General features: G+C 34.4%; 5 protein-coding genes and 1 long non-coding RNA gene across 7 annotated transcripts; 3 read left to right on the top strand and 3 right to left on the bottom strand.

The window, feature by feature from the left end:
* Positions 1-4,765: 4,765 nt before the first annotated feature.
* Positions 4,766-7,056, bottom strand: LOC101898753 (uncharacterized). Its single transcript, XR_225456.4, has 4 exons — positions 6,649-7,056; positions 5,146-5,492; positions 5,014-5,091; positions 4,766-4,945 (listed from the first exon to the last, which is right to left on the bottom strand). It is a non-coding gene; the product is annotated as an uncharacterized LOC101898753 (long non-coding RNA).
* A 3,132-nt stretch (positions 7,057-10,188) lies between these two features.
* On the top strand, positions 10,189-14,992 carry LOC101901289 (uncharacterized). 2 transcript variants are annotated; one of them, XM_011295729.3, is made up of 3 exons: positions 10,189-10,363; positions 13,247-13,378; positions 13,585-14,991. In XM_011295729.3, exons 1-3 carry the CDS (start codon positions 10,300-10,302, stop codon positions 14,949-14,951), a joined length of 1,563 nt encoding a protein of 520 aa, XP_011294031.1. In that variant the 5' UTR covers positions 10,189-10,299; the 3' UTR covers positions 14,952-14,991. The 2 variants fall into 2 exon arrangements, with proteins under 2 accessions (XP_011294031.1, XP_058987183.1); XM_059131200.1 differs by lacking the exon at positions 10,189-10,363 and adding an exon at positions 12,813-12,983 and having other exon boundaries at positions 13,585-14,992.
* An 819-nt stretch (positions 14,993-15,811) lies between these two features.
* Positions 15,812-17,595, top strand: LOC101898582 (ER membrane protein complex subunit 5). Its single transcript, XM_005175832.4, has 3 exons — positions 15,812-16,022; positions 16,165-16,217; positions 17,285-17,595. The coding sequence occupies exons 1-3, from the start codon at positions 15,941-15,943 to the stop codon at positions 17,519-17,521; spliced, it is 372 nt and encodes a 123-aa protein (XP_005175889.1). The 5' UTR covers positions 15,812-15,940; the 3' UTR covers positions 17,522-17,595.
* Positions 17,596-23,289: 5,694 nt separating this feature from the next.
* Positions 23,290-95,052, top strand: LOC101898408 (EF-hand domain-containing protein D2 homolog). The gene is made up of 2 exons (XM_005175831.4): positions 23,290-24,093; positions 92,707-95,052. Exons 1-2 carry the CDS (start codon positions 23,816-23,818, stop codon positions 93,119-93,121), a joined length of 693 nt encoding a protein of 230 aa, XP_005175888.1. The 5' UTR covers positions 23,290-23,815; the 3' UTR covers positions 93,122-95,052.
* A 7,037-nt stretch (positions 95,053-102,089) lies between these two features.
* Positions 102,090-117,936, bottom strand: LOC101898236 (transmembrane protein 214). Its single transcript, XM_005175830.4, has 11 exons — positions 117,688-117,936; positions 116,768-117,066; positions 116,488-116,712; positions 116,217-116,382; positions 116,053-116,152; positions 115,870-115,984; positions 115,599-115,803; positions 115,382-115,527; positions 104,765-105,172; positions 102,885-103,003; positions 102,090-102,804 (listed from the first exon to the last, which is right to left on the bottom strand). The coding sequence occupies exons 1-11, from the start codon at positions 117,818-117,820 to the stop codon at positions 102,690-102,692; spliced, it is 2,031 nt and encodes a 676-aa protein (XP_005175887.1). The 5' UTR covers positions 117,821-117,936; the 3' UTR covers positions 102,090-102,689.
* Positions 117,937-119,555: 1,619 nt separating this feature from the next.
* On the bottom strand, positions 119,556-120,889 carry LOC101898057 (transmembrane protein 230). Its single transcript, XM_005175829.4, has 2 exons — positions 120,573-120,889; positions 119,556-119,910 (listed from the first exon to the last, which is right to left on the bottom strand). Exons 1-2 carry the CDS (start codon positions 120,744-120,746, stop codon positions 119,725-119,727), a joined length of 360 nt encoding a protein of 119 aa, XP_005175886.1. The 5' UTR covers positions 120,747-120,889; the 3' UTR covers positions 119,556-119,724.
* Positions 120,890-125,055: the final 4,166 nt, after the last annotated feature.

Below are 125,055 nucleotides of genomic sequence, written 5' to 3'. Positions count from 1 at the left end.
ATAGCTATATTTGAACCGATTTTCTCCAAATATGATGTACCTACTTCTAGACTTAATTCGGTCGGATGTACCAAAATTCAGTACTTTTGGGCGGATATTCGCCAATTGGTGAACAATTGACCCGAAATCGGTTGAGGATATATATGGGAGCTATATCCAAATCTAAACCGATCTTGATAACATTTGGCTATGATATTTCTGGGCTGTATCTGTTGTCTGGAAACAAATATCATTGTTGTTAAGTACTTATTACGCATGTGAGGGACTTAAACATCGAATTGTATAATAAATATATATATATATATATATATATATATATATATATATATATATATATATATATATATATATATATATATATATATATATATATATATATATATATATATATATATATATATATAGAAGATATATATGGGAGCTATATCTAAATTTAAACCGATTTTCACCAATTTAAATAAATAATATATATATATATATATATATATATATATATATATATATATATATATATATATAGAAGATATATATGGGAGCTATATCTAAATTTAAACCGATTTTCACCAATTTAAATAGGGTTCGTCCTTGGGCTAAACAAATATTGTTTTGAAATTTTCATCTCAATCGAATAATAAATGCGACCTGCATTTTCTTCACAAAAATACATGGACAAAAATAGATGGACTAACATTTATAAATCGAGTCAGAAAGTGATACTATAAAGATCCTCAAAGGTAACTATGGGTCTATCGCGCTTCCTACTCTATGCTGCAAACGAATGCACAAATTCATAATACCCTTGCCACTCTGTGGTGTAGGGTATAAAAATTAACAGAAGAAAGGAAGTAGGAAATTTTATGTACAAAAAATAACAAATGCGCGAACAGTATGACGAAATGTAAAGACAACTCAGTAAGACTAGAATTCTATTTCGAGCGAATTTCACTCCCTAGAGTATGCTTGATTTTTTCTCTCACCAAGAAGTCTTCCCCTCTAATATAGAGAAAAATTTCGGCATTTCGAATGCTTTGTTGCATTTTTTTTACCCACTACATCAGACACTACAGAGACTATCTCAAACGACATATATCTTAACAATTGGGGGAATGGAAACGCTGCAGCTATAGTCTGCAAAGCTCTTGGTTTTTGCCGCAACAAAAATTCCATATATCAGGAGAATACTTTTTTGAGACAATCATATGCGCATTCTCCTCAATCTCAATTTCACACAAGAGTACGACTTTCTTTAGTAAAAATTCAAGCACACTAAAAATACAATACCTCTGATCAAAATGTTTGCTGTGCATCATTGCATTCAACAATTTGTTCAATCATCAACTTCTAACGTTAAATGAATTCACATTAGAACGCTTTAAATTTTTAATGATGTGAAATTCGAATGAGACACGACAGATATCATTTCATTGGCTTAACCACAGGAATACTCGGGTGATAGTTTCACATACCGATGATACTAGAACAGGACAATACACATATATACATGTGTGTGTGTGAAAGCTAATTACAAATGTATTGGTGTACATTGCACGTGTGATTAGCTTTTTTATACAGCGGATGTAAAATGCGGTTGTGAGAAATGTCGGGGTACAACATGTAATGAAAAAAAGTAAGTTATTGTGGCTAAAGTTTTATGGGAATAAATCATTACTTTTTTGATTATGGGTAATGTAGAAAGTATGTGGTTGTCATTATTTTTGGGACGCTGGAAAGAATATGTGCTGTCATTACTACTTATAGTAATTGCATGCTGGGAACTAATTTATCAATTCGTCTTTTGGCTGGCAGAAAGCTTTTTGGCAAAAAGTAGGGTTTAAAAGCATGTCAAGTTAGAAGATGGGCTATATCGGTTCAGGATATCGTATAGCCCCCATATAACGGTACCCTCCTATATTCGGTATGTTCATGATTTTAGGGACATCTTCAATGGAATTGCCTGAAAAGGAGTTCATTCTAAGTACTTTACCCACTGAAATACAATTTTCTATATAAGTTCAAGATATTGTATATCCCCTACATAACGGTACCTCCCTATATTCGATGTTTTGATGATTTTAGCTAAATTTGTTGATGGAATTGTCTAAAAATCAATACAATAAGTTATTTCTTAGCACTTTACCCCCTGGAAGAGAAGTGTCTATATAGGTCCAGGACTTCGTATAGCCCCGATATAACGATACCTCCCTATATTTGATATTTTGAGGCTTTTAGCTACATTATTCATCGGAATTTTTTTCAAGTTGCAGGTCCTATGCAGGTCCACGTCTTCGTATAGATCTCAATATTTTTAAGATTTTAACAGAATTTTTAACGGATTTTATTTATTTATTTATTTAATTTTTTTTAATTTCCAAATTCTTTCCAATTGGTAGAGGGTATTCAAAGTTCAGCCCGGCCAAAATTACTGATTTTTTACTTGTTACGCCCCATTTTATTTTTCTTCTGTCTTTTCTTTGAATGCATTCTCCCCCCGAATTAAAAGAGGTGATGAATATTATTTAACCCATACTTATTTCCATGATTATAAAATCGTTAAGCATTGTTCCAAAAAAATGTTGTTTGTATTTGTTTTATACAGAAAACTTCCCTCATACATACAACTGTGGTATAATGCAATTGTAAAATATTTCCATGTCGTTCGTTGACATAAACAATTTTAATATTCATAACCTCACCACTATTATTATCCTTTAAATAATTCGGTTTATAGGCGATGGTGATGATACACTGCTTCTAGCTTAACAGACAGTTTAATAATTTTATTTCAAATTACTGGCATGGCAACGAGATATTGGAAGTAACAACAGTGACGCCTAACCTTTTTTCGTTTTTTTTCGTGTCATCAGGCTCTTCGCTCTCCCAGCTCTGACTCACGAACATCCGTTTTATGGTGTGATATGTCAAACATGTATCTACAACAACTGTTGCCGTAATTATTTTTTGATTTCATTAAAATCGACAGTGCCGTAATTAGGGGTTATGGTTAAAATTCTTTTCTTTTTAAAAAATTAATACATTTCCAGTGGGAAAAATACTTACTGTTATTGATTGTAGAACCGTTCAATGACCTCATTGTTTATTGTTCCAGTTAAAGTAAATTATTTTGAAAGGGACGTCAAAATTATTTTACTTTGATACAATTTTGAAAATGTAAATATAAGATGAGAGTGAGTTATGAAGTTGTCGGGTATTCACACGTATGTAATGTTTAGCCACTTTGAATGGCTTAAAAGTTCGTTCGTACATTTTTGTCTGGTTTCATTGCGACTCTGATTTGAATAATTACAAGGTTTACCAGCTAACATATGTTTCAAATTTTTTCTCCGAATTCGGAAAAGAACTCTACACAAGTTTCCGATTCTTATGTCGAATTTGGAACGAACTCGGAAAAAATTGTGTGAGATTGCCAAATATTTTCCTGGAACACATTCGGAAAGAAAAATTGAGTTTCGTAAAGAATTTGTTTAGAAATTGCAACATTTTTGTAAATTCTTCAATTTTACGGATGTTTGGTCCGAAATTCTGAAAAGAGGGTGTGTTAATATTAAGTTCGTCATTCCGCTTGTAACTCATCGAAATAATCATTTTAGGCCCAACAAAGTATTTATTCTTGATCAGCGTAAAATTCTAAAACGATTTAGCCCTGTTCGTCCGCCTGTCCGTATGTTGTAATCAAGCTAGAGTCAAAACGATCAATATAGGAATCTAAAATTTTGCACAGATTAGTCTTTTGTGTGCTGGCAGGTCAAGTTCGAAGATGGGCAATATCGGTCCACGATATCGTATAGCCCCCATACAACGGGATTTTAGGCAAAATTTTCAATGGAATTGTCTAAAATTCTACACTATGAGTTCTTTGTGACTGCTTTACTCCATAAAAATAATTGTCTATATAGGTCCACGAAATCGTATATCCCCCAATGACTGTACCTCCCGATATTCGGTATTTTGATAATGTTAGCCACATTTTTAAATGGAATTGGCTTAAAATCCACACAAGGAGTTCCTTCAGAGTACATTACCCCGTGAAAGAGTATAGAAAGAAAATAGATCTACGTTTTAATATACCACCCATATAACGATACCTCCAGATATTCGGCATTTCCAGGATTTTCGCGACATTGCGTCAAATTTTGTATTTGAAGTTCATAATGGGTACTACAACCTATGACGGAAAATTGTCTATGCAGGTCCACGTCTTAGTATAGCCCCAATACAACGGTACCTCCCTTTATACGGTATTTTGATGATTTTAGCAACATTATTCATCGGAATTGTTTTGAATTTCGTATTTGAAGTTCGCAGGCGTTACTACAGCCTATGACAGAAAATTGATTATCTAGCACCACGTCTTCGTGCAGCCCCTATATAAAGGTTTTTATTTGAGCGGTATTTTTCGACGGAATTATTTGAAAATGTTCAAGTTCCTTCCGAATGGTGGAGGGTATAAACTTAGCTGCTTTTTGCTTGTTTCCATAGTTTTATCCGAAAATCGGGAAAATTTCGGCAACACTTTCGAAAACCAGAAAATAGGATGATCAATCCCAAATTCTTGATTTTTGACTTGAAATTCGGAAAAAAATACGAATTTGCTCTATAGTTTTATTCGAAAATCGATTAATTCATTTTAAAATCAGAGAATTATTATCAGAGAATAATCGGGAAAAAATCTAAAATTTGATTTAATATTTAAAGTAATTGTTTCTGTTTATTTTTTCAATATTAGAAAATCGCCACTTTATAAAATATAAAAAACATAAACATTAGTAATTCAATACAAATAAAATCTTTACTGAAACTGATTTTTATTAAAATAGGTAGCATTTTAAAATTCTAAAAGAATTTAATTAGATTATTTCCGTTTATTTTTTTGCCGCGATTTTTGGGATAGTAAAAAAATGTTTGATATGGGTTTCCAATGCCGCATCTAAATAATAAAAATAAAATATAAAAAAATTTACACTATCAAATAGTTTTAAACATGAGGATACAAACCTTTAAGGAGCCTAATAAAGTAATTATCCCGTAAAGTAATCGTATATTATCATGGGAATGCATTTTGAAACGGTGTTACTACAGAAATAATATTTAATAAAAGTAAAAAATTGTAGAAAGATTCTTACTTACCATAAGGTTCGGAAAGCCAAAATCGTTCTTTAATTTATTTTCAAAAATGTTAAGCTTCTTTAGTGGTGCGTAGCTTTTCCAGTGAATTAATGTTGTTTTTGATTTCAACCTCCTCCAGAATTATATCAATGCTTCTTTTCAATTCTATAATTTGGGTTGTAAAATATGAAAACATTTTCGAGGTATCGTCGTTCTGTTTTGTATATTGTTCCTTCATAGCTTGCAATTGTTCATCCATTTGTTTTTTATTTGTTTCTAATAAAGTAGTATTTTGTTCCAGCAGTGTCTTATTTTGTTGAACTAATAAGGATAGTAACTCAAAGGTGTTTGTATTAGGAGCTTCCATTCTGGAAAAGAGGTAAAAGAAAAACTATCAGAAACCCAAAGAAAATTTGAGAACTGTAAGAATATGAAAGTCATTTCTAAGCCACTCGTCCGACAGCTGTTAAAATTATTCCAGTGGCAGCACATTATATTGTCTACAAGCGTACAAAAGCATTTTGGTGCGAGATTTCCAGAAAAAAAGTTATTCGTGATGGAATTCGCAACCTTATTAAATTTAGTGCATATGCCTTTGACACAAAGAATACGTATGGAACTATGTGGTTTTATAAAATCGCCCACAAGGTTTTTTAAACCACAATTGAGCCGTACAACACAAACCAAGAGAGCTCTGAAGACTTCCACCTATCTAGTCCATCAATGGTTCCAGGGAACCTATTTTCACAACCATTTTTTTTTTTTTTTTTTTGAAATTTTCGGCTACTTGTTTTTTTTTAATTTGGTAAGCATTCAAGATAAATTTCCGGTGTTTTATTTTCGTTCAGATTTTAGGAGGTGCTTCATCACACCAAGGCACACAACGTGCACGAGAAACTGGCTAAAACATCCAATATCCCTTATTATCTATTATATTTGTGAGATGTTGTGGTTGAGCTCTGTTCTTAAAAGACTCGCCAGTAAGTAAATCAGCGGAAAATGTGGGAAAGTTATCCTTTAGTCACAATATCCCCCCGAATATAATAAATCATGTCGTGTCGCAGACATAATTGCCTATTTCGATATTGTGCACTTTATTTCTGAACTTGTTCCTTATTGTTGTTTATATTTGCTAACGTCTTTCAAAAGGTATTGCAGAACTATATTTGAGTCTTTGGATTTGCTAAATTTGTCTAGCTAAATGTGTCGCCTACAATATAAACAGTATCGTAGTACTTTAAAATGTCTGTCATCTGGATTGCTTCCTCTAAATACTTCTTGAAGCGACGGTTGGACATTCGGGATGGTGGCTTCTTTTTTCTTTCTTATGGGTAAATATGAATACTAGGGATCAAGTCTTCTATTTCTTCTTCTCGCTGACTTACACATACATTTTCTTCCATAACTATCACTCCATACCTACGTAGTTCGCTTAATATTTTGCGAATTAAATCGTCAGCTTGTAGTTCAACATTTGTCTTTGTAGTACTGCGGGAAATTGTTTTTAACATTTGTCTTACTTACCTAATAATTATGATTATTTTCACTATAACCATTTTTTTCGACACTTTTAATTTACTGCGCATCTGCTCTGTTCAAATGCTGAAGAAAAACTGATCATAAATAAAAAACCGAAACAACAAAAGTGGTATACATAAAATGTTTCAAATCATTTCTACAGAGTATGTGCAGAGTACTCGGAAACTTTTCGGAAAGAACGGTACAAAAAAGTCTCGAGCTCTTTGTTAATGCCGTATTTTTACTTTATTATTATTTTTTTCCAAACGAAACAAAAGAAACGAGTATATGCAGATTATTCGGAAACTTTTCTGGAGAAACGCTAGAAAATCTTGCCAAAAAAAGAGTTAACTCTGTGCTGTGAAGCTGGTTTTTTTTCTTTTATGCTTTGTTTTTTTACAAAACAAAAGAGCCGATTTTGCGCAGATTACTCGGAAACTTTTCTGGAGAGACAGAAAATCAGACATCAAAGCCCCAGGAAAAATTGTTAGCTGCGTTATTTCAATAAGTTCTAACTATAGGTGTGTCTGGTTACTTTTCCTGCAGGAATTGTCCAGTAACTTCTTTCTGAGAGAGTAAGGTAGTTTTATGCTCTTTTGCAAGGAAAATGCGAAAAGTAAACAGACGGTATTCCTGCAGAAGCTTGCAACTAATCAGCTGATTTGTCAAAACAAACCAATTTGTCCCCCATAAGGAGAATTAAAACAAAGGAAGCAATACTAATTTTACAAGTTTTTTAAATAAAAATGTTGAAAATAGTCTTTTATTTTCTTATTACATATTAACATTTACGTTTTTCACATTTTGTAAAGTTGTTCTCCAAAAACTATTAGTCTTGCTAATTCCAAAAAAATATTTTCAAATTGAAAGCACAAAAATAAATAAACAAACAATAGAAAACATCTGATTGAATGTCGATGAATGAGAAGAAGAAGAGTTGCAAGCGATTGCAAGAAGAAATTTTTCCAGCAAGAATTTGCAAACTCTCACTGAAAGAACTGTCAAAATTTCTCTCTCCAACCGCTCTCTTTTGCAGAACTTTCGGGTTAACAGACGACTTCCAGTAACAATTTGTAACAATTGTTACAAATTTTAGGGTAACTAGACACACCTTATCCTAAGTCTATTGGCAGTATTAAAAGGGCTCCCATCAATAAGGCTAACCATTAATAAGGCTAAGGTAACCTCATTTCAAATAAAAATATGTACTTTACTTTGCCAAATTTAACTAAAAGAAAAAGGTTCCCATCTCTGATTTGTGTATATATAGAACGAATTTATAAATATACATTTGTACAGAAAGATGTTATGAAATGTATAATTCAACAACATTTTAAACATATGATTGTACGAGGTTACCTTATTAGTCCTACCGTGGTTCCTGATATTAGCACGTAGGCAGGAACAAAATATTTGGTAATGATGTTCAGGTAAGGTCTCCGCCTTCGCTGAAGACGTATAGCTTACAACCGATCTTCCTATTGTGACATGAGGACTTACTACTTTGTTTTGAAATTATTTAAAAAAAAACATTTTAAAATTTTTTACATATCAATGTTCCCAAGCGTTGATGTATCTACCTGTATTCTTCTACCATGACTCACACTGAATCTTTCACTGAGTTTGAACACTCATACATAGACCAATGGTAGAATTAAAAAGGCAACCTTTGCAATGATATGTTTCCTTTTTATACCCTCCACCATACTATGGAGGGTATATTAACATTATCATTCCGTTTGTAACTCCTCGAAAAACTCATGTCAGACCCAACAAAGTATATATATTTTTGATCAGCGTAAAATTCTAAGTCGATTTAGCCATGTCCGTCTGTCTGTCTGTTGTAAACACGCGTGGACCTACCTGTCCACGTCTTCGTATAGCCCCCATATAACGGTACCTCCCTATATTCGGTATTTTGATGATATTAGCGACATTATTTACCGGAATTGTTTCAAATTTGGTATTTGAGATTCTTAATGGATGCTACAGCCTATGACAGAAAATTGTCTGTGCAGGTCCACGTCTTCGTATAGGCCCCATATAACGGTACCTCCCAAAATGCGGTATTTTGATGATTTTAGCGCCATTATTCACCGGAATTGTTTCAAATTACGTATTTAGAGTTCGTAATGGGAACTACAGTCTGTGACAGAAAAATGTCTGCGCAGGTCCAGGTCTTCGTATAGCCCCCATATAACGGTACCTCCCAAAATTCGGTATTTTGATGATTTTAGCGCCATTATTCACCGGAATTGTTTCAAATTACGTATTTAGAGTTCGTAATGGGAACTACAGTCTGTGACAGAAAAATGTCTATGCGGGTACCTCCCTATATTTGGTATTTTGACGAGTTTATGTGGAATATCCACCAAAATTGTTTGAGATATCGTATTTGATATTAGTAATGGATGCTATAGCCTGTGACAGAAAATTGTCTATGCTGGTCCAGGTCTTCGCACAGCTCCGATATAATGGTACCTATATATATATATATATATATATATATATATATATATATATATACGATATTTTGATGATTTTAGCTACATTATTCACCGTATGGTAATGGCTAATGGCATGTAGATGCACGTCGTATAGACCCCAATATAACGGCAATATTCGGTATATTTAAAATTTAAAAGAATTTTTTAAGGATTTTATTTTTATAAAATTTCCAAATTCGTTCCAAATGGTGGAGGGTATTCAAAGTTTGGCCCTGCCGAACTTACTGCTTTTTAACTTGTTTCAAAGTATGTTTTCGAAAATAAGTCATTGCCAAAATGTATATTCATAAATTCATTGTATATAAAGCAGAGATGGAAACCTGAAACTGAATTTGAAAAAATAAATTACAGAAAATGTAGAGCAAACCATAAAGTAGAAAATAATTAAAAAAAAAACATTGATCGTAGGTAAGTAAACTAGGAAAAACTAGATTGACTGACCTAGTTCATACGCTCTTTTCTATGAATCGTTCAATGGAACTATGTCCTCCGTTAACTACGCTACTGCACCATTTCGAATTGATTGCAAATAGAAGGTTAATTTTTGGTCAGAATTTGAGCTCCCTCGACCTTTCCGACGTTTATGTTGTCAAGAGTGAATCATTTTGACAGATATTCTAGTGGATTTTTCCGGTTATGCTCCTCATCACTGAAGTGTTGACTTCCAATGTCAGTACACTGATTCTGAAAAAAGTAGAATTTGTACGTCGTTGGCTGTCGTAAACCTCCAAATGCCATGTAGAACACTTAAATGTTAAATCGATATCGATCCGAATGACTACAAAGAACGTTTAAAACAACAACACCAAACAATTAGGTATCAGTTTGAAATAAATTCAAGTAGTTATTAAAGATTATGGCTGCTGATAAGCTAAACGATTAATTTTTCGTTAACCCTCAAATGACTTAGTGGGTACGATTGGAGTGTAATGTTTATTGTCAAAAGAAAACAATGAATTGCAGTGATAAAGAAATATTGCAATAATGACAAACAAATAGATAATCATTCTTTGATCAATAATTTCAAACGCTTTCTCTAAACGGCAACGTTTTTTCATTACGTTCCGACAAATCAAAGTGATCATACCGGGTGCGCGATTAGACTATTGCCAAGTTTAGGTAATCGTAAAATTGCAGCTAAAGTGACGGAATGGAAATTATTCGAAAAGTTAATCTGCAATTGTTAGCTTTTGTGGTGATAATATTAGCAAAAAGTTGGTAAAGAATTTATTGAAATTTCAACCCGTAAATATAAATGATTTACACCTAAACATAACGAAGCGCAAGAATTACATATCTACTCTTAAATTTGAAGTTTGTGATTTTTTAATAAAAGTTCGAAAATATTGTGAAAATACATTTAAATACTTGATTAAGGGTTAATTGTGACTAACTCATTGTGATCTAACTCATTTTTTGAGTTACCGACAAAAATCGGTATCTTTAAAACCCAAAATTAAAAAAAAAATGTAAAAAGCAGCTAAGTTCTGCCGGGGCGAAGTTTTAATACCCCCACCATTTGGAAGGAACTTGCAAAATGTTAAGAAAATTTTGTCGAAAATGCCGTTTATATGAAACCCGCTTTATGGGGGCTTTACGAAGACGAGGACCACAAACGGATTTCCAGACAATTTCATTGAAAAAATTGTCTACAATCATCAAAATACCGAATATCGGGGGGTACCGTTGTAAGGGGGCTGTATGATATCGTAGACTTATATAAAATACTCAAAAGCAACCCTTTGTGTGGATTTTCAGACAATTGAATTGGAAAATGTGTCATAAATCATCAAAATACCTAATATCAGGGGGTACCCTTATATGGTGGTTATACAATATCGTGGACCTATGTAAACAATTCTCTTCCAGAGGGTAAAGTACTTAGTAAGAATTCCATGTGTGGATTTTCAGACAATTCCATTGAAAATGTGGCTCATAAAAATACCGAATATCGGGGGTACAGATGTATAGGGGCTATACGATACCGTGGACCGATATAGCCCATCTTCGAACTTAACCTGCCTACAGACAATAGACTGATCTGTGCAAAATTTTAGCTTCCTATCTTAATTCGTTTTGACTGTAGCGTGTATTCGTTTTGACTGTAGAATTACGTTGATCAAGAGTATATTTACTTTGTTATGTCTAAAATGATTATTAGATACAAATGGAATGACGAACTTAATATACCCTTCATACTACCTGTATTCTTCTACCATGGACGGTAGTACCCATTAGGAACTTAAAATACGAAATTGGAATCAATTCCTATAAAAAATGCCGCTGAAATAAACAAAATACCGAATATCGGAAGATATCTGGGACCTTTTTCGTACTCAAAATGCACAATATGTTCAGTTTAACAATTTTTTTAATAATACGTCGTACCAAATTTTCAGACTTTCAAGGTTGTTATTCAAGTTTTTTATGTTTATCCTTCTGCCGGGAAGGAATTAGTAAAACCATTGCACAATGGACCCACATCCAATTTTTCTGTTCAAAACTATTTCAACGTCTCCATATCTAAACCCCAAAAACCAACAACGAATTTCAAATCTATTCCTTCACCCAATACCAAATTAAGTAACAATTTGTACGCATATCCAAAACAATCTTCATCTCTCCATCCTAGTCATCCAAAATTAGTACCTTTTAGTACTTTTCGAACACCACCACCAGATCTCAATTCCAGATTCCAACAGAGTCCTTAATATTAAAATTTCGGGATTCCAGCTCTATCCCTTCACACAATACCTAATTTAGTACCACTTAGTACTTTTTGTTAAATTATAGTACTCATTTACAAAACCAACTCCATACCTTAACCACAACCACCAACAATGAAATCCATATCAAAATCAGGAATTCAGCACTATTTCTTTACCCAATACCAAGTTTATTATTATTTAGTACTTTTCGTGCAATTATAGTACACATTCCCAAAATTAGCTCCATATCTCGATTCCAGTTACAAACAGAGACCTCAAAATCAAATTTGAGAATTCCAGCCCAAAACCTTCACATAATAGCAAATTTAGTACCATTTAACACTTTTCGTACAATACAGCTCGCGCTTACAAACTGCATCCTTGTCTCAATTCCAGATAACATCAGTAATCTAATTGTATCCCTATTTCTTCCCGCTTTACCAAATTTTCCACCATTCAGTACTTTTTCCGCAATTATAGTACACATTTCTTAAACCACCTTGCCACATGCCAAAAAACCACGACCCTAATACCGAATTTCAGATTTCGAATACTATCTATCCACTCAATACCAAATTGTACCTGATATAGTACTATTTAGTATTTATACTACACATTTCCAAAACCAATTCTTTATCGCAAATCTACCGTCAACAGGGACCCCAATACAATATTTCAACATTCCAACTTGATCCGTTCATCCTAAGCCAAACTGTTTTACTTTCCAGCTTTGATTTACATACTTTCCAGCCTTTGACCATTCACATAATACCAAGTGGTACCATATTCAATTTTATGTACCATTTTAGAACTTTTCGTAACCTTTGGTACATGTATCCTGCACTCCATATGTGACTCTCATTCCAAATTTTGGAATTCTAGCTCATTCCGTTTGTCCAATACAAATTATTCATTTTGTTGTACTTTTTGTAACCACCTTTTAATACTAATTTCTTAAAACACAGCCTTATCACACGCCTACGCACCAGGACTGGTCCACTTGAAAATTGTCAAAATTCTAGATTCAGCCGCTTTGTCTGGTTATTGATTCTATATTAGTCTATTTTACAATTCTTTATGGATTGAAATTTTTTGTCGACATTAAGCCTCACATATGTCACTTGGGGTAAGCTATTTCACCTCCTTAGGAATAATTCATTATTTTAGGGAATAATTAGTTTTCATTACTTGTGCAGAGGGTATGTAGTTCTCATTAACATTAATGTTTATTAATCCTAATGAGTTTTCAGAAATTTGATCTTAATTCTCTTTTCATTTTTATAAACACAGTCCTGTAACTAAAAAATGGTATCTTTTTGTAGATATTCAAGATATTAAATAAACAAATTGAATATACCTGTATCATTAATTTTTTACATTGCCTTTTAGGTATTTGCAATGCCATTGTTTGCTACAAATGTGATTCAATTTCCCTGGAAGCCTGTGCCACCACCTTGAATGACACGGAACTACCCTTGGAGGACTGCGGTTCAACCTCGCTTTGGTGTGCTACTGCCATAAGTAAGAAATAAAAATTATGAGTTAAGAGATACAAATGCAGTGTCATGCCATGGCTATTTCGGTCAGTGACCTTTGTGACCCAGAGAAGAAAATTGTCAATGGTCATGATATTTGCAAATTATGCGAACTATCTGCGGGAATCTTCCATTTGAACACGCAATTTCGCAAAACTGTTAATCATGATTATTTTCCATTTACCTTTGCAGTTGACGACATCACCTACCGCGGTTGTTCGGCTTCAACGCCCAGCATTGATGCACTGTATCGGAAAACATGCGACATCAATCTTTGCAACAAGGGTGTTTATCCACCCGGCCGTATGAAGTGCCACCAATGCAGCGGCGAAGGCTGCCAACTGAAACCGATGGGAAAACCACATCCATGCCGCAACTTTCACGAAGAAGATGCCTGTTTTCTGGACATACGTTCCGCAACTGAAGTCTATCGAGGGTGCAAATCGGATCGGAATCACACCATCTCAGATAGGGCTATATTCTGTGACTACAATGGCTGTAACGATAATTCGTCAACGGATAGTTTGCGCTGTGCCTATTGTGATTCGCAACAAAGCCAGGGATGTAAAATGGATCTGACGTCCAAGTCCAATATTACCCAATTTGAGGAGTGCCAAATGACAACAACATTGCAGAGCAGCAACACCTGCTTCATTTACAAAAATTTGGATCATGTAGTGCGTGGCTGTTCCGATCGTCATATGACCGATGAAATGCGTCAAAATAAAGATCGTTTAACGGAATGCACAGGACCTGATCTCTGCAATTCTGGCAATTTGCCATTCCAGCAATGCCTAGTCTGTAATTCAGAGACGGGCAGTGATGACTGTCGTTATGTCCCAAGCTTGATTAGATCCACTTATTGTGGCTCGCCAGAAGCCTCGTCGTGTTTCGCCGTGGAATACCAAAATTGGCATGTGGAACGTGGCTGTGCCCGTCCCCCGCAGCGAACTGATATAAATCGTCAATACGAATGCGACATGGGCACCGAATGTAATGCCACACCGTTTATACGCTGCTATCAATGTTCCACGGAACACTACCCCGACTGTGCAGCATGGCAACAACCCGGATTTCTGGAAATCGAAGAGTGTCAGCAAGCTGGAGCCAATTGTGTCATAGCAACATTTGCCGATGGCATTACCAAGCGTGGATGTGAAACCGGTCAGTTAAACTGCACGCTCAACAATGTGCTTGAGTGTCAAAGTTGCCAGGGTAACTTTTGTAATCGTGGATCATTCCCTCCCGAACGTCTTCACTGCTATCAGTGTGGTACGGATGCCAACAATTGCAAGGAGGCATTAGCTGACCAACCCACACCTTGTGCCAGAAATGAATTCCAACCGACGAGTGGTGCCAAAGAAGGTTGCTATGAATATTTCAGTTTGACTCAGGAACACTCGGTACGTGGTTGTGCCTCAAATACCTATGAATATTACAAATGTATGTTGGAATCCGGTTCCAAGTGTAAGCTGTGTAAAGGGAATGGTTGCAACGGTGGCGCTATGGAAGACACTAAGGTATCGGGAGTAGTTTCGAAAATAAATAAAACAAAATAAATGTAAACGTTTAGAGATTTTAAATAAAGTTTAAAAAATATTTTGAAATCGATATAAATAGTGCCTTTCTATTCGATATTTGCATGGCAGAAGAATACAGGTAGATGCATCAATGTTTGGGAGCATTGACATTTCAAAAAAATTTATTTTTTTTAAATATAAGTAGAGTCATATATGTTTTCTTATACGACGTCATTCGAAGGTTATTATAATTCGTGTTTTTCAAAATTTTTTACAAATTTAAATAATTTTTCATTCAACATTTTCAATTCCAAAATTGGTTTGACAGTTCATTGTCTCAGCAGCTGTCTCGATACGTCTACCTATATTCTTCTACCATGGATATTTGGTAACAATAGTTACAACAATTTGTCATTTTACAGCAAAGTCCAGTGAAACGGTGGGAAACGAAAGGTATTTTTACAAATTTAAGTGATAGATTTAAATGAAGTTTGATAGTCTTCCGTTAATTTGAACATTTGAATTTTGAATCATTTTACGAGCGAAGGAATTTCTCATCGTAAAATAATACAAAGTATTCTAATGCTAATATATAATATACAATGTTTTCATAATATATCATTGAAAACATCCAACTTATAATATAATATAGGCAATATTGTTTGTGGTGTAAATTTCAAACTTCTTAAAACTATAAAATCAAGCTATCAATTCATCATTATCATTTTGCTTTTACAGATGCCACAAAATTTTGTCATTCGCATTGCATAAATAGCTGTCAATGATAGTTGTCTAAACGAGCAATAAAAATTTAAATATGACATCGTTACATTTTTTGATGAGGTAGCACTTTTTTAAGTACCTTTCAAAACAACTCTGCTTTGGACTATTTACAGTTTGAGAGATACTGTTGAACTGTCATTTTAATTGACAGCAGCAGCTAGATTGGTGGTTTTCATTAATTTCTTCACACACAAATTGTTGAATTAAATCTTTGCCAAAGATATATTTATTAAATTAATTAAAAGATGGCCAACACAATTGTCAATAAAATTCTCCTAGTTGCCGGTTTTGCCAGTTTATTGCATGCCGCATATTCGGCAGCTCATTGTAAGTATGAATGGTGCAGTTGCTGTTGTTGGTGGGGTTTATAGTTTTGTGTGTGTGTTCATACAGCTGACCCCGCAGATTAAAATTTATTAGTTCGTCCAAAATGTAGAGCACTCCATATTAACTTTGTTTTCTTTTTCAGATCGTACATATTTGCGGCTAACTGAACAGGAATTCACAAAACTACCATTGGATGTAAGTACCAAGTGAAGGTGTTGAAAAGAAACGTTTAAGACATACAATAATCATTTGCAAAGGATGGATGGACTGCATCTCAACTCGGCAGAAATATAGAGAATATTTCTTCCAACCGATGTGTGAAAATGAAAAAAATGTGTCTTATAATGAAGTGTTCTGCGTCTTAAATCAAATAAGTTTTGTAAATCCCAGTGCTAACACATTGCTTCTGGACCTGCTGGCATCCAAAAAGAATTTCAATCATTTCTGAATGTATACTTGGGCTACATGTTTTCGCATGAGCCACAAAAGGATACGCAGGTTATTGCGTGAGCGAACCAAAGTGCTTTAAAAGCTCTCCGTGGAATAAGTTGTAGACGATTTTTGTGTTAAATTACTCCCCGCCATGAAAATTTAGGGAGTTATTTTGTAAGGAATACATTTGGAAATTCTGTTTCCTCAGACAACTATAACAATATAGGTTTCCTTATGATGAAAGAACTTAAATGTCATACTTTTTATATAAATAACAGGGCTTGTTTATATAAGTGACCTACATGCATGAATTACAAATAACTTGCAAAAGCATTACAATCTTTAGTAATAGTGTACCTAACATATTTCTCCTGAACTCAATATAACATTTTAAGCATAAACTTCAAGATATGTGTCGACATTTAATCCTGTGATAGAACTTAATATTTTGAGATTATGTTCTTCTTTTTATATCAAGAAAAAAATACTGTAAACTCGGTTAGAAGAACATTACCAAATGCTTAAAACCATGAAATCTTGAAAACTTATACCACAAAAAATGAAAAAAGCTAATTGCCACTTATACGATGTTAAATATTATTTGATAAATTATTTAATTATTGTTCACTACAATTAAATTTGGAAGCTATTATTGATTATTCTATAAGTATTATCTGAGAAAAAGTTTTATATAGTGCAAAAAGGGTATAATAGCTATTTCGATTGGGATTTTTTCTCCAAAAAAATTTATAATTTGGTGCTTACCTTTCTCATAATTTTCTAGTTATACTCGCTTTCACGATTATTAACATATTATCCTATTATTTCAGATTGTCGTTCAAACCGTTGTCAGTTTGATTGTGGTCATTTACAATGTCATACAGATTGTAGGCAATTTCAAGGAGATTCGTGCAACCGTTGATATGCAAGGCAAGTCCTGGGATACATTGGGCAACTTCCCCTCATTCTATACATTTAATCATCGCGGCAAAGCTCTGTCATCAACCTATGTGCCCGAAGAGGAATCGTCGGAGAGTGGCAAATCCAAAATGGATTTAATTTCTTAAGAAACACTCAAAATTGATTTAACAAAGATTTTAGTTCCAAGTATATAATTAAATAAATATGACTACGTTATTAATTTGTAATGGTATGCCTAGACTGGTTATATAGAGGGTTATTTAAAACAATTTAAGCGATGGCAAAGAAACAAATACATACATAATGAAATGAGTATCTACTATTATTTACTATGTTTGGTGAATTATACACATGATTTGAAATAAAAAAAGTATCTTAGTTATTGTAATTGGTCTTCAGAGGTTTAAACAAAGATTGCCGAGGACCTTAATATACTCTTAATGAAAGAATCTGGTATACAGAAACTTTTTAATTTTTGAAAGACGGATATAGTTTGTTTATGGACCATAGACCTAACCCAGCGGACATAGGTAAACTGAATCAGAGCACAATTTAAACGTTTTCGTGTGATTTTCTCCAGTTTACATTTGTCGATATTAACAAAAGTTGAACTGTTGAATTATACAGAAGGTAATGGAAATCAGAGTATGAAAATTAGGTATGTGAAACGTTTGCAACCGTTTCGTTCTGTATTTTTGTTTGTAACTCTCGCACCAAATAGTATTGCTATAGCAGCCTTAAATAAAAAACGATGTATCGGAGCTATAAATGTATGGAAACCGAGTTTCTCCAAATTTCGTATTTGCTCCCACGATACATTTGGTTGAGTTTCGCAAAACCCATTCAATTTGATCTGATATTACACATTTGGTGCACAAAAAACGTGAAATCAGATGAAGATAAATATGGAAGCTGTATCCAAAATTGAACCGATCTGGAAAAAATTGGGCCGAGGTATTCGTGAGCTGTTTCTGATATCTGGTACCAAATAGCATTGCTGTGAAGTGCATATTACCAATGTGAGAGAGTCAAACACCAAATCGATGAAACCTATATTTGGGAGATATATCTGAACCGATTTTCACTAAATTTGATATACTTGCTTCTAGATTGACATTGGTCGGTTGTGCCGAAATAAATGCCATTTCGACGAATATTACACATATGGCGCACAATAAAATTGAAGATATTCATGGTAGCTGTATCTAAATTTAGACCGATTATCATCAATTTCAATAGGATTCGTCCCTGAGCCAAACAAATGATATGTAGAAAGCTTCGATCTGTACTTTGCTTACAAAAATAAATGGACAGAAGGGTGGACATGCATAAATCGATTCTGATTGTGATTCCATGGAGATCACCAAAAGGAACTATTTTTCTATTTCGTTTCCTTGTAGATGTTACCACTGTGTGGCGTAGTGTATAAAAGGCTTGGCCAATTAGGAAGCCGTGGCACAGGAAGTGCTCGATCCTTATGTTTATTTTTATACCCTCCACCTTGTGAAAGAGGGTATATTAACTTTGTCGTTCCGTTTGTATCATCCCTAAATATTCGTCGTATATATATTCATAATCAGCATAAAATTCTAAGTCGATTTAACAGTGTCCGTCTGTCTGTTTAAATGACGATACGATATTCGGTAGTTTGGTGATTTTTGCCACATTTTTCCACGGATTTGTCCAGAAATTGGTTTTTGGTTTTTCGTAATGGGTTCTAGCTCCTGTGGCGGAACATAGTGTGTATAGGTCCACGTTTTCCTATGGCGTATATAACGATACCCACCGATATTCGGTATATTGATAATCCTAATCCATTTACTCACGAAATTCTTTAAAATTTTGATATTTAAGAAGATTTGGTAGATAACAATCCATGAAGTCTAAAATTGTCTATAGAAGTTCCCGTTTTGATATGGCCCCCATACAACGGCCTCACCCACTTTATAGTTTTTTGAAAATTTTAAGAGCTTAATCCAAACTGTCTTACTGGTATTTGTAGTTTAAAGTGGAACATGTTTGAATTCAGCTATTTTATATAAAAATGTTTTCTTTACCAAAAGGTGAAGAGTTCGGCCCGGCCGAATTTGTTCAACTTCACATAATATCATTGATTTCCCCTGAGTGTTTTTTTTTTTTTTCATTACCTCAATAATTTAATTAAACAAACATTTAAAAAACAGAAAGTATTGTTGGCATTACATTTCTTTCCACATCCAGAAACAGATCCCTGCATGAAATTTTTTTTTCTAATTTGCGGCAAAATATTTCACCGAAGTGAAAAAGAAGAAGCGCTCTGGTTTCGTATATTTGCGGCAAATTTAATTTAGTTCTAAGTTTTTAGACGAAAACTGCGATATTTCTTGATTTTACAATGCCATCTGTTGTCAAAGCTATACACGTCCATTTAAAAGTTTTTTGAACATCAATGCCATCTGTATTTTTCATACACACGAGGAATGGTTGGCGTCCAACATATTTTTATCGATTAGTGAATAATCAATACTTGCATTTGATGTATTACGGCGAAAATGTTTTAGTATATAGCCTATTCCAGAACCTACAAGATCTAATAGCTTCGCAACTTCTTTTTCGATATCATAAAGGAAAAGTCAGTAATTTTTGCCGGTTCTGAAACAGGGTATATGTCAATTGGGAAAACAACTCAAGTAAATCTTCACAAATTTTTAATTTCAATGATTATTTTAGCCGAATGGCGTAGTTTTAGTACTATGATACATGAATGTGTCTGTGCTGTGATATTCTGCGCCATCTATTGGTTGTTTTTGGTTTCGTTAATTATCGATAACTCTTAATCGAACTGATCAAGATTGTGTGAAATAGCCTCACTTTAAAATGAAGTTTTCATAATATTGACGTATTTCAATTTAGTACTATTTAGTTGGCAAAGATATATTCTCATACATTTCTAATTAGATATTTTCCAATAAAATGGAAAATATAACTGTATAAGGTTTGAATTTACTAAATCATATTTGAGACTTCTCTTCCTGTTCTTAGTAATTTGTTTTAAAAAATTGCATACATTTTGAGCTTTCTAGTAGAATTTTATGATAGCTACAAAATTTATGTTTTAACAGATATTTTTAATAATATAATAATTTAATTGTGATTAAAGATTAAACAGTAATAGGTTGAATTTATTATTATCAAAATTACAAATTGTGAGCGGCAGCATAGTTCGACTTTCATTAGAACTACAGTGCTGTTCAAACTTTAAACTATTTATTGACGTTACCATGGTAGAAGAATACAGGTAGGCGAATCGACTCAGCTGCTGGGACAATGAACTGTTAAACCAATTTTGGAAATGGAAATTTTGAATGAAAATTTATTCAAATTTGTAATAATTAAATACAACATCTAATAGTCGTGGTATAAGAAAACATAAATACAAAAATCTATTTATTTTTGAGAAATCTTAAAATTTCTTGACATGTAAATGTTCCCAAGTGTTAATGCATCAACCTGTATTCTTCTACCACGGACGTTACGTTTTCTTTCACGGCATGTCTGAGACACCAACTTAATCTGCTACCAGGCGATAAGGGTTTTCCATATGTAGTGTCAAATTTTCCATATGTAGTGTCAAATTTTCCATATGTAGAAGTTGCACACATGGTGTGATACATGAACGTGAGTGAAGTACATGAGTAAAGTACATATCATGGTAGTAGAAGGTAGATGCATTGAATACGCTTGGGAGCATTGATGTGTCAAAAAAATTTAATTGTTTTTTTTTTCAAATATAAGTAGATTTTTATATGTTTTCTTATACGACGTCATTCGGAGGTTATTATAATTCGCGTTTTTCAACAATTTTTACAAATTTAAATAATTTTTCATTCAACATTTTTAATTTCAAAATTGGTTTGACAGTTCATTGTCCCAGCAGCTGTGTCGATGCGTCTACCTCTATTCTTCTATCATGGTACATATATACTTTTTTGATCACAGCGAGTCCTATTCTCATTGGAAAAATATAATTTAATCAAAAGTGTTTTTAGTTTGTAAAATTGAATTTGCGGTTACAATTCTTCCATAAATTCTTATATATTTTTATAAAACACAGTGTTGTAAAAGGAAATAAAAAATACATGTGAGTGAGTTATATCAAAAGTTATGAGTCATCGTAATTTTGACATACACACATCCATGTGTATTGGATAATAAAATGACAGCACATATGTAAATTCCAGCTTTAAATAGCAGCTTTATCATGTTATTTATTACATCTGTAATCGAACACACAAATGATAAAAATGATGTCAGTACTATGTACTATGTGTGTAAGTAATGCAATAAAAAATAATGTTATGATATCAGTATAAACGGAATTATTTGTTTCAAATTTGGTCTGTTCCAGAACTGTAAGAATGTAAAAGTTTTTACTACGATGACCAATTTTCCCTTTATGATATCAAAGAAAATGGCAAAAATTGTAGTTTCTTGTAAGTACTTGCAATTGTTGGCAAAAATACATTTTGAAAAGGTGTAAAAAACTAAGAGTTGCTCAAATGTTGGAGTGTTGCAAATGCAATCAATCGACATCGTCAGCGCCATTGGGAAGTGATGCCCATTTGACATAAGAAGTGGAATCTTTTCTGAGGTTCAGTTGATTTCGTAAGTGAAAATTGTTTCAAAGTTGCAAACAAATAAGAACATGATCATTTACCCATTCAACAACAATTTCGTTAATTTTTATTTTTTCAACACGAAAATGAAAGAAAGAGAATTCAACCACCTTGTATTGCGAGTTTAAAAAAGTTTTCTTTCCTTCTCATCTCATCCCTACGAATTCGAATTCAGATCTATGAAATTATCGACGTTTGACATAAGACTGGAAAAATGACTATATTTGGCCGATTTTCATTTTCAACAAACAGGAACTCGTAGAGCTTCAAAACTTGGCAAAACAATTTGTATTGTGGCTAGGATGATTGGTATTGAAAATGAGATACATCAGTTCACGTTTTGGTATAATAAAATACCGGATATTCGGTATTCTGATGATTTTCGACACATTTTTCACGGATTAGTCTAAAAATTCGTATTTGACATAATGGGTTCTAGCTCCGGTGGCGAAACATTGTATGTAAATGTCCACGTTTTTGTATAGCCCCCAAATAACGTTTCCTCCCGACATTCGGTATTTTGATTATTTTTGCCACATATTTCTTCAGATTTGTGTAAAATTTGGTATTTGTAGGTCATAATAAGTTCTAGCTCCGGTGGCGGAACATAGTATGTATATGTCCACGTTTTGGTATAGCCTCCATATAACGGTACCTCCCGATAGTCGGTGTTTTGATGATTTTTGTCACATTTTTCCACGGATTTGTCCAAAAGTTTGCACCCTCACCCACTTTATGGTTTTTTGGAATGTTTAACAGCATTAAGGTGAAAATACATAAAACTCTTATTTTATTGGCTTAAATCATCGGCTGGCTTCTTCGTAGAGGAACAAAAGGGTTTTGGGATGACTTAGTTCGACTTTGGCTCTGCGCTCCTTTGTTCTTTTCCGAAGAACCCAGCCGATGACTTTCTCATCTTTATCTAAACGGTCTTACTGGTATTTGTATTTTAAAGTGGAGCAAGTTTTAATTGAGATACTTTTATATAAGAATGGTTTCTTTACCCAAAAGTGGAGGGTATTAAAATAGACAAATATATATTTTACATAATTTCTGCTATCAATTATTTTGAAAATAACAGTTCAATTGTTAAAATATTGACACCATTTGTCTTCAATCCGCCGTTAAATCTCTCTTGGCACCACTTATTTTCTGTTTTTTCACACTTGGCATCATTTATTTTGTTTCCGTTTTCAACCTTCATTCGATAGTCAGCAATCGACTTAAGTATCCCTAGTTCTCTCTCTTTGCAGCAATTGGCAATATTCGTAATTTTGACATTGTGTGAGACGGTTGTGTCGCGCGGCTGATTAAAACCAAACCGGACAAACAAAAAATAACGGAAAATACGAAACACGGCATATTATTAAACAATAAATTAAAATAAAAACAAAAGAAAGCTATTGATTGCATTTATTAAATTACAATAACAATTTGGAAAATAAAAGCTTCAAATATTATTTTCAAAGAAGATTGAATTAAAATCGTGATCCTTTGGAAATTAAGGGTGTGTTTTGCTAGTTATCCCACGGTTACTATCATCGCTCGCCGTCGTTGTGTATCACCATCAACTCACCAACTGACAAACCTAACCCAGCCCAACAAAAAGGAATAGCCCACGACAAAAGCAGAGGCAGCATCTATTTATCTACACAACGAAAAAGAAGCTTTAATAATAGCCACTTTTCAAAAGTGAAGTGAATTAACTGACAAAAACATCAACATCGCAAAAGGGCAGTGATATATTTTTTAAAAAGTTTCTGTGATTTTGAATAGCTTAACAAAATGTCGGTTTCCTCGAATGCTTCATCTGCCTCGTCCGTATCGGGCGTTACCACCTCAAATGGTCGTCGTTCTTCCCTGGGTCGCAACAGTGAATCGGGCACCGGTTCCGGCACCGATTCCTCGGAGCTGTCACACATCTTGAATCGTCGCCAGGTCATTATCGATTCACAGGAGGCAGGCATTGAGGTGCCACACACCTTCAAGGTGGTCAATGTCTATACCGAATTTCATGAATTTTCACGCAAACAAATCAAGGAATACCAAAAAACCTTCAACACGTAAGTATCATCGCCTGCGCCATCTTCGATAATGTTTTGTAAATATCCTTAACTGGGTAGAGAGGTTGAGTGGAATGCTTATCCTATGTCAAGATCCTCTTCAAGGTCATTTGGAATGCTGTTTATTTGGTGTACATGGTTTTTGTTGCAAATGCTGAAATACCATCACTCCTCCCTCCTTCCCTTGTCTCCCCACATTCCCCTGCATAACGAATAAAGTTCACACAACACAACAGTACCAAGGAATTTATGCAGGAGAGAATAATGGCAGAGTGAGAGGGAGAGAAAGAGAGGTAGACGGGGAATAAAACGCCCACATACCAAGCCGAAGATTTGCTGATTGCCTTGTCGCCCAGCCTGTGTGCTATAGACACCTTAAATGCCATCTCTGCCCAAAATGTATTCCTTCGCTGGATTTCTATGTATGTCACTGTTTGGCACTGCTGCGTTGTGCGTGTGTTTGACATCCATAAATTATCAGTTTTTTCCACTCACGTGACTTGGCTGGCGGAGGCGATGCTGTTGTTGGCTCGCTTATTTAGTTAGGCCTTTTGACAAAAGCACTCAGCACCACCACCAGCTCTTGACCCTCCTCCTACCTCCTGCATGCATATGTAGGTACATCCTGCGGTGCTGTTTTTGTTGGTGGTAGCCTTTTTATGTGATTGTTTCTGCTGTTGCTCGACCATCTTCGGTTTAGGGCCGGGGTTTTTGTTGTACTTTGTCGTTGTGCCAAAGAGTGATGGCGTTGGAACTCCTTTCAATTCTTTTATAAATTATTTATATGCGTATATGACTGTGCTTTTGCCAAGGATAAGTGGTATAAAAGAGAATCGACAGTCACAAAAGAAGTCTTTAAATAGCATTCAAGTTGTTAAAGAGAATTCTTCTTCTCGAAGTGCTTTAACTGGTGGAGAGTTTTGATGGGGAATTGGATTTGGTAGAATTATTATTTTCAAAGCAAAATTGCTTTATAATTAAAAAATACTAAATTCTATTAATCTATTAATAACATTTTCAAGCAACCGCCTACCACAAGGGCATTTTGGAGGCTCATCTTTTGGGAAGTTTTGATTTCTACATGAACAATTAAGAATATCAAGGGATTTACAGTGACTCCAAAAAATGTCAGATCTAAAATAATTAGATAAAATCATGGATTCTTACAGAATATTAAATGAGAAATGCAGACTTCCCTGAGTAAAATATTGTATTAAGAAGCTCAAGGGTACATATCAATTATATCCTCTTTCGGAATTAAACCAAACTTTTACAAACAGAAATGATTCAGAAAAGGCGGCAAGAATGAGGACTATACATAGGTACTAGCAAGTGTCCGCTTAGATTCATTCCAACGGTTTACATCAGGAATTTTTATATCCTCCATCATAGTATGGAGGGTATACTTTGTTTGTCATTCCGTTTGTAACACCTTGAAATATACATTTGGACCCCACAAAGTATATACAGGGTGGGATGAAGAAACTGCAATCAACTTCATACTGCTGTCATTTCTAAGCCACTCGTTCGACAGCTGTTAAAATTATTCCAGTGAAAGCTCGTTATATTGTTTACAAGCGTACAAAAGCATTTTGGTGAGAATTTTTTCAGAAAAAAAGTTATTCGTGATGGACTTCAAGCGTGATAGTGTAATTTCTTTATATTTGGCTGGAGATCCATAAGTGGCTATCATTGGAGCACTCCAGCATTTAAATGTGAATAAATCTTTTGTGTCTCGTACCATCGCTCATTACCGTGATACTGGTAGCGTAGCCCAATGTTAAAGAAGTGGACGAAACAAAACAGCAGAAATGGTTCGAAAAGGCCGAAAATGGCTCGTGAGCCGAACATATCGCAATATTCCATTCGGAAAATATTACAAAATGAGCTCGGTGTAAGCCATTGAAATTCCAAAAAGTGCAAGAACTTATATCGCAACAGGAAGAAAATAAACTCAAAAGAGTTAAAGAGTTGCTTGGCCGAAAGTGGTGAACTGTCGAATTTGGTTTTCTCCGACGAGAAAACATTCGTTGTTCAGCATTCGTTGATCGTGTTTACTTGCCAAGGAGGTCAGCTGAAAATGTGCACCTTCGGTTGGCCACCAGAACTCAAGCGCCGGCCATGGGCCGCCATAACAGCCGATGGTCGCTCTCCGCTCGTATTAATCGACCGAGGCATCAGAATAAATGCCGAATATTATCGCGAAAATATTCTGGAGGGTGTATTAAAGCCTTGGGCACGAAAACATTTTGGCCGCAGACCTTGAACATTCCAACAGCACTCAGCACCATCGCACTCAGCACGCGCCAAAATTACAAATCATTTCCAGCGCATAATGGCCACAAAAATCTCCGGATACCAATCCGTTGGACTATTGTGTCTGGAGTATTTTGGAAAGCAAGGTTGGCACTAAATAAAGCCAAAGTGTCGATCACCTCAAGCATGCGCTTCGCCAGGAATGGGCCAAAATATCGCAGAGCAACATTCGGGCAGCTTGTGACGGTTCATTGGCCGTTTTAAGGCCATAATTCGCGCCAAGGTGAAAAGTTCGAACAAAATTAAACTTATTTTAAAATTTGATGCTATTTCCGACAATTTTTGCTTTCATTCAATAAAATTAAAAAAAAATGTAAAAATTATGGCGTGTGACTTTGTTGCAATTTTTTATCTCACCCTGTAGATGCCATATTTTAATAAAACAAGAATATAGTTCCGGAAATGTTGAAAATATTCAAAAAATCTCACAAAAAGCAAAGGGCCACCCCAATTGATCAGTAAAATTTAGGTGTGTTTGCATACATTCCCTCAAATGTAAAAATAAACAACAAACCCAAATTTTTCCTGAAAAATTTATCAAAGAAAAAAACTGTTCCGGTTTCATCTTTATTTTAAATTTAAATTTATTTCAATGGTCATTGACTTTTCTCAATCCGACTTCCATGCTTCGTGCATTGTTTCTTATCAGCATTTATGTAATTATTTTTAAACAGATAATACCTTTCCAAATATGGGTTTAAAACAGGGTGATAATTTATAATGGGATGAGTTTTAAAATTTCTCATGAGGGGAATGAACAAACTAAAAAAGAGATGATAAAAATAAGGGACCGGATTGCAAGTGGCCCTGAGCAAAATAAAATACAAACGGCCACATAATACATTTTTCAGGAAAATTCTGCACAATATGAAATACGCGTCCAAATATATGCTGTTTTGAAAGCGTTTTCGAATTAAATAAATGTGACTAAAGATTTAACAACAGCTTAACAATCACGTTGGCCGTGTATGATAACCCATATAATTTGTAACAATTTGTATACATTTTTACAAAATATTGTTCGTCAACCCAAATCATCAAAATACCGAATATCGGGAGGTGTCGTATATGGGGGCTATACGAAGACGTGGATCTGCACAGACAATTTTCTGTCATAGGCTGTTGTATCCATTACGAGCTTCAAATACCTAATTTGAAACAATTCCGAAGAATAATGTTGCTAAAGTCATCAAAATACTGAATTTCGGGAGGTACCGTAATAAGGGGGCTATACCAAAACGTGGAGCTACATTTTCAATACCAAAAGTCCTGCAGACATAATATACATTTGAGTACAATTTTATCAACCTACTTCATTTCGTTCGGAAGCTAGAGTAATTTCCAGAGGCGGAAAAATGGACAGGCATCGCTAAATCGACATGGAATTTTATGCTGATCAAGAACATATATACTTTGTGGGATCTAAAATGTATATTTCGAGGTGTTACAAACGAAATGACAAACTTAATATACCCTCCATATTATGGTGGAGGGTATAAATATGATTGAATTATCAAACAGACCTATTGCCCTCACTTCTAACTAAGATCTGCTTTTAATGTATATTCCATCTTTGCTTTTTTTTCTAAATTTCTTTCTTTTCCTCTCTGTTCCACATCAAGGGCCTCAATTTCAATATTATGATTGCAAACAAAAAAACTCAGACAGTAAAATTCCTACCCACAGCTAAACTGTCTGGCTGATTTTTAATAGCTTTAGTTTAGCCATCGTCATAACGACCTTTCACATAAACGTCTTTCATTATCACGACAGGTTTTGCATTTTCATTGACGGAGATGATTATCTCGCCAATGGAACAAGTGCACACGCACATACACACACATACTTGCGTACACAAAGAATAAGTAATGTCAATTTAGTGATAAAATAATTACACATTAAGCGTTTTTGAGTGGAATATAGGAAAAATGTTAAGATATGTCTATAGCCCTGAGTATTGTAGTTAATTAGACCACATTTAAGAAACCATGATCAACCATGGGAAATTTGGAGAGCTTCAAATATGTATCCTTTCTTTCGTTTCGTTTCATTCGTATTTCGATTTCTCTTAGGTTAACATTTTGAGTTTTTATGATTAGCCAAAATTTCAATTTATTTTCCGTCACAAAATCTGTGTCTATCCACAGATGCAAAGGTTGCATACTTCTAGCGCATTTTCTTGATTTGCATTCGGATCTGGCCTTTTTTAGTTAGCTTGTCCATAACAACTATGTGGATGAATTCATTGAGTTCACAATGGTTGACAACACTGTTCCATAGACACGTAGTTTACACAGACACTCAGACTACTTTGTCATATTTATTGTATTATGTCGTCTTTTCCCTATTATGATGTGAAACAAGAGACGTCTAGCCGCCTATGTGCACCCATTTCCCATGGCATTGCTCTTAACCCACCAAACGAAATACAAAGGTGATAGAGTCTACATTTAGTTAAATACCATTCATTATTAATTGACATCGAATAATGAAGGTGTTGCCCGGTTGGAAGATGAAATGGGAAATGTCATCACCACAGACAAGAAGCATTTAGCTTAAAGTACGGTAAATGCACTAAAATAAACCGGCTTTGGAAAACTTAGGTCGGGGAATTGTAGTGAATTCGAGGAGTACAATTTTTCTTTGGAAATAAATTGTAAATATATTCTGCTTTAAAATGAATGCTGCAGGTAATTTTCGAGTAATATAAATGAAAATGACATCTGACCGGGCAAATTTATTTTATATATATATTTTCTAAATTGTAGAATTCCGTAGATTAAATGTTGTTATTTTGGTCATCAGTATCTACTTCCCATCATGGGATGTAGATCCTTGCCACAGGTGGCTGTTACAAGCTAGGATATACCGATACACATTTTTTGAAAAATAATCTATATTCTAATGAATGAAGATAGGGGCATGAAATTTAGAGGACATTACTTATCGAATAGAAAACTTTAATTCCACAATGTTATATGAAATTTAGTTAATATTACGAAAATGCGCCCAAAATACTTATATCCCTTTAAAGAGGGTAGTACCACTATATCGGGGTCATATCAAGATAATATACAGGGCATATACTCACCAATTTTCCTACTAGAAATTTTTCAACTTTTACCCATATCTATAGACCCTTATCTACTGAAAATTAAGAAAGTCTGTACTCCGGGATCGAGAGTGGTCACAGTTAAAATATATACAAAATTAATAGTTCCGAAGTTCCTTGAAATGTGTGTGCCTGTGGAAGCATAGGGATATTGTGAGACTCCCTTGAAAAAGATTAATTAAAAATATCCACATTTAATTACCCTCCACCCTTTGGAACAAATTTGAAAATTTTCAAAACAAAGAAAAAAAAAAAATAAAATCCATTAAAAATTCTAAGGTACCGTTATATCGGTGCTATACGAAGACCTGCACCTACATAGAAAATTTTCTGTTACAGGCTGTAGTACCTATTAGAAAAAATCCTAAAAATACCGAATGTAGGGAGGTACTGATAGACTGACATAGACATGTAGTTCCAATTACGAACTCTGAAAACGAAATTTGAAACAACTCTGCTGAATAATGTCGCTAAAATCATCAAAATGCCGAATATTGGAAGGTATATGCTATACGAAGACGTGGGCCTGCATACGCAGTGACAAAAATGACATAGGTATCCAATGCGAATTCTAATTCGAATCCGGCTTTCCCTTTCCATCACCTTAACGTCTAACTTGCTTACTTTTTGTCCTTCATTTTTGGAACCGGAAGACAAGTACCACAAGATGAGACATCAAAAGTTTCTCTTAAAATTTAAGGCAGATTTACTTGTTTTTGCACGTGAGTAAAACATATTCGCGAGCAGGAGTTCTCGAAGATTAGTGAGCGTTAGCGATTTTCTCTTTTTTGAAATCTAAGAGCGGGAGTCAAAATGCTCGAAATTGAGTAAGAGTTGACTATAAGAGTTACACTGAGCGTAATAGCAACAAATTGTTGATGTTGCCAAGACGAGAAAGGCGGCAAAATCCAGAGGCGTGTAGATTTTGTATACAAAAAAAAAAACAATATAATCTGCATTGCTAATACGGATCTTATTCGAGGAAATTGGGACATGTTTTATTGAGAAATTTGGTGAGGTACTTGACTCCTGGCTCATGCACTCACTTTTGCTTCCGAACGAAATCACTTTTGCTTCGGAACGAAATTAAGTAGTTTGATAATATTTTATTCCGATGTGTTTTGGGTCTGCATGTTGAACATGGGCTACATAGATTCATGTTTTGGTATTGTTCCCACAAAATTGATTTAAAGTCTTTGCCTTCAGAAATCCAGTATTTTTATATTTATGTAACACTTTTCACTGGAGTTGTTTCAATGTTGGTTTTTGGAGTTCATAATGAATAAAATTTTCTGTGACGGAAAATTTCCTATGACAGACAACGGTACCTTGTAATATTCGGTATTTTCATGATTTTATCTAATTTTTTCAACAGAGTTATCTCATATTTAGTATTGGAGTTCGTAATAGACACCACCTTCTCTGGTAGATAATTGGTTTAGATGTCCACTTTTTCTTATAGCCCCATATAACTGTTAACATCATTTTAAAAATTATAGCGGTACTTTCCAGCGGTTTTTTACATTTTACAATTTCCTGCCAACGTTTGCTGCATTTTTACTTCTTTCCTTTGATACATTACATTTGTAGAATGTCATTTAATTCCTTCTTCATTCCATTTTGATTTGCTTTTGTAATTCTATCTGTAAACCCCGATTATCCCCCTTAATTTGTTGTTACAACCGCTTGAGATTAATTTCCCCCAACTCTTTTTCGATTCAATTAAAAGACGAGAGTGAAGTGATAATTTGTCACTCGACAATTAAATGTTTTATAAATGAAAATAAAAACAAAAAAAACAAGAAAAAAATTAAATGACTCATAAGCAGCCTGCCCAGGCCTAAATGAAGGGGGGGGACAGACAAAAAGTGGACCTGATAGCTATGTTCATCTTTGGCTTTGTTGCAGCTAGAGTCGCTCCCATCCAGATTGCATTGCAAATGAATGCAGTGGTTAATTGTGTGACAGTCATAAATGCTCTCGACACACTTGAAACTGCAGCGCAATTTGAGATGCCAGATAAGGCGCTGGATGAAAACATAAACAACAACAAAACCGACAGACAATATACACACAATACCGAGTAAATACAAACTGCCACTTATGACAAAACAATGTTTGGTTTTGGGATTTTCTTCTTTTGTAGGGAACAGAAGATAATTTCTTGGATTACACAGACACTGCACTACTTGTTCTTGCCCTTGTTATGCGATTGTGGGCCTTAATTTAAGCCGAAATAAATCTTCCGAAGAGAGCTAAGTAGAGGAAATAGGTACCTATTTTCTTCTTCCCAACTTGGGTCGTATTGTATGTATATCCTTAGAGTTGTTGCATTTTCCATTGTGAAATCCCATGGTAAAGAAAATTTGTTGCTATTGCAACAGTCTGTTGCCTTTTTTCGCTACCAAATTTCAAAACTACTTTGTGTTTAATTTAAGTGTTTATTTTCCCAGACAGACTGTGTGTTCGAAATTTCCTTTTCTGTGAAGTTTGTTTTCTTATTTTCCCAAATGTTTTTTAACAATACCCAACAAATCAAGGTAAATGGAAATACGAGAAACATTAGCTGGTAATTTGATAAACACAAATAAAAGCAAATTCTCTAAATAAATAAATTAGGTACAAGAACCATTCCCGACTGTCTCCGCTAGGATTTATTTGGGGTGGAAGTATAAGAATTGAAATGAAGGTAATTGACGGGAATGTTGATTTAGATAATTGAGACTACCATTTTTTTCATATTTCAGCCGTGTTATTTTGATAAAAAAGGAAAGTCATTTGACTTTTAGGTATCACATTGCCAAACAGTGGAAACGTTCTAAAATTTCTAATGAGAAAGGACTGTACCTTTCTCATTAAAAATTTCAATATCTGTTCACTGTATAATGCCTCCTTCGTCGTCTTGTGATTACGAGCTGCCTCTGTTTATATCCATCTCTTTGGTTTTTAACTACTTTACTCAGTTTTGCAATGTTATATAGGATCGTCCAAGGCTATGAGACATAGCGGAGGGTATATTAAATTTGTCATTCCGTTTGTAACATCCCTAAATATTCTTCGTAGACACCATAAAGTATACAGGGTGAGATAAAAAAAAACTCCAACAAAGTCAAGCGCCATAATTTTTTAATTTTTTTTTTTTTTTAAATAGAACAGTGTTGGCTTGTTTGTTCGGGATACCATAAAATTTTGTTGTTGCAAAATGGTCAGGCTTTATCCCTTTATTGTTGTTTTTATAAAAACAGCCTTTTTTAGTGGAGAATGATGGTAATGTTTACCAGGGGGTAAGGCAGGGAATACCTGGGTTTCGGAAAGAGCCATCAATCCTCATCAGTTCCCTTGTTTTCCCCAGAAGTTATTTTAAAAATAACTTCTATGACAAAAAACTTTTTTTACGCAAGTGACGAGATTTAATTCTTTTTTTAAATTTTATTGGATGAAAGCAAAAAAATGTCGGAAATAGCATCAAATTTTAGAATAAGTTTAGATTTGTTCAAATTGGTCACCTTTGGCCCGAATTATGGCCTTCAAAATGGCCAATGAAACCGTCACACGCTGCCCGTTGTGTTGCTCTGTGGTATTTCGGTCCATTCCCGTGAAGCGCTTGCTTGAGGAGATCGACACTTTAGTATTTTTTAGTGCCATCCTTGCTTTCCAAAATACTCCAGACACAATAGTCCAACGGATTGGTATCCGGAGATTTTGGTGGCCGTTGTGCGCTGGAAATGAAGCGAGGAACCTCATTTTGTAAACATACTTATGTGGCGCGTGCTGAGTGCGATGGTGTTGAGTCCTGTTGGAATGTCCAAGGTCTGCGGCCAAAATGTTTGCGTGCCCAAGGCTTTAATACAACCTCCAGAATATTTTCGCGATAATATTCGGCATTTATTCTGATGCCACGGTCGATTAATAGGAGCGGAGAGCGACCATCGGCTGTTATGGCGGCCCACACCATCACCATGGCCGGCGCTTGAGTTCTGGTGGCCAAACGAATGTGCACTTTTTCAGCTGACCTCTTTGGCTAGTAAACACAATCATTTTGTTTGCTTACAAACTGCTGGACAAAGAATGTTCTCTCATCAAATACGGCAGTTCACCATTTTCGGCCAAGCGAAGCAAATCTTTAGCTCTTTTGAGTCTATTTTCTTTCTGTTGCGGTGTAAGTTCTTGAACTTTTTGGAATTTCAATGGATTTACCCCGAGCTCATTTTTCAATATTTGCCGAATGGAATATTGCGATATGTTCAGCTCACTATCCATTTTTCGGCCACTGCGACGCGGGTTTCGATCAAGTTGCTTCTTTACTTTTCGTACCATTTCTGCTGATTTTGCTTTTTTCTTCCGTCCACTTCCTTGACGTCGGGCTTCGCTACCAGTATCACAGTAATGAGCGATGGTACGAGACACAAAAAATTTATTCACATTTAACTGATGAAGTGATCTAACGATAGCCACTTGTGGTTTTCCAGCCAAATATAAAGAAATCACACTATCGCGCTTGAATTCCATCACGAATAACTTTTTTTCTGGAAAATTCTCACTAAAAAGCTTCTGTACGCTTGTAAACAATATAATGAGCTGTCACTGGTATAATTTTAACAGCTGTCGGAAGAGTGGCTTAGAAATTACAGCAGTCTGAATTTGGTTGCAGTTTTTTCATATCACCCTATATACAATGTTCAAAACCAATAACGAACTATAATTTGTTGATATATCGGTGAAAAAAGTGGCTAAAACCTGCAAAATGCCGTATATCGGGAGATATCCTTATATGGGGCTATCCAAAAACGTGAACCGATATATCTCATTATCAATACCAACCATCCTAGATGCAATACAAACAACTGTGCTACTGTGATCATAAATATAAATTATTTATGGGGTCTATGACGAGTATTTAGAGTTGTTGCAAACGAAATCACAAATTTATAATACCCTCTTTTCTAAGGTGGAGGGTATAAAAAGAGAGAGTACACAAGCTTCAAAATTTTTAATTTTCGGCGCTATAATTGTTTGCATTCGGTCGAGGTGCGGTTCATTCACATTTCTTTGGTCTTTGCCGTGTTCATTTTAAGACTATTAAACTATTTCTTGTGGCATCCCGAAATTTTTTAATTCTGTTCAAATATGTACATTCTCGATATATGGAATCAAATGCCTTTTCATAATCTACGAAAATAATGCATAATAAGGAACTCATTTCAAAAGGTTGTCCGATTATGATCGGCAAGGTGTTGGTCTGAACGACGCAGGATTGTTGATTTACTATAGATTAAAATTGAATTTGTTTTTGTGGAAAATTCTTAATTGGAAAAACAGTGATACAAGTTTGTCATAAATATTTGTAACTTAAAGCAATTGGTTTAAAAAAAAATTGTTTGTTTCGTAGAAAAAATAAACACAAACTTATGAATCATCGAAAATGTTACGATCAGTAAAAGTCCATCCTCCTCTCTCACTCTCTGTGCAGAATAACAATTTAAATGTAAATAAAACAATTTAAAAAACAATATAACACATAAAATGATTCATTTACTTTATGACTGATTCTGATTCTCTAACTTTTGGGTTTTTGTTTATTCTGATTGTTTTTTATTAATTCCATAGAGATTCTGATCAATTAAATTCAGAACGTTCTTTTTGTGGTCATGTGTGAAAATATTTGAGTTGCTCTTGCCTTCTGTATTCATCACCAAGTCACGTTCATAATTTTAGATAGTAATTTATCTTTATGACGCAGAACTTGTGGTATATTAAAATTGCGCATATTTTTATATGCGAACGAGAGAGAGGTTATCTACCCAAAGAGATTAAGATATTTCACAATTTGCGGTAGTTAAAATTAATAGTTTATTTTAATAATGTAAAGTCCAATGGTTGGTCATAGCTATTGTGGTTATAATAACATTGTGTACTAGTCCATTCGTTTGTTTATTTATTCGATTTCAAAATGTTCGTGTTCGCCTTGATGCACTATGAGTGAATGGTTGAGAACCAAGACCAAGAGACCGCAGTCCAGCCGTATGGTTCATTCTATCGCGCCATATAAGGGTTAATTCTAGAATTTGATAGTTAATTCTAGAATTTGTTTAATTAATCTATTCTAACAATAACAATCCTTAAAACTGCAAATGTTAATTAGCTGTTCTATAGATGATCGGTATTAAGGAAGTTCACACTGAATTATATCTTATCAACCAACGACTATTTAGGTAGTTTACATTAATTCCTACTCGTACATAATCGTATGATGGCGTTGCTGCTTTGTTGTTTCTTGTTGAGCTCTCTTTAAAAACATTGTGGAGATAGGATATGGGTTGAAGAATATAGGTAGAAGAATATAGGTAGATGCATCAACACTTGGGAACATTGATATGTCAATTTTTTTAATGTTTCTTCAAAACTAAGTAGATTTGTAAATGTTTTCCTATACGACGCCAATCGGAGGATGTTATGATTGCATTTTTCAATAATTTTTCATTCAACAGTTTCAATTCCAAAATCAGTTTAACAGTTCATTGTCCCAGCAGCTGTGTCGATGCGACTACCTGTATTCTTCTACCATGGGCTATCTGATTTGCTGATATGTTGATTTTGAAGCATTGTAATGAAGTTTTGAAACTTCTGCTAATTTTCCGAGCGAATTCAACCTTTTTATAGTTTTATGAGTAAGTGTTCGATTTCAATGATCCATTTTTGGGGTGTCACAGCTCCTTAACCTTGAATTAAGTAATTCTTTGAAATAAGTCGTTTATATTTTGCGCTGATATTGATAATAATGATAATGTCGAACAATTACCACAGAATGATTCTCCTTCATTCTCCTTAAATGTAATTCTCATATTTTTGCATTTTACATCTCTTTGAATATTTTTGCTAATAATTTGTTTTTATTTCTCTTTGCAGGTATGTATCTTTGAATTTAGACAATTAATTATGAATTCCGTAAGTAAAGTTCGGCAGGGCCAATTTGTATACCCTCCACCATTTGGAACGAATTTGGCATTTTTCGAAAAAATAAAATCCGCTAAAAATTATTTTAAATTCTTAAAAATACTGAATGCAGCGTTATATTAGGGTCCATACGACGACGTTGACCTGCATAGGCAATTTTTGTCAAATGTGAAACTTGAAAAAAAAAAACGCCGAATAATCTAGCTAAAATCATCAAAATACCCCTGTATGGGGGCTATACGAAGACGTTGACTTGCACTGACAATTTTTTGTCATTGACTGTAGTGTCGATTACGAATTTCAAACGGGGAATAATATCGCTAAAATCTTTAAAATACCGAATATTGGAAGGTATCGTTATATGGAGGCTGTACGATATCGTAGACCTATATAGACATTTCTCTTCCAGGGGGTAAAGTGCTTAAAATGAACTTCTATTATGTATTTTTAGACAATTCCATTGAAAAATTTAGCTACATTTTTCATCATCAAAATACGGAATATAAGGATGTACCGTTATATGGGGATATACGATATCGTGGACCTATAAAGACAATGCTCTTCCAGGGGGTAAGGTGCTCAGAAGGAACTCCTTTTGTGGATTTTCAGACAATTTCATTGAAAAATTTGGCTATATTCATCATATACCTTAATATGAGGGCTATACGATATCGTGGACCAATATAGCCCATCTTCGAAGTTGACCTGCCAGCAGACAAAAGATTGATCTGATTTTAGCTTCCTATCTTCATTCGTTTTGACTCCAGACGGACAGGCCTAAATTGTATTAAAATTTTACGCTGATCAAGAATAAATACTTTGATATGTCTTAAATTATTATTTCGATGAATTACAAACGGAATGATGAACTTAGTATACCCTCTATAATATGTATGGTGGAGGGTATAAAAAACCTAGCTACACTAAAGTACCCAAATAAAAAAGGAATATAAGTTCATATTTTAGAGAAGGAAGTAAGATAGGCGAATAGATGCATAGAACCCCATCCTGAGTGGATTTATGTATGTCTGTCCGTGCGTCTGTCTCTTCATGTATTCTTGTAAACAAAGAACAGGGAGCATTTATTGCTCGGTCGAGATGAAGTTTTGTACAAATCATTTGTTTGGCCCATGGACGAAGCCTATTGAAATTGGTGATAATTGGTCAAAATTTAGATAAAGCTTCGATATATATATCTTTGTCCGATTTGTCTTTTACTGTGCACTAAATGTCTAAATTTAGCCCAAATAAAATGGAATTTAGCATATGCGATCAAATTGAGCCCAGAAGCAAATATGTCATATGAAAATTGGTCCAGATATAGCTCCCATATTTTATTATATTATCCGATTTGTTATTTTTGTTACCCACAGCCGTAACATGCACTCCATAACGACAATATTCAAGAAAATATTTCAAATACAGCTCAAAAATACCTTTGACCAAATTTTCTGGATCTGTTCAGATTGGATATAGCTCTCATATATACTTTTTATCTAATGTCAAGTTTATTGTGCAACAAAAATGTAATATCAGCTCAAATATGATGGATTTTGGTAAAAATCGTATCGGATATAGCCATAGCTCGGAAATATATGTTTTAATTTCAACGTTTTGAAAGTCGAGACCTACCAAATAATGTCTATGTGTCAAATTTTCGAACAATTCGTTATTTCAACAAGATCTTGTCACACGATATAAATAGTTTGTTTGTGACCAATCAATAGCTTAATATTCTGAGGGATATACCCTTGTTGCTGGTTAACTTAAATTTTCAAGTGAATTTCTCTCAGTGTAACTTTATGACTCCATATGGAATGGCAAATAGGATTTTTCTCGAAACTTTTAATAACAAAATACCAATCTGCTTACATTCCACTAGGAAATGACGTCGAAACAATGATAAACTTTTAAATTCATTATCTAATCTCTGTTTCTGAAGATTATATGACACCAACACCACCGACTACCCAAAAAATGCTATCTAAATATGCAAAGAATGCGATCTCAGCACCAAAAGATTAAAAAATCTAGAACGAGATATTTCGAAAATAGCCACTGTAAACTAAAATCTCAAAGTAAATTGGAAACACGCTAAAATCAAATTAGAATTGAAAAACCAATTCAATTAGAATTGTATTAAGTAATGCAATCTCAAGTGGGCATCGGCAACCAACAACTCGTAAAGCAAATTACGCAATGGACATGTGTAATTATATAACAAGTTTATGATGGCGAACGGAACGAAAAACGAAACGAAGCCCCTGGCCAATGATGTCTCCACAAAAAAGTCCGTCCGACTGTTGTCCATTTTTTGTTGAGATGACATTTCAAATGTTGCACAAACTTCTCTAATGTGTGCTGGAGCGCACACACACGCACTCTTCTGTTTCCGCCTCATGCTCGTGGAGACATGGATTCCAATTACGGTGGTAAAGGTCGGTCTCCTCCATCAGTAGTCCAGCCACCAACATCATCATCACCATCAGTACTTGTCGACACAGAAATGTTTACACGATAAACAAATTGAACTGTGTTTTTCGTTGTTGGTTTTTTGTCGTTTTTTTTTTTGTTGCCTGGCATCATTGCGTGGGTCTTGAAAAGTTCAATGCGCACATCTTCTCCGATCATTGATGCGTGTTTTTTCCACTGCTACTGCTGCCACTAACATTGTGTGCCCTCCTCATCAACGACCACACTTCAACATGAATCTAAGACCTAGGCCTTTAGATTAATGAACTTTATGTAATTTAAAAAAGGCAATAACAGTTTAAGGAAATTACGACAAAGTAATGCAATTGGATGTTAGGAAAATGGAAACATAAATTAACACATTTTTTTTTCAGTTAAACGCATTTTATGTTAAATTTTTCGGCTTTTGGAAGAAATTTTTATTCGACACTATTTGTATGGTAGATTGGATGGAAGGATGGTAGTATAGGTAGGTATTTTATGTACAGAAGAACCCAGCAAGCAAAATCTATCCACCAACTCACTTAGAAGTCACGCCTAAGCGATTGAAATCATCGCGTCTGATATCGCTTTCTCACCCCGGAAGGATAATCCTTCGGGAAGGGATGAACCACGCCCCCGATATTTTTCTAAAAATCGTGGAAGTCACTTCCTCGATAGTTATTGGAAGTGAAAAAACAAAAAACAAAAAAAATTTTACTCCAGACTTAAGCATTTATTATTTTTTTTATTGTTATTGTTACGTTTTCCAATGTTAATTTAGATAGAACTCTTACTTATTAGATGAAATATTCAAACATTTTTTTTTTCGTTTTAAAAATGTGATGTCTGGATTGGGAATCGAACCGAGGTGTTCAGAGAGCAAAGCTGGCATGCTTACCACTGCGCCATAGTGTCTTATATTCCTCAGATAGAATAAAGTCTTATTTATGTTCAATTCGTAAATAATGGCAAACTATCGCTGTTTTATCCGATGGCAGTCACTAGATAGTGTCTGCACACGCGACACCTTCTTTTTACTTTCTTGGCGCCACTAAGTAGTAACTACGTGACGATAGAAAGTAGACAACAGTAGTTTTGTTATTGTAAATGTACATACTATCGCATTTAATAGGATTAGAAGCGTCGCAGAAGTGGCATCTTAAAATGGAAGTGAGTCACACACTTCCAAATGCTTGCTGGGAAATGTCAAATCACGAATATTTTCCATTAAAACGTCAATTACTTCTGGCTTGTTGGCGTGACACTTATTTTTTACATTTTTAACGGTACACCCTAAGTAACAGCGCAGCGGTGTCAAATCGCAGCCCCGAGGTGGCCAACTGGCATCAGATCAGCGGCTGATAATGCGATGTTCAAAAACAGACGCAAAAAATGGCCCAATTATGCCTCTGCACCAAAATCGACAATTGATAATACCCCGATTCTCAAGTAGACTTTTAAAGGTCCTTCAGTGTTACTCTGCGGTACTCGAAGAGTATGACTCTTTTTTATGTGAGATAGCTCGCGAGTACTTCTGTTTGAAAAAAAAAGAGTGGAAATGCGAAAAGAGACCGGTTACTTTGCGGTACTCGAAGAGTACGACTCGTTTTTTAAGTGACATAGCTCGCGAGTACTTCTGTTTGAAAAAAGAGTGGGGAATGGGAAAAGGGACCGGTGGAACAACACTCTCATATACTTTGAGGGTAACGATTAGTGACTATATTCTGCAAAGTATTTGTTTTTGTTTAATTTTCAGCTGTGGGAGTATAAAAGAGGTTGAGTATAGAAGAGTACTTTGCAACAGTAGAATCTCTTAAATTTTTAGCGTATTCTACTCCCACTCGAAAATGAGAAAAGAATACTAACTCTAACAAATAGGGTATACTCGATTTCCTTTTTCTACTCGCAGGAATTACTCACGCTCGTATTCGAGTGAGTTTTACTCTTTACTTGAAATCGCTCAATCGAATTTCGATGCTCTATGAGTAAGTCGTTAACCTGTGACGTTTTTAGAAACCGTGCTACAAAAAAAAAGTTCTTATAGATTCAAAAGAAGAAAATCTCAAACAGTTCATCAATTTTGAAAGATTAATGCATTTTCGCAAAATTTACCATACTTACTTACCTTACTAGATCCGTCATTTGTGTCTGAACCTCTTTGGATTCGTTTGACAGATTGATTAGGATCCATGAACATCGGACACTTGACTTAACGCCCCACAGACATAAGCCGTAAAGAAATTTTAGACGAGACGGTCGACCAGAACTTTTACGCTACTATATATTTTATGTAGTACCTTACGAACGATGTGTTGGCGGTAAATTTAAGATGTTCGCCTTTGGGCAAATTCAGTACCAACTAAGGATTCAAAGTTAGTTTGCTCCTCATTTGCTTCGGTAGTATTTTAATTTGATTGTTTGTCTTTATTGAGAGACTCAAGGCCTTATCTACTCAAAAGAGACGAACAAAGAAAGGTGAAGAGGGAGTTTGTGAATCAAGAGAGAAAAAATGAGCCCAAATAGTCCTAGAGTAGGGAAAAATAAAAAAATAAGTTTGCAAAACATGAAAAGTTTACATATTTCTGAAAACATATGGAATAGAAATGTAGAAAATTAACGATGAAAAGAACTATGAAAAATATATTTCTTATTTTGAACACATTCCAACTTTAGGCGCCCAATTGAAAATTGATCAGTACTTTCAATTTACATGCAAACATTTTTAGTTTTTAAGTGATACAGCATATTATTATAATTTACTGAGAAGCTACATGGATGACTGCAAATGGCGCCCAAGCGCATAAATGCTTACATTAATGTTTACATTCTTTGCTTCTTGTTTTGTGGTTTTTCCTTTTGACCACTGACTGGAATCTGTCAAGCATGATCATGTGTCTGTTCTACTTAAGGTTGAAAAACTCATATAATTTGTTGTTTACGTGGCCCACTGACTGGGGAGATAGTTTTGGGATGTTGTAGAAACCAATGATCAGGCTTTTAAAACTATGTCAATGGGTAAAATAAGTTACAAATCAGAAGCTATAATTTAAATCACTCCATTTACGTTGAGACGTATCATTATCTGAGGTGTTTCTTGTTATACAGGGTGGGATAAAAAATCTGCAACAAAGTCAAAAGGCATAATTTTTAATGTTTTAAATTTTATTGAATGAAAGCAAAAAATGTCGGAAATAGCATCACATTTTAGAATAAGTTTAGATTAGTTCGAATTGGTCACCTTTGGCACGAATTATGGCCTTCAAACGGCCAATGAAACCGTCTCACCCTGCCCGAATATTGCTCTGCGGTATTTTGGCCAATTTCCGGCGAAGCGCCTGCTTGAGGTGATTGACCCTTAGGTATTTTTTTAGTGCCAATCTTGCTTTCCAAAATACTCCAGAGAGAATAGTCCAACGGATTGGTATCCGGAGATTTTAGTGGCCATTGTGTGTTTGAAATGAAGTGAGGAACCTCATTTGTAACCATTCTTGGGTGGCTCGTGCTGAGTTCTGTTGGAATGTCCAAGGTCTGCGACCAAAATGTTTGCGTGCCCAAGCTTTAATACACCCTCCAGAAAATTTTCGCGATAATATTAGGCATTTATTCTGATGCCACGGTCGATTAATAGAGCGGAGAGCGACCATCGGCTGTTATGGCGGCCCACACCATCACTATGACCGGCGCTTGAGTTCTGATGGCCAACCGAAGGAGCACATTTTCAGCTGACCTCTTTGGGAAGTAAACACGATTATTTTGTTTGTTTGCAAACGGCTGTACAACGAATGTTTTCTCATCGGAGAAAACCAAATTCGGCAGTTCACCACTTTCGGCTTAGCAAAGCAACTCTTTAGCTCTTTTGAGTCTATTTTCTTTCTGTTGCGATGTAAGTTCTTGCACTAGAATTGCAATGACTTTACCCCGAGCTCAGTTTTCAATATTTGCCGAATGGAATATTGCGATATGTTCAGCTCACGCGGGTTTCGATCAAGTCGCTTCTTTACTTTTCGAACCATTTCTGCTGATGTTGCTGCTTTCTTCCGTCCGCTTCCTTGACGTCGGACTACGCTACCAGTATTACAGTGACGAGCGTACACAAAAAGATTTATTCACATTTAAATGCTGGAGTGCTCTAACGATAGCCACTTGAGGCTTTCTAGTCAAATATAAAGAAATCGCACTATCACACTTGGATTCCATCAAGAAATTTTCACCAAAATTCTTTTGTACGCTTGTAAACAATATAATGAGATGTCAGTGGAATAATTTTAAAAGCTGTCGGACGAGTGGCTTAGAAATTACAGCAGGTGGTTGCAGATTTTTCATGTCTCCTGCATAGAAGAGTCATTTGTGGGGATAAGAAGATGCCCAATTCCGTTTTCAATGAGGTGGTGTGGAAGCTACAAATGTTGTAGACACTTAATCTCTGTAATGGTTTCAGAAACTTTCGGTTATAGCTCTAGGGACCTTGTTGATTACTACCTAGTGGTTAATTTAATTTCCAATTTTTTTAACTGATCTTCAAGTGTAATCCTAATTACAATACAAATTTTTCCATCTGAGCAGTCGTTTCGTGTGTTTTTTTTTCTTCCATTTCGCACATTAAAATTCTCCGAAACATTTATAGGCCTATGAAATAAATATTGCAAAGACTGTTCTCCCGTACATAACCACCACGACCAAGGGTATATGAAATTCATATTCGTAATGAGTCACCGTTAACATTCTTGGGCAAAAATAAGAAAGTTTTTCTTCAGTCCTGCATCGAGTAATCACAAAAAGGGGCACAGTGGCAATTCTGGTACTTAAAGTAGGCCAGCAATTTAAGCAGATATCGTTTTTTATTTTTTCTTCAAAAATCTTCAAAATCATGACTAAAAATCGCCCATTAAATCTGTGAACTACTTTAAAACATACTTTTAAATAATATTTAGGCCCTTAACATTTTTTTTTTTTAATTTTTATTAAAAATTAAAAGTCCTCTTATTTTGAATGCCATCTCCGCAACACTGTTCCTCAGCAGGCAATCCACAACAAATCGGATCTTTTGTTTATCCATCCAATAAAAAAGAATACATTCATAAATGAATTTGTATTTGCATGCAAAACAAGCCAAAAACTTTCTGATTCACTGACTCATGAACGTGTTAAGCAGTTCTCGTCCGTTCGTCCGTCTGTCAGTCGGACAAATTTGCCAGAGGCAGGCGAAGAAAAGTGGAAGTAAATCGCACTAAATACAATCGCCGGCTGATCAGGTTAAGTAAACAAAATTAGCCTAATTTGCAATGCTAATATTTGCCATGTGAGCTGCTGGCTGACACCCATCGTCACCTTCAGTGGAGGGGAGGGCGGTAAGGAGATACAAACCCATGAAGAGGCGTTACTAAGTAATTAGAATCTATCAGATGATGACGGGAGAATAATTGAACGAAATTTCAACGTAGAACCAAACAGCTGTAAAAACACACACACGCAATGGGTGGCGGGACATCACGAAATGTTGTTGTTCTTTGGAAAAATATTATTTCAAAAATATAAACACAATTAAGAATCAATGAAACAAACATGTTCCAGCAATTGAATCAATAATAACAACAACAACAATGAGAAATTTATTTTTACAAAAACCAAACAATATCTGTGTGTTAATAAATTTTATTGTCAATAAAAACAAGTGTGACTTTCTAAAATGCAATTGCCTCGAATGTGGAGGAGATCGACTATAGAGAATCTTCAACTGATCTTAACTAAATGGAAAAGCCATTAATATGTTTTAGGTCTGTAGGACATTTGTTATTGAAAATGAGCTACATAGGTTCACGATTTAATAGGTCCCATACAATTATAGCGACAGATTTAAGGTTTTTGTACATTTTGAATATGTGTTTCCAGTATGTAGGAGACTTCCTTGCGGAGAACTGTATATGCAGGTCCAAGTTTTGGTATAGACCCCATATATCTGTACCTCCATATATTCGGTATTTTAGTGATTTGAGTCACAGTTTTTACCGGAATTGTGTCAAATTTTGTGTTTGGAGTTCGCAATGGGTACTACCTATGAAATAAAATTTGCTGTACAAATCCACGACTTTGTTTGGCCCCATAAAACGTTACCTCCCTATATTGTGTATTTTGATGACTTTATAGAATTCTGTTTCCTATTCACCCTATATATCTGTACCTCCAAATATTTTGGTACATCCTTGCGGAGAACTAGGTCCAAGTTTTCGTATAGACCTCATATATCTGTACCTCCATATATTCGGTATTTTAATGATTTGAGTCACACTTCTTACCGGAATTGTTTCAAACTTTATAATGTGTACTAACCCCTATGACAAAAAATTGCCTAATAATATTCATTATTTGGACGATTTTAGACACATTTTTTTAAAATTATAGCGGCATATTTCAGTGGATTTTTTTTTACATTTTGCAAGTTCTTCTTAAATGGTGGAGGATAGTAAAAGTTCGACCCTGCTGAATTTATCTGCTTTTTTACTTGAGTTTCTCAAAGACATTCTATGGATGAAATAACTTCAAGAGGTGCTACATTGTTGAGATCCAAGCTGCTGGACTTTTGAACTACGGGTCAATTTTGGTACGAGTTGAAAGAAGATTATTGTCCCAAACGGGTAATCATGTGATCTGACATCTATACTCTCAGATTCTCGGCAAATGATGCTGCAAAATGTGCAGAGATTCTTTAAAAAAGTCGCTCCAAATTTTAATGAAATTGGAAAAACCCGATAGATTTTCTGAATTTTTTTTTTGAATTTTCGGAAAAAAGTCAAATTTTAGAGTCTTGTAGTGTGTTGGTATCATAACACATTTTATATATGTGTGGTTAGAGTCTCGCTTAACTTTGTCCATATGCATATTTTCTGGGGCACAATTCTCACTGAGTTGAGTTTCGTGTACCTCCGCTATCTAAATATTTCTCACATTTATAAAATCAATTATCTCAGAAGTGATTATTGGTTTTTTTTTCCGAATTGATTCTATTAGTGAAATTACCAAATCGTGAAGACTCCTTTTTACATGCTTGAGAAGGGGCGAAGCCTATCTACAACTCCTGGTTTTCTGTAGGTCATTCAAGGCGAAAATCTTCGGTAAAAATTACAGCATTGTGTATCTCTTTAGGTGGGGGGGGGGGGGGGGGGGGAGTGTTAATCAAACAGCCAAGATAAATAATTTGGACCTTTTCACTACCGAAATCTGCTCCAACCATGCTTAGTTGTATGAACTCTTAGCGGTTGAGTCCCAAGTAGCCTGGGATTGTTTACTCAGTAATACATTCAAATTTTGACTTTACTTGATACGGTATTGAAATAAATTTGCACCTAACTTCGTCAAACATACATTTTGAGATAAATAAAAACAACGAGTATAAAACCCTTTGAAATTTCGAAAGTCAGCGGCTTCCATTATGTGGGGTCTATACTGGAAATTGGTCATATGGAATATATTTTACCCACTACCCACAGAGAACAAAATGTCACATAACGGGCTTGTTTGAAAACGATGGCCGATATATATGTGTTACGCTTTTCCGACTTTGTTTCATCTTTAGAAAAACTAGAAAAATTAGAATCCCTAGTACTTCTAAAACCATAATCACTTGCCAAATTAGTGAAACACTTAAGTTTTTTGGTTAAAAAATACTTATTTCAGTAATGATGATAATTAAATATGTTATGTCAACATTTGCTTTCCTCCTTCCAAAAGAAAAACAACTTCATTGTCTATTTCAATTCGTAAAGTGTAACATTTCAATATTTATTTAACCATTAATTTTGTTGTCTTTGTTTTTGTTTGGCGAAGGAATTGTTTGTCTCTCGTCGCTTCAATTATTTGCCAGTGGCGCCCAATAATAAAGTTCTATGAACTGATTGTTGAAGCGAGTCAAATAACGCTGGGGCAACGGGTAAACATTGTTACAATTGTATCTACATCTAGAAAAATATCCCAACTTGACAAAGAGGTGACTTTAAAACTAGAGATATATAACTTGAATTTGAAGATTTACATTCTTTTGGTATTGAAAAATTATATGGTCAGAATTGAATTTTTAATCCACTTTTAATTTTCATATGAGCCACAAAAAGGTGGATTTCCTAACTTCTAAATTTTGAAATCAGAAATAATGAGGTCATACCAGTTTTTAGGTCAGAAGTAGGCCTACGACTTCTTTGTCTTTTTTGTTCGAGAAAATATTATCTTTGATGAATATAGGTCAAATTCAAGTTCAATCTAAATAACTTTCCTGGAAACCATCACCCCAACCAGTTGCCAATTTAGCGACACCTAATGTGACACCAAATTCCACACCAAAAACCAAAATAAAGACATTAACAAACAAATTAACATAACAAAGCTGAAGAAACCCAAAACGTTTTTTTTTTGTTTTTGACGTAGTAAAGTAGAATAAATTATGAGAACAAAAAAGAAAAAGACCTAAACAATAACAACTATCTTAAAACAGTAGAAACAACAACAACTACACTACTAATTACTCAAATGCTTTATTTTCAAGTTTAAAGACAGAATTACACAAATAAAGCAAAGCACAGCTAACCAAGCAACAAACTCGAATCGAATCTAGGCAAAATGAAAGCTCAACGAGCAAAACACAAAACGTCATAGGCAGTCAGTGAGACAATCAGTCAGTTAGTATGTATGTCAATGTTATAAAATTACGGACAGATTTTATTCACCACTTCACTCCATTTGTCTATCTATGTCCACTGCTTGTCGTTTAAATTCACACCAAAAATCTGAGGTTTTGTTTGCCATTTGCCATTCTCGTGCTGTAATTCGAAGATACAATTACAAAACTACGAATTCTATTGAAAATGTCATAGATTTTTTTTTCGCAATTTTGAAATATTAATGGAATGTTGAGATTTAAGAACACAATTTTCCATTCCATTTATTTGGGATTTTTACACTTTTGAATAGAGAGAGAGGGTGTTACAGAGATCTATAGATAACGGATGATTTTTTATGAGCTATAGGAAAGTTTAAAAAGAAAAAAATAATAATAATAATAATAATAATAATAATAATAATAATAATAATAATAATAATAATAATAATAATAATAATAATAATAATAATAAATAAATAAATAAATAAATAAATAAATAAATAAATAAATAAATAAATAAATAAATATAAACGAGTTAAAAAGAATTAGTCGGAAGTATAACCTAGACAGAAGTATAACCTCAGCCAATGTTGGATTATTTAAATATATTTTGACTTCTGTAATAATTATTCAAATTGCTGACCCTATCTGGGGTATATTCCGAAAGAATGGGCCAATATAGTCCATCTCGTATCGGACCTAAATATAGATAATATTGTTTGGACTCAATTCGTTAGTAATTAATTTTTAGAAAATGTTAAAATGTGAGTGAAGTACCAGATCAGTCTGTTTTGCCGACAGATGTACACCTCTAGCCTTGAGTTATGACTATTCACTGGTGACCCTTTATGGGGGAGGTTCCGAAGCAGTTGGCCAATATTGACCAATTCGTATCTGACCTAAAATGTGGAAATATGCGTGAGGTAACAGCCATGGCGGACCGAAGTATTCCATTTTCATACTAATAATTTAATACAGATACAAATATTGGTGTGTGCAAAATTTGAAGGAAATCGAACATTTATATCCAATTTTATGCAAAATCATAAATTTCGATAAACAACAAATTCATATCAGATTTCTGGTTAGGGGAAATATTTAGATATTGCAAGCTGTAACGAATCGCCGACTTGTTTTGCAAGTTATGTCAGATATAAGTATTGAAAAATGTGACCTTTTGTGGGTGAGGTGGCAGAAGGGGTTCTTCACAACAGATCTTGTGTTAGTAAAAATGTTTGCATGCGTGTAATCTGAAGAGAGTTTGATGCTAATTTCGCTTTCATTTTATTTTCTAAAATCTTGAACCCTATGTGGGGGAGGTATCAGAAGAAATGGTCCAACCTCTAACATCTTTATAAGAGATCTTGTGTTGATGGAAATATTGAGATGTACTGAGTCTGAATGGAAACGGATGTTAATTTCGCGTCTTCTGATTTTGATAGATATTCAGAACATTGATCTTTTGTGGGAGAGATGCCAGAAGGAGTGGACCGATACATTTCATCTTCACAGCAGATTTTGTGTTAGTAGAAATAATTGGATGTGTGAAATATGAAGAGAACCGGATGATTATTTCTGATTTTATAATCGTTTTGGTCATATAAAACTTTGATCCTTTGTTGGGGAGGTACCAGAAGGAATTATCCGATCTATACCACCTTTATAAAAGATCTTGTGTAGATGGATATATTGAGATGTGCCAAATTTAAATAGAATTGGATGTTATTTTCGTGTTTTATGAGTTTCATAGATATTCAGAACTTCGATTCTTTGTGGGGGAGGTGCCAGAAGGAGTGGATCGATATATCCCACCTTCACAACAGACCTTGGGTTAATAAAAAATATTGTGATTTGTTTAATTTGAAGACAATCGGACTCTTACATCACATTTTATAAGAGTTATAATTATTCAAAATTTTGACCCTTTGTGGGGGAGGTACTTGATGGAACTGACCGGTATTGTCCATTTTCGCACTTGATATAGGACTGATTCAAATATTAGAATTTTCAAAGTTGACGCAAAATCGGATTATCCTTTTTCTTTCTGTGCAGTGAAATATTTTCTTTGAAAAGTTCGATCTTTTGTGGGTGTGGTACCAGAATGAGTGGACCGATATTGTTCATCTGCGAACTCGATCTAAGTTTGGTAATAATATTACTATATACCAAGTATGGACCAAATTGGATACTCCCTTCGAGAGTTATCGTGTGCACCAGCCAGCAGACGGAGAGACAGACGGACGGTCATCGCTAGATCGACTTCTACTGTCCTCAAATGTATTTGGTCCAAAGAGACCAAGTGCCTAAAGCCGTTATTTCGATGAGCCACGTTTTGGCCATATCAAATGATTATACCCTCTCTAGCCATATGCCTGAGGGTATAAAAATCTACTGCCCATATAGGCACTTGAGTAGTATTTAATATATCTGCATTATTGTGCAGATAAATTTATTGATTTTTTTCCTGTAGATTTCGATGAAATCGCAAGGTAGTATTCGCTTGTATGGGCTGTCGAGAATCCAAAACAATGTTCAATAATAAATTTGCGTCAATTTCTCATACACATAATTCTATATGTTTAAATGTCACCATTGCTTATACCTGACCAGGGCCTCAATTCTTGTTCTATGAAAATGTAAAATGAAAACTTTTATAATGAAAGGAAATGTCAAATGAAAAAAATTATAAAGGAAATATTTTTCATTTCATATTTTCATAGAAAAAGAATCCAGCCCCAGGTAGGAACTTGTATAGCATTTTAGGTAACTGCATTGCTGTGCAGATAAGTGAGCCAAAGCTATACCAGGAGTTTTGACTCACTTATCTAAACATAGACGCAGTTATCTTAAATACTACTCTGTATTTTGAACATACCTCTACAGGATTCTATATCTTGAACATACCTCTACAGGTTTTTTTTTTCGCAATTTTAAATATGCAGGTAAACAAAAAAATTGAAGTTCGTTCCAAAAGCATTTGATGTTTTTTCATTCCTAAACAGATTTTCTAAATTATTGTTTAACAAGACTATATAAGTCTGCCACCCAGCTTCTTATATAGGAAATATTCTGATTATATAATTTGTCACAAAAACTGCATTGTGTGGCCTGATTTGCATATAAGCACATGCCTTTTATTTCCTTTTTTCTAAAAATAAATTCGATTAATCACAATTTGGTTTCAGACAATGATAGGTCCAAGTGGTGACGGCTACAACGCATTTTCGCCGATAAAAGCCTAGTTCAATGATGAAGGAAGTCTTTATTTCTTTTTTCTAGAGCGTTTTATAAAAAATTAAAAAAAAAACAACAACAAGAATAATCTTCTCGTTGTACTACTCGTAAAACAACAATTTAACGGCAGTTGGGTTTGTTAATTGATAACGACCACGACACTGGACAATGGAAGTTGTAAATAAATAATTACACATAAATATACAACTCACACACACACACATACAACGCACATGTGCCGTATGGAAATGTAATGAATGAATTTGAATTTTTATGTGAAAAACGAAATATTTTTGAAATTTTGGGTTTAATTAAATATTTCCTTGTCTGCATTTGCCTTCAAGTGCATAATTAATTAAGACCGAAACAAATTTTCAAATTGTGGGAGAGAGGGAGTGGGGGGAGGGAATTAAGGGAAATGCATTGTAAGCCACCAAAAGGAAAACACTCAAAAATTAATAAACCAACAGACAGACTCACTTATTATTATGTTGGCGACATGTTCATAAACGATTTCTGTTTAGGGATATGTCTGTTTTAATTCCGTGGTTTGTTGGCCAGCCTGACCACCATTGTCTTGGCTGTTTTGTATTTTGAATATTAATTGCACATATTTGTATTTTTTTTAATTTTGGTTTTCATCACTCACTCACTCTCCCACTCCACCCCGAAACAAATCGAAATGTGCATTGCATTTCTAATGAGTTCGACAAGTTTGGAAAGAAGGTTGCATTACAAAATTTGAATTGCATTGCAATACCAGCCAGGCGTTGTTACACAGATAGGCCGTCTGGCAAAAGTTTTATCGCCCACCACCTAGGCATTATTTATTTTTTTCCAACAATAAAAATTAATATTGCGGTTTCTTTGTTCTTTTGCCGATGTTTTTTCGAAAGACTACTTCCAGCTTGAGATTGAAAAATAAATTACTTACAAAGAACTCATCAAATCTTAATGGGAAAAAATTAGAAATTCAGTTCCCTAAACAAATTATGTCTTCTACTATGAAACATTTTTAAAGTCATAATTTGGGAAATGAGAAAATTCAAAGAGTGCAAAAGTAAAACACAGCCATGATTTTCGGTACTGGCAAATGCCAGGTACTTCATCAGCGAAAATCCATTTTAAAATCTTCGATTTCATTTCAACAGTTTGTATTAGTACTCGAAATGTACAATTTGATCCTACTATATTTCGGAAAAATTAATAGTAAAATGTTTACCTTTTACACCAAAAAGTCATAAAAATCTTTCCTTTTGAAGTTTACCGAGGAGGATATTAGTACAACCATTGGACAATGCACTCACCTAAACCACACCACCAACACCAACAGTGACATCAATATCAGATTTCAGAACTTCAGCTCAATCTCTTGGTAATATTGACACAAACAGTGATCCGAAATTAGTACAATTTAGGACTTTTCGAACAATCATAGTACGCATTTACAAAACCACCACCAGATCTCAACACCAATAGAGACCTCAATATAAAATTTCGGGATTTCAGCCCTATCACTTAACAAATTTAATACCATTTAGTACTTTTAAGTACGTATTTCCTAAACCACATCCATATCTTTTTTACCACGTTACCAATTTTACTACCCTTTATACAATTATAGCACACATATACAAAACCAGCTCCTTTTCTTAACCATAGACACCAACAGTGACATCTATATCCCATTTCAGGATTTCTGCTCTATTCCTTCACCCAACACCAAATTTAGAACTTTTTGTGCAATTATGGTACTCATTTCTAAAAACGCCTCCATATCTCAATCCCAGATACCTGAATATCAAATGCCGGGATTCCAGCTTTATCCCTTCACCTAATACCCAATTTAGTACCACTTAGTACTTTTTAAAAAAATATAGTACACATTTCAAAAATCACTTCATATCTTAACCGCAGCCACCAAAATGAAATTCATATGAAATTTCGGGATTCCAGCCAATACCAAATGCAAGACAATTTAGTACTTTTTGTACAATTATGGCTCACATGTCTAAAAACACCTCCATATCTCAATCCCATATACCAACAGAGACCTCAATACCAAATTTCGGTATTCCAGCTCTATTCCTTCACCTAATACCCAATTAAATACCGCTTATTACTTTTCGAACAAATGTAGGACGCATTTTCAAAATTATCTACATATATTAACCACAGAAACCAAAATGAAATCCACATTCAATTTTAGGATTCCAGCCCTATATCAAATTTAGTACTTTTTGTACAATTATAGTATGTATTTGCAATACCACCTTCAGATACCGATAGAGACCTCTATATTAAATTTCGGGATTAAAGCTCTATCCCTTCTTCCAATATCCAATTTAGTACTTTTCGAACAATTATGATACACATTTCTAAAACCACCTCCACATAGTATCCACAGATACCAACAGTGACATCTTTATCAAATTTCAGGTTTCAAGCCCTATCCCTTTACCGAATACCAAATTTAGTACAATTTAGCACTTTTCATATAAGTATAGTACACACTCCCTTCATACAACCTTTTGGGATCCCAGCCCTATTACTTCACCCAATAGGACGAATTTCTAAACCACTGCCAAATCTCAAATACCGATACAATCAGTAATCTAAAATTCAAATCTCAGAATTTATATCGATCCTTTTACCAAATATAGTACCATTTAGTACTGTTCATATAATTATGTCCACATTTTCGAAACCACCTCCATCCGTTCGTCCTAAACCTAACTGTTCTAAATGTAGTACCATTTAGGACAGGTCGCACACTTAGTACACATTTCTAAAACCACCTTCATATATCGAACTTACTTTTCAACCTTGATTCTCATACGAAATTTCCAGTTTTTAGTTTTATAATAGTAAATGGTACAATTGTTGAAGGATTGAATTTCCAAAAACTGTTGCACCTGCTCCTGCACTCCATCAGTGACACTCATTCCGAATTTTAGAAGTCATCAGAACTCTAGCTTCTCCCGTTTATCCAACAAATTATTAAATATATGGTACTCTTTAGTACTTTTCGTATGTCTTTAGTACTGATTTTCAATAACCCAGTTTTATCACACTCCCTCGTTCAAAATTTCAAGATTCTACCATCAGAGGTTTCGTCTGGCCGTTGCTTCTCAGTCAGTCAGTTATTTCTCTACTATTTTATACATATAGATATAATCAGATTTTAGACATTGTTCATATCCTCCAAAATCATGGTTTTTAAGCCATAAAGTGACCCACTTCGACATCGCTCTCTGACCGATAACTAAATTCTTAAATACACTTACTTTTTCTTTAGATGATATTAATGCACATATTGATTTTATTACAATGATAAATATCAAGAAATAGGTTGATGATTTATAACTGTCATAGTCGGCGGCGGCGACGGCATAAAGCAAATGCTATGGATCACTCTTGTGATACTTGGGCATTCTCCCGCTTATCTTTCTCCTGCAACTGTGTAAATACTTATTTTGTTCTTAATAAACTCATTTATAATACTTAAACGTCAGTGTAGCCATATGAGTGTGAGACAAATATGAGGGTAGGAAAAGAATTCAAGAAAAAAATGATCCATTTTATTTGAATTTTATGTTATATATTTCAAAATTATATCGTTTAACTTTCAAAACATATTTATTTCTTAAGCAACAAATGCCCTCGTTTGCTCCTTCCAAATCTATATTTCAGTTTCTAATCTACTTCATCAAGTTTTATGACAAGTTTAAATGCAAAAGTTCGAAAACCAACCACCAACTTTTATTGTTATTATTTTTCCCTATGAGCTTTTGCCATTTTTTATGACACACTTGGAGGATAATAAAAGGAAACCAACCCCCATTCCTCCCAGACCAGATGGACTGGATTTTAATTATTACATTTTCTTTCTCACTCCGTTCCATGCAAATAACTGCCAATGGCCATTGAGTCACTTGGACAAAAGGTATATAGATATATGTAACTGTAACAAATATCCACATGCATATATCATAAAACGTTATCATTATCACCACCACAGTCAGCCACCAACCACATCAGCTGTCAGAAACAACAATGCCCTCACCACATCCCAAGTTCTAAATGCAAAACACCCTCCAGAGGGGGTATTCTATTTTGTGTCTTATATCTAGAATTGTAATTTTGCCACCACAAGAATATTACAAGTTGCAAACCGTCGCACGGCACGTCGCACTTCCGTTTTTTTATTTTTATTTTTTCATTAAATAGCTTGACAATAAAGAGCTTAAGAACTGAACTTTGTGTGCGTGTGTGTAGACGCCTGTGTTTGAGTTTGTTTCCGAGCGGATTTCAATTTTCCCTATCAAAGCTTTTACCACAACACAGGGTTCAGGGAAATTCGTTTCATTTCAATTCCAATGTTGTTATTTCATTAATTTATTTAAACACTGCGAAAAGCCCTAGTCCTACTATCTTGGTATCCAGCCTTGGAAAAAAAAAACTACTACTATGGAGGGTGTATTAAGTTCGTCATATAATAATAATAATTTTAGACCCAACAAAGTATATATAATCTTGGTCAGCGTAAAATTCTAAGACGATTTAGTCCTGTCCGTCTGTTGTAATCACGCTACAGTCGAAACGAATTAAGATAGGAAGCTAAAATTTTGCATAGATCTGTCTTTTCTCTGCAGGCAGTTCAAGTTCGAAGATGGGCTATATCGGTCCACGATATCGCATAGCCCTCATATGATGGAACCCCCCGATATTCGGTAATTTGATGATTTTAGCCACATTTTCCAATGGAATTGTCTGAAAATCTACACAAGGAGTTTCTTCTGAGTACCTTATCCCCTGAAAGATAATTATCTATATAGGTCCACGATATCGTATAGCCCCCATATAACGGTACCCCCCGATATTCAGTATTTTAATGATTTTAGCCACAATTTTCAACGGGATTATCTGAAATTCTACACAAGGAGTTCTTTGTGAGTACTTTACCCCCACATATAGAATTGTTTATATAGGTCCAGAATATCGTATATGATATTCAAAATGTTGACCCCTTGTGAGGGAGGTACCAGAACATACCATCTTTACACCAAAACTTGGGTCAATAAAAATATTGTGATATTCGAATTTAAAGACAATCGGAAACATACATCATATTTTATAAAAGTTGAAATTATTCAAAATATTGATCCTTTGTGGGGGAGGTACTTGATGGAGTGAACGATATTGTCCATTTTCCCACCTCACGTAGCACTGGTGCAAATATACGGATTAGGAAAGTTGGAGCAAAATGGGATTAAACTTTTCCTTTCTATGCAGTAAAATATTTCTGTTTTTTAATTACGACCTTTTGTTGGGGGATGTAGGTTTGATAATAATATTACGATGTACCAAGTTTGGACCAAATCGGATACTCCCTTCCAGAGTTATCGTGCGCACCAGCCAGCAGACAGACGAACGGACGGACATCGCTAGATCGACTCCAAATGTCCTGAAAAGGATTTGGCCCAAAGAGACCTAGGGTCTAAAGCCGTTATTGCGATGAGGAACGGTTTGGCCGTATCAAATGATAAATGTATACACTCTGTAGCTATATGGCTAAGCGTATAAACTTTGGAGTAATTCCGTTGAACAATGTAGGTATAGTTATGAAAATATCCGATATAGGGGGTACCGTAGACTAGGGATATTATGTTATAGGAGGTGGTGCCCAATACGAACTCCTAATATCAAAATAGATTTATTTATTTAACTGTGTATCTCATTTCGTTCAGAAGCTGGAATGATTTTCACTGACGGACAGACAGACGTATCGTATCGACATAGAATTTTATGCTGATCAATAATATAGAAATTTGTCTAAAATGGATGTTTCGAAAATATATCAAGGTAGAAGGTATGAACACTTTTAGAATTTAAGTGGGGCAAAATCTCTTTTGGAGTTTTATTGTAGCCACCTTAAAAAAATACCCCTTGCACATTTTCAAAGTGAAGCATTTTCTCATCGGCCCTTCTTTCAGTGTACTGAACCCGACGACATTACATTTAGTTAAAATTAAAATGATGGGGGTAGCTAGTTGTTTTTTTTTTTTTTTGTTTTTGGTCTGTCGTTTTGTCTGATAGAATACCACCTGCTTCTGTTTCTTGTATCGACGATTTGATATATTTGTGCGTTTGTTTTTCGCATTGCAAAGGGTTTTTGACCGTGGTGGCCATGGTTTTTAATTTATTTAAATGACTTCAGCCATTGAATAACCAAAGGGTGGTCGGTCTACAACATATGTATGCTGTTATGTATGTAGGGTTTCTATGGATCACATGGGGGTATTTATCACATTGCTCATAAAGCAAGTTTGTAGTTATTACGCTTCATATTATGTAATTTATAAAAAAATTCAAAGGGTTTGGCGTGGTGGTTGTTTTATACAATGGGGAAGTTTTTCTTTGCACAGACTTTATTAGAGTAAGCTTATCACTGACCTCAGCTACAGCTATTTTTTGTATTATATATTCATTTCATAGCCCACTTCATACTTATTTCTATAGAATATATTTTTCTACCCTCTACCATTCTATGGAGGGTATATTAACTTTGTCATTCCGATTGTAACTCCTCGAAATATTCATAATAGACCCAACAAAGTATATATATTCTGGATCAGCGTAAAATTCATACATATGCATACATTGTTTACCAGTAGGCAGGTTAAGTTCATAAGAGGTCCACGTTTTCGTATAGCCCCCATATAACGGTACCTCACGATATTCAGAATTGTCACGATTTTAGCACCAGTATTTACCGGAATTATTTCAAATTACATATTTAAAGTTCGTAATTGGTACTACAGCCTCTGCCAAAAATGTTTGTATGCAGGTCCCCCCATATAACGGTATAGCTCCCATATAACGGTACCTCCCGATATTCGGTATTTTCATAATTTTACCACCAGTATTTACCGGAATTGTTTCAAATTTCATATTGGGAGATCTTAATGGTTACTACAACCTATGGAAAAAATTTCGAATGAAGATCCACGTCTTCGTATATCCCCTATATGACGGTACCTCCAGATATTCGGTATTTTCATGATTTTAGCGACATTATTTACCGGAATTATTTTAAATTTCGTATTTGAAGTTCGTAATGGTTGCTACACCCTGTGACAAAAATTTTTGTATTCAGGTCCACGTTTTCGTATGTCCCCCATATGACGGCACCTCCTAATACTCGGTATTTTTATGATTTGTGCCACATTATTCACCGAAATTGTTTCAAATTTGGTATTTTAAGTTCGACATAAAAATTCGTAAGCATTTAAGTGGTAGTTTCCGGAAGTTTTTTGAATTTTTTCAAGTTCTGGGTATTCAAGGGTATTAAAAGTTCGGCCCGGCCGAACTTAGCTGCGTTTTTACTTGTTAAACCTTTTATTAATGCTTATTTTATATATATTTTATACATCAACTGTATAACTTAATTTGTACTAAACCTCCTTTTTACTTTTTTTCAGGTATGTATCCCCACATTTTTATCTTAAAATAAGTGAGTATAAATATGCCTTCCGAATATGTATATATGTATGTATGTAAACATACAAACAATATGCCTTGTGAATAAAAAGGATAGAAATCCAAAAATAGATCTCGTTTCGAAACGAAAACCCCGTAATTGTGTCACAAAAAAAGAAGGATGTCAAGTTATAGTTTAATTTCCCGATATAGACATTATAAAACTTCGCTCTTTTATACCCTTTACATATTTAAACCTTAGTACATTTAAAGGAAATTTAAATGATTACGCAAGTTTCAAGCATTTTGAAGACAATTTCAATAGCGTAAAACTAACTTTAAAATTTTTAAATCACTATTATAAAAACTCAATATTTTAGTTCATTTAACAAAAAAAAAAAACCTCATAAAATTACATTGCAATTTCAAATACAAATTGGCGTATCGGACTCAACATCAAAGTACCAAAAAAAAAAACGCCATTCATAAAAATGAATATAATGTTGTTGATATTTATATATGCGCGTTGTTGTCGTAGGTTTTTTTTATTATCTATCAAAAGTTCATTGACATCGCAGCTCGTCGGCATCATTGTTGGCGGCTACCATGAATCTGTTTAATTTGCGCTTTTAACGCCAACATTTGTTTTATTTTATCGCATTATGTTGGGCCAGAGCCATCAGCAATCTGTGACAAAAGAAAAAAAAGCAACAACAACCTCAATAACCAAGCGGATGAGCCTTCATCATGAAAAAGTATATCAAAGCTTATTTCATGCAATCATTCATAATAAATGGAAGAGCCCACAAATTAGTTACATTTGCAATGTAATGATACGACATTCAGGGGACACATCAAAAAAGGGACCCGTAGTGGGATTTTCTACGTTTTTTTTTACTTTTTATACCTTCCGCCATAGTATGGAGCGTATATTAAGTTCGTCATTCCGTTTGTAACACCTCGAAATATATATTTTAGACCCCACAAAGTATATATATTCTTGATCAGCATAAAATTCTATGTCGATTTAGCGCTGTCCGACCGTCTGTACGTCTGTGGAAATCGCTCTAGCTTACGAACGTAATGAAGTAGGTTGATTAAATTTTACTCAAATGTGTATTCTATCTGCAGGACTTTTGATATTGAAAATGGGTGATGTAGGTCCGCGTTTTGGTATAACCCCCATGTAATGATACCTTCCTTTTTCGGTATTTTGGTGATTTACGCGACATTATTCACCGGAATTGTATCAAATTTGGTATTTAAAGTTGGTTATGGGTACTACAGCCTGAGACAGAAAATTGTCTGTGCAGGTCCACGTCTTCGTATAGCACCCATATAACGGTACCTCCCCATATTCGGTATTTTGATGATTTTAGCAAATTTGGTATTTTAAGTTCGTAACGGATGCTAAAGCCCATGACAGGAATTGTGTGTGCAAGTCCACGTCTCCATGTAGCCGCCCTATAACGTTACCTCCCGATATCCGATACTTTGATGATTTTAGCGACATTATTCAGCGGAATATTTTCAAATTTGGTATTTGAAGTTCGTAATGGGTCTGTGACAGAAAAGTCCTTGTGCAGGTCCACATCTTCATATAGCCGCAATATAACGGTAGCTCCCTATATTCGGAATTTTCATGATTTAAGGTACATTATTCACCGAATTTTGTTATTCAAGTTTCGCATTGAATATTGTAAGGGTTTATGACAAAAGTTGCTTATGGCGGTCCACGTCGTCGTATAGACCCTATTATAACGGCTAAATTCGGTATTTTTAAGTTTTTATTTTATTTTTTTTAAATTGCCAAAATCATTCCAAGTGATGGAGGGTATTCAAAGATCGGCCGGCCAAACTTACAGCTGTTTTACTTGTTCTCGTTAGTGTAGTATGCTGGCGTATACGGTAAGCTGGACAGACGATCTACAACTTTTCATCAATTCGTACAATATACAGCATGTATTTCCAACAACTGTCCACTGTCTAACCCATACATACATACATTCCTACACTTATACAATATGTAGTACTATTTAGTACTATTCTTACAAATTCATATATTTCTCATTCACACTGATCCTAATACCAAGATTTACAACTAAAGTTGTATTCGTACACTATATGCCAAATTTAGTACTACTTAATACTTTTTGTACATTTTATTGTTCGCATTTCCAGAACGATCTCTTTATATCAACCGTACACACAATGACCCTTATACTAAATTTCAACATTCCACCTTTATCCATTCACCTAAAAAACCAAAATTTTGTACCATTTAGTTCAGTTCCTGCACATAGTACTCATTTCAAACCCTATATCAACAGAACTTCCCATACTTGATTCTCATGATAAATTTCACTATTTAACCTCTTTCCCTTTCAGATAATTCCAAACGGTACCAAATGTTGGGTTTTTACAAAAAGCATTTCTGTTCATCTGTCCTAAAAAACATTAAAAAATCTCATTCCAAATTTCCGATTTCCAGCTCTCTCTCTCCTTTCCTAAATACCAAATTTACTGTACAAAATTTGGTACTAAATTTGGAACAGTTTGATTTAGGGTGAACGGATTAAGCTGGCATTTTGAAATTTTCTATTGAGCTCCATATTAGCGGTATATTTGTGATAAAGAGGTGGTTTTGGAAAAGTGCACCACAAGTACACGAAAAGTACTAAATAGTATTATATTTGGTACAATTTGGTATTGGATTAACAGATAGTGCTTGAAAGCTTAACTTTGGTATTAGCGACGATGTTTATGTGTAGCCTGGACACATGCAGGTGGTTTTGGAAATGTATACTATAATTGTACGAAAAGTACTATATAGTACTATATTTGATATTGAGGGAAGGGATAGAGATACATTTCTAAAATTTGATTTCAGATTAATGACGGTATCGGTGTTTGATATTTGGCGGTGGTTTGGAAATGTGTTTCACATTTGTCAAACCTGAACAAATTGTGCATTTTGAGTACTAACAAGTAAAAAACCTGTAAGTTCGATCGGGCCGAACTTTGAATGCCCTCCACCATTTGGAACGAATTTGGCAATTCTCAAAAACAATAAAATCCGTTAAAAATTCTGTTAAAATCTTAACAATATCGAATGTAGCTGTTATGTTAGGGTCTATACGACGACATGGACCTGTACAGGTAACTTTTGTCATGAGCCATTACAATATTCAAATGCGAAACTTAAAAAAAATCGGCGAGTAATGTAGCTAAAATCATCAAAATATCGAATATCGGGAGGTACCGTTATATGGGGGCTATACCAAAACTAGGCCCATTTTCAATACCAAAATAGAGAGTGATTTCCACAGACGGATAGCCGGTAAATCGATATAGAACTTTATGCTGATCAAGGATATATACTTTGTGGGATTTTAAATGTATATTTCGAGGTGTTATAAAAGGAATGACAAACTTAATACACCTTCCATACTATGGTGGAGGGTATAAAAACGTCTAAGACGAACTGAAGGAACGAATCTAAAATTTTTATGGTGGACTTTTCGCTGACGACGTATCGAACGCTTGCTAGTTTTACATCAAAATGTCAAGCTTGTAGCTCTATCCGTTCCCATAATACCAAATGCTACCAATTTTATTACTTTTTAGTACATCTAAAGTTGTTCCGAAGCCTTTAAATAAATCCAAATGAAAACACAATAAAAAGTTTTCTCAAAAAAATATAAAAAAAAACAAAACTGAGCTGAAGTTTGCCGCTCTAAACTAAATACAAGTACTTCCGCACGTTTGACTCCATTGCAAAGGGGAGATATGGGGCATATTGGTTAAATGTTTGTTGTAGGCGCCAAAAGTAAAACAAAAGAGGACTGGTGGTTATTGTTGACAATATGTTTCTTGTTTTCCGTTCTTCCTTCCTATGTTTGTTGTGGTATCTACATACATATATTCGCATATGTCTGGCTGTTAATATGATTCTACATGGCATTATTATGAATCTGGTTGTTGTTAGTGGGGTTTTGCCGGTATTTTTTTGTTGGCAGATTTTTGGGTGCAACAACCGAGAGTGCTTGTGGCTACTCGCTTTTTTCTGTTTTGTCTGTTTCTGTTGCAAACTCGGTTCGTTGCAACAAAACATGATGACCTGGTTTTATTTGTTGTTCATACACATGCATATGTTGGTTGTTCTTTGTGTGTGTGTGTTTCTTTTTTGGAAATATTGATGTTTTCAAACAGTGTAACATATGCATGTCATTTAACGGAGAGATGTATGTAAAATACATTTATGACATGTATGGAATGTTAGGAACTCCTGAGTGGAAAATTCAATACTATTTAACCGGCATAAATCATTTAACAAGAACTTGGTAATGCGGTATGAGTCGAAAAACAGAATCGTCCCTAAATGGCACGCAACATTAAAGAGATGGAAAATAATCTTAATAATATGAATATTAGAAAATTGTTAATTATTCAAAGACATTAATACAGAAAGACTAGATTGAAAGACGGATTGGTATCCGGAGATTTTGGTGGCCATTGCGCGCGGAAAATGAAGCCTCATTTTGTAACCATTCTTGGGTGGCGCGTGCTGAGTGCGATAGTGCTGAGTCCTGTTGGAATGTCCAAGGTAATACACCCTCCAGAATATTTATTCTGATGCCAAGATCGATTAATACGAACGGAGAGCGCTTGAGTTCTGGTGGCTAACACAGGGTGCACATTTTCAGCTGACCTCTTTGCAAGTAAACACGATCATTTTGTTTGTTTACAAACTGCTGGACAACGGAGAAAACCAAATTCGACAGTTCGCCACTCTCGGCCAAGCAAAGCAACTCTTTAGCTGATGTTGCTGTTTTCTTCGGTACACTTCCTTATCGTCGGACTACGCTACCAGTAAAAGATTTATTCACATTTAAATGCTGGAGTGCTCTAACGATAGTCACTTGTGGTTTTCCAGCCCAAACATAAAGAAATTACACTATCACGCTTGAATTCCATCACGAATGACTTTTTTCTGGAAAATTCTCACGAAAATGCTTTTATACGCTTATAAACAATATAATGAGCTTTCACTATAATAATTTTAACAGCTGTCGGACGAGTGGCTTAGAAGTGACAGTAGTCTGAAGTTGGTTGCAGTTTTTTGATCTCACCCTGTATTGTTTCCTCAACATTTAAATCACTTAACATTTCTAACTGGTGTCAATATTTTGACTATGATATTACCTATATGCATACTTCTATGTCTTTGTTGTAGTTGTGGAAAGGCTTTGAATTATAAAAAATGCCAATTTGGTTTCATTTTGAAGCGAATATTTGTTTTCAATATTTTCAATAATATTTTGCCATTTTTCAGAGATGACATGCTTTGCAAATTTACAACAGCTAACTTCCATATGCTATTTAATTTATATCAAAACAAACATTTCAAACAATGATGCAGCCATTTGAAAATTACCAAATCGTGTGAAAGAATTTAAATATGATATAATATTGTGAAATCTTTATTTCCACACTTCCAACTCCTTTCCATAACAATCAGATTATTTTTTTTATTAATTTCTTTGCCAAATCAGAGCTGCCAACATTTATTTGTTTTGTCTTAGTATAACCGGGTGAAAGGCGGATTTATTTGAGTATAAAATAATAAAAATAAACAATAACAAAGTTTAAATTGTTTGCAAACTCCGTTGGCACAATGCCCTAACTATTATTGCAAAAATTATAAATATAATAACAATGTCTTTTCAGCAAAAGACCCCTACACAAATGACAATGGAATAAATTATTGCCAAAAAAATTGAAAGAAAAGAAATATAAAAAATACAAAAAGCCATTATCATTCCTTGCTTTGCTGCTGTTTAGAGTTCGTTTTTTTGTTCATGTGTTCTTTCAATAGCCACTTTGAATGGCAACGATAAATGCAATTAAATGTGTAGAACATTAAATTTGTATTGCATTGCCTTAATTTAGTTAACAAAGAAGGCCGTATGAAAAGTTGGGGAAAATTTCCACTTAAAACAATTTTTAAAATGTATTTTTATTAAAAGCAAAATGGTGTTCCAAACCACTTGTATATTTTCTTAACTACATATTTTTACAAAACTTATGAAGTTATTTACGGATTGTTTGTGGCCTGTTGTGTGAGTAGTTACTGCTGTCACGATATACTTAATTAGCAAGTGGCCGCTACCACCTTAAAGTTTTAGATTCGTTCCAAAAGTTCATGTTTGGCCTTTTTAGTACTCAAAATGCACAATTTGTTCAGTTTGGCTAAAATTTATAATCAAAACTTTATACATCGTCCTAATTTTTCAAACTTTCAAGTTTTTCCTTTTTTCGCAAAGAATAATGGAAAAATGTTTACCTTTTACACCAAAAAGTTTTCAAAATCTTTCATTTTGATGTTTATCGAGGAGGAAATTAGTAAAACCATTGCATAATGGACCCATATCAAATTTTTCTTTGCAAAATTATTTCAAAGTCTTCACGTGTTAACCCTGGAAACTAACAGTGACCTCATTATCAAATTTCAGAATTCTAGCCGTATAATTTTTCCCATTACCAAATTTAGTAACATTTAGTACGTTTACACAAAACAATCTACGTCTCTCAATTCTAGACACCAACAGTAATTCAAAGTTAGTACCATTTAGGACCTTTCGAACAATTATAGTACACATTTGCATAACCACCACCAGATATCAACAGAAACCTCGTTATCAAATTTCGGCATTCCAGTTCTATCTTCTTTACCCAATGCCAAATTTAGTACCATTTAGTACTTTTCGTACAAATGTAGTACTCATTTCCAAAACACCGCCAAATCTCAAACACAGATACTATCTGTAATATAAATATCAAATTTCGGAATTTTAATACGACCCCTTCAGCCATTACCAAATATAGTACGATTCAGTACTTTTCAAACAATTATCATACACATTTCCTAAACCACATCCAGGCAACACATGAACAACGACCCTAATTAAAAATTTCGAATTTCAAGCACCATCTCATCACCCAATATCAAATAGTACCAAATATAGTACTACTTAGTACTTGCAGTACCATTTTCAAAACCGCCTCTTAATCCCAAACCTACCACCAACATGGAAACCAATACAAAATTACAAAAATTCGAACCTCATCCGTTCACTCTAAGCCTAATTGTCCAAGATTTAGTACCGTTTAGTACAGTTCGCAAATTTATTACACATTTCCAAAACCACCTCAATATTCCAATTCCAGATACCATCAGTATCAAACTTGAGGATTCCAGGCCTATCCCTTCACCCAATACGACATTTAGTACCATTTAGTACTTTTCCTACAATTATTCAGTACTTTTTCAGGCTAAACATGAACAACGGCCCTAATAAAAAATTTCAGATTTCAAGCACTTCTGCTTACCCAAATACCAAATTGTACCAAATATAGTACTCTTTATTACTCTTCGTGCACTTGTGGTATACTTTTCCAAAACCACCTCCGGGACCCCAACACCAAAACTTCGCAATTCCAGCTCCATCCGTTCATCCTAAACATATCTGTTTCAAATGTAGTATCATTTAGAACAGTTCGCACACTTAGTACACATTTTCAAAACCTCCTTAATGTATCAAACTTACTTTCCAACCTTGATTCTCCTGCCAGATTTCAAGTTTTTAGCTCTATCCTTTCACACAATACCAAATGGTATCATTTCAGTAGTAGTACCATTTTAGAACTTTTTGTAACCTTAAATTTCGCATTTCAAAAACCCTTTAGTGCATGCATCCTTTATCCTGTCATTCCAAATGTCGGAATTCATGCTCATTACATTTGTCTAATACAAAGTATTCAATTTCTAGTACATTTTAGTACTTTTCGCATGCTTTAAATAAACATTTCCGAAAGCACAGCCTACGCTCCAAAATTGGTCCTCCTGCAAAATTTCAAGATTCTAACTTCAGCTGTTTCGTTGTCAGTCAGCCAGTTATTTTACTACTATTTTTGCTTTAGGATGGGTTGGAGCCGGAGTCTGAGTCCAAAAAATAACTAGAACCCGACTCCAGTTGAAAACATTTTCCAGTTGAAAACCATATCTTTTACTTGAACATTTAATTGTTTAAAAGTCGAATCATCATACCATCCTCCTTTTTTCCCACTTGCCCATTTAAATGAGTATTTTCAACACACATAGATGTATGGCATATGCCATACAGCAGTATATACTGATGTATAATAGGACAATGCAAAGATATGTCATTGGGAGACGACGACACAATGTCTGTTCTGTGTTTTCGATGAGTGGTTGCATGGTAAAATGCGGTGCGGTACGGTCCGGTAGGTCGGTCATTCAATTTAAAATGGAATAATAAAACTAGAAATACTTGTGTTTTTTTGTGTTTGTGTGCGTTGACAACAATCGTGACACAGACCTCCAGTGACATTGTTGTCACCAGACCCACCTCCACCATTTGAATAGAAGGGAGACAAGGTGCCTCCACTTTGGTTGGCACCACACATATTAATATTCCTAACCGCATTAGTGGCTAGTTAATTCTTAACATTAATGGTTGCCTATTTTGTATTCGACTGTACAGCACCCCAACACCCAGTCTAGACCAATGTAGGGACACCACTTTTTTTTTTAAGTTTACTATGACAGAGCCCGGATTTTTTATGCAGCGCTTTTGAGGGGAAATGTGATTATTATTTTTTTCTTTGTTATCATTAAATTGAGGAAATATCAAATTATGGACAAATTACAGGAACCAAGGGAGGGAGGGAGGAACGCCGAAGCACACAAGTTGGGTAAAATGCTTGTCTGATGTCCATGTACAGTTTGATGATCACCGGTTGCCTCTCATATTCTTTTCACGTCATACAGGCATTCGTACATACATTCCTACATAATGTCGTTGACCACCAAGCACCCTCACTGTTTATGTTTTGCGCCCCCACTTTGTATTGTTGCTGCTCTGAGGGGAACTGCAATTATTGCAACAGATGAACTCTTGCTTTGTCTGTTTAGAATGGAATTCCATGCAACTACAAAAAAAGTATTTAAAATGCAAACATGACAGTTATTGTTCAGACTTTTATGATTCACGAGTTTTTTATGTTACCGCCACAATTATTACCCTCCTCTCCCCTGTGCCTGTGTCTCGCGTTTGGTGCCACCGTTTTTATTGGTGTCTTCTTCTGCGTATTTATGTTTATTGTTTCATCCATTACTCAAATTGAGTACATTTGCAAAATATATTTTATGACTACAGCACAGTGGATCGATCATTATTTTATGATATTCTTGCAGAAAATGTACGAAATGTACTAAAATGTACAACTTTTGAAAACTTTAACTTATTAGAATCAGTTAAGATTTTTATTTCAAATGTTGCAAAACTAAAATAAATGTGGATAGAAAAAAAGCAATGACATCAACAATCGAGATCTTGATTACCACTCTTGCTGTAATTCTAAGTGCATCTTCTTTTAAAAGCAATCAATCTAATCTCTTAGAGGTGACAATAATTAATAATATATTACAACAACAAATTTGGAGCCAAAATGGAAGAGAATGAGATAATGTTGGAGAGGAACATGTACAATTTGCTCGGTCGATCAGGATGAAATTTTGCACAAATCATTTCTTTGGCCCAAGGACGAACTCTATTAGAATTGGTAAAAATCGGTCGAAATTTAGATATAGCTCCCATATATATGTTCTTCCGATTTTCCTTTAATTGTGCACTAAATATGTAATATTGGTCCAAATAGGTTAAATTTGGCACATACAACCAAATTAAACCTAGACACAAGTATGTCACATTTGGTGAAAATCGGTTCAGACTTGGATATAGCTGCCATATATATCTTTATCCTATTTCGAATTTGCCCGAATTACATGGTTTTTGGCACATACGAACGAATTCAGCCTGGAAGAAAGTGTATTAAATTTGATGAAAACCGTTTTAGATATATCTATAGGTCCCATATATGTGTTTCATCCGATTTTTTATTTAAGTCCCTCACACCCATAAAATTCTCCACACAACAACGATCTTTGATCCCAGCTATGAGATACTGCCATAGAAATACATTTGTTAAATTTTATAGGGACCGGGTCAGATTTGGGTATGATTCACATATATATCTTCATCCGATTTTACGTTTATTGTGCCTGAAAAGTGTAATATCAACTCAAATAAGATGGATTTTGAAGAATATCAGTTAGAAATTGATTAAGAGGAGGATATAGATACTTCCATATATTACCTTTCTTCGTCTTTAAATTATATATGTTTTAAATCTATTATATGCATTCAAAATTCCCCATTAAAAGGTTTATTAATTATGTGTAGCTCTACTAAATATGCAAATTGTTGTAGGATATCATAAAGTCGGGCCGCCCGACTTTGGGTCTTTCTTTACTGGTGAATGTGTGTTTTTATACCCTCCACCTTGAAAAAGAGGGTACTTTAACTTCGCCATTCCGTTTGTAACACCCCTAAATATTTGTCGTAGACCCCATAAAATTCTAAGTCGATTTAACGAATTCCGTCTGTCTGTCTGTTGAAACCACTATACAGCCCACATTATTTGACGTAGAGCTTCAAACTTTGGCAGAACAATTTGTATTGTATCTAGGATGGTTGGTATTGAAAATCAGATACATCGGTCCACGTTTTGATATAGCCCCAATATAATGGTACTTCTCGATATTCGGCATTTTGAGGGGGTTCGCCACATTTTTTCATGAATTTGTCTAAAAATTGGTGTTTGTAGGTCATAATGGGTTCTAATTCCGGTGTCAAAACATAGTATATATAGGTCCACGTTTTGGTATAGCCCTCATATAACGGTACCTCCGGATATTCGGTGTTTTGATGATTTTTGCCACATTCTTTGGATTTGTCCAAAAATTAGTATTTGTAGTTCGTAATGGGTTCGGTGGCGGAATATAGTATATAGGTCCACGTTTTGGTATAGCCCTTATATAACGATACCTCCCGATAGTTGATGATTTTTGCCACATTTATCCACGGATTTGTCCAAAAATTGGTATTTGTAGTTCGTAATGGGCCCTAGCTCCCGTGGTGGAACATAGTATGTACTAACGGTACTTCTCGATATTCCGTATTTTGATGATTTTTGTCACATTTTCCATGTATTTGTCTAAAAATTGGTATTTGTAGATCATAAGGGGTTCTATCTCCGATGGCAGAAGAATATTTAGGTCCATGTTTTCCTAAAGCGCACATGTACATCCTAGTCACATTTACCCACGAAATTGTTTCTAGTTTGGTATGTAAGACTCGCAAAGGATTGTTATCTAAATCCTTTTAGTATAAAATTGTCTATAGAGGTTCCCGTTTTTGTATGGCCCCCATATAACGGCCTGACCCACTTTATGTTTTTTTCGAAATGTTTAACAGCATTAACCAAACGGTCTTACTGGAATTTTTAGTTTTTTGAATTCAGATACTTTTATATAAAAATGTTTTTACTTATCAGTAGGTGGAGGGTATTGAAAGATCGGCCCGGACGAATTTAATGTTTTTTTACTTGTTAAATAAAGCATCTACTTTGTTTTTAATTGCATTTAACACAAATCACATTCCAATGTGTCGTCTCATAATCGCCTAACTACGCGGTTGCATTTGTTTAAAACAAATGTCAATTGTTCCATTACTGAGTGATGACAAATGCTTGGTTTTGGTATTTTTATGGTTAGAAGTTGAATCATAAAACCATTGTTTTTTCCATGGTCATCTAAAAGGGGTTTTTATGCATGTTGTTGATCCTATGCGGTGATAAGTGACGACAGACAGACATAGACATTTTTATATTTATATTGTTTTTGTGGTGTAATTAAATGTGTAGTTTGTCTTTTTCTGTACTTTGTTCGAAATTGAAAACAAGGGATTTATAGTGTATACTAAAAGTAATAGCGATGATTAATGTTATAGTGATGTTGACTATGTCTCACAAAAAAAGTGCTAGAAGTGTACGAGCTTTATATGATCTTTACTCTCCTATCTTTTGTTTTATTTGAGTGCGCATATGATTTTCTCATGTATGAAAAATAAGAGTGGGAGTCAAAATGCTCGAAATAGAGTGAGTGTTTACTTTAAGAGTAAAATCGAGAAGAAAATATTTAGTTTGCTGAGAGAAAAGCAAAAGAGAGAAAATCAGAAGAGGCCGGTGAATTTTTAGTATAAAAACCACAAAAGCAACAACATGACCATATATTTGTTGGTACAGATTGGCGACAATGATCCTTATCGTGTTTGTTGTTTTACGTTTGAAGCTGTGTGTTGAAAAAATGTCCATGCCTTGAGACTATGGTACGACTAATACTGAAAGAGTTCTTGGCAAGAGTAAAGTCTGCTTGATCGAATTTTTCTGGTGTAGTCGGCTCGGCCAGCATAAGAGTAAATCTGCCATTTTTTAAAACTTCTTCTTGTATTTCCTTCGTAGGTGTTTTTTACCCTCCAATATACTATGGACGGTATATTAACTTTGCCATTCCGTTTGTAACTCTTCGAAATACTTATGTCAGACACAACAAAGTCAGCCAATCTCTCGAACGAATTGAGATGGAAGGCTAAATCTTTGCACGCATGTGTATTTTGCCAGAAGGCAGGTTAAGTTTTTAAATGGGTCATGCCGGTCTACGTTTTTGTATAGCCCCATATAACGGTACCTCTCAATATTCGGTATTTTGATGATTTTAGTGACATTAACCGGACCGGAATTGTTTCGAATTTCGCATTGGAAGATCTTAATGGATACTTCAATCAATGACAGAAAATTGTCTATGCAGGTCCACGTCTTCGTATAGCCCACATATAACGGCACCTCCTTTTTTTCTGAATTGTTTTGAGAGGGAATTCCCTGGTCGAGAAATCTCGATCTCAAGCTCTAGTTGTAACTATCATGAAGTGGGGGGGGGGTTAATGGAATTACGTTAACCGCAATTTTGAAAAATAAGTTCTCACTAAAAGATCCGGAGTTTTAAAGATAGAGAATGTTCCTGAGCCTCCTTATTTCTTATTAATGCCAATCGTTTTTGTAATTTTGCGAAAACTGGCTTTGATATTGACACCTTCTATCGACTCACAAAAACTTACCTAAGAATTGCGATAAGCCCACTTGACATGAAATCATGTAAAATTACTCCCACATGTTTCATTTTCAAATGCCAACTTCTTCCATCGTTAAGAATTTAGGACAAGTTAACTATTTCCAAGTATTTTGGTCCGCTTTTCTTAAATAAAACAACGCTAAATTGCCTTAAATCATGCAAATAATTTTCATTTCTTTGGAAAGAGCATAACGTCATAACATCTGTTAGAAATGCCGTCATCCGGGCATGCATATGCATGCCTCTTCAAATTATGTAGTACAAGTGGTAAAGTTGTTATTGTTGTTGCATAATTAGCAAAAGAAAAGGATGAAACAAATGTGTTGCAACATATGATGGATGTGTGGCAGGCAACAGCACGTGACATGACGTCAAGTAAAGCACCTCTGCCTGTCTCTCTTCCCAGCAAAACAAAAACAAAAGCATGACACATCTTTGTTATCCTTAGTCTTTTCTTACCGCACCGACAGCCTCAAAGACAATTGGTCAGGCAGACACCCGGCAGACATTTCCCCCTTGACTCCAACAATGCAAAAGAAAAACCAAGGGGAAAATCAGAGTACATAAATAATTGAGTTGGCTTTTCTACATTGCAAAAGAAATTTAAAACCAAAACTGGGTCAATAAAATTTTTCTGCTTTGTTTTCATTCAAGAGGCACACACACAGACTCAAGTTACCTAACACAATATTGGCTAAGAGAGAAGTAAACAGAGGCCGAAACGAAAATCACAATCAATGGATTGGAACGTCTCCGCCCCCTGCTCTTTTGTATTTGCAAGAAAATTGCCTGAATTGCATTAGGCTGAATGGATGGTAGGGATGGAGGTAGGGGGGGGGAGGATTAATGATATTGTTCAAGCAACCATCAACCAAACAGTCGGCCAGCCACCTAGTCAAGTTTCTCTTTCAAACTCTTGGCCAAATGCCAAAACAGTAGCTCAAGAAAAGAAACTGCAACAAGACATCAACAACGACAACAACAACCGAAAGAAGCAACAACAGCGGCAGTAAAAATCAGTGACAATAATTTCACGTTAGACAAATACGGAATATACTTTGGTATGTGGTACAGCAGGAGGTTCATGAATTAGGATCGATGCGAATAAGAATGTTTCAAACTGCAATTGATACAGGAGGATAAAAAATAATAATTCTAGGAAGTGGCCGCTACTTCGTCATCGAAAAGTCCACCTTAAAATTTTAAAGTTTGTGTTAGGCCTTTTTAGTACGCAAAATGCGCAACTTGTTTCATTTGGCAAATATTTTAATCAAAACTTCACATATTTCAGACTTTCGTAAGCATTTGCAAAACTACCTTGATCTATCATAGACATTTGATACGGCCAATCATGCTACACAGTTTGAGGATGTGTTGAGAACCACCCTCCGGCCAAGTTTGAAGCGTTGGATAATCAGCAATATGTACGTGGAATTCCGGAACACAAAGTCCTAAGCCCGTAGAGTGAAACAGGGAGTTTCCCAAGGTGGGGTGATATCTCCGGAGTTCCACGCCCTTCAGATGGCAAAGAGATCGTAACGTATGCGGATGATTGTACGATCATGGCGTCGGGCACAGTGGTCGATGACCACTATCTCGGGGAGCTTGTCGCATTCCACGCGAGGAATATGAAAATATCCCCCACGAAATCAACGGTCACCCTCCACATGGTCTGCGCAGATGAGAACACAGCACGTCGAGGGAAATATAATACAGAACACAAACTACCCCAAGATTCAAGGGGTCACATTCGACAGCATGTTCAAGTCATCCACGCAAGCTACAGCTATCTGCGACAAGATGAAAAGTAGGAACAAGGTTCTCAAAGCGCTAGCCAGCATCACTTGGGGTGCGGACAAGGAAACCTTGTTGACCTCTTACGACGCGATAGGTCGGTCTGTGGTTAGCAATGCGACTGCAGTGTGGTCTGCGAAATCAAGTGCAACGCAGTGGAAGCAAATCCAAACCTGGCAGAATGCTGCCCTGGGAACTGCGACTGGGTGCCTCCTCATGACACCAGTGAACCATCTACATGAGGAGGCGAAAGTCTTTCCCTTACGACAGCATAATCATATACTTTCATTCCAGTACCAGCTTGGGTGTTACCGTGTTACCAACCATCATATGGTGGATAAAACTCCCCCAACCAGGCGTGTCAGGAAGTACATACACGATCTAGAGAGGGAGGTCCAAAGGTATAAGAGAGAACCTTTACATCAAGAAGCCTATCTGGCAGGTCTGAGTGACATTCATACCGATGCAGTCGCAGATGCTGTCAGCAATTACAGGATGAATGACGTCCTCGGAGTCCACCCCCATCCATTGCAGCTGAAGAACGTCAACTGCCTGGCGTAATACCGTTCAGGATGGCGTAGTCGTCTCAATTCGTATTGGGCACGAATTGACGAAGATGTGCGGCGTGTGATGCAGGCCCGCAAAATGCGCTGCACCTATTTAATTGCCCAGCTAAACTTACCCAACTCACTCCAGAAGATCTCTGGTTGAAGTAACCGAATTTTTAAACCTGGAACTTGAACCAGATTAGCAGAATACAAACATCCACATGCACTACTGCTACAAAAACAACCAGATAACAACAGAGAACTCAATATCAATATTTCGGGTTTCCAGACCTATCCCCTCACCCAATAAAAAATATTGTACCATTTAGTACTTTTCGTACAAATATAGGAAGCATTTCCGAACCACCGCCAAATATGAAGCACATGTACCAGCAGTAATCTAAATCAGAATGTCTTCTTTATCCCTTCACCCAACACCAGTTAGTACCATTCAATACTTTTCGTACAAAATTAGTAAATATTTCTGAAGCCAACTACACATGAACAATGTCCAGGCTGCACATGAATAGCGACCGTGATACCAAATTTCAAGCATTATCCATCTCCCAATACAAAATGTACCAAATATAGTTCTAATTAGTACTTTATCACAAATCTATCCGTTCACAAATGGGAACATTTTAGAAGTTTAGTACCATTTTAGAACTTTTCTGTAACATAAATTTTCTAAAAACTTTTTTGTCCATCTATTCCTCTCTCCATTATGCCTCTCATTCCGAATGAAACTAAAAGAGTACTTGGCCAGAGAAAAATCTGCTCGATTTCGAGCGAACTTGTTTCCCACTCAAAAAAGAGCACAGCTTACAGTCTCTAATTCGAGTTGCTTTACTCTCTACACTTTAAGACCCTTCGGGAACTTTCAAATGGATTTAAATAAATTTTCATTCCACAACCAAAGGCTGTCTAACTTTAATTAGAACTAACGATGCCGCTGCTGCTGCAAAATAAAAATGCAAGTGAAAAGAAAAAAAAAAAAACAAAAACATCAAAGTGGCAAGGCAAACTACTACTACCACTTGCTGCTGCTATTGCAGCCACTACTTCTGCAAAGTTGCAATGGCAACTAATTTCATTTGGCAAGAAATGAGGTCTTGTGAAAATAAACAACTACTGCGCCAGCGGGGCAAGCCAGTTCCAATTGAAAGCAAAAACAATGGCAACGAAGCAAAAACAAAAAATACAAGACTTTTGATGCAACTTTGAATTTTCCTCGACTTGATCTCTCACAGCCGAGACTTCATAAAAATCGGGCCTCAACAATTGCAGCATCATCATCATCATCTTTATTTTTTTTTTTTTTTTGCAAAACGTAATCCGCTGTGCGGTCGTGATGTTGCCGATGATGGCAATGATGACAACATCGTCGATGATAATTATGATGATGATGCCGTTGTTGTTGCCACACAACAACATTAGATAATTCAAATTGCAGACACTCATTAGCTGTATTGAATGTTGCACTCAGTTCGGCTGCAAAGTTGCAGTTGGTGTGGTGCATGACGTTGAGGTAATGGAAGATTTAAATTCGCAGCAGATTAACAAATATTGGGGTAGAAATGATTTTTTTGGTTGCAAATGGAAAATTTTCAGATTTCAAAATTATGAATATTTTTGAAAAATTCTTTGAGTCTGTCGATGCGATGAGTGAATGAACCAAGGACAGAAAATTAAATATAATTGTTTTGAGCCGTCATAATTTAAATAACTATCTCGGTGAAACGATATTGATAATTGTTTGCCAGAAGCGTTTCTACACAATAAGAATTCAAATACAAAAAATTTGGAAAATAAAATGGAAATATGACTAAAACATAAAAACAACTAAAAATCGAGGTTTACACTTATATAGAGGGCTATACCAAAAAGTGGACCGACTTGACCCACTTTTTAAACCAATTATTCCTGAAGTAATCCCAATGTCTTTTTAAATTTGTAAAGCTCAATAATGAATGTTGCGAGAATATCTCTAAATATAATAAGACTTAAAAGGATTTGGCCTGAAGACCCCAAACTGTTTTTGGGTTTTCATCTACAATCCGAATATTATCGAAACAATTTGGAAATTTCATAACCCAGCCTGGCAATTAGAACACATTAAGTACACCAATTTCTTTTGTTTAGAGATTTCGAAAAAGGAGTATTAAGGGAGATTTTAACACAGATTCGAAACGTATCAAATTAACAGCAAAAAAGTGTAAAAACATTGTTTCCACTGGTAATATTAACATTTCGAATATAATTATACCCTGCACCACATATTGGTATGCACTCCACAACAATAATATTTGGTACCAGATATCAGATTTTTTCATATTCAACCGAATTTTACTATTTGGTGAAACTCGGTTCGGTATATCTTTTGCTCAAATAACTATGGTATGATCTACTTCATATAAATTGTCAATATAAACTTTTTTGTTACGGAAGCTCTACTAAATACGCAGAGTGGTGTAGGGTATCATATACTCGACCTCGCCCGACTCTGGGATTTATAGTGAAATTTTGTGTAGAATATTTTTTCTTTTAAACTAAATTTTAGAATCAGCTCGTAATGAAATTTTATGAAAAACATTTTTGTCTTTGACGTCATCCTTCTAAAATGATGTTTTGTAGGAGAATTAGGCATAAACTCACAAGAAGTTCGGCTTTAAAAAAGAGTCCGATTTTAACCTGAAATTTGATTTTAATGTATATAAATTCTTGGCGTTTAAGTAAGTTTTAGACTTCTGATAAAGTAATAATAATTTTTTTGTAATATTTTGAATTGCTACGACCCTGTTTAAAGGGAGATTTTTAAACAAATTTTTAAAAAAGGCAAGAAGTTTAAAAAATTTTAAATTAAATTAAAATTCTCACTAAAATAATATTGCCGAGGACACCATATACCTTAAATGCAAGGATTCCAATGAATATAATTCGAAGATTTCAGAAAAATGTGGATGACAGGAGAACATGCCCCCTCTATTTAGGTTACTTTGCGATGTAACCGTTCAAAACTCCCATTCACGTGTCCTATTTCTATACCCTTCACTTTGAAAAGGAGGGTGTATTAACTTTATCATTCATGATCAGCATGAAATTCTAAGTCGATTTAACGACGTTCGTCTGTCTGTTGAAATCAAGATACAGCCCACATTATTTGAAGTAGTGCTTCAAAATTTGGCTGAACAATTTATATTGTGTCGGATTTTTCTAAAAATTGGTATTTGTAGGCCATAATGGGTTCTAGCTCCGGTGGTGGAACATTGTATGTATAGTGCCACATTTTCGTATAGCCCCTATATAACGGCACCTCCCGATATTCGGTAGTTTGATGATTTTTGCAACATTTTTCCACGGATTTGTCCAGAAATTGGTTTTTGGTGTAGTTCGTAATTGGTTTTAGCTCCTGTGGCGGAACATAGTATGTATAGATTCACGTTTACCTATAGCGCACATATAACGATACCTACTGATATTCGATATTTTGATAATCCTAGTCACATGTACACACGAAATTATATCAAATTGGTATTTAAGAAGATTTGTAGATGACTATTCTTCAAGTATAAAATTATCTATAGAGGTTCCCGTTTTGGTATGGCCCACATATAACGGCCTCGCCTACTTTATGCTCTTTTGAAAAGTTTAATAGCATTATCCAAGTGGTCTGACTGGTATTTGTAATTTAAAGTGGAACACGTTTGAATTTAGACACTTTTATATAATAATGTTTTTATTTTTACCCAGTGGTGGAGGATATAAAAAGTCCGGCCCGGCCAAACTTAATGTTTTTTCACATGTCATTTATTTTTTATTTTATAATCTACTGAATTTTCCAGTAAGTATTTATACCCTACACCACATAGTGGTAAGGGTATTATGTCTTTGTGCATTTGTTTGTAACATGGAGAAGGAAACGAGATAGACCCATAGTTACTTTTGAGAACCTTCATAGAATCACTTTCTGAGTCGATTTATGCATGTCCGTCCGTCTGTCCGTCCGTCCGTCCGTCCGTCCGTCCGTCCGTCCGTCTGTCCATGTATTCTTGTGAACAAAATGCAGGTCGCATTTATTATCCGATTGAGATGAAATTTTCCAAACAATATTTTTTTGTCCCAAGGACGAACCCTATTGAAATTGGTGAGAATCGGATCAAATTTAGATATAGCTCCCATATATATCTTCATCCGATTTCGGGTTAAATGTGCACCAAATGTCCACTATCAGTCCAAATTACCTGAATTTTGGCACACCCAACCGAGTTCGGCCTAGAAGCAAGTATATCAAATTTGGAGAAAATCGGTTCAGATATAGCTATAGCTCCCATATATATCTTTCATCCGATTTGATCTTTAAGTCCCTCACATTCCTACTATGCACTCCACAACCGTGATATTTGGTACCAGGTATTAGATGGAGCACAGAAATAGCTGTTTTAAATTTTATCGAAATCGGTTCAGATTTGGATATAGCTCCCATATATATCTTCATCCGATTTCGGGTTAATTGACCACCAAATGGCCAATATCAGCCCAAATGGCCCGAATTTTGGCACATGTGACCGAGATTAGCCTTAAAGTAAATACAACAAATTTGGAGAAAATCGGTTCAGATTTGGATATAGCTCCCATATATATCTTCATCCGATTTCGGGTTAATTGTGCACCAAATGGCCGATATAAGTCCAAATGGACTGAATTTTAGTACATCGGACCAAATTCAGCCTAGAAGCAAGTATATCAAATTTAGTGAAAATCGGTTCAGATATAGATATAGCAAGCATATATATGTTTCATCCGATTTAGTGTTTTAGTCCCTTACATTCGTAATGTTCACCCCACAACCGTGATATTTGGTACCAGATATAAGGTACAGCCCAGAAATAGCTGTTTGTAATTTTATCGAAATCGGTTCAGATTTGGATATAGCTCCCATATATATCTTCATCCGATTTCGGGTTAATTGTGCACCAAATGGCCGATATAACTCCAAATGGACTGAATTTTAGTACATCGGACCAAATTCAGCCTAGAAGCAAGTATATCAAATTTAGTGAAAATCGGTTCAGATATAGATGTAGCAACCATATATATGTTTCATCCGATTTAGTGTTTTAGTCCCTTACATTCGTAATGTTCACTCCACAACCGTGATATTTGGTACCAGGTATTAGATGGAGCACAGGAATAGCTGTTTTAAATTTTATCGAAATCGGTTCAGATTTGGATATAGCTCCCATATATATCTTCATCCGATTTCGGGTTATTGACCACCAAATGGCCGTAATAGCATCAATTTTGGCAAATCCGACCGAAACCAGCTTAGAAGCAAGTACACCAATTTTAGTAAAAATCGGTTCAGATATAGCTATAGCTCCCATATATATGTTTCATCCGATTTCGTCTTCAAATCCCTCACATTCGTAATATGCACTCCACAGAAATGATATTTGGTACTAGTTATCAGATAAAGCCCAAAAATAGTTGATTTTAATTTTATTAAAATCTGTTCCGATTTGGATATGCCTCCCATATATATCTTCATCCGATTTCGTGTTAATTGTGCATCAAATGGCCAATATCAGCCCAAATGGCATGAATTTTGGCAAATCCGACCTAAACCAGCCTATAGGCAAGTACACACATTTTAGTAAAAATCGGTTCAGATATAGCTCTAGCTCCATATATATGTTTCATCCGATTTGCTCTTTAAGTCCCTTACATTCGTAATATACTCTTCACAGGAATGATATTTGGTACCAGATATCAGATAAAGCCCAAAAATAATCGATTTTGATTTTATAAAAATTGGTACATCAAATTTAGTGAAAATCGGTCGGATACAGCTATAGCTCCTATATATACCTTTCATCCGATTTGTACTTTAAGTCCCTCAAATTCGAAAAATGTACGATACAAGAATAATATTTGGTATCAGATGCAGCCAAGAAATATCTTCTTTTTCAGTTTTACAAATATCGGTTCAGATTTGGATATACCTCCTATATATATCTTCATCCAATTTCGTGTTGATTGCGCACCAAATGTCCAATATCAGCCCAAATGTCCTGGGTTTTGGCAAATCTGACCGAATTCAGCCTAGAATCAAATACATCAAACTTGGTGAAAATCGGTTCAGATATAGCTATAGTTCGTAAAATGCACGATAGAATTAGATAGATTTTGATTTTGTACCAAATATCTCATAGAGCTCTGAAATGCTCTGTATAAACCTTTTTACGAGAGCTCTACTAAATATGCATAGTGGTGTAGGGTATCATATAGTCGGCCCCGCCCGACTTTTGAGCTTTCCTTACTGGTTTTTGCATTGCGTAATTATTTCCTTAAAGTCAGAATTTTATGTTCGATTTTCTTTAAAATTGTTAACATACCAATATTTTATATTATAATAACTAGAAAATCCACCGCTTTGCTACTCATTGCTTTTAGAATTGTAATTTATAGCCCATCCTATTATTTATCTAAATATTAATATTTTAAGCCTCCCTTCTTCACTCTCTCTCTCCTGTCCCATTCACCTGCTTTGTTTACAAACGGTGAAAAAAGAGTTCATGCTCAAAGTCATATAATACCTATATTAACTATGTAAGTCATTATGATACTGGCGATGACGATATCCCATCATTGTCAGCATCACAGCCACTGCTTCCAAGGCAAAACCTGCATAGAAATCATTACTCATTTTCCTTTTCATACGAAAACTTTTGTTTGGCATGAATGGAGGACACAAAAACATCAACATGGAACTATTTGCTTATTCAAAAATATTCAACGGTATTGAAGCAATGGCGTAGGTAAGATTTTTGGGGGGACATGGACTAAGTCTAACCTTTGAAACAATGCATACTATAGCTCCCCATGGTGCTGTTATGTCAAGTTTGTAAACAGTCGCCCGAAAATATCATACATCTTTAACCAATTCATTGCGGAGGCATTTGCTTTAATTTTTTTGTAATGTTTCACGACCACAAATTTTGACCTGCTAAATCCATACGTCCATAACGTATTAAATCATCTCATGAAGTTAGTTAATCAGCACTCTGAGCAGCGATTGGGTTTAGAGGTCCGCTTAAGAAATTATTTGTCTTTAGTAATTGTTTAGGTCCTGAAATTATACTTTTTTATTATATATATCCTATCATAGATATCGTTTTTTTTGCTGACCAATTTTTATCACCCTTCTTATAAAATATGCCACCCACGCCCCTGTTTTGTTTATTTCAAATGTGGGTGTGCTGACACTGACTGGTTAGTTTCGTCTGTATCGTGGATGTATTTATTTTCCTGACAAGGTTTGTTTTTCATTTTTTTTTTCTTTTTTTTTTTTTTTTGCAATAACAATATTTTTCCTCATCACGGATATAAGTTCAAGTTCAGGTGTAAAACTTTGAAATGACTTGTACGACAGCGGATATAAAACATTAATAATTCATTTATTTCCCTTTTCCTTTATTAGAAATATAAAGTGGGAAATGCTTTCACTCGTTGACGTAAAAGGTCCAATCGATAATTAATGCGTTATGGGAATTAAGACGAATTACTGGGAGCAAAGTGCGTTAGTTTATGTAAGTTGGCCGCAATAGACACTGCTACTTGAGATAAGATTTGAAGTAGAAACAAAATCCTTTCTTGAGGAATAGAGAGCAGAAATATTTGTGTTTCACACTGTGCAACTCAAATAAATAATTACACAAAAAACCCACTAGATAACGAAAGTAAAGTTGGAAATAGAGGACACGGGCATTGGGGTTCATGTAGGTTTGCATCGAAAAGTAACCTAAATAGAGGAGGCAAGTTCCCTCCTCCACACCAATATTTGAAATATTCGTTCTTATATTCCTTGGAATCCTAGAATTTAAGAGGTTATAGTTTCTTCTGCAATATTACTGATAATAAAACGAGGATTATTTTGGTCGAACATTTTAAATAGGGTTATCTCAGGCCGGCGCATGATAACTCTCGAAAGAGTATCCGAGTACATCGTAATAATTTTCTAAAAGTTACATTGAGTTTAAAGATGGTGGTAACTCGCCTACAAAAATTTTGAAAAAAAAAAACAAATTCATTTTGAGCGAAGGGAGAACTCGATATAGTCCATTGACCCTCTTTTTGCTGTACCTCCACGTATAGGGTCAAATTTTTGAATAATAATAACTTTCGTAAATGTGCAATTAGAGTCCGATTTTCATCAAACTCAGCACATTTTAAAATTTGTATACGATACGCCATACTATGGTATATTAACTTTGCCATTCCGTCTGTAACTCATCGAAATACTCATGTTGGTCACAACAAAGTATATATATTCTTGATTTAGCGAAACCGTCTGTCTCTGTGTTATTCTGTTCTATCTTACCCGCCTTATAACTGTACCTCCCGATATTCGGTATTTTGATGATTTTTGCCACATTTTTCCACGGATTTGGTATTTGTACTTCATAATGGGCTCCGGTGGCAGAAAATTGAATATTTACGTCCACGTTTTCCTATAGCGCACCCACCGATATTTGGTATTTTGATAATCCTAATCACATTTACCCATGAAATTATTTCAAATTAAATGACAATCCTTGAATAATAAATTTGTTTATAGAGGTTCCCGTTTTGGTATGGCCCCCATATAACGGCCTCACTCACTTTATGGTTTTTTAAAAGTTTAACAGTATTATCCAAACGGTCTTACTGGTATTTGTAGTTTAAAGTGAAACACGTTGGAATTCAGATATGTTTTTTATCCAATAGTGGAGGGTATTAAATTTTCAGCCCGGCCGAACTTAATGTTTTTTTCTACTTGTTTCTACATCAATTGCATTTGCCTTCCAGTTCGGAAGCTTTACAAGTGTGTTTGGTTGGCGAGGTAGTAGGTTCTAATCCCAACAGGTCAGAATCAAAATGGACACCTATATCTCTCCAACAAATGGTCGAAATTTTGAATGATAAAAACACCCTTAAAGTGGGAAATCAGTATTCGATTTTTTTCAAGCTAAGCACACCTCAATATATTTTGTAATAAATTAGATCATATTTGAAATAAGAAAATATCGGTTCAATTTTTCTCACAAAAAAATTAGCATGAAAAAAAAACAAAATCAACAAAATTATTTATTCACACCCTGTGCCGCAGTTACAAATTACTGGGTAAGATAAAGGTAAATTATTTGGGTTGTTATATTTTTAAGAATATTTTATTATTTTTGCTACCTTTACTGTGCAATGCAGAGGGTATTTGGTTATCATCATTTATGGTATACTTGTGGTTGTCATTACCGGTAATACGTAAAGAGGCACGAATTAATACCAAGTTTAGTGCAGCGGACAAAATCAAAAAAGTGGAAAGGTGGATTCTAAAAATAAAACAATTTGTTTTCTTAATTTTTTGTCGAAATTTAGTGGCCGAAGAATAACTACTTCTTTCGGACGACATTCCGTTGTAGAAATAATGGATAAGTAGATTGATTTGCAAGGAGTTACGATTGACAAAATTGGCTATGAAACTCATAATTTAGTAAGATACCTGGCAACCTTTTGATAGGTGAATATTTGATGCGACCAGTGTTTGAATTTTTCATAACAATGAGGAAAGGTGGAAATGTCTGGACCTCTTTGATATGCCCTCCTCCGTATCATACTAAAAACACTATTTTGAATAAAGGCTCCCAATATAAAACATTTTGTAGTTGATGGCTTGGAAAATTCATAAAAATATGAGATATTTAAATTTTAACAAATTTTCTCGAACCGTTTTATAAACAATTTCATAAAACCCAAACCTTGTACTGATTTTTTAACACCAAAAAGGCATAGTTCAAATACCATCCCTTGATGGGCCACCCTTTGGACACACAAACACATCATTAATTCATAAATTCACTAAAGCGTTTAAAACGCTTCTTGTTTATTCCTTTTTTTAACCACCAATACAAAATATTCATAAGCGTGTGCCGCAATAGCTTGTAATTCAATATAATGCCTATCATATCGAATTCAGATTGAAAAGATAAATAATAATAAGTGGGCGATTGATTGGTTAGTGGGTCGGTTGATTGGTTGGCTGGTTGAATGATTGATCGATTGATTTGTAGTTGCGTTTTAGATATTTAGACGTTTAGACACACGAATATATGTATGTAAATATGTATAAACATGGAAAATGAGAACATTTGTTAATAGAATGATTTGTCGCCGAATGTATATAGATTTCAATTGTGGTCAACGAAATTTAGCGCAACCATTTCGGTAGATCTCATTCGAATTTCAACAACACATTGAACACCTCTCCTACACATAAATACCTATCAATAACTTAAAAATTGGCAAAACACGCCTCGTTGCACAACATCAAAGTGAAATTAGCGCCATATAAATTTCAAATTTCATGTTGAACAGAAGATATTGAAATCAAGCCACGCTTGTTACACCCAAGAATTGTTTGATTTAAGGTGCCAGGGAAACCAACAAACATACATACATATTATTATATTTCTTTTGGCAAATAAATTGATCAATAAAAATCATTAATTAATATATACATAAATAGTGGCAATTTATTAATTCTCAGCGCGACATCCATTGCCGTTATTCCGTTTTGGAGCGACATTTATGTTTTGACGATTCAATTAAGTCATCTTGGCATGGGGTCAAGTCAATTGAGAATGATTTTTATGTTTTTGTACGTTGTGACAAGTTTTCTTCTCCGCCAGCCTGGAGAAATGCCACCATTTATTCTTTATGCTGTGAAAAAGTGAGAGTGTGTGTGTGTGCCTTATTTTTCCCATTGTGCCACTTCTCCATTAATTCTTTCACACCATTGAATTTGTTAATGAAAATATATTCACAGTTCTAAATTTAGATTGTCACAGGTTCATGTCGCATCGCACCTCATGGCGAGAATGTAGCTGAGATGTGATAGTGAAATTTGTTGATTTTGTTACATCATATTTTGGAACTCAAGGCAGAAGGTTAGGGCGAAAAGGAATGTTTTTGTACATTGTACAAGTGTAGAATTTAAAAAAGTTCAATACCACAATGCTAAATTATTTTTGTGAATCCTTAAAATATCTGCGCATTGTAAAATATATTAAAAATGAAAAAAAAAAAACAAAGCTTAAACAACCGAAACTAATTTCAAATATAGAAAACGGATTTCGCCCAAAGAGACATGAAATAAAAAAGGTTTAATTCATGAGACTAATTTTTGATTGTATATGTGAAGAATGTCCTTTATATACAGTCGAAGAGATTATTAAATTTTTAGATCCGCTTCGAAAATAGACAATGTTAATATACAACGTGACAATGTTAACTGTACAACGTGTCAAAGCTCTAAATAATTGAACACTTATAAGATGAAAAATAATTCTTTGAAATTTACCATAATTCCCAAAGTTCAATAATTTTCATTATCAGCTACGGAGGGTATATATCATTTGATACGTAATACCGGTTTTAGATCCAAACTTCGTTCATCATAATATTATTATCAATCTTAGATTGAGTTCGGAGATGGGCAGTATCGGTCTACTCCTTCTAGTACTTCCCCCACAAAATCAAATACCTCCCCACAAAGGGTTAAAATATTGAATACTAATAACTTTTTTAAAAGATGTTAGAGTAAGATTTCCTTCAAATTTTACACATCCTATTATATCTGGGTCTGGTATCAAGATGGAATAATTCCATCCACTCCTTCTGCTACCTCCCTACAAAGGGTCAACATTTTGAACAACAAAATGCTCATAAAACGCGAAGTTAACATCCGATTCCACTCGGACTTGGATCTATTATAAAAATGGTGGAGATCGGACAATTTCTTCGGGTACCTCCCCCACAAAGTGTCAACATTTTGAAAAACCAAAACGTTCAGAAAATCCGGAATAAGCATCCGGTTCTCTTTAAATTACACACATCTCTATATTTTAATTAGCCCAAGGTCTGGTGTGAAGATAGGATATCGGTCCACTCCTTCTGGTACCTCCCTCACAAAGGGTCAAAATTTTGAATATCCATGAAGCTCATAAAACGCGAAATTAACATCCGAGTCCATTTATACTTGGTATATCTCAATATTATATAAATATTTCTCTTAACCAGAAATCTGATATGAATATGTAATTTTTCGGAATTTATGATTTCGCACAAAAGTGGATATAAACGTTCGATTTCCTTCAAATTTTGCACATACTAATATTTTTATCTGTATTAGATGAAGTATAAAAATGGAAAGCTTCGGTCCGCTATATCTGTTACCTCACGCATATTTCCATATTTTCCAAAAATGTGTACATATATCATATAAATTATAGGAAGAAGTCGATATAGTCCAAATCTGGCACATTGTAAGTCAGTCTTGAATCGGATACGAATTGGTCAATATTGCTCAACAGATTGAATTATCACAACTCAAGGCTAGGGTTATACATTTGTCGGCAAAACCAAACTGATACTACTTTACTTGTTTTTAACCTACTGTTAATATCGAAGGTAGTTTATTTAAATTGGCTTTGAATGTATTATTCGATCCATACAGCCCAAGTTTTTGCAGGCTAGGCACATCTATGTTCTGTATTTATTTGATGGCTGTTTACTTAGCTACGTTTACTTTCTACGACATTTTCATGTTAAAATAACTTGTGAGCAGGCTGGTTATCCTCTTTAGGACCTATTTGGAAACAATTGTACACTTAACTTGTTGTAAGACATAATATAGTCATAAGCTCAGATCTACTCTTTTCTATTATAATTTTTATCAATGGTGTCTCTTTGGCTACAAATCCTCTAAGTTCATGCTCCCACAGAAAATGATGGCATAGGTTATGGTTATTACTAACCACTGGTTACATAAGGTATTACAAACATAAATATATCATAATGGAGAGCACTAAGTAAACATATCATCATTAGTGCCATTTCATTTCTTTGCCCCATTCAGAATAGCCGCATGATGTTGTTGACAATTTCCCATAATTTCATAATAATTACTTTCACTTGATAGCCGGCGATACGATGTCATCATCCAAAATTCAACACGACCTAGGCCGATGTTATTGCCACAGTGAAAATTCGACAATGAGTTAATACCACCACTACTGACCATCATAAATAACATTATTTTGATTTGGTTGATATTTTTTTCTTTCTTTTTTGGAAGTACCACCTCTCAAATCAATGGCATGGAAAGAAAAATGCGGGTCTACGCAATGCCTTGTTGTACCGCAACAAATCACAATGTGTGACAAATTTGTCACGCCGCTTAACAATACCAGCGGTAATTACAATTAGAAAAGAAAGAAATGAAAACACGCTCATGAAGAATTCCAAAACACCGAAAGGAAAAAAGAAAAATGTAAACATTTGTGGTGCCCGGCCAGCATATCGGCTTACTTGTCATCCCTCCCACAATTACTCCACATATGCTGCTGTTTGACAATTAAACTGCGAAAATAAACCAACATTTCATGTTATCTTCAAATTAAAAATAAAATCGAAAGTGAAACGACAATAACAAGCCCAGCTCGTTCACTAGTGTTTATCTTGGTTTCTAATGTTTTTCCAATGAAAATGAAAATTGAAGAAAACGAAGTAAGTAGCCCACCGGCTGTTTGCAATACAACCATGAAAACGTCGACTGACGACAACCAGCGTCATTCTTCTTTTTGTTGTTGCTTGTTTACGCAATATGTCTTAAACCTGTCTAGCGTGTGTTGGTTGCATGCCACCACCAACTGCTGCCATATGCAACATGTGCTGAATGTCCAGCGATGCGGCGTCAATGTCACATTTATTATTTTAACGAAGTAGTACCTACTCCTATTTGGTTTATGGAATGAATGCTTGTTAGAGAGCAGCGAGAAGGAGAGAAAGCCTAATATGAATTTGATACTACACTAATGACCAAATTACACAGTTTACTTTAACATATGACAAACGATTCGATGGTTAGAATTCAAAACTATAAATCCCTCATTTTTGCTCTGTTCCAGAACCTGCAAAAACCTACTACTCTTGCAATTTTTTCCGATATCATAAAGGGGAAAATCGGTTATCGTTGTAAAAACTTTTACATTCTTGCAGTTCTGGAACAGACCATTTATTAGTACATGAATTCACACGAAATTTCTTAACGCAGTGTGAAAACGGGAGAAATGGTGGTAAAAGCCCCATGTCCTACGAAAAAAAATATTTTCCCTTTTTTGTTCTAAAAACAAGAATAGTAAAATAATAGGCCGACTGACCTATAATCAACGCCAAGCCGAAACGGCTGAAACTAGAATTTTGGTCAGTCTTATTGCATAGACGTGTGATATGGCTGGATTTTTGACAATTCGTACTAAAAGGGTGCGAAAAGTACTAAAATGAACTAAAAAGTGAATACTATGTATTAGACAAACAAAATGAGCAAGACTATTGAAATTTGGAAAGAAAGTATCCAGGATAGACGTAACAAGGGGTTTTCAAACTTTAAGGAAAAGTTCTAAAATGGTACTAAACTCCTAAAATTGTACCATTTGGTATTATGTAAACAGATAGAGCTAGAAACTTAAATTTGGTATGAGAATCAAGTTTTGAAAGTAATTTCGATATATGAAGGTGGTTTTTGAAATGTATACTAAGTGTGCGAACCGTACTAAATGGTACTAAATTTGGAACAGTCGGTTTAGGGTAAAGAGATGAAGCTGGAATTTTTAAAATTTGTATTATTTTGTGATTAAGAAGAGATTTTTCGAAATGTGAAAAAAGTACTATATTTGGTACAACTTGGTATTAGGTGAACAGATGGTGCTTCAAATCTTAAATTTGGTATTAGGGTCTCTGGCCTGGACATATGGAGGTGATTTCGGAAATGTGTACTATAAAAGTTCGGAATGGTACCATATTTGTATTGGGTGAAAGGATAAGGCTAGAATTCTCAAAATTGGTATTGAGGTCTCTGTTGGTAGCTGGAATTGAGATATGGAAGTACTTTTGGAAATGTGTTCTTTAACTGTACGAAAAGTACTAAATATGGGGTGAAAATTATTATTCTTCGAAAGTACTAAATTCTACTAAATTTTTGTATTGAGTGAGGGAATACAGCTGAAATACTCAAATTTTATATGGATATCACTGTTGGTGCCTGTGGAGGTGGTTTTAGAAATCTGTAGTATAATTGTACAATAAGTACTAAATTTGATATAGGGTAAAGGTATACGACTGGAATCCTTAAGTTTGATGTGGAGTTCATATTTGGTGTCTGTGGTCAAGATATGGAGCTGATTTTGGAAATGTGTACTATAATTTTTGAAAAGTAATAAGTGGTACTAAATTGGGTAATAGGTGAAGGGATAGAGCTGGTATCACGAAATTTGATATTCAGGTCTCTGTTGGTATCTGGGATTGAGGTATGGAAGTGGGTTTGGAAATGCGTACTATAATTCTTCGAAGAGTACCAAATTTGGTATTGGGTGAAAGTACTGGGCTGAAGTTCTCAAATTTGATATTATGTTATATATGTTGGTATCTGAGATTGAAATATGGAAATTGTTTTGAAAATTTATACTATAATTGTTCGAAAAGTATTAAGTGGTTCTAATTTTGGATTGCTGTTGGTTTGTAAGATGGAGAGATGTAAATTGTCTTGGACTAAATATTACTAAATTTGGTATTTGGCGAAGTGATTGAGCTGGAATTCCGAAATTTGATATTGAGGTCTGTGTTGGTTTCCAGGGTTTACGAATGGACACGTTAAAATAATTTGGACAGAAAAAATGGACGTTGGTTCATTGTCCATTTTAATAGCATCATCCTCGGTAAACAACAAAATGAAAGATTTTGAAGATTTTCTAGTGTAAGCAGTAAAAGAAAAAAATTGATATTATATTTTTCTATACCACTCGAGTAAGAGTGGGAGTAAAATTAGCTGAAAGCCCAAAATGCCAAATAACATTAGTTATTGGGGCCTACTCCAAAAGGATTGACTCCGGTCTTAATAAAAAGGTTTAAAACTATTTGATTTTCAAGGAAACTGTGTAACCTGGCCAATTTGTCTTCGCCTTTGCGTGACCATCGAAGCACGACACATGTGTGCTGCAATGTTCAGTGACCGTGGCCTTAAAAGTATATTTCTTCCTTTTCAACAAAAAAATGAGCAGCGGCATTGCATTTTGCTTTGTGTAATTGCTGCCACTGCAGCCGGCCGTCTGGTGCAACTTCTGCCACTTCAGCGGTGAGTTGCCTGCAGTTGGCTGCAACTTCAAGAACAAGTTTTTCCTGTCGGTTAGTCACCGGCAAACTTAAGTCGTTGGCGTTTTTATTTATTTTGTTTTGTAACCCGGTCTTCGGCCTACGGGCTAGCCTTCTCGATTGCAGCCAGCTTGTTGAAGGTGAAGGTAATTGCCTGACTTTCAGTGCAAAACTTGTTTTGCAGGAGCTTTTGTGGCTGGTACATGCCATACAGTCGCGTGTAAAGGCACGCGTGCACCATGAAACATCCTTGGCTTGACAACGGCTTTGCAGACTTCTGAATTTATTGCAGCAGCAAGAAGAAGGCTGCAAGTTATTGTGTTTGGGTTTCTTGTCCAAAACAAAGTAACAACAACACTTTACAATTTATTTTGGTTTTGTGTTTCCTTTGGTTTCGTTTCTTGTGTTTCAAATTAACTGCCAAGTTTGGTTCGGTTTTTTTGCTTCGATTTGTGGCAAACTTGTTTTCTAAACTTATCGCCGCATTTTTAATGGTTTCCTATTGTTATTCTGCCTTGCTTCGTTGCGGGTTTGGCTATTTGCCGGCTGGCTGGCAATGTTTTTCTTGGCTCATCTCTGTCCATTTTTTTTTTTTTGGAGTTGATGTGGCCAAAATGAAGTAAAAACTTGCCCCCCAGAGCTGATGTTTGCACAAAATTCACAACTCAATCACGCAACTTCTGCATTACAGTTAACAAAACCGAAAAATGTCCCTCCTCCTCGCCGAAAACCATTTGAAAATTATTTTCCATTCCATTAACAATATTTGGTGTGAATTTGGATTCGTGTGTGACTCGCTGACTGGCTGGCTGGCGTGTGAGCGAGTGTGTCTTTGGCTTTGTCTGATTGCAAATTAATTTCATTGCTTGGATTTGTTTGGATTTACCCTGCATTTGTTGCTCATCTTCATTTGATTGCGGTTTATCCAACCATCCGCTTCTTTTTTTTTTTTTGTTTAGTTTTCTTTTGAACGGAAGTAAAGTTTATAATTTCTCCTAATTTTACATAATTGCTTTGTTTTTTGCCTTGTCTTTTCTTTGCTACCCTCAAATTTCCTTAATCTTCTCGCCTCAATGGGAAACGTGGAGAGTGCAAATGAAAAACGTGTATTTTGGCTTTCAACAATTATTGCCGGAAACTATTTTGAGGTTTTGACATCAATTGAACTGAGGTGTCTTGCGGAAAAATTGTAAATAATTTTTTCTGTTGTTAATCAAAGATGTTGACAAATTAGAAAATACAAATTATGTATTTCTCTTGACTTCTTTACATGCCTTCCAATGCAATATTTGTATGTTTGTTGTAGCTTTCGAAGACATAAAGATTTTTTTATACTTGTTCGTTCATAAAAACAGGATTAATAACATAGGCCTACAGGGTGAGATAAAAAAAATGCAAGAAAGTCAAACTCCATAATTTTTCTATTTTTTTTTTTTTTTTTTAATAAAAAATGTCGGAAATAACATCAATTTTTAGAATAAGTTTAGATTTTTTCGAATTTGGGTCCTTTGACACGAATTATGGCCTTCAAACGGCCAATGAAACCGTCACACGCTGCCCGAATGTTGCTCTGCGGTATTTTGGCCCATTCCCGGTGAAGCGCTTGCTTGAGGTGATCGACACTTTAGTATTTTTTTGTGCCAACCTTGCTTTCCATAATACTCCAGACACAATAGTCCAGCGTGGAACCTGGACTGTAACCTGTAACCATTCTTGAGTGGCGCGTGCTGAGTCCTGTCGGAATGTCCAAGGTCTGCGGCCAAAGTGTTTGCATGCTCAAGGCTTTAATACACCCTCCAGAATATTTTCACAATAATATTCGGCATTTATTCTGATGCCACAGTCAATTAATACGAACGGAGAGCGACTATCGGCTGTTATGTCGGCCTACTCCATCACCATGGCAGGTTCTTGAGTTCTGGTGGCCCACCGAAGGTGCACATTTTTAGCTAACCTCTACGGCAAGTAAACACGATAATTTTGTTTGTTTCTTTTGAGTCTATTTTCTTTCTGTTGCGGTGCAAGTTCTTGCACTTTTTGGAAATTCAATGGCTTTACCCCGAGCTCATTTTTCAATATTTGCCGAATGGAATATTGCGATATGTTCAGCTCACGAGCCATTTTTCGGCCACTGCGACGCGGGTTTCGACCACTTCCTTGACGTCAGGCTACGCTACCAGAATCACGGTAACGAGCGATGGTACGGGACACAAAAGATTTATTCACATTTAAATACTGGAGTGCTCCAACGATAGCCACTTATGGTTTTCCAGCCAAATATAAAGAAATCACACTATTACGCTTAAATTCCATCACGAATAACTTTTTTTCTGGAAAATTTTTGCTTTTGTACGCTTGTAAAGAGTATAATGAGCTGTCTCTATAATAATTTTAACGGCTGTCGAACGAGTGGCTTAGAAATGAGAGCAATCTGAATTTGGTTGCAGTTTTTCATCTCGCCCTGTACTATATAGCATTATATTCTATATAGTTCATGTAGTATAACGTTTCTCACAAGTATAACGATTTTTAGGAACGCTTGAAAGTATGCCACAAAAATGTTTAATATAAAATGTGAAAAAGTCTCTAACATGCCTTAAGCCTTAAAAATATATCTAACTATATATTTCACTTTTCTCATCACTTTCACAAATAATTTCATTGATAAATTTCTCTTTCTAATGGCATTTCTTCTCCTTCTCTTTCCCAATTACAGCTATGACACCGGCCGTGATGGCTATTTGGATTTAACCGAACTGAAATATATGATGGAGAAATTGGGTGCCCCACAAACACATTTGGGCCTCAAGGAAATGATCAAAGAAGTCGACGAAGATAACGATGGCAAGATCTCGTTCCGGGAATTCCTGTTGATCTATCGCAAAGCCCAGGCCGGTGAATTGGACAATGACTCGGGTCTGAATCAATTGGCTCGTTTGACTGAAATCTCCGTCGAAGAAGTCGGTGTGAGTGGTGCGAAGAATTTCTTTGAAGCCAAGATTGAGCAGCAACTGCGTTCAAATAAATTCCATGATGAAATCCGACAGGAACAAGAGGAACGCCGACGCCAAGAAGAAGAGAAAGCCAATCGGCGTTTATTGTTTCAACAGAGAGCTGCAATTTTTCAATAAATTACAAAATGTGGCAGGGGCGGGATGAATTGCAATTGAAAGTGAAACACTAGGCTTGCTTTGAAATGAAGAGAAAAACAATTATTTAATGTCCCACACACACACACACACACACAGATATACATTTATATACAGATTTTTTAAGCTTTAAAGTTGTGGTAATATATTTTTTAGGTTCTAGATTTATTTGTATGATTTTTGTTTGTGTACTTCTGTTTCCTTTCTCTTTGTTTTATACTTTCTTTCGTGGTACACACATACATATATATGTTATAATATAGAATTTAGCAAAACAATTAGTTATTATTAAAGAACAAAAATACAAAAAAAATTGATAGATTGATATTCATCATCAGCACATGTTTAGGGAACTTTATTCGTCTCATTCTCAGAAAAAATAATCAAATCGATTTTATTTCTAATTTTCTTAAGGCATCACATAAATTCGAAACTAATTGGTTTTGTCGTTTTAATTTAATAATAACTAAATAAAATATCATAATCATAGACATACCACATATTTATCATATAATGTGCTACATAATCATACAAAAAAAAACATACATTTTATATACATAACGCGCAATAAATCATTGATTGCACTGCATTTGCATTAATATACAAAATAAAAACTTATATAAATATACTATACATATAAAATAAAAACTATTTCCTATATATAAATATTTTTTTCTAAACAAAAAAAACAATAATTATATAAAATATTAATTGCAAAAACAAATTATAAAAGAAATAATAATACTAACAATTCATACTTTTACAAAAATGACTTGAATATGCTACAGCCTAAAAATATGCAATTGTAAAGTGGAGATACCGTCTATAATATAGATCTATAATATAGATCTTCTTTATTTACCAAGTGCTTTTATAATGGGAATACATATATTGTGTTGAAAACCCTTGTAATATGCGCCGCAAAAATGCTATAAAATAGAAGTACTTTTCTAAAAAAAATCTTTTCTTATTTCCGATTCATAATGGAAAAAAATATTCAAACGGCTAACTCGTCTGGCTATGCCGTAGCCTGGTCAATTCTCCGCTGGCTTGTCGGAGTAACACTTAACACTTTGATATCGAAGTGAACTCTAAAATATCCATCTTTTAATACAGGGTCTCCCAAATATTTTTTCTGAAAATACTATAACAAAGAAGTATTTTCCATAGAAATCTTTTCTTATTTCTTATCAATAATGGAAAAAATATTCAAATACCTGACTTGGCTGGCCATGCACTAGCCTACACGGCTGGTGCAATTTTGAAGCCCAGCTGTATTTCACCAATGTCTTCACGAATATTGTCCTTTAAAGTGTCAATTGTCTCTGGCTTGTCGGAGTAATACTTATCTTTGACGGCACCCCACAAGTCATAGTCCAAGTGTGTAAATTCCCAGCTTCAAGGTGGCCAACTGGCACCTGATTTGTGGCTGATAGTGCGATCTTCAAAAACATTGCGCCAAACATCGAGTGTAGCTTCGGCTGTGTGGAAACAAAATGTTGTCGATATCCTCCTTCTTCCATTTTCGTGGACAAAAAATCATTAAAAAATGTCCCAATTATGCCTCTGGACCAAAATTCACACCAAAATTCTGCGTGCGGGTTTTGTGCCCCAAATGCGACAATTTTGCTTGTTTACATACGGAGGACAAGCAAAATTGTTTTTTGGACAAAAAATTAATCAAAAATGTCCAAATTATGCCTCTGGAAAAAAATTCACACGACAATTTTGTTTCTTTACATACGGAGCTAACGTTGCTTTTCTTCTTCAAATATCCGTTTTCAATTTTTTTAGGAGATCGAATCCTGGTAATCGAACTAAGAGTGTCTATATTTTAGGCTGTACCACATTTAAAATCTATATTGTTCTTTAAATTATGTAGCATTGTGTTATTTTGTAATTGTTTTTTTTTTTTTAAGAAAAAAATATTTTCTTTGTAAACCAAATTATCTTGCAAAATATTTCGTTTTGTTAAAATGTATTATATTAAGTTGTATTCTTTCATAACTATTATTGTATGTTAAATGAAGAAATTCGATCGATGTTGTAATCAAATTTATGAAAACAAGAAATATAACTTCTATCCCAAAAAAGAAATTAATATATTTTTGTACTCTGCGATAGACCTCGATCGAGTTTCTTTTGCTTGATGTCCTGTATTTTCAAATAGATTATCGAACGTTTAGAGACTTTTTTCGAAAAATTATTTGAAAATTCGATTTTAAATAATGAAAAAGAAAGATACTTTTAATTTTGAACCAACATAAATCTTTCTTGTCATCGATCAAATTCATAATTGAAACAGGCAACAAATACATACGCATAATATATTTCCCCTTCAATTAATTATGAAATGTTATGTTCTATTTTTTTATTTTCGAATTAGTGCCATTTGTTTTATTTGAAAGCTTACCTGCAAAATTCGTTATCATTTTCTGTTTTCGAAAATAATCTAATTTCCCATACAAAAATGTGAAAGAGATTCTAAATGTTTTTTAATAAATATTCAACAATAGACCTAACCTACAATTTATGTAAACCAACAAAATATATTTTACAAAGATAAGCCAATATCTTGTTCAAATAACACAGTTGCTCCCATATTTTTTATTGAAAAATTTATTATAAACGATTTCAAAGAATCACAGAAGACAAATTTATATAACCATATTCTGCATTAAAATTGTCGAGAAGCAACTGCTTACTTTTCATTGTAAGCTATTTTATTTAAAACCAAACAATCACCACACAAATTATAAGTATGTAAATATGAGTTAATTTTGATTTTGTTTTTTCGTTATTTTTTGATTTTTAGTTTTCCTTGAAAATATTTGATTTCCTATTTTTTTAACTTTTATTGCAGTATTTTTCTAAAATGATTTTACATTAGCAAACAACAATAACTAAATTAAGTTAAAATATATATATTTTTGCATTGATGTCAAATAACTTTTTTTGTATAAGTGTAAATAAAAAACAAAATATTAATAATAAAAAACAATTAAAACATTTTGCGATGTTTCTTTCGATTTTTAGAAAATATTTACAAAATAATAAAAAAGCAAGCCTTTCTTCTCGACAAGATAACCGCTTCTGTAACAAAATTTCGTGATGAACATATAAAATGTAAAAACAAGTAAAAATTCATTAAGTTTGGTCGGACCGAACATTTAATACCCTCCATCATTGGGTAAAGAAAATATTTTATATAAAGTATCTGAATTCAAATGTGTTCCACTTAAAACTACAAATACCAGTAAGGATTATCAAAATACCGAATATCGTTTGGTATTGTTGTGTGCGCTATAGGAAAACGTGGACCGGAACTAGAACCCAGTATAAACTACAAAAATCATAAAAATACCGAATATCGGGAGTTACCGTTATATGGGTGATATACCAAAACGTGGACCTATATATACTATCTTCCGCCATAAAAGCTAAAACCCAAACGAACTACAAATAACAATTTTAAGACAAATCCGTTGAAAATTTTGGCAGAGATCATAAAAATACCGAATATCGAAAGTTACCGTTATATGGCGGCTATTCCAAAATGTGGACCAAAATATCTCATTTTCAATACCAACCATCCTAGACACAATACAAATTGGTCTGCCAAATTTTGAAGCTCTGCGTCAAATAATGTGGACTATATCGAGATTTCAACAGACAGACGGACATCGTTAAATCGACTTAGAATTTTATTCTGATCATGAATATATATACTTTATGGGGTCTACGCAGAATATTTAAGGATGTTACAAACGGAATGACAAAGTTAATATACCCTCCTTTTCGAGGTGGAGGGTATAACAAGTTAAAAAGTATCAGTCGGTTTTGCCGACTTCTGACTTCTGTTATGATAATTCAAATTGTTGACTCTCTATGGAGTAGGTTCCGAAGGAATGGGCCAATACTGGCCATTTCGTATCAGACCTAAAAAAATGATTGGACTACATTGGTTACTTCCTTCACTTCACCTTCACCAGATATAGTCGACCGAAGTATTCCATTTTCATACTACATACTAATACAGATACAAGAAAATAGAACATTTATATCCAATTTTATGCGAAATAATAAATGCCATATTCATATCAGGTTTCTGGTTGAAAGAAATATTTAGATATAGCAAGTTGTAAAGAATCGCTGATTTGTTTCGCAATTCATGACAAATTGAAGTATGGAAATTTGTGACCCTTTGTGGGTGATATATCAGAAGGGGATCGCAGATATATACCAACTTCAGAACGAATCTTTTGTTAGCAAACATGTTTGTATGTGTGAAATTTAAAGAGAGTTGGATGCTTATTTCGCTTTCTTGACCATTTTATTTTTCAAAATCTTTAACCCCGTATAGGGGGGAAGTACCAGAAGAAATAGTCCGATCTCAACCATCTTTATAACAGATCTTCTGTTGTTGGAAATGTTGAGATGTACCCATTCTGAATGAAATCGGATGTTAATTTCGCGCTTTATGTGCTTCAGAGGTATTCAAAATTTTGACCATTTGTGGGGGAGGTATCAGAATTAATGGGCCGACATCTACCATCTCTATAACAGAACTTGTGTTGATAGAAACATGGAGATATTTGAAAGGAATCGAATGTTAATTTCTCGTTTTATGAGCTTCATGGATATTCAAAATTTTAAACCTTTGTGGGGGAGGTACTAGAAGAAGTGGACCAATGTATTCCATCTTCACAGCAGATCGTGTGTTAGTAGAAATAATGGGACGTGTGAAATATGAAGAGAAAAGGAAATATGATCCAATCTCTGTCATATTTATAACAGATCTTGTGTTAATAGAAATATTGGGATGTGTCAAGTCTGAATGGAATCGAATTTAATTTTGCGTTTTATGAGCTTCATGGATATACAAAATGTTGACCCTTTGTGGGGGAAGTACCAGAAGAAGTGGAGTGATATAGTCCATATTCTCAGCAGACATTGTGTGTAATTTGAAAACTACCGGACTTTTACATCACATTTTATAAGAGTTTTAATTATTCAAATTTGTTGCCCTTTGTGGGGAAGTACTTGATGGAGTGAACCGATAATGTATATTTTCCCACTTAACCTGGCACTAATGCAAATATTAGGATATGAAAAGTTAGAGCAAAATCGGATTATCCTTTCTCTTTCTGTGAAGTAAATGATTTTCTTTTAAAATATTGACATTTTGTGGGGGAGGTACCAGAAGGAGTGGACCGATATCGGACGGACATCGCTAGACCGACTGCAACTGTCCTGAAACGGATTTGGTCCAAAGAGACCTGGGGTCTAAAACCGTTGTTTCGATGAGGCACGTTTTGGCCGTATCAAATGATATATACCCTCTGTACCATGGTAGAAGAATACAGGTAGATGTATCAACGCTTGGGAACACTGGTATGTCAAAAATTTTTAAATGTTTTTTTTTTTTTTTTCTAAAATATGTAGATTTTTATAAGTTTTTTATAATGATATACATTTTGTATTCTATATTCTTCTACCATGCGCTGTACCCATATGGCTGAGGGTATAAAAAACAACGATCTCAAGCTTGCCTATTTTGCAACACCAAAACACAGGGGCTCAATTCGGAAGTGAGATCCGTAGTAAATACGACAAATGTCGAATTAAAACATTTTATAAAGAAAATATTTTTCAAATTATATTTTCATAGAAAAAAATTCAGCCTCCGGTTTTAAGCTCTGTTATGTAACTTTCATGGTGGAAGAATACAGATAAATGCATCAACGCTTGGGAACATTGATATGTCAATTTTTTTAATGATTTTTCAAAAATTAGTAGATTTTTATGTTTTCTTAGATGATTGGCGCCTTTCAGAGATTGTTAATATATGAATTTTTCAGTTTTTACAAATATGAAAAATTTTTCATTCGAAATTTTCAATTCCAAAATTGGTTTGATATTTCATTGTCCAGCACCTGTGTCGATGCGACTACCTGCACTCTTCTACCCTCTTTTTGAATAATTTACAAACGAGTTTTTTTTTTCAGTGAGGTTTCAATATGTGTTAATATTATTTTTTAAGTTCGTGATGATTCTACGATCTATACAAGTATATGACGATCTCGACGTCTACAACTTTTTGACAGTCGGAAACCTAAAAAACTGCCAGCGCGTTTTCAATCAAAACAAAAATTAAGGTTGTTTACTCAAAAATAACGGCTTCTTTCATTAAGAAATCAGAGACGCCTAAAAGTATGCAATGTTAAAAAGTTTCAATTACTTCCATTTACGATAAAATATTATTGCTTTGTACTAAAAATAGGGATGCAAATTTCGAATTCTAAGACGATTAAAAATATATTGGCGGCAGCATGTTGAGATGAAATATCAATTTGAAAAAGTAGCAATAAGTAGTGTAATTTACAGACAACCAATCGAAATACAATTTTATAAAAAAGGAAGCTAAAATTCGTGACTTAGGGGAAATTATACTACATCAGGGACAAAATTTTGCATTCGATAACGAAAATAATACAATAGAAATAAATTTTAAAATGTAAATTTCAGGATGATTTAATTTAAAACAAGTTAAAAAGCAGTTAATTCGGCCTGGCCGAACTTTGAATACCCTCCACCATTTGGAACGAATTTGCAAATTGCCAAAAAATAAAATCTGTTAAATATTCTGTACAAATCTTAAAAATACCGAATATAGCCGTTATATGTATTGGGGTCTATACGACGTGGTCATTGTTTGTCATAAGCCATTACCATATTCAAATTCGAAACTTGAAATAAACGGTGAATAATGTAGCTAAAATCATCAAAATACCGTATATAGGGAGGTACCATTATATCGGAGCTATACGAAGACCTGGACCTGCATAGACAATTTTCTGTCACAGGCTGTAGCATCCATTACGAACTTCAAATACAACATCTCAAACAATTTCGGTAAGTCGTCAAAATACCGAATTTCGGGAGGTGACGTTATATGGGTGCTATACGAAGACGTGGACCTGACCTGCACAGACAATTTTCTGTCTTAGGCTGTAGTATTCATTTCGAACTTCAAATACCACATTCGAAACAATTCCGGTGAATAATGTCGCTAAAATCATGAAAATACCGAATATCGGGAGGCTATATGAAAACGTGGACCTACATGGCCCATTTAAGAACCTGCCTTCTATCTCAACTCGATCGAAAGATAGCGTGATTACAACAGACAGACACACGGACATCGCTAAATCGAGGGTATAAAAATGAAAGAAACTACTATATATCGGTAGTGAGAAAACGATCCTGGAAGTTTCCACCACAATTTGTATTTTCATCAATCTTAAATGCATACACAATAAATCATTTCGATCGAAATTCAGAGGAGATTAAATATCAGAATTTGGCCCCAGCAGTGCGATTCTATAACTAGTTGTAAAAGGAATTTAGAGAATCCACACATTTGATCTGTCCGGAGACAAAATGAAAAACTCTTGGAATAAATGATACAACAGTTTTTATTCAGTTGTTATTTCGATTTTTTGAATGTGTAAGGATGAAAAAATTGGAAATTCATACCAAAAAAATAGGAAAAATTTAAAACCTTTTTCAGTTTTGTTTCGAAATATTTTAATGTAATGTAATTCAATTTGTAATTCGTAACTTAACAATTGTAATTTGGTAATTCCTTCAGTAAGTCGTTACCATTTGAAATTCGAATTGTTCTATTATCATTCAAATTATTCCATTTCAAATTCCAAAAAATAAAAAATTGAATTGATTCGAATTTCAAGTAGAATAGTTCGAATTTAAAAAAGAATAATTAGCGTATAGAATTACGAATTGAGATCTCGAAGTTCAATTGAAATTTTACAAATTACTACTAAAATCTTTGAAATTATATGCGGAAAGAGTGTAGTAAACATATATTTTCCACAACTTTACATAAAGAGCACATATTTTTTTCATTCGATATCGAAAAAATTGCGATCGAAATCAATTTTTACATGGTCATTTTAGATTGATAAAAATTAAAATGTTGGTAGAAGTAATATATACTCAGCTGTAACATTCAATATTTAGTCGTTTCTATAGACATTTTCAATTAATCAAGGTTACAAATGTCTTGTTAAAATTCATTTCGATCGAATTTTTTTCATATCGTATAAAGAGAATTGGGCCCCAAAACGCACATTGATGGATGGCAGATGTAAGCAATTATCTCAAATTCCACATTTTATGCATTTCAAAAGTAAGTCCTCAATGAAAATTAAAACATAAAAAAAAACACATTCTGTATACATACATTTTTGTTTTAATATTTTATTTAAAAAAGATTTTACAAATTTCAAAGAAAACTAAATTAAAAAAGTCTATAAAAACGTATATAAGCTATGAGAAAATCAACTTAAAGCTTGTTCTGAAATTGGAATACACAGATGTAACGAATGTTGTAATAGCTTCATAATCATCACTTTATAACATAAATTATATGAATAGAAAGAGAAAGTGAGGGTAGAAAATAGAGAACAGAAATGTAGACACGAAATGTTTATGAGAGAAAAATAAAAGAATGTCAACGAACAGAAGACATCAACAGATATTCTCTGCAATTGTGAGAAAAAAATCAGTTGCAATATGGAATGAGAAGGAAAGATAAACTTCGAACTAAAGCAGTTACATTTATAGCAAGCTGCTTTAGTAAATACATAAAAAGTCTTTAAAATTGCTTCAGTTTAACAATTCACTTAATCTTCCAGTTTTCCCGTACATGTAAATATATATATGACAATACAAACACTTAACGTCAACTCCATCGCCATCCACACAGTAAAAATGTTTAGATAGTGATGTGGTTTTTAAGTTATGGTGGTGGTGGTTGGTTACAGTTCATCTTCTCGTTTGGAACAAACAAAAGAACAAAGTCTTCAGCGGATTCAGAATGTGTCTTTCTTTGCGCTTATTACTTTTATTATTATTATTCTTTTACTTTTTGTTGTTTGTGTTTTCTCGAAAAATCATCATTAATAAATCTACATTACAATTAAAATTCATTAACAATTGTTCATATGTGTGTTTCTCTTTTTGTATTTTTCTGTTTTATCTAATCGGAATATTACATTTTTCTGTTTCGCATTTAAACTTTTTATTTAATTTATAAAATTATTCATCTCCTTGCACAAATTGCAGTCTATGGTTGCAGCGGGATGCTGCAGTCCTGGGTATTACATTTAGTTAGTTTCATTTTCTTTAGGTAAATTTAAAATTAATAAACTAGAATTACAAATACAGCACGCACACATTCCCCCCTTGCACAAATCATCGATGAGAGGGAGACAGAGATTTAGTTATTCCTTCGGCTTCTTAAAAAATATGGCTGTTGGTGACTGTGACGACTGTGGCTATAAAAAAATTACCCTTCCATGTTACAATTTCTGCTTCGGCTTGATTTGCCTGGTGTATTCTTCTTCTTTATACAAATGTGACTGCTGATGTTGCTTGCGGCGCCGTTTGTTTGTTTCTTTGTAGATGTGAATGTTTTGTTGCTTTTTGTTTAGAATGATATACGTCGAAATGAGGTTTGAGGAAATCATTTCAGTTTGGCATAGGCATCAACCTTTTTATGGAATTGATTGTAGTATTCCAAGGCCAAGTTTTGTGTTTGATTCAAGGCTTTGCTCAAGTTTTCGGGTGAGAAACGGCCACTGGAAGCAAAGACAACGACAATTATCAGTTACATATAATTAGTTGAAAATAAAAGTATATGATTTGGGAATGTACTTACACCAACACTTGTGTTTTGAAGAAAGCAACCAATTTTCCAAAAACATCAACAGAAGCGGTCTTTACAGTAACTGCAGTATCCTCAATTTTCTTGGGCAAACCGGGCACGTATTGCTCCAACTGTAAACAATGAAATAAAAATGAATTAAAAACAGGTTGATATTAAAACAATGAGAGAAGATTTTGTGGAATACTTATTTATGTGTCATGTATATATTTAAAATTAATGTTGGACTAGAATTTTTTCTATCATTTACTTATATATGAAATATAGACATTGTTCAGAACACAAAAGGTGGTTGTGAGATTGTCAGTTTTTGATTGTACTACGTTTTGTTAATAAATGATTACCAGTTAATAAACATGACTTGAATTATGTTTACAATAAAAAATAAAAAATACCAAAGTGTCGATCACCTCAAGCATGCGCTTCGCCGGGAATGGGCCAAATTACCGCAGAGCAACATTCGGGCAGCGTGTGACGGTTTCATTGGCCGTTTGAAGGTCATAATTCGTGCCAAAGATGACCAATTCGAACAAATCTAAACTTATTCTAAAATTTGATGTTATTTCCGACATTTTTTGCTATCATTCAATAAAATTAAAAAAAAATGTAAAAATTCTGGCGTTTGACTTTGTTGCAGTTTTTTATCTCACCCTATATTAATAATAACTATCGACCACCATAATGACTGATCTCCTAGTGGAGCTTTCCCTGAGCATATCATCAATCCATTTTACAAGGAGTTGGGGTACATCAAGTTTTGAGAGTTATGAATGGATACGATTGTGACACTGCTAAGGCTCCCTTGATATCAAGAAAAGCTGCCAGGGTAAATATAGGACCATCTATATTTTTCTCGATGTGACCCACAACATAATGCTACGCTGTCTCAAAAGTTGTTGTATATATCGTTGTTATAGAGTGCATATTATGACTTTGAGAAGGTCCATATATAAAATTGGGTGAAACATATATATCAAAGCTAAAGCTATATATGAACCGATTTGATCAAAAATTGGCAGACTTGGCTGGATATTTTAAATGTATATCTGATATCTTGCACTGAATATCCTTGTTATAGCGCACTTTACGCCTTTGTGGTCTTAAAAATCAAATAGGATAAAACTTATATATGGAAGCTACAGCTTTCCAATTGCTTCCAAGCAAAATTTTGTTGCATGTAAAATTCATTGTTCTACTTCATTGGAAAGTGTGAATCAAATCACAACAGTTTTCGAATCTATTGGGCTCGTTGCTGCGAACAGTTTAAATGCACGATAACTTTACAAAACAAAAGTGATATCGGATAATAATTCAAAATACATTTGGTCTAGTTTTCACAGTTGTATACCCTTGAACTCCCGTTGTTTTTTCATCAGTGTGGTTAAGAAAATAAGTCTTGTTTTTATAAATTGCAGTAATTGTGTAGAACTTTTCAAAGTCGTAATTCTCTATGATAAACTTTATTCCTAAACCTGAATTTCTGGTCCCGTCCATCCCGTTAATATTTTTTAATTTTCGTAAAAAGACAACAAAAAAGACAAAGACTCAATTAAATGAATACCTCTAACTAATGCTGTCCGAATATTAAACACATCTAGAGAAAACAAGCATAAAACAGCCAAAAACAAAAAATCTACAAACAAAGAAACTCTAAACAGGTCAAAAAACTTCTACAGCAACAACAAACGACAACTCACAAAATAGAAAACCGAACAAAGGTGATTAATTTTAAGAAAACAATAAAAAAAATTATGGTGATGATGTCATAACAATTTCTAGACATCATTCATTAGCCATGAAAATTAAAACTAAATTACTCTTATGAGAGTAGATGATTTCACGATTGAGTGTTGCACACAACTACGACTACTTACAAATTGAGCTGCAACGGGCAATTTAGCATTGATCACTTCTTTGGTGGCGGTGAATGCATTGCAAGCAGCATTACGGAATAATTTCGTTAAATCACAAACCAATTTGCAGGCGGGTTTTGTGTAGGGTGGCAATGTCTTCTCGGCCCATTTGTAACCTCGAGCCGCGGTACTCATTGTTGTGTACCATGCCTTCTCGACATGTGGCAACACGCCGGCATTCTTCAACACCTTGCCGGTCGCCGACTTGGCAAATACACCTTTGCCATTGACTTCGGTGTCATAGAACAAAGCTCCAGCGATCAACGCGACGAGCAGTAAAGATCCCAAAGTCCATTTACAGCAACCGCATTTCTTTTTCTTTTCGGCGGTTTGTTTCTTTTTTTGTTGTGCTGTCTTTGTTTGTACATCCTGTAAAGTGCAAAAAAAAAACGTACAGAAATTGAAATCAGGTTTGAAAAATGTCAACGTAATTTTTTAACAATTATATTTGCGTATTTAGAAATTTCAATTTACGTTGTTGTTTTTTAATTACCTTTTTAGCAGCTTGTTGTTGTTGCTTGTTTTGTTTGTTCTTATTGCTTTTGGTATTTTGTGCCATTTTTATAAATATATATTTGTATTTATTTAAATGAGTATAAAATATGACTTTGTAATGCTTAATTTAAACTACAAAAAAAAAAAAAACAAACAAAAAAAAGTCAATGGATTGAATATTTTAAACGATTTTAAAATAGATGTGGTGGCTCTTATCACCAAACGATATTGAGTTGTAATATGAGTATATCGATACAAGTCTGTTAACAAATGTGCAGTAAATATATGATCATTGTACAGTATTATAAAACAGGAGACATTATTCAAAAATGACAGCTGAATCAGCTCAGTTTTAGTTCGTAGTAAATCACCGACGAGGTATTCTGAAAGCCGTTTGAAAAGGATTTTTTTAAAAAGGATATAAATTTGTCACACGATATACTAATCGGGTTCCAACTACAGATCATCTGGAGTGAGTAGGGCACCGGGTTCTACGATAACGGATTGACCCGAAACAACTACATCTAAGTTTCGGCCAGCGGCTGCCACTTCAGTGCATACATGGGGGGCTACGGTGAAGCTTTAGAGGAGTTTAAATTCACTCGGATGTACCGCATCATCCAAATATAGCGTCGTTGTGTCTTGTTTTTACAATAAATTAGACGAAAATATATGTGGGAGCTATATACAAATTTGAATAGATCTCGATATAATTGTTATGGAGTACATATTACTGCTTTTGGGGGACTTTAATATTAAGCTATGATGAGAAGAACTTCGTGGATGCCAGAACTTCACACATTGACATTTTTAATTGCCTGCGAAAAATCTGAGGGTTGATACACTGAGTGGTCAAAATAGTCAGTCTAAATAAGAGTAGTGAAATAACTGACTGACTGATTGAAACTCAACGGCCAGACGAAACGTCTGAAGCAAGAATCTTGCACGCGGGACAGTCTTGGTGCTTATGCGTTTATGGATTTTTGGAATTCGGTACTAAAAGGGAATATACTATGTATTAAACATACTTTGTATCCGACAAACGAAATGAGCTAGAATTCTAAGATTTGGAAAAAGAATTACTGATGGAGTGCAGAATACATGTACCAAAGGGTTTCGTATTAGTTTAAACCTTTAAACGAAGCGGTGCATAGGCGTGTGATAAGTCTGGATTTTAGAAAATTGGATTAAAAGGAAATGTACTATATATTTCGTATAATATTTTGTATTCAATTGAACCTTGAAATTTTTTATGAGAATCAAGGATGAAAAGTATGTTGTAATGTCCACAAAGTGTGTCAGCTGTACTAAATGGTACTAAATTTGAAACAGTTTGGCTTAGGGTGATCGAATGAAGCTGGAATTTTCAGATTTTGTATTGGTGTCTCTGTTGGTGGTATTTTTGAGGTGGTAGTAAAGGTGGTTTTGAACTAGTTTGTACAAGTGCACGAAAAGTACTAAATAGTATTATATTTGGTATAGTTTGGTATTGGCTGAACAGATAGTGCTTGAAATCTGAAAAGTCTGGTCATACGGTGGTGGTTTTGGGAAATATGTTCAATAATTGTAAGAAAATTACTCAATATTTGGTATTGGGTGAAGGAATACAAATTTTAAATTTGGCATAAATGTCACTGTTGGTGTCTGTGGTTAAGATATAGAAGTGGTTTTACAAACGCGTACTATAATTGTTCGAAAAGTACTATATTGAACTGAATTTGATATTAGGTGAAGAGATAGAGCAGTCTAGGATTGAGACATGGAACGGTTTTGCAAATGAGTCCAAAAATTATATGAAAAGTACTAAATGTTACTAAATTTGGAGTTGGGTGAAGGTATAGGCCTATATCATATTTGATATAGAGGTCTCTCTGTTGATATCTGGGATTGAGATATGAAGATGGTTTTGGATATGTGTACTTTAAATGTACGAAAAAAAAAAACTAAATTGTAATAAATTTAACATTGAATGAAGGGGTTGGGCTGAAATCCTTAAATGGCCACTGTTGGTATCTGATGTTGAGATATGGAGATTGTTTTGAAAATGCCTACTACAATTGTTCGAAACCTACTAAAAGGTACTACCTTTGGATCACTGTAGATGTTTAGATGTAGATTATTTGGATATGCGTACGAGGTTTTACTAAATTTGGTACTGGGTGAAGGAATAGAGCTGAAATTTAATATTGAGGTCACTATTGGTCTCTAGGATTTACATATGGAGAAGTTGAAACAATTTAGGACAGAAAATTTGGATGTGAGTCCATTGTCCAATGCTTTTACTAATATCCTCCTCCGTTCACTTCAAAATTAAGGATTTTGAATACTTTTTGTTTTGAATGTAAAACATTTGTTCTCTTTTCCAGAGCCTGCAATAATCTATTAGTTTTACAATATTTTTCAATATCATAAAGCGAAAAACGGGCATCATAGTAAACATTTTTACATTCTTGCAGTTCTGGAAAAAATCATTTACTTATATTCTTTCCGGAAAAGGAAAAACTTGAATAAAATTTGAAACCTTGAGAATTTAGTACGTGGTATGAAGTTTAGATTAAAAATGTTAAATTGAAGAAATTGTGCATTTTGAGTGCTATAAAGGCACTGTAAAAACGAGTCTAACATTTTAAGATGAACATTTCGCTGACAAAGTAGCAGGTAATTGCTAGTCTTATATAAGTGGTATTTTAAAAAATACAACATTTGCGACACTTTTTGAGCAATCTTGGCATTTCATATCAGGTCTGTCTGATTAACGTAATGGCCACAAGTTTTGTCACAAATTGTATAATACTGGCGAATTAATAAGTGACTAGCAAGCAGTCGGTTGTAAGGCTAGCCAAATAAAATGCTCAAAGGTCACATGCGTACGGCTACGAATATTTGATATGCAGTCCAAACATCCCCCTTTCGCCCTCCTCTGTGTATTGCTCTTATGTTTAAAAATAAAAAGTCGTTACCACTAAATAATCTTCTTTTAAAATTTTGCAAATATTTTGTATTGCAAATAAAATCAGCTTTATCAGCGTTCGGCAGTCACATACATATGTACCTAACACATGCACAAAGCCCTGCACAAAAACAAAGCAAGATTCTATCCAAATATTTTGAACAATAAAAAACCAAAAAGACAAAATATGTGAATAATAAAAAAATGTGAAATGTTTGTTTTTGTCAAACACCTGAAATGCTGATGTGTCCCAATTCTGATTGGTAGAAGAAAAAAAAAACACAAAATATCAATAACCTCCCAATATTGATATTTTCTTTTCGTTTCTTTCAAATCCCTCGCATAATCTTTATTATGAGCGTTTAATTAACTCAAGTGTTTAAACTGATAAAAAGAATCGAACAAATCGAATTTGTTTTCCCAAGAAGCATTCGTTTCTACTTTCTTTTAAACCGCTTTTAAAAAGTGGAGAAATTTGTAACTACAGACGCCAACACAAACACACAGACAGACAGATGCTCTTGAAATATTGTTTGATATGTTTCAGTTTCTTTGACGTGATGTCTTCGATTAAAGATTCTTGCGTAGAAAACAACAACAAAAGCACTGGCCGTGTGTTATCTCAAAAGACAAAGAGGCCAAGCAACCAAACCTTTTGGAAAGTTTGTCCGTCTAGTCGGTTTTTGTAGATGAAAAATTAGTTTCTCTTCGTTTTGTTTTGTTTCTGTTCACCACCACTGCCGTCCGTCCGTCCGTTCGTCACCATCATCATCAACATTGCTCCACACAGCGCCAAATAGCATTTCAACACGTGGCACTTCGTCTGTCAAATAATCTCTACTTTCTGATTGCCTTTGCTTTTTCTCTCTTTTAGTGTTTATGTTGTTTTGAGTTGCGCTGGAACATTTTCGGTCACTCGAAATGTTTGTTCCTTTTGCTTTGACCATTAACTGGGTAGTACTTTGGCCTCTGTAATTTTATTTTCGTAATTTGTACATGTCGCAATAGCTAATGTCACACCAAATACTTTGCAAAATGACCAACTATCCATATTTGCAAATTCTCTTTTGGATAATTGTATGTGTGTGGGTAATTTGTTTCTAGTTTCTAGTCTATTACCTCATAGTGCGCGTATTGCGGTAATGGTAATGGCACAAATCGTGAGATACATACATATTAGAAAAACACGCAAATTGTACACATGTGTATTCATTGGGACAATTTTGTCTACAGCAGACTGAGGGTGTCTAGATGGAAAAGAGAATATAATGTGGAGAGCATTTCGGTTCAGGATTATAAAGATGGTTTTAATCCGTAAATCCATTACTGCAGATCTGCTGATGATAATTATCAACAACTGAAATAAGCAAGTTTGTTAGCAGATCCAATTTTGTTTAACCTTAGGTTTGATTGATAACTTCATAATAATTACTGACTAAATTTTCTGATTGATAACTCGAAAATTACAGACTAAATATTTTCAATATGAATCTGTAAACTCTCAAAAATTCGGTAATGTAAACTGAAATGGCAATTTACTCTCATTTACTGGACATTTGGTTATTGAACAACATTTCGCAATAAGTTTTACAAATTATTAAAATATTGAATAACTAAAATTTAAAACCTATCTAATTGGTTAACACAAAAGTTTGTAGACACATCGGTAACTGTAGTGGCATTTGAGACCTGTTAGCGTATAATAGTATTTCTTATACTTTACCAGCTGTTCAACCTCCAAAAGCTCGACAGGATAAAATCTAAAAACTTCGTTGTCCGCAGCTCCACGATTTACTTGGCATACGTGGAACATGGAGCATTGCTCTGATATGAGATCATAAATATATCACAAACATACTTAGGTGTATCATAAATTTAGGCCGCATACGATTGCTTGCAATAACAACAAAAGATAAGCACAAAATGAAAACAAAACACAGAAAATGTTGGAAAATTCTTGAAAGTTAAATCGAATATCAGTTCAAGAGATAAACAGATTTTTACAAAATACCTATGCTATATAATCAAGCCAAACTGTTTATCTGCCCATTCTCTCTTTTCAAATCGCCAGTGATCTTTAGCTCGTATTCTCTTTTTTGTTAATGTCATGAACTCATTTCAAACACCCAAACAACAAACATCTATCCATACCAGTAGGCTTTTGTGGCGGGTTAACAAAATCACATTGTTGTTGTAAACCAAAGAAAAAGAAATACCGGCCGGCATTTTTGCCTTAGTTTGTGTGTGGGCTAAAAAAAGAGAAAACATTTTCTTGTATAGTCAGGTAAAAACTCAGCACATTCATATGCATGTGCCTATCTCAAATATTTGTAGTTTCCAAAAAAAGAAATGCATAATGTTGCGGACTGTGATAGCCTTATCTTAAGTCTCAACTTGAACTTTTACCTCCATTGGGTAGTAGCAAAATCTGATAATTTGCAAAAATTGATTTCTATGTTATTCACCCATTGTTGCTGAGCCAACGAGATCGGCGGTTTGTTTTTAATAGCTAAAAGTATCTTAAACTTGGCATTCGTATGTCTGAGGTTTATGATGAAGATTAGATTAACCAAGAATACATAGAGTACCGGCTAGATGAAAGGGATCTACATTACGTTTCGCAAGACCACCCACTGGATTTAATTACAAAATACCTGTGCTAATAAAATTTAAACGCGCAAGAAAAAATCGGCATGTAGAAATGCATTACAAAGTTAAACTTGCGTCGATTACCCTTTGGCGGGAATGGAACGGGGATCTGTATAAGAGGGGACAGGAAGGAGTTTGGATCCTGCGATCACCCTCCTGTAGGTATGTGACTTTCATCTTCCGTTTCACATAAAATGAGCTTGACTTTGAAAGCGCCAATGGTTTGGTAGGCGAACTAAGTATTCTCTATATATTTAAGTATACCAAATGTCTGCAATAAGCACTGGCCTACAAGCCAGAGCTTCAGAATGGACTGGCAATTCATAGAAATCAGCCTTACGGCTAAGACCTAACAGCACAGATCATTGATCTATATTGATCTTTTAGATGGATGGAAGCCACTATCTCGCAAAAATTATCCTATTCCCTCGCCACTTGAATACCAATTACCCTGAGAAAGGATTTGACGATTTGAACGACAACAGTTCCCCCAATCCACACTATAACTAAATTTCCTTTCGAAAAAGTATTCATTGTATTCCATCTCGGGAAGTAGTGACCTTAAGTCGGTCAAGTAGGTTAAGAGTCATTTGCTACGTGTAGCTGTCAGGAAAATCTGAAATTCTTGCCGAGGGTAAATCTTTTTACCCAAACACCGAGAGATATAAGTTTTCCATGTTCGCCAAATACCTTTTTCGCGTTTTTCAGCGTAATACAGGGCCTAAATAACAAACTTTTATTTCATTAATTCTTAAATCTGCCATTTCCGAAATAATTGGTTGACAACAAGCTGAGTTTTGAACGATACTAAAGGTTAGCTTATACTGATTTATCGAAGTTAGACAAATGACCTGATTTTCCAATGTTATTTACGAGTTACAGATGACAGAATACAAATTTCAAGCCGTACCTTTTTCTACAAATTTTCAACCATTTCATTTCTATTTTATTCCCCTGAATGCCACAAACACCATTTATAGATTTATTCAAATGTGTGGCAACATTCCGGTATCAAAGGTAAGAGATCAACATGGTGGTCACACAGTGCAACACAACAACAATACCCCCAAAAAGGTAAGGCAACAAATTACTCTCAAAATACCACACCCCCCTTCATTCAAAAACTTAATACGTGTCCATCCGGGCTTACGTAGAACAAGCGATGCGCGAGACTATCAAAATTAAACGCCGAATAGCCGGCCCGACAATAGAAAAATTGTGAGCATCAATCCAGCAAGACATTAAAATTCCAAGATTATCATGGTTAATTTCCTCTCTCTTTTTGAAAATCTTTCAATCTATCTCAGTCAATAAAATCAAAATGAATTTTCCACGTAATCCACAATGAAAAGCTTATTCGTTTATTTTCGTTGCCACCACCATCGAACTAACAAGCTCTAACCAGCTAACGAGCCAGCCTGTTAAGGCACCAACCAGCATTTTTTGTACATATTCAGTTTTTCTTTTTATTCTTTTTGTTCATTTTGTGTTCGTATACCACCACCACACCACAATCAGCCAGCCAGTCAACCAAAAGTTCATTTCTTCCACGAAAACACGTTGCACATTTGTTATTTTTGTATCGATTTCATCTACTGTCGCAAAAAAGAAAATCCATTTCTCTTTGGCTTCAACTCAATATTAAAATGGTGATAATTTAATTGCTTTGTATTAAATTGATTCTTTTTTTTTTTGTAATACCAGCACTTCACTTGTTTCTCACTCTGCACAAATCGACGGCGTTCTTCTAACAAATTGTAATCAAACACTGAAGTTTTATTTGTTCCGTCGCCTCTTCCTTTCGAATATAAACTCGTTTCGTTTCTGTTTTACACGAACATAAACGAATGAACGAGTACAAATGATGATAAGAAAATTCATTTACAGGGTTGCCAGTGTCGTGGAAGAGGAATGTCTGATGTAGTGATGTGGCAAACAAGTAATCGTCGCAGGGCGGTTATTCTCATGTATTCGGTATCTATACTATTATTTTTTCTATTGACGTAGATTATTATTCGAGTTTGGAAAATTGGAAAAATCGACGTTGAAATTATGTGACATGGAAACATGTCAAATTTGTACCTCTATTTCGTTTTATGCGTGTATTGTGGTCACTCACTTCAAATATTTTCATTAATAGGCAAAGAAACAATCGAAAGAATTACACCATGTTCTCACTGCCATATGAATTATGTTAAGGAGAGTTGAAGGAAAATTCATGAAATACGCACAGATATAAACGGAATATATAATTAAATATTTTCTAAGATTAGTGTTATTAATTCCACAATTTTTAATGTATGTTGATGTAAAAAAATTTATATGAATTTAATGGGATCCGCTCAAAATGATTACGATCTTCAAAAATGTAATACAAATTAAATATTTTAATATTAAACCTGTCATTAAAAGGGTAAGGGTTACTCAAATTATTAAATTTGACCATTCGGATAAATTTTAACACATTTTTGATGGCATTATTGAAATCGGTATTGACTTAAAGCATTCGCTTCGAAAGGCTCTATGGGTAAATATCTTGGAATGAATATACAGGGTGAGATGAAAAAACTGAAATCAACTTCAGACTGCTGCCACTCGTCCGACAGCTGTTAAAATTATACCAGTGACAGCTCATTATATTGTTTACAAGCCTACAAAGGCATTTTGGTGGGAATTTTCCAGAAAAAGAGTTATTCGTGGTGGAATTCAAGCGTGATAGTGAGATTTCTTTATATTTAGATGAAAAGTCACAAGTGGCTATCGTTAGAGCACTCCAGCATTTAAATGTGAATAAATCTTTTGTGTTTCGTACCCTCGCTCGTTACCGTGATACTGGTAGCGTAGCCCGACGTCGGAAGTGGACGGAAGAAAACAGCAACATCAGCAGAAATAGTTGGAAAAGTAAAGAAGCGACTTGATCGAAACCCCCGTTGCAGTGCCCGAAAAATGGCTCGTGAGCTGAACATAGTGCAATATTCTATTCGGCAAATATTGAAAAATGAGCTCGGGGTAAAGCCATTGAAACTCCAAAAAGTGCAAGAACTTACACCGCAACAGAAAGAAAATAGACTCAAAAGAGCTAAAGAGTTGCTTCGCTTGGCCGAAAGTGGTGAACTGCCGAATTTGGTTTTTTCCGATGAGAACATATTTGTTGTCCAGCAGTTTGTAAACAAACAAAATGATCGTGTTTACTTGCCAAAGAGGTCAGCTGAAAATGTGCACCTGCGGTTGGCAACCACAACTCAAGCGCCGGCCATGGTAATGGTGTGGGCCGAACTAACAGCCGATGGCCGCTCTCCGCTCGTATTAATCGACCGTGGCATCAGAATAAATGCCGAATATTATCGAGAAAATATTCTGGAGGGTGTATTAAAGCCTTGGGCACGCAAATATTTTGCAACATTTCAACAGGACTCAGCACCATCGCACTCAGCACGCGCCACCCAGGAATGGATACAAAATGAGGTTCCTCGCTTCATTTCCACCGCACAATGGCCACCAAAATCTCCGGATATCAATCCGTTGGACTATTGTGACTGGAGTATTTTGGAAAGCAAGATTGACACTAAAAAATACCAAAATGTCGATCACCTCAAGCAAGCGCTTCACCGGGAATGGGCCAAAATACCACAGAGCAACATTCGGGTAGCGTGTGATGGTGTGACCGTTTGAAGGCCATAATTCGTGTCAAAGGTGACCAATTCGAACAAATTTGAATTCATTCTAAAATTTGATGCTATTTCCGACATTTTTTGCTTTCATTCAATAATATTTAAAAAAAAAATTAAAAAATAGTTGCAGCTTTTTTATCTTACCCTTTATTTGTAAACTTTGCCGGAAAAAGGTTAGTTTTTGGAGGCAGAACCAAAGAAAAACCTTACGAAGTTCAAAAAGCAAGTAGGAACGAATATAGTTTCATCAAAAGTTTCTATTAAGAATACAAACAAAAATTTGGCATGAAATTGCTAGACTGAGTAAAGACCGTTATCTCGGTAAGATCTGCCAAATATGCCTGATGTATGTTTCCGATTCAAGGAGCTAAATCTAATGTGAAGTGTTGGGTTCAATCTCTGTCCTCCTTTTTACAGGAGTGACCAAAACTTATCATTCAACCCACTAAAAGTTTTAATACATCAGATCAATTTTATGCTTACTAGTATTACCCCATTATCCTGCTTGTAACCAAACCATAATCATTCACCATACTTAAGAACTGCATCAAGTGGGAATCTTAAAACCCATAAGTGTTCATCGTAATCAAGATCTACATCGTAGAGGAATTCAAATTATAATGAAATCGATTCATCTTACTATTATCCTTTAAAGTTATTCATAAAGGTGATGTTAATGATGATTAAAGTAGTTTGCGGAATCAAACACATTCGAAAATGTTTGTCGAATAAATTGATGGCAATATTATCCAAATAACAACAAGTTGCTAACTGCTACATGAAAGTTACAAATTTTTGACGTATACTACTTACCGCAACAAGAGTTATAAGAGTATCCAAATTTGGATCACGTTTCTTGGCAGAGTCTAGTTCAGCATTTAATTGTACAGCATCTTTTAGGAAATCGTGGAAGGCTGAAGACATTGCCAATGCTGAGGCACTTTCCGATAACTCATACTCTGGAAATAATATGTAAAATGAAATCATTAAAATTGAATTATTTTTTTAATTGGTGTCTATATCAACATACCAATTTTTTGTAACAAATAAATGGTGGGCAGTAATTGTTTTTTGTAATTCATTTTCCACACCTTAAAACAGTCATCATCATTGCAGTGTAAGAGACAAGAGAGACAACCATTAGTCTCAATACTGCTCTTAGTGGGATTCTCAATGCTGCGTAGGAGTGTGAGGAAGAGGTTAGCATGTTTACTGCAATTCCTTATGAATTTTTGCTGTAAAAATAAAATTCAATACGAAACCTTAGTTTTGTGGCCTTGTCATAGAAATAAGGAACTTACCAAAAACATTTCAGAGCTTCGTATTAAAGATTGTTGGCAATCACGAGGTATACTAGGATAGTTGGCTTTTAGTGCATTATAAATTTCAAAGAATTCATTTTGATTCAATTGAAGTCTGGAATAATAAATAGATTACGAGTTAAGAAAAATAGATACGAATGACAGAAAAGAATGTGACCTTACCTTTGATCTGTGGCTACATTTAATACCTTTTCAATGTATTCCGTAACAAAGCGTGAGTAACTTTTCATCTCTAAATTTGGAAGCATTAAGTTTTGCCAAACTAAAAAAAGAAAAGGGCAATGCTATTACTTTCTAATGTAAGTTGGGCAACTTTTCTTACTTACCTCTTATGCCAACCATCAAGTTTTCATAACCACCTTGTCCTATGGCCCACAATATGCTTAAGCATATATTACTACGGTTTTGATAGGAATGTTTTAACATTGCTGTACTGGCCATATTTGAGGAACAAATTTGGGGCCAATTTCTAGCTATTAATTGTAACATAAACTAAAAAACAAACAACAAAAATTATATGCAGTTACAAACCATAAATTTGATTTCTGTTAAATGATATGGATTTTGTTTCGAATCTATCACTTTTTAGATACTTGCCTTGTACCCTACAACAGGTAAATTGTTATTTAAATCAGTACACATACTCTCCAAAAGAGTATAATGGAAAAAGTAATTAAGATTCTCTTCACCCTCCGATGACAAAAAGTCTAATAAAGTTTGTTTAAATTCGGACGAAGCCAAATTTCCCGGATATGATGCAGAGCGTCCAGAAAAAACAGGATCACATTCAAATTGTAAATTTGAATTGATATAACTGGTAATCTGGAAATGGAAACTCTTTATTAGAAGAAAATTGTGTGCAATTCAAAATGCTTACCGCTTTCAGCCAAGTCAATTTTGCACCAGGATATAACAATTGGAAATGTTCTAATTGGGTGGTAAAATCTCTTGGCGTTAATGCTTTAAAAGCTTGGTCCAAACTTTTGGGTTTAGGTGGTTGTTTGGGATGGTCCGATTTGGGCTTCTTTGTTTCATTTTGTTCTTTACTCTTTGTGACCGATCTCTTGGGTGTGGAAGTTTTCGATTTCGAACTTGTATTTGACTTCGAAGGAGAGACATCTTTGCTGCCAGCCTTCCCACGCTCATTGAGCAATTTCCGAATTTGATGAGAGGGTACTTGAAATTATATCATAAAGGAAATTTCATTATCAATAATAAACCTATTTGTATATTCGAAAGGAACGCTGGTGTTTAATGTAGGCATAACGGCTAGTAGAAAACATTGTAATTTTTAATTTTAGAGTAGAGTTTTGCAATTTTAACTTCAACTTTGGAATTTAAATAATAGATCGTAACCTTTGTCTGCAACTCACATTAGTACAAATGTAATCGTTACTATCTTGTGAATCTTATCAAGTCTACCTTTGTTAAAACTAGTGCTGATGTGGCAATTTACAGTGACCGAGTAAGCATTGTAGATTATATAGCTGACAATAATTTGGTCATAAAATTATTGTAGGGCGTTGAAATACCCTTTTCGCTTTTTCGTTTCAAAATTTGATTAAAGTAACGATATTGATAACAAAAACAAATTGAAAAATGCCGGCTGATTAGCATAAACTCGTTTGTTGGACGCCGCTGAAGTTTATCAGCTACGACATTGACTTGACACAATAAACAATTTTGTTGTCCAATTTTTGCAATAAAGCTCACTTAATACTTTGCATTTATAAAAGACAAACGAGAGTTTCCTATTCTGTAGAACACCATTTGTGTCATTGCAAATTGCATACGTACATATTTCATCTAATTTCGGTTTTAGTGCTTCTTCACGTTTCTTTTCCTTGTGAGCCACAACCTTTTTCTCGAGATTTTTAAACTTTTTGGACTTCGTTACTGTTTCCCATTGACCATTATTGTTGTTTGACATCTTCGAAGGAGAATGGAAAGTGTTGTTATGGAATGCAATTGAAATGTATGTGAAAAAACTTAAAAAAATGCACTTGACTAATTGACAGTCAGGAATTAATTATGACCGGTGTTGATGACAAACAATCGATGGCAATATCGATACGTTAATTTTAAGGGCGAGTATCGATTGATAGTTTTTTTCTATCGATATGTATTATCGAACGAAATGCCAATCTAACACCAGGTTCTCATTGAAATGTAAACTATGTTCTTTCTTATCAAAAATACTTACACGAAATAAAATGTTTGAGCGATAGGATTCGTAATTCATGGAAAAATGAATAGGGAACGAATAATAAGTGGGAAATGTACCGAGAAAATGGCATATAATAAAGTTTAGTTCACATGACACGTGATTCGCTCTATATTCGTTGTTCGACCATTAATTATGCATATGATTTTTTCTATTCAAATCACTCGCAGAACAAATGAGATCATTTATTGAAAAAATAAATTATGACATTTCAAAATAGAAAAATGTCCATCCGTCTGTGGATATTACGCTAGCTTCCGAAAGAAATGAAGCAGGTTGATAAAATTTTACTCAAATGTAATGTCTGCAGGACTTTTGGTATTGAAAACGGGCCGTGTAGGTCCACGTTTTGGTATAGTACCTCCCTATTTTCGGTATTTTGATGATTTAGGCGACCATAATCACCGGAATCGTTTCAATTTTGGCATTTGAAGTTCGTAATGGATACTAAGACAGAAAATTGTTTGTGCAGGTCCTCGTCTTCGTATAGCCCCCATATAACGATATTCGGTATTTTGATGATTTTAGCGACATTATTCACCGGAATTGTTTCAAATTTGGTATTTGAAGTTCGTAATTGATAGTACAGCCTATGACAAAAAATTTAATGCCATCTGGGGCTGGATTCTTGTTCTATGAAAATGTATTGAAAATGGGCCATGTAGGTCCACGTTTTGGTATAGCCAATATATGATGGTATTTCCCTATATTCGGCATTTTGGTGATTTAAGCGACATTATTCACCGGAATTGTTATAAATTTGGTATTTGAAGTTCGTAATGGATACTACAGCCTAAGACAGAAAATGGTCTGTCTGAGGACCTACCTCGTCTTCGTATAGTCCCCATTACAAAAGTTGTCTATGCAGGCTCACGTCGTCGTATAGACCGTAATATAAAGGCTTCATTTGGTATTTTTAAGATTCTAACAGAATTTTTAACGGATTTTATTTTTTGATAAGTGCCAAATTCGGCCGAACTTACAGTTTTTTTACATGTCTCTTTATAATATCGAAATAAATTACAAAACTAGTAGATTCTTGTAGGTCCTGGAATCTCATCACACATGTGTTCTTCTTTCAACTTAATCCTAGTTTGGTAAAGAATATTAAGATATGCACAAGAAGTAGATTCTTGCAGCTACTGAAACAGAGCATATGACAGATCAAAAATCACTGTTAACAGTGTCCAATATACAGATTTAACTCGAATATTCAATCCGAATTTTTCTTACTGTAGTCAAACTGAAAAGATAATTGAAAAAGGAAAAATTAGGAATATTAAGCAAAATATAAAATATTTTATAATGCAAACTTACTTTTTCCAATTCCTAATGTGCATAAATATTACCCATGGTGATTTCTTCTAAACACTATCTTTATTACTATTAAGAAAATAATTTATTATAAGCCTCTATGTTGCAAACTTTAGAGATGATTTCATGTGTTTTCATATTTTTTTTTTTTATTTTATAAAATATTATTTAAATATAAACATTAAGTATACGTTTAAGATATTTTTTTATTGCATTAAAGACAGCGATTTATAAAACAAACTAGTTTATTATATACTATATTTCTATATACAATTAATATAAATGTTGCTATCTATTCATAGCATTGGTATATCTTCAACGGTAAATCCATCACGTTTCAAACAAATGCATAGTAAAATGTAACCATAATAACCACCTGGGATGAACATTAATATTCCCAATATGAGTAGAGGCCATGCTCGATCAGCATACTTTTCACTTATATATCCACTGGAAACTAAAATACTGCATGTTAAACAAGTCTAAAATAAAAGAAAAAAGAATTTAGTTGTTTAATTAAACATTTTAAATTTCATTAATTTACTTTGTTATAAAGGTGTTTTCAGTACAAGTGTTAAAAATAAATTACTTTATGCGCTCAAAACAAGGACATATACCCGTTATTAAACAAGTAGCCGCAGTCATTTCAGTTCAACAACATCCATTGCATTCATCTTTGTTTTTTTACAATGGCATGTAACGATAAATTAATTACTTTAGTGCTTGGTTTTGGCACATGCATGCTCTATATCAGATAAATATAAATTTTGGATGTTCGGATGTAAGGAAATCAGAATATACATTTTTCCTTTTTTCCATGCAATACAATTCACAAGAAACCTAAATAGTAAAAACTCTTCGATTTTTTCGAAATTTTGTCAAGTGGTAGATATTTTTACCCTTATTCCGGGAAACTATTTTTTCTGGGCGGACGGACCCGAAACCCCGGATTTCGGATTGAAGAGTTTTTGCTAATTTTTTTTGCTAAATTGTAAACAAAATTTACAATTTATTACGGACCAACCTAGTATACACTGTACACAAATGTTGTATATTTCTGTAGGAACTTTTTTTTAGCTTGAACAAGCTAACGTTTATGGTGACTAGAAGGCAAACCACACAGAACTCTAAAAATGGTACTTACAGCTCCAGCTATAAAAAAGAATATGATAAATAAAACTGTTTTCCATGGAAATTTCCTTTCAGGCTTAACGAATTGTTCGTCCACAAATCCATCGGGGGCATCGTACTCCCTATCCTGAGTGTCTTCGGATTCGAGGGGCGTATATGATGAATTGATTGCACGACGTCGAGACATATTTTTGTGTGTTACTGCACTTTAAAAATATTAAATATATATGAGATGTTACTCTTTCGTCCCATTTATTTTATTAGCCGGCCATTTGCTCTTTGTTTATTACTTGAGTGTGTCGTTCATTTAGTTCAATGAAATATTTCGTGAAAGGAACTATCGGAACTTGAACAACATTTTTGATTCGGCTGAATGTATTATGTAGCGCTTAGACTTGTGTCGTTCAAAATATTTTGAGTGTTATACTACGTTTAATACACTTGCATGTTCCAGAACCTGAAAGAATGGAAAAAGGTTATTACAATAACCGATTTTTCGTTATGATATCCAAAAACGTCAACAACAGTCGCTGGCAACTGTAAATATTTGTTATTAACTCTCACAAAAAGAGTTACAAATGAAAGTGAACGGAGAAATAGTCACGCTTAGCTAAAACGTCACAAGAATGTCAACAACAATTACTCTACCAATGGCTCAATAAGAAATGTTGCTCAACTTCGAAGAAACAAGGAAAATGCAACTTTTTACCGGAGTCTTATAGTGTCAAATATAAGTTGTGTTCCAGTACTTTTTTAGTAGTAAAACTAGCAGAAGAGAGAACAGTTCGAAATGTCATTCTCAATAAGGTGTGCTCAAAAAATAAGGGAACGGAAAATTAGCAGAAATGCGATAAAATGTCAAAATTCAAAATTCCAAGAGTAAACAGTCCAAATCGGACTGGTGAAACCTTACTGAAACGGACGCCAAAATTTAAAAAAATTAGTATTGAAGACGATACGTTAAAATTAATAATCTATAATAATAATTAATAATCTGCTTCATCATTCAGCCAGTCCTCTTCACTACTGGAATCATCCAAAAGTGCTCCATATTTTCTCTTTTTGTTTTTTTGCACTACAAATATTAGTTTTTCCTTTAGTTGATCATTTCTTTATTTTTGTTATGACGCGGGAACATTGAAATGTATCAATACATTTTTCAACCTTGTTAGCCCTGCCAATTAAATGTCAAATTCACAATTTGCACATTTCTGCTCGGCCAAATTCATGTAGCTAAAACAAGCAGAAATGTGCACCACTCAGCGCCATTTTTTTCTCGAGAGAGCTGCAAGTTTTGCTAGTTTTTGCAGTACGGGAACGCGTTGTAGCAGAATTAGTACTAATTAGTACTAATTTGTAGGTTCTGGAACACAACTATATTCTTAAACATACAACCATTGATTTTGCTTATTTTACTTTTTTCACAAAATTACTATATTAGGGAAAACCCACAAAATAATAACGAAATATTGGGCTTTCCCCACAAAATTGAATCCAAGATATTGTCCCTCAATCTGTTCCTCGTTGTTTCATCCCAAACGAATACATTTGGTGCCCGATAACGAGGAAAATATGAACTTTTGTCGCATCTAATTTTGAAATAATTTCTAACTATTCTCTTTTTAATTCAAAACAATACATACACACCTACAACTGTGTATATGTTTTGACAGAATAAGGACACCAAAAGAACAAATTGTACCATGACTCTACCTATTTAGCTTATGGAAATACGATTAAAAATATATGTTCTGTTCCAGAACCTGTAACTTGTTTTTGCTCCTTTCCAGTATCTGCAAGAATCTACAAATTTTGCTATTTTCTTCGATTTCATAAAGGAAGAGATCAGTTGTTTTCATAAAAGATATATTTTACTCAGTAAGAAGTTACATTTACTCAGTAAGAAGTTACTGAGAAAAAAACAAGATTCTCTCTCTTTCTCTCGTGAAAAAAAATTGCAAGAAGTGAAAGAACAGCGTGTTGCAAACAATTTGTAAGATAACAGCTGATTCATTAAAACAACTTTGGCGCAAATCTTAATAGCAAAAATTGTTTGATGCAGTTTACTTTTTGATTACAGAAAAAAAAAAAAAATAAATAAATAAAATAAATGCAATTAATAATAATAAAAAACATAAACCATTTCCATGCAAAAAGATACCGTCTCCAACAAATACCTATTATTCCTGCATCTTGAATTGATTTTTAGCAGGATTTGACACATAAATAAATAAAATAGCTCATCATCGGCTCTTGAATTGTTTGTTTTCCATCATTACTTACATTTTCCTTATCCATTTTTCTTGATAAATTTAATAACTTTTTCCATGGTACAATTACCAAGGTAATCTCATGCTTTCATACCATTACAATTTTTTTGTATTATGTCCCTTTATTTTCAAATTTATATTTTGTTCTTCCTTAAATATGGGCGTACAGTTGGCAAGTGTTTTGAATTTATTCCGACCAAATATTCTTTTATTTTCACGCTTTTAAAGGTTATAAAAGTCAAGGAAGAATATATCTAAAACAGAAAACTAAATTATTAGTCTGATAAATCATGTATGACTTAATTATGGAATGGTTGAATTTTTTCGCCAAGGGCAAGTATAAAGACAGTATTACGTCTTTTTTGCTGCAATGCTGATAAAAGATTGTCATCCTAATATTCAGTCGAATTGTCATTAAATTCATTACAGGAAATTGTTAGCGTAAGTTTTATGTTTAGTACAGAATCCATATAACAGGAATTGTGAAGTTTTTGCCAACATTTTTCCGCTAGTAATTCTGAGGTTTTTATCCTTAATAGCGGATTTAAAATAAAATGTCATTCGAACCCTATACAAGAACTAACATCACCGATAAAGTTTCCTAAAGATGAAGGGTTTAATCTTCATATTTAAAAGTTTAAGCCCAAGAATAGATAAATACATATGGTCTGCGATTATTTATTAATTTTGTAAAGTCTGACACATAACGAGTGCGAGTGATGTAAATTTTTTAGATATGAAAAAAAAATTTATTTGAAGAATGACAAGGTCGACTTCGTCAGAAAAGGGTTGTCATATTAAATTTAGCAAATGAGTCTACCCCTATTGTTTTGCTATTTACTTCAATTGGTTAAATTTGTTTGTTTACAAAACAACTGATTTGTAAACAGTTTATATTAATGGATGGGTCTCAGTAAGAATTTGCACACACTCAGTAACTCATATGTCAACATGTCTCTAATTTCGCACTCACTTAAAGGACTTTTGGGTAAACGAACAGCTTCCAGTAAAAACCTGTACAAATTATCGAGTAAACGAACACTCCTATAACTTTGAAACATCAGTAGTGGAACTCTCTAAAGGTGTAAGTACAGAAGAAGCTTGAAGTCATGGCTACGCAATATTTTGTGACATTTCATAAAGGGATTACAGAGCCGCATTAAAATCCTGCCGTCGTTTTCCATTATAATATGACATTAGTTGTGTTCCAGAACCTGCAAATTAGTACTAATTAGCACTAATTCTGCTACAACGTGTTCCCGTACTCCAAAAACTAGCAAAACTTGTAGCTCTCTCGAGAAAAAAATGGCGCTGAGTGGTGCACATTTCTGCTTGTTTTAGCTACATGAATTTGGCCGAGCAGAAATGTGCATATTGTAAATTTGACATTTAATTGGCAGGGCTAACAAGGTTGAAAAATGTACTGATACATTTCAATAAAGAAAATGATCAACTTGAAAGCTAAAGGAAAAACTAATATTTGTCGTGCAAAAAACAAAAAGAGAAAATATGGAGCAACTGATGTATTCACTTTTGGATGATTCCAGCAGTGAAGAGGACTGGCTGAATGAGGAATCAGATTATTAATTATTATTATAAATTATTTATTTTAACTTATCGTCTTCAATACTCCTTTTTTAAATGTTGGCGCTCTTTTCAGTAAGGTTTCACCAGTCCGATTTAGGCTGTTTACCTTTGGAATTTTGAATTTTGACATTTTATCGCATTTCTGCTAATTTTCTGTTCCCTTATTTTTTGAGCAAACCTAAATTAGAATGACATTACGAACTGTTCTCTCTTCTGCTAGTTTTACTACTAAAAAAGTACTGGAACACAACTATTAATAGCCTAGCTTCAAGCTTTTTGTGTACTTGTACCTTAACACTTTTGCCATTACCCACAAAAGTCGGTAACTATCGGACATAACATTTTCATGTAAAAAAGAAATGAAAGCTCACAATATCACATATAGTAGATTCTTGCAGGTTCTTATATTTTATTCTTATATTTGGTTTGTTCCAGAACCTGCAAGAATATACTAATTTTGCAATTTTCTTCGATATCATAAAGCGAAAATCGGTTATCATAGTAAAAAATTTTAGATTCTTGCATTTCTGGATCATACTAATTATTGTTCTGTTTCAGAACTACAAGAATGTAAAACTTTTTACTACGATAACCGATTTTTCCTTTTTGATATCGAAAAAAAATAAACTAGTAGATTCT

This window comes from Musca domestica, unplaced genomic scaffold, assembly GCF_030504385.1.
Source record: "Musca domestica strain aabys unplaced genomic scaffold, Musca_domestica.polishedcontigs.V.1.1 11, whole genome shotgun sequence".
NCBI lineage: Eukaryota > Metazoa > Arthropoda > Insecta > Diptera > Muscidae > Musca > Musca domestica.
The sequence above is the reverse complement of the archived record's forward strand: the minus strand, read 5'-3'. Positions and strand labels throughout refer to the sequence as shown.

Bases quoted from the DNA above. Each gene is read 5' to 3' on its own strand.
- LOC101901289 (XM_011295729.3), top strand. From the start codon at position 10,300: ATGGAAATTATTCGAAAAGTTAATCTGCAATTGTTAGCTTTTGTGGTG. The intron at 10,364-13,246 runs GTTGGTAAAGAA...ATTGCCTTTTAG, and splicing joins GGTGATAATATTAGCAAAAA to GTATTTGCAATGCCATTGTT. The intron at 13,379-13,584 runs GTAAGAAATAAA...TTACCTTTGCAG, and splicing joins TTGGTGTGCTACTGCCATAA to TTGACGACATCACCTACCGC.
- LOC101898057 (XM_005175829.4), bottom strand. From the start codon at position 120,746: ATGTCTCGACGTCGTGCAATCAATTCATCATATACGCCCCTCGAATCC. The intron at 119,911-120,572 runs GTAAGTACCATT...CTTTTATTTTAG, and splicing joins TCTTTTTTATAGCTGGAGCT to ACTTGTTTAACATGCAGTAT.
- LOC101898236 (XM_005175830.4), bottom strand. From the start codon at position 117,820: ATGTCAAACAACAATAATGGTCAATGGGAAACAGTAACGAAGTCCAAA. The intron at 116,383-116,487 runs GCAAGTATCTAA...TTTGTTTTTTAG, and splicing joins TACCTGTTGTAGGGTACAAG to TTTATGTTACAATTAATAGC. The intron at 115,528-115,598 runs GTATGTTGATAT...TATTATTTCCAG, and splicing joins TTATTTGTTACAAAAAATTG to AGTATGAGTTATCGGAAAGT.
- LOC101898408 (XM_005175831.4), top strand. From the start codon at position 23,816: ATGTCGGTTTCCTCGAATGCTTCATCTGCCTCGTCCGTATCGGGCGTT. The intron at 24,094-92,706 runs GTAAGTATCATC...TCCCAATTACAG, and splicing joins TACCAAAAAACCTTCAACAC to CTATGACACCGGCCGTGATG.
- LOC101898582 (XM_005175832.4), top strand. From the start codon at position 15,941: ATGGCCAACACAATTGTCAATAAAATTCTCCTAGTTGCCGGTTTTGCC. The intron at 16,023-16,164 runs GTAAGTATGAAT...TTTCTTTTTCAG, and splicing joins CGCATATTCGGCAGCTCATT to ATCGTACATATTTGCGGCTA. The intron at 16,218-17,284 runs GTAAGTACCAAG...CTATTATTTCAG, and splicing joins TCACAAAACTACCATTGGAT to ATTGTCGTTCAAACCGTTGT.